General features: G+C 35.3%; 16 protein-coding genes, 2 long non-coding RNA genes and 3 pseudogenes across 22 annotated transcripts; 9 read left to right on the top strand and 12 right to left on the bottom strand.

Moving 5' to 3' along the window:
* Window positions 1-1,465: 1,465 nt before the first annotated feature.
* Window positions 1,466-5,281, bottom strand: LOC104699227 (uncharacterized protein At4g02000-like). Its single transcript, XM_010414564.3, has 3 exons — window positions 2,167-5,281; window positions 1,974-2,083; window positions 1,466-1,891 (listed from the first exon to the last, which is right to left on the bottom strand). The coding sequence occupies exon 1, from the start codon at window positions 4,175-4,177 to the stop codon at window positions 3,104-3,106; it is 1,074 nt and encodes a 357-aa protein (XP_010412866.2). The 5' UTR covers window positions 4,178-5,281; the 3' UTR covers window positions 1,466-1,891; window positions 1,974-2,083; window positions 2,167-3,103.
* A 3,482-nt stretch (window positions 5,282-8,763) lies between these two features.
* Window positions 8,764-11,304, bottom strand: LOC109125997 (uncharacterized). Its single transcript, XM_087460517.1, has one exon. The coding sequence runs from the start codon at window positions 10,744-10,746 to the stop codon at window positions 9,907-9,909; it is 840 nt and encodes a 279-aa protein (XP_087316643.1). The 5' UTR covers window positions 10,747-11,304; the 3' UTR covers window positions 8,764-9,906.
* A 195-nt stretch (window positions 11,305-11,499) lies between these two features.
* LOC104699219 (uncharacterized) lies at window positions 11,500-16,579 on the bottom strand. Its single transcript, XM_010414557.3, has 7 exons — window positions 16,140-16,579; window positions 14,494-14,570; window positions 14,344-14,398; window positions 13,089-13,161; window positions 12,890-12,971; window positions 12,069-12,779; window positions 11,500-11,987 (listed from the first exon to the last, which is right to left on the bottom strand). The coding sequence occupies exons 1-7, from the start codon at window positions 16,492-16,494 to the stop codon at window positions 11,667-11,669; spliced, it is 1,674 nt and encodes a 557-aa protein (XP_010412859.3). The 5' UTR covers window positions 16,495-16,579; the 3' UTR covers window positions 11,500-11,666.
* Window positions 16,580-20,326: 3,747 nt separating this feature from the next.
* Window positions 20,327-21,101, bottom strand: LOC104699208 (uncharacterized). Its single transcript, XM_087460507.1, has 3 exons — window positions 20,926-21,101; window positions 20,721-20,830; window positions 20,327-20,639 (listed from the first exon to the last, which is right to left on the bottom strand). The coding sequence occupies exons 1-2, from the start codon at window positions 21,075-21,077 to the stop codon at window positions 20,728-20,730; spliced, it is 255 nt and encodes an 84-aa protein (XP_087316633.1). The 5' UTR covers window positions 21,078-21,101; the 3' UTR covers window positions 20,327-20,639; window positions 20,721-20,727.
* A 1,168-nt stretch (window positions 21,102-22,269) lies between these two features.
* Window positions 22,270-26,299, bottom strand: LOC104699197 (protein FIP1). 4 transcript variants are annotated; one of them, XM_087460489.1, is made up of 14 exons: window positions 26,064-26,299; window positions 25,748-25,835; window positions 25,517-25,625; window positions 24,807-24,856; window positions 24,584-24,650; window positions 24,144-24,216; window positions 23,831-23,886; window positions 23,545-23,641; window positions 23,360-23,441; window positions 23,192-23,254; window positions 23,046-23,105; window positions 22,843-22,935; window positions 22,697-22,759; window positions 22,270-22,612 (listed from the first exon to the last, which is right to left on the bottom strand). In XM_087460489.1, exons 1-14 carry the CDS (start codon window positions 26,117-26,119, stop codon window positions 22,505-22,507), a joined length of 1,065 nt encoding a protein of 354 aa, XP_087316615.1. In that variant the 5' UTR covers window positions 26,120-26,299; the 3' UTR covers window positions 22,270-22,504. The 4 variants fall into 4 exon arrangements, with proteins under 4 accessions (XP_087316615.1, XP_087316612.1, XP_087316617.1 ...); XM_087460486.1 differs by having other exon boundaries at window positions 25,517-25,621; window positions 25,744-25,835; window positions 26,064-26,292; XM_087460491.1 differs by having other exon boundaries at window positions 25,517-25,621; window positions 26,064-26,288.
* A 353-nt stretch (window positions 26,300-26,652) lies between these two features.
* Window positions 26,653-29,385, top strand: LOC104699182 (uncharacterized). Of its 2 annotated transcripts, none has more exons than XM_010414525.3 (2): window positions 26,653-28,512; window positions 29,027-29,385. In XM_010414525.3, the coding sequence occupies exon 1, from the start codon at window positions 26,789-26,791 to the stop codon at window positions 28,403-28,405; it is 1,617 nt and encodes a 538-aa protein (XP_010412827.1). In that variant the 5' UTR covers window positions 26,653-26,788; the 3' UTR covers window positions 28,406-28,512; window positions 29,027-29,385. The 2 variants fall into 2 exon arrangements, with proteins under 2 accessions (XP_010412827.1, XP_010412820.1); XM_010414518.3 differs by having other exon boundaries at window positions 26,659-28,512; window positions 29,019-29,385.
* A 2,883-nt stretch (window positions 29,386-32,268) lies between these two features.
* LOC104699166 (serine/threonine-protein kinase RIPK) lies at window positions 32,269-34,443 on the top strand. The gene is made up of 4 exons (XM_087460474.1): window positions 32,269-32,958; window positions 33,058-33,193; window positions 33,316-33,452; window positions 33,560-34,443. Exons 2-4 carry the CDS (start codon window positions 33,157-33,159, stop codon window positions 34,295-34,297), a joined length of 912 nt encoding a protein of 303 aa, XP_087316600.1. The 5' UTR covers window positions 32,269-32,958; window positions 33,058-33,156; the 3' UTR covers window positions 34,298-34,443.
* Window positions 34,444-36,520: 2,077 nt separating this feature from the next.
* LOC109132249 (uncharacterized) lies at window positions 36,521-36,898 on the bottom strand. The gene is made up of 3 exons (XR_002037499.2): window positions 36,866-36,898; window positions 36,752-36,774; window positions 36,521-36,545 (listed from the first exon to the last, which is right to left on the bottom strand). It is a non-coding gene; the product is annotated as an uncharacterized LOC109132249 (long non-coding RNA).
* A 16,810-nt stretch (window positions 36,899-53,708) lies between these two features.
* Window positions 53,709-54,838, top strand: LOC104709723 (uncharacterized protein At4g02000 pseudogene; annotated as a pseudogene).
* Window positions 54,839-57,172: 2,334 nt separating this feature from the next.
* Window positions 57,173-60,316, top strand: LOC104699157 (subtilisin-like protease SBT1.8). Its single transcript, XM_010414495.3, has 2 exons — window positions 57,173-59,063; window positions 59,343-60,316. Exons 1-2 carry the CDS (start codon window positions 57,464-57,466, stop codon window positions 60,005-60,007), a joined length of 2,265 nt encoding a protein of 754 aa, XP_010412797.2. The 5' UTR covers window positions 57,173-57,463; the 3' UTR covers window positions 60,008-60,316.
* Window positions 60,317-61,332: 1,016 nt separating this feature from the next.
* LOC104699148 (protein LURP-one-related 6-like) lies at window positions 61,333-62,422 on the top strand. The gene is made up of 2 exons (XM_010414490.3): window positions 61,333-61,631; window positions 62,023-62,422. Exons 1-2 carry the CDS (start codon window positions 61,416-61,418, stop codon window positions 62,380-62,382), a joined length of 576 nt encoding a protein of 191 aa, XP_010412792.1. The 5' UTR covers window positions 61,333-61,415; the 3' UTR covers window positions 62,383-62,422.
* Window positions 62,423-68,682: 6,260 nt separating this feature from the next.
* LOC104709715 (glutathione S-transferase T3-like) lies at window positions 68,683-69,466 on the bottom strand. The gene is made up of 2 exons (XM_010426283.1): window positions 69,328-69,466; window positions 68,683-69,236 (listed from the first exon to the last, which is right to left on the bottom strand). Exons 1-2 carry the CDS (start codon window positions 69,464-69,466, stop codon window positions 68,683-68,685), a joined length of 693 nt encoding a protein of 230 aa, XP_010424585.1.
* Window positions 69,467-72,288: 2,822 nt separating this feature from the next.
* LOC147950064 (uncharacterized) lies at window positions 72,289-73,174 on the bottom strand. Its single transcript, XR_015596253.1, has 3 exons — window positions 73,084-73,174; window positions 72,775-72,904; window positions 72,289-72,588 (listed from the first exon to the last, which is right to left on the bottom strand). It is a non-coding gene; the product is annotated as an uncharacterized LOC147950064 (long non-coding RNA).
* An 8,591-nt stretch (window positions 73,175-81,765) lies between these two features.
* On the bottom strand, window positions 81,766-84,210 carry LOC147950063 (meiosis-specific protein ASY2-like). Its single transcript, XM_087512167.1, has 5 exons — window positions 84,102-84,210; window positions 83,757-84,009; window positions 83,368-83,666; window positions 82,536-83,287; window positions 81,766-82,461 (listed from the first exon to the last, which is right to left on the bottom strand). The coding sequence occupies exons 1-5, from the start codon at window positions 84,208-84,210 to the stop codon at window positions 81,766-81,768; spliced, it is 2,109 nt and encodes a 702-aa protein (XP_087368293.1).
* Window positions 84,211-84,850: 640 nt separating this feature from the next.
* Window positions 84,851-86,750, top strand: LOC104699130 (syntaxin-32-like). The gene is made up of 5 exons (XM_087509230.1): window positions 84,851-85,185; window positions 85,450-85,706; window positions 85,797-85,960; window positions 86,139-86,342; window positions 86,444-86,750. The coding sequence occupies exons 2-5, from the start codon at window positions 85,659-85,661 to the stop codon at window positions 86,601-86,603; spliced, it is 576 nt and encodes a 191-aa protein (XP_087365356.1). The 5' UTR covers window positions 84,851-85,185; window positions 85,450-85,658; the 3' UTR covers window positions 86,604-86,750.
* A 445-nt stretch (window positions 86,751-87,195) lies between these two features.
* Window positions 87,196-94,086, bottom strand: LOC104709706 (proline-rich receptor-like protein kinase PERK2; annotated as a pseudogene).
* Window positions 94,087-95,650: 1,564 nt separating this feature from the next.
* LOC104699121 (putative inactive histone-lysine N-methyltransferase family member SUVH10) lies at window positions 95,651-97,762 on the bottom strand. The gene is made up of 2 exons (XM_019243342.2): window positions 97,663-97,762; window positions 95,651-97,395 (listed from the first exon to the last, which is right to left on the bottom strand). Exon 2 carries the CDS (start codon window positions 97,332-97,334, stop codon window positions 95,766-95,768), a length of 1,569 nt encoding a protein of 522 aa, XP_019098887.2. The 5' UTR covers window positions 97,335-97,395; window positions 97,663-97,762; the 3' UTR covers window positions 95,651-95,765.
* A 1,246-nt stretch (window positions 97,763-99,008) lies between these two features.
* LOC104699113 (methylthioribose-1-phosphate isomerase) lies at window positions 99,009-101,548 on the bottom strand. The gene is made up of 9 exons (XM_010414460.3): window positions 101,245-101,548; window positions 101,085-101,140; window positions 100,843-101,001; window positions 100,648-100,747; window positions 100,409-100,551; window positions 100,127-100,232; window positions 99,724-99,862; window positions 99,354-99,622; window positions 99,009-99,250 (listed from the first exon to the last, which is right to left on the bottom strand). Exons 1-9 carry the CDS (start codon window positions 101,314-101,316, stop codon window positions 99,185-99,187), a joined length of 1,110 nt encoding a protein of 369 aa, XP_010412762.1. The 5' UTR covers window positions 101,317-101,548; the 3' UTR covers window positions 99,009-99,184.
* Window positions 101,549-113,495: 11,947 nt separating this feature from the next.
* On the top strand, window positions 113,496-116,077 carry LOC147950062 (uncharacterized). The gene has a single exon (XM_087460453.1). It carries the CDS (start codon window positions 113,496-113,498, stop codon window positions 114,549-114,551), a length of 1,056 nt encoding a protein of 351 aa, XP_087316579.1. The 3' UTR covers window positions 114,552-116,077.
* Window positions 116,078-126,275: 10,198 nt separating this feature from the next.
* On the top strand, window positions 126,276-126,839 carry LOC147950061 (uncharacterized). Its single transcript, XM_087512161.1, has one exon. It carries the CDS (start codon window positions 126,276-126,278, stop codon window positions 126,837-126,839), a length of 564 nt encoding a protein of 187 aa, XP_087368287.1.
* A 1,825-nt stretch (window positions 126,840-128,664) lies between these two features.
* LOC147950060 (F-box protein At2g14290 pseudogene) lies at window positions 128,665-129,988 on the top strand (annotated as a pseudogene).
* Window positions 129,989-133,682: the final 3,694 nt, after the last annotated feature.

Raw genomic sequence — 133,682 nt, 5'->3', positions numbered from 1 at the left:
AAGCCTATATTTGCAAGGATGAAAAACAGTTTTCGATTAAGACTACTTGAACAAGCTAGTCTACAGAAGCAAAGACAGAAGTTGAGGCTATTCAGTCATTGCTACATTTCACAAGATCATCATGGTTCGAGAGAATTGTCTATGTTTCCGCTGCGACTACAAAGGTATTATTTTGATGATCATGTTATTGCTTCTGATCATTTTTGCTTCCCATTGTTCAAAGGCTGTGATTTGAAATGAAACACCATGCTTGCTAGTGCTAATGAGGTTATGATTGAGTTAAGAGTCATCAAGTTCAAAGAGGATTTTAAGATGTTCTCACAGTTGTGTTCTCAAAGAAGTGTTCTCACAGTTGTGTTCTCAAGGAAGTGTTCTCGGCTCAGAACTAGTTTGTGTTTCGTCTTCAGAAATTAGCTGTCCTGTGCGTACGGCAGGCTTTGATCTTGATCCTATTGGCGACAGCGGTACATTTCTGAAGATGGGTTAACTAGTTCTGAGCTACTCTCATATGTGTCATTGTAACCAAGTAACCATTGTCAATGGTTTGATGGCTGATATCGTGTTCTGGTTTTATGATTTTGGTATGTGTGAAGTTTCTGCAGTGTTCAGGCAAGTTTGAGCAGACTCTTAACATCAAAGCAAGAGGAGAATCATTATTTTGCATAATGAGTTCTTTATTGGACTATGCTCTTGATATGTTACTTTTTACCTTAGTTATGCACTCAAGCAGAGGGAGCTTTTATGGCTGCCTTGCAGGATGAGTTAGTGCCATTGATTGCTTGAATATCAAACTGCGCTTAAAAGGGAGACTTCTTGTACTTACTCCCATTTGCTAGTTGTTGGGTCTGCTATGCTTGTGTCATTGCTGCTGTCACAACTTGAAGGTGTTTGATAAATGCAGAAGATGGCGTTACATTCAAAATCCAAGGTTTGATGATGATGAGTTGGTTTCATTGTATGAAGTGGAATATCAAATTGAGCTATAAAGGGAGACTCTCTGATTTACTCCCATATGCTAGTTGTTGTTGTTGCTATGCTATGTAGTGGTTGCAGGCAACACTTGGAGGCGTTTGATATTCACTGAAGATGTGATCAGGTCAAAATTAGGAACTTGATGGGTTATGATTAAGGGAGAGCTAGAGTCCTTCAACTCAATCAACAAGGGAGAGATTGATTTGTGTGTTAACCGAGTTTGAAGTTGTTTGAAACGGATGTGCCAAAAGAAACAAGAACATGATATTTACAGGTTGCAGATCATCAACGTTTATCAGTCCTACAATTCAATCAACAAGGGAGATTGAAGATACATTGTGTTGACAGAATTGTAAGACTGACAACAAGGCGTAAAGGAGCAACTATTGAAACAAAAGAGAGAAGATCACAATGACAGAATCCTCTTAAGGACAATGAAGCTGCCAAAGATTATGCTACAACATGAAAGCTTGAAGATCATCAAGTGCAAGAATAGAGAAAACTTGAGTTCTATAACTCAGTAACAAAGGGAGAGATTGAAGATATATTGGTGTTGTTACTGGTTATACAACACAAGAGAGATGATCAAGAAGCAATGAGTAAACCTGATACAACCAAGAGTACATACACAGATTCATTGAACGTTGCAGTGAACAAGTCTGATACAAACACATGTTCAGACATAGAAGCAGTGAACAAGATGGAGCATGTGTAACCAGCTACAAACACAGACGCAATGATTCCTCATGAAGAGAATCAGAGAATACTAGCTCAGCCAAGACAGCTCAATGTGAAGTCACATGGAACGAAGTGACATGCTGAACCTTGGAGTCTTATCGAGAAGATCCAAGAAGTGAGAGCTCAACCAGTCATGCTTTAAGCTCATGAGAACAAGTCTTCCATTAGCAGCTGCGTAAACCTGAAAGCACAACAGAGCAGAAATATGTTTTAGCAGTTGAGTATACTTGAAGTGCAACAGAGATGAAAACAGAGCATACTACCTGTAGTGGCTGTGTAGTGCAACAGAGCTGGAAACAAGGTAAACATCGTGAAGAGGTTGTGTAGTGCAACAGAGCGGAAAAGCGTCAAGTTGCAGCAAACAGTGGAACGGCTGTGTCAGAGAAGCATGCTTGTGTTAGGTACGGCAGGAACAAAAGTATGGGTCAAGTTGACAAAAAGAGAACAAGCTTTTACCCAGAAGACAAGAGGAAGAAGCTTGTGGAACCTAGGGTTTGTGGAGAACTCTAAGAGGTATAAAAGGAAGAGGTGGTAACAAGGAGAAGCTTACGCACCCTAGACCTAAAATTGAGAGAAGCACACATGTTGTGTGTGGTGTTGTCCCACCAGTAAGATAGAGAATCTGCTGGTGGCTTTTGTAGAGGTTCACACTCGTCGGAAAAGATAAAGAGTGGTGGTTCCTTTAGTTCATGTAGATTAGAGTGGTAGGCACAAGTGTGTGCTAGATACCATTGGCAAATGTGACTTTTGCGTTCTAATTCTATTGAATGATTCTGGACTTGGTCCCGGGGATGTAGGTTATCCGAACCCCGTTAACAAATCTCTTGTGTCGTCTCTTCACTATCCTTTCATCTCTCTGTTAAGCATCGCACATAGAGATCTGTCATACAAGTCTGTAGATCTAGCACGCATCTCATTATTTCAACAACCATCAATGGTGTAAACATGCTGGTGAGTCAGAATTATTACAACAAACATGAAACTAAAGCAAGTTTAGATTACAAAGACGAAATTAGAACTATTGGATGATGGGGAAACAGGCTGAACTCCAGATGATGCACATCAAGACTGAGAAGTCAATGAAGATCATTGAAATTGGTCTTGAAGCATACATCATAGGCTTAAGATTTGGAAGTTTCTTACTTATCACCTCATCATCATCAAAAAGATTGTAGTCAATGGTCTTTATGAGTTTCCTCTACGACCTCACTTCTTCATCTGTTAAGCAGATCAAACACCAAAAGGTGTAGCAAAAGCATCCATTTCCTTGAACTGAAAAGTGATAATTATTGTCTAAACCAAACAAGAACCTAAATCTAAAGGTAGAAATCTCAGAGTCTAAGAGTCAAAACAATCTCTGAGAACAAAAAGTTTTATTCGGTTTTCATGGAGATTAATGCTCAGTCGGATAAAACCAAATTCCGGAACCCTTTCTGCGTTGGCGAGAGTTTCTCTCATTCTCTACTTGAATTTGTTTCCCTTTCCTGCGTTTAGAACTCTCTCCGTTTTCATAAAGAACTTTCTCTTTCCCTTTGATAACATCCTTAGGTTTTGATGAAGCTCCAAAACAGTTTGAGCTTGAAGAAGGTCTCGTTCTAGGAGGATATGCAGCTAGGAATTCCTCCAAATTAGGCCCCAGGGTAGGAGGTCTTGGCGGTTGTGAGATAGGAGAGTAGGAGGAGAGCTCAGAGCTAAGAGACGAAGGCTTCTCAATCAGAAAGCTGTAAATGTTGGATCCCTCTCCTTCTTCGAAAACAGGGGCTAGTGGAACATCAAGGATGTCCTCATGATAGACTAGGAGAACAAGATACGGGCAGTGGGAGGAATCATGGTTTATGCGAGAACAATTAGTACATATCCTCTTGAGTTTTTCATACTCGAAACCTATCATGGCCTTTTCACTTGATTCAAATCTGACTTTTCTCAAGAAACGCAAATGGTCTGTGATTCCAATGCCTATTTTTACTCTGATAAAAGCAATCTGCGAAGAAGTTTCTTCATTGAAATCCAGATGGACAATCTCTCCAATAGTTTTGGCAATAAACCTAGCAGTTGCTTCTGAGACATAAGGCAGAGGTATACCTCGAATTTGAACCCACATATCAATACTTGTAAGAAATTCCAGCTCAGGGAAGTCTTCCCACCTTTGCAAAGCTACAAACCAGTTATCAACCATCCAAGGTCCCATTCTAAGAACGTCAACCATATCAACTTCTGAAGAAAACAGGAACTGGACATAACTGTCATCCAATATCCGACCATGGACCCGCAATGCTATTCCCCAAAGAGGAGGTAAGTATGAGATCACACGACGAAGATCTTGCTCTCTGGGGTTCAAAAGTCTCCCAATCAAGCTAACTTGGTTCCTGGCTAACATACCAGCATAATTCTCATGTGGAATAAATAGTTCTGGGTCATCTCTACCCAAAACCATATACTGCAAGTCATTCCACAATTCTTCAGACATGAGAAAGAAGCGAAAAGAACAAGAAAGGAAAGGAGATAGAAATATCTGTAAGACTAGGAAGGAATATATAGGAAATAGAGAGGTATAGAGAGTAATAAACAACTTAAGACTTAGGGCTTAAGAGATAGGATACAGAAAGTCAAAGAAGACAAAAGGGAGGGTAAACCAATGTAAGGGATGATTATGATTATGAAAATAATCAACGCTTAGAAATAAGGAACCAAACTTTTTGTCTTTCTGCCAAAGGTTAAAACCCACCTCAAAAAAGGACCTAATATAAGTAAATATAGCTAAACAAACCCAAGGGAGAAGGAAACCTATGACAACAAAGTGATGTTGGACACGTTGCAGGTCTGACTCATACTTTGTTCTTGATTAAAAAAACATGTTAGCCAAATAGGAGGTCCCCGTGCAACATAAGAAGACAATCTCAGGTCCATAGTAACACTTTTTGCAATTAGTAAGGCTCCATTGTTGCAATTTGTTGGCTCAAAAAGGAGAAACCAGTTTGGCTTATCAATCGAAAACGTAATGAGCGGATAGATAAAGCTTGCTAATGCTGGCCATTGATGAGGATTGTGCATCGCATTAATGATTTCCATGGTAGATGCACCAAAAGTCACATGCTCCAAATGCAAACTAGCCATACTTTCTAGCGCCCATTCCCAACTTTTAATCTTGGCATCAAATATTGAAGCAACAGACGCAAAGGATCTTCGACTATGAAGAACAACATTACCTGCATGATCTCTTAATACCCATGAAGCCCCAGATAAACACAATCTTTTCGACCAAGAGAATCCAATATTACATTTGACTTCCCCCTGCAGAGGAGGTTGCCATCTCTGGTCCTGCTGTAATAGAGTCGAAGACTAAGACATATCCTGTCTATGAAGTATGAACTGAAGACCAATCCCTAGTGATATCTAAAGCTTTATGCACTATAACATCCGGAGGCAAACCAGAACCTTCAAAGAGAAGGTTATTCCTATTTTTCTATACATGCCAAAGGATCCAAGCAAAAGCAGACTTAAGATCATCAAGAGGATTTGCTATTTTTTCCAAACCAAAGAGATAGTACATATTTTCAAAAATCGAGTTACCAAAACCCAGGAATGGAGAAGGAATGTTAGATAAAGCCCAAACTTGTCTTGTGTAGGGATAGAGAAAGAAAATGTGATTAATTGATTCCACCTCTGCATCACATAACATACATCCATCAAAATTCCTTATTGCTCTTGTTCTTAAGCGTTCAGATACTGCAAGGGCACCATTTAAAGCTTCCAAAGGAATTTGAATTTTTGGAGCTGTTTTCACTAACCAACAGGCTTGTATAACCGGATTTATGGAAGGACGAGTTTCCGCAATGAACGAGAGTCTCTTTCTTCACCTTTCTAAACATCAAGTCATAACCAGATTTTACTGAGTAAACACCATTTCTAGTCTTACCCCAGCAACATGAATCATCAAAACCAAGCCTAGGTTTAATAGCTTTAATTTTGTTGATTTTTGAGTGATGAAACAATGATCTTAAGAGAGGATCATTCCAAATTTCAGTTTGATGACTGAAAAGATCTGCCACTCTTAGCTTGATGTTCATTAACGAGTGAATGCCTACAGGTCTAGTAGCTTTACTGTCATATAACCAATTGTCAACCCAGACAAAAATATTCTTCCCATTTCCAATGAGATATTTAAAACCTTTGGTAAGTAGTTCTCGACCAAAGAGAGTACTTCTCCAACCATAAGAGGGATTCCTTCCTAGTGCAGCCTGTAGAAACTCCCCATTCGCATAATATCTACTTTTGAAAAATCTTGAAAAAAGGCAGTCCGAATCATGGAAAAGCCTCCAAGCTTGTTTAGCAAGCAGAGCTTGATTGAAGATTTCCAAGTCTTTAAAACCAAATCCTCCAACAGATTTGGGCAAAGTCATTTTCTCGTAGCTTAACCAATGAATTTTCTTTTTATCTTGAGAAGTGCTCCACCAATAGTCCATCATAACTGAAACCAATTTCTTAATGATGCCTTTAGGAAGCTTGTAACAAGACATAGCATAAACTGGAAGAGCTAGAGCTATAGACTTTAAGAGAACTTCTTTACCTCCTTGTGAAAGATTTTTGGCAAACCAACCAGTTAACCTTGATTGAAGCCGATCCTTTATAAATCCAAGCAATTGTTGTTTCGATCCACTCAAACACTCATGAAGATCTAGATATTTTCCTACACCACCTTCTGACCAAATTCCTGATTTCTCTTTGATCCATTCCCAATCAAGATTATTTGATTTAGTCCCAAAAGTGGTAGCTGATTTTTCCTTGTTGATCATTTGACCAGACATCAATTCATATGTTTGTAAACATCTCACCATCTCAGCACACTGTAATCTATTCACTTTACAGAAAAATAGAATGTCGTCTGCAAACAACAAATGACTAATTTGTGGACCAGATTGGTGAAACTGAATACTAGTGATGTGTCCTTTCATTGCAGCTTGATCAAAGAGATGGATCAAAGCTTCCATACATAACACAAAAAGAAAGGGTGAGAGCGGGTCTCCCTGTCTAATACCTCTTTTAGGCTTGATTAAACCCACTGGCTGTCCATTCATTATTACTGAGTAGCTAAGAGAAGAAACACAACCCATAATCCTGAAAATCCAACGATCATGAAATCCCAAAGCTTGAAGCATGTCTTTTAAAAAACTCCATTCCAATTTGTCATAAGCTTTAGACATATCTGTTTTAACCATTATAAACTCTTGAGATATGGATGGATGAGTGTGGAGGCTGTGTGCAATTTCATGCGCAATCAGAAAATTATCAGATATTAATCTTTCTGATACAAACGCTGCTTGAGTTGGAGAGACTATCGTTGGCAGATGTTTTTTCAGTCTATGCACAAGAATTTTTGACACTATCTTGTAAATCACAGAGCATAAACTGATAGGTCGAAGATCTGTCATTCTTTTAGGAGCCTGTATCTTTGGGAGAAGACACAAATGAGTGTGGTTCCAACCCTCAAGAATGCAACCAGAATAAAAAAAAACTGAAGAATCTCTCTAATAACCTGCTCCTTTATCACTGGCCAATATGTTTTGAAAAAGAAACCGGTTAAACCATCCGGTCCCAGAGCACTCTCATTACTAACCTAAAAAACAGCCTGCTTGATCTCTGCAACGGTAACATTTCTTGCCAGGTCTTGATTCATATTGGGTGATACTCTGGGTTTAAAGTTAAGAAGACACTCCTGGAGCTGAACTGGAGACGAGGACTTAAACAGATCCAAGAAGTAATTGACCGCAACCTCTACTTTACCAAGCTCTGAGAATTGTTCAACCCCCTTATCATCAACTAGGAGAGGGAATGCGTTTTTCACTCTAGCAGCTTTAACAGATGCCTGAAAAAAATTTGTGTTTCTGTCCCCATGAAGAATCCATTTTTCTGAGCTTTTTTGTCTCCAATAAATTTCTTCATCTCTAAACGTTGTTGCTAGTTCACGTTTAATTGCATTTATCATAGAGAAATACAAATTTAAAGATGCATCATGTTTTGCCAGCTCTTTTCGTAGTCTTTTGATCTTAATCTCTGAATTACACCACACCTTTTTCTTCCAGCCACCAATCGCTTTTCTGCAGCTTTCAAATCTTTTCATTACAGAATTGTTGATGTCCGTAGAGCTATTCTCATAGATTTGTAAATTACATCCATAAAAGATGGATCCTCTGACCATCGTTTGTCAAACCAAAATTGCCTCTTGACAAACTCCTTTTCAGTAGACAAATTGACCAAAACCGGCTTATGATCAGAACCTAACTTCTCAAGAAAACACTGATGGCTACTTGGGAACATAGAAAACCATGCTGGGTTGCCAAAGCAATGGTCAAGTTTACATTGAATCCACTGTTTGTTCCTAACTCCTTGATTGCTCAAGTAATTACCCGATACACTTAACCGCAAGGCAGTATATACGGGGTCGAATCCACAAGGACCAATGGTACACTAAAGATTTGTGAGACTTGTAAATAGCTAAAGCAGACGAATGTTTGTTTGTTTGGTTTTCAAGTTTGTAAATAAAAATGCAAAGAAATAAAATCGATTAGCTTATAAGATTAAACCATTGGGTCATAGGGTTTTTCAGAAATCAATGACTAATGAGGAATTGAAATATGGAATTCAATAATTAAGAACCGTTCGAGAACATGAACACAAGAATAGATTAACCCTCTTTCAAGGCATTAGAAACTAAACTTGACTAATATTTTGCTAAACTTTCATTTGCAACCTCATAGCCAATTTTGCATTACAATCAAGTTCATTAAGTTCACAATGCGTCCTAACATCAACTTTCGCAAGCTAGAAATACATTGTTCAATTCACACTCATTCAGGCATTCTATCGAACACTTTTGATGCATAGAATGACCTATAGTCTAAAACAAGGTGATCAGTCCTATTTTAGCATTAATATCATGTGAATCAAAGAACCTAAGGATTAAGAACTCCAAAAAACAATTAAAACATCAATTCATTGAATCTCCTAATTGGAACCCTAAAACCCAATTGGAGAACTACTCACACATAGCAAAAGAGAAAAAAAAATCATAGATAAAGAAAACATGATTATATTGCAGAAATAATAAGAAATGGTTTAGAAATCTTCTCCTAATTGTCAATGAGGATGGATCTCTAGAATCCCAAAAGAGCGGCTTACAAAAAGTCTCAGGTTGCAGAAAGAAAGAGTAGAATAAAACTTAGAGTTTTTCTCCCAGCAAATAAAAGGTATTTATAGAGTTCTGAAAATAAGGTAAAAAGAGTAACAGCCTAGTTAAGACATTTCTCAGCCAGGCGGGTTTTGCCGTGAAACTTGCCGGGTTAGACTTCGCTTCTCAGCCAGGCGGGTTCCTCAGATAGGCGTGTTTTAACGTGAAAGTTCCTGGGTTAGACTTTGTTGCTTAGCTAGGTGGATTCCTCTGGTAGGCTGGTTTTCACGTGAACCAACATCCATCTCTTATGCTTGTTTGCATCCATGATTGCTCATTTTTCTTCCATTTTCCTCCAAAGTGTTCTAAAACCTATAAAGACTCGATAAAGAACTTAAAAACTCCAAAAACACACTTTGACTCAATAAAAAGTATAAAATAAGAGAGAAAACAATGACTCAAAACGGATAAAAACTCCATATATCACTCCTCCCCATGTGAAATCATTTCCCGAACTACGAAGTTCAGCTAAATCACAGTTCGCCAAAAACTCTTGAAAAGGATGAAAAGAACTGAGATCCCTCAACGGCCCTCCCAGTTTCTCCTTATTAGATAATATAGCGTTAAAATCTCCAACCATACACCAAGCTTCTGATCTAGACAAACCAAACTCTGCAATTCTATCCCATACCAAAGATCTGAGACCAGTGATTGGGTTCCCATACACACAAGAAAGAAACCAAACCTTAACACCATCAGAAACTTTCATATCTATTATATTTTATCAACAATCAGAAACTCTATATCAATACTATCTTTCCAAAACATTGCTAGCCCACCACTAGCACCTATTGGTTCAACAGTCTTAAGGTTACTATAGCCTAACCAACCTTGAACCTTTTTGACGACAACATTTGAGTTCTTTGTCTCCATGAGGAATAGAATATCATGAAAATGAGCCTTTCTCATTTCCTTGAGGTGTAGGGTTGTCCAGGAATTCCCCAATCCTTGACAATTCCAGCTCAAAATACCTATTGATCTTGCGGAAGTTCACCTGGAACCACCAAATTCTTGTCTCTCTGGAGACTTTTGGCCAATCCTATCCCTTGTTCCTGAATCACATTGCTTTCACTGATTTCCAACTTTTTATCTAGACCCTTATCAAGTGTTTTCATGTTTTTCCCTTTACGATCTTTGGTATTTTTTATCCAAGATCTAGGACGTTTAGCAGAAGGTAAAACCTGGTTCAAACTCTTAGAGGAGGAAGCCTCTATATCACCCAAACAAAAGGTTGAAGGAGAGCAGTAGAAGGAATTACCTTGAGACAAACTTTGAAGAGGAGATTCAGCAGTCAAATTCTTTGGAATCCTTGAGTCAGCTTTGATTGCATCAGCTAGAAGTTTAGGAGGGTTACAATTGATGACAGAGAGGTCTTTACTCGAAAGATCTAAATCCTTGCCTTTATTCAGCAACTTTGAAGAATCGGGATAAACATTCAGGGATTGAGGATCACCAGCTAACTGAACAAAAGGACATTTACTCTTATCATGAGTCAATCTCTGAAACTGAAAGCAACGTTTGCGAACTCTCTCGTAGTCTATTCCAATCTTGAGTATCGCTCCATTAGGAAGTTGCAGTTCTTTGAAGTTTTTTAGCCCTTTGGAAACATCAAGCAAAATACGAACCCAAACATATGCCTGGCTTTGCGCCTCTTTCTCATCGAAGGGCAACTCAAGTACTTGACCAACGCACCCAGCAATTTCTCTAATAGTCTCCTCCGTATAATGATTAAATGGTAAATTACGAAGCCTAATCCACACCGGTGGAAACATTAGATAATTCGCAGGAGGATTTTCAACCCATCTTTCCATTACAACTCCCCAATCGTCTTGAGTTCACACCCCAGTCTTTAAGATTTCGTTTATATCCTCTTCATACTTAAAGATGAACTGAAAACGATATCTTGATAAGGCAACACCTCTAACCCTGTCATACAATCTCCAAATCCTTGGCATCTCCAAGATCCAATTAGACATACGCTGATTGTCAGGATTTAAAAACCTTCCTATCAAGCTCCTTGAGTTTCTTTCCGACGAGAAAAACTTAGGAAGATTAGATAAGACTAGGGGTTTATTCTCTTCCTCAGTAATTGACATCTCTTGAAGATACTGCTCCAAGTGTTTTTCCATTTTAGATCTGAAGTAGCAAAGAAAACCTGAAACCCAGTAATTCAAAGTAGAACCTGATTTGTTTTTGTCGATGAACCGGACAGAAGACGGTGATATCTCCGGTAATTAATCTGCTCAGAAACCTGAATCCAAGAGATAAGTTCTTAAGCCCAAACTGTTAGGGACGGCTGTGAAATTGACGGCGACAGAAGAACAAAGCTAATCAGCAGCTAGGAGAGAGAACACAGCATTCCTCTAGAGACAGGAAAAAATAAAGGTTGCGTCTCATTTCATTTATATGCCTGTTTCAAACTTTCAATCCATTTTCCATAGATTAGGTCCAATTCAAAGCCTGCATATGTTTGAGCCTAGTCAGGCCAAATATTTTGAACCTATATTTTAAATAATAAACATTTCTTGTAATATAAGGATGACAAAAACTGTAGCGTCAATTAATTTTTTTTTTTTTAAGAATATATAGTTACTCTGTAGCGTGTAAGGCTGCAGTATATTAATATCATTCAACAAAGACTACGAATACAAACATACGATGTTCTATACGACTATACAGAATAACACACGAGTACGTACCAAATAATATTACAGTATATATATGATCAAGGTTAAGGACTTACTCCAAAACCTAAAGCTTCGAGAACTTCAACTGGATCAAGTTCATCAATATCCCTTTCTTCAACCTTAGCCCAATCAATATACTTATCCACTGGGTCTACCTCATCCCTTGTGACCGAAGACGATAAGTTGGTTTCACGAGGAAGTGTTTCTTGAGTTTGGTTCTCCCTTGATTCTTGTAATGCATTGAGCTGGGCTTCAACAACTTCAAGAGTATTGTATGGAGGATATGAACTGTACGTAGGGTGTGGAACATGTGCTGGTATTGATGGCGGTGTCGTTGAGAAAAGAAATGCATTGTTGAAAGTGTCCTGAAAATAAAATCATCGTAACAATAATACGAATATGTGATTTAATTGATAACGTATATTTAAGATATCAATATTGTTTACCTGATGATGAGAATCAACTGTTGATGGTACCGTGGGCGATATAAAAGTTGCATTGTCATATGAATCATGAATGACACAACCATCGTTGAGGTGAAGCTGTTGTTGCGCATCCATCCACTGTGGCTCTATAGTCATATATGGATTGATAAAACCTTGAGCCATGTTGTAAATCTGACCGTCGTTGAACTGTAGATTTCCTTGAGTTGGATACATCGATGGCTCGTACATTGAGAATGTGTTGCTTGTGTTTTGAGTAAATTCACTCAATGAAAGACAAGCCATGTTGTAAATGTGACCGTCGTTGAACTGTAGATATCCTTGAGTTGGATACATCGATGGCTCGTACATTGAGAATGTGTTGCTTGTGTTTTGATGAGCAAATTCACTCAATGAAAGACAAGCCATACCGTCGTCAATATTTTGTGGAACGATGATAGACGGTTGTTGTGAATAGTTCATTGTGAATGGATTTGTTTCTCCCTCGGGAAAATGGTATGACATTAATGGTAATAACCATTGCTCTTGTGCATATGAAAATGGTTGTTGTGATATAGAAGCTGATGTCGCAACATAGTCGTTGTGTTGACTAGGTAAAGTTGGAGTCGTACTTGCCTTAAAATATAGTGTCTCAAACATATTGCGTTGACTTTTTGCAAAAGCCTTTTGCATTCTTTGTGCTTTGCGTCGACATCTCTGTAAACGTCGATCGTTCTACAACATACATCAATTTTTAAAAAAAAAACTTTTATCGCACATGCTTACCATCACATATATACTGTATGTCTAAATTAAGGGCAAATAAAAAATAATAATAAGGTTACCTCAATAAGCCTGTAGAGTGATCCTTCGACTTCTTTTTCTTTCTTTGGTTTTGGCTTCACAGCTCCCACACGTCTAGGCTTTCTACTTAATATTGTATATCAATATGTTCATACTCTTGTAAGTATGATTAGGTTTTTTAAAATAACATGAATAGCTTTGGAAAGAAACTCTCATATGAATACAGTTTTTTTCTCTTACATTTTCACTTGTCGGCGAGATATCGATGAGTTTAATGAAGCACATGTTTTAATGTCACGAGCACTTTTAAAACCTGTAGAAGCAATATAAAAGATAAGACATTATTTCTTTATGTATACATTATTTGTCTGAATATATATATATATATATATATATATATATTGGTTTTTAATTAATTTAAAATATAGGAAAATAAAAAAGACACATCAACAAAAATAATCCAAATTCAAAATTTAGTAATGATGAACATAAGAATTTTTTTATATGCCATAACAATTTTTTATGTGATATTAAGAAATATAAATTAAAAAGAGCCGCAAAAGATAAATTTAGTGTAATGTTATATTATAAACACTACTCTTTTTAATTATTATCTAGATAAGGACCCACTTAAATATGAGGACATATATAGAAATAAATATAAATATTTACTACTGATATTTGAATTCTCAATAATAATCCAAATATTTTCCTTTTAAATTTTAATCTACTAATTTTTGTGTTAAACCGGATTTCAACCTCATATATTACCTTTTGAAATACATTCTATTCCATTATTATGAATCAAATTTTAATTACATATACTCCATCATATATATATATATATTATCTCCTCTATATTATTTTTGACATTTTTATATTAAAAAAATGTGCATTATATCAAATTTATATCTTAGTTAGTATTATGAACTTAACAAAACATAATTAGTTATAAAAATCCCAATTCGTTTTTTGAAAAAAAAAAATTTATTAAATATAATTTTCTCTATGTTCTAGTATCATAAGAAATAATTTTATCTCATGTTAAGCTAATTTTAAATGATATAAAATTTGTATAATAAAACGTAAATATATATACTAAAATTCTCGTTAAGTATCCGAGAATGCATTCCTACAAACTCAAATTTTACAAATATTTTAAATAAGAATATTAAATATATATATATAGTAAAACATAAAATTTAAGAAAACTTATTTAAATAATAAAAAATCACAAATTTTTCTTTTTTTTTTGTTAATTTTTTTTTTTTTTGCTTTAAAACTAAAAACATTGGATATACACATGTATATTAATATTTTTAAATGTATAATTTTTAGTTAGGTTTTAATTTTGTTAGGGAATGAAAATTATTATCTTAACACATATTAAAAATTAAAAACTTATCAATAAATTTGAAACATATCATGAAAATTACTAATCTTAAAACCAAGTTAATATAAATAAGATCATCTAAGAAAATGAAGATGAACATACGTCTAAGATACTGATTTGTTCCATCTCGTATGGTACACTTTCCAAGTCTATATTTCTGAAAAAATAGAAGACTTATTAAACATTCAGTAAATAATAACGACTAAATTTAATTTCGAGTCATTTGAAAAATATAAGAATGTAAATAATTACTTGAAGATGACTCTTTACATGGTGAATTGCAATTCCTTCAACTTTCATCGTTTCTTTAACACTTTTCGGCGTTGCCTCTATATAAACAACATAATTCGTGAAATAAGTTCGTGATATCATTATATGTATTAATACACTATATATATTAGTAATCGTATGCATAATGCCTCGATTTTTTTGGATATTTTAGCCTTATAGATTGTATAAGAGTCAACTAAGTACTTTTAAGTCAAATCCAATGAATAAATAAAAAATACATATTTTAAGTCTATTGTGTAACCGAAAAATAACTTTTTACTAATATATGATTATATTTCTCGTAAAAATATATGAATGCGATCACACATGATAAAGTTGTAAAATAATTAACTGATATCAAATAAAAACGACAAATTATCGATCGATAAAACGAAAAAGTCCAAAATAAAGATGTTTGAATGCATTGAACTTATTCGCCGCAAAGAAAATGTTGGATAAATCATACACATTCCAAGTTTGTTGCTTAAAAAAATAAAAGTATCATCATGAACAACAACTTAATATCTAAAATTTCCCAAAATAAGAATTTAAAGTCTTATGCCAACAAAAACAGGCTATAAACAAACTAAATAAAAGACAGATGTATAGTTTTAAACATGCCATAATCCAAATTTTAATATAAAAAATGGAAATGATTTTGAATTAAACGCTCTAAGTCAACTCTTGTAGAATCGATACTATAAACAAAAGAACAATACTTATTTCATTTCACCTCCTTGTAAAATTAGGAAATAATATATATATATACATTATTGTAAAATTAAAAATTTTAACTACTTTTTTATAAACCCAAACCGACATATAATTTCATTCTAATTGTAAAATCTAAACCCTAAACAATTTATTTGTAAACCCAAACTAACACATAATTTTGTTCTAGTTGTAAAATCTAAACCAAGCCAATATTTAAATTTCCTAAATTAAAAGTATACAGAATTTGTTTCCTTAATTGGTTTTGCTTTTTAATTTTATTTTAATTTATTTTTAAAATGAAATAATGTATAGAAAATTTTGATTGGTTGAAAAGAAGGAGGTGAATGGAGAGGTTCACCTCTAGGGGTGAACCTAAGTATTTTTCTAAACAAAATATCGTACCTTATATGACCGTTGAAAATGGATCCAAAGTTAAAAGATAAATAAAACTAACCATAAATATTATATATATATATATAACTATTATGCAAACTATGTATTTTCAAAACACAAACAATTGAAGATAACAAAACACAAAATCACATATGTATTTTCAAATTGATGCAAACTAATCGAATATAATCTAAAACACAAACAATTGTTATAGCTTTAATCTTCTTTTTTCATCTAGAAAATATATCTTAAGATCGATGAACAGTAACATCATATATATATATGTATATATATATGAAATTCTATATCAATATATGATGATCACAAGTTTATAAAGATTGATTTCATCATAGATTATATGCATGCAATGATGTCATAAAAATCATAGAATCCAAAGAAAACTTGGAAACCATGAGAAAAGTATAATTTTATTATGGACACAAACATGCAAAGTTAAAGTAGATCAATATAAGTGACGAAATGAAGAAATGAAGAACTCAAGAAATATATATGTTACTAACTGTTCGGTCCACCAAGTTTTTCCACAGCATTAACAAAGCATTCGTGAAGGTCGCTTGACCACCGCAATCGTGCCTTTTCATCTGATGTGTAGAAAATGTAAGGCGTAATCTTTGATGAAGATGATCTCTTTCCTTTTTCAATATCTTTCTTAGATTTTTCTAACTTTTCTTTGTATGTCTCCTTATAACCACCAGTACTTTGTAGGATAAACTCTATTTCTTGCTCACTTAAAACCATTGAGACCTTTTTTTCCTTGTGATGAAAGTGATGATGAACGGAAGAAGTGCTACGACTCTCTTCGGATGTGACAATTTCTTTTCCTTTTTCTTTCTTCTTCATCTCTTGGGAACTCATTTCTATATAGCTTCTTAACTCAATGAGATCTTTCAAAGCTTTGTGAAGTTTTTTCTTTTTTGGTTTGATTTGTTCTCAAGTCAGAGTGGTTGAGAGCATAATAGGAGAGAAAGAAAAAACTAAATATAATCATGACTTAAAAGAAGGAAAAAAGCTTTTTTTATTCAATCTCAAAAACAAAAGATTCAAGGTTCATTGTACAGTAACTAAGAGTTAAGGTAACAAAATGTATTGATCTGTAAGTAAATGATTGGCTTGTGATTTCTAAATCCCACAAGAAGATTAAAAAAAAAAATTGGACCCACCATTTTAATATGGTTACATACTCATTTCAGAGAATGACAAAAATGTTGTAAGTTAAAGTTAGAAGAAGCCAAGAGATATTGAAAACGGCCTGCTATGCACTTGCTATTTTTTCTTTCTCGTTTTTTTTTTTTTTTTTGGTGATGACTACTTATAAAACTAAGTTGGCAATTTTCAAAAAACAATTGAAGTTTTCTAAAGAAAGATTAGGAGTAACCACAGAGATAAAATTAACATTTTTGATTGTATATAAAATGTGCATCCATGTGTATATGACATCAAATATGTGAAATCTATAACATATATATATATATATATATAAAGGAAGTGCAAGAAGATAATGAAATTTATGGTTCCTCTCATTGCAATTCAAAACGTTAATGATATATGATTTTACGAACATAGTTAAAATGTAATTGCTGTGTTCAAAAAAAAACAAAAAGTTAAAATGTAATTGCTCGTATTGTACACATACAAAATAGTTAGAGTTAGAAACTATGTTTTAATATCCAATTACTTCCAACACTTTGGTTTGACTTAATTAGACAATGCTATTATCCTAAGTGGCGATTATGATTCACCGACACTTTAAAGTTTCTTTCATGCATATACGATACGTATCTCTTACTGAAACAAGTTTTCTTAATGCAGTAGTGTTATAATGTTTTAGATGTTGCTAATGTATTTTTTTTCTTTACTATATGCGATTTCATATTGAGCACTTATCGATATCACATATATATATATATATATATATATATATAATGTATCTTTGTTTTAGTAAATTTCTTGTAATTTAGTTTGTGCAAAATGTGTAGTGTTTTGAAAGCAGAAAATCGAAATTTATGAAAGACTGTAAAGAAGAAGAAGAACACAAAATTGCTGACTGAATCACCTTCTTTTATTGTAACAACTTCTTTGTTTCTTTCTACTTAATGCATGCAGAAAAAAATAACTTTTCAAAATTGATTTTTCCTTTTTCCATAGTCGGTAGATTTCAGTAGCATTGTGAAGTAACTCCAAAACTTTATTTTTATTGAATATGCATGGTTTTCATAGTTCAAAAAGGGCATTGTATACAAAACATAGATGTCGTGAAAATAGAATTTGCCCTTCCTTTGTTACATATTATTAAATGAACAATTATCCAAATGTTCTTTAGTTTTTGTCAGAATCGACGTGTTCAATACTTTAACCCCTTTTTTAATTTTGTCTTTTTTTGTGTGTGTAAGATTTTAATAAAAGAAAAGTATGGTTCTTAAATCGTAACTGTTATATCTTTTGTATTTTGTGAATGGTTTGTTATACTGATCCAAATTTGTATAGAGACTGTGTGTAATGTGGCATTTGGAGATGGAAGCTAGTTATGGGGAAAAGTATTGGAGAGCTTGTGGATGTAACGGGTTACCATTTAAAATTTATGTGATTTGTAACGTCAATAGAGAGTTTAGATATATATGAAGATATTATAAATAAATAAATAAACACATTATTTAAATATTTTGACAGCTGGTGCATTAAACGATGATTATTTTCTAATTCCACCAATTCCATCTATATCATCCACAAACGATGTTTGTTTTCTAATTCCAATCTCCCATAATCTGTTCGAACAAAAGTGATATTGTTAAGGTTTTTAAATAGTTAGAATAAGACTATAGGAAAAAACTAATAACTCTACCTTTTTCTTAATTAAAAAACCAATTAATCCTAGTATTCTAGAACATTCTGACGATTACATACCAAGGTTTGCCAATCCGATAAGAAATCACTAGTTAGTTTGTCTATATAAGGGGCTAACCATTTGTTTTTCAAAAAAAAAGAGGGCCTAACCATTTTTAAAAATATATATTGTCTCTCATTTGGAGTATAAATCATGTTACAAAATTAATAGGCTCGACTCCTCTCCACTTGAACGAAGAACAAGAAACATGCAACCACAAGCAAACAACATGCTCAGTGAAGTCGAGAATCTGATATGATCATGGGAAGTGGTGATGTGATCATGAGACCATCCAAGACGATCCTTAAGTCTTGTTCACCACGAACGAAGTCAAAGGTCAACTTTTCCAGCCAAACTACTATTTGGGATACATTCTTACTTCATCTAGAGCATATCTCGTGGTGGAATCAGTCTAATCAGAGTTCAGATGAAGAAGTTATTCATTTTACAACTCAGCTGAACTCATGGCTACGCGATTTGGACCTACGAGTATTCAAAGGAGGATTCCGACCAATTCAAAAGCATTCAAGGTATGAACCAAAATGTTCTGGAATCTTGATCCATTCCATAACCATGGAGAATTGGAATCACATTAATATCAGTTTATATGTGAAAGATATGGATATTTCAAGTCAGTGGATCTATCTTAGTCCCATTTTTGCGTATGAGCAAAAGACCGTGTTACACAGACCAACCCAGAAACTGTTTCGGTACAAAACCACTTGGAGGATGTTAATGGATCTCTTATGTTTCCAACAAGCTCAGAAAGAGAAGATTTGGCCCACGAAATACAAAGATACACTTCGTTTTCCAAAGGAAGTCAATCTAGTTCTACACTTGAAGAGCTTTAGGTCCAATTGGTTTATGACCTTCCAGAATTACGTATGGCAACCAAGAGCTGTTTCTACTAAGTCCAGGATGGAGCAAAGATACAGACCATGTTGTTTCTCATCAGCAAGTTGGATCAAAGAGTAAATATCAAAGAAGATTAAGGAAACACTTAATGGATCAATTCAAGATCTTATGGCCAAAGAGAGTATGGGAAAAACTATTGGGGATGATACCTATCAAGTTCACCCCACTTTGAGCCTAATTCAAGTCCAAGAAAGCCCAAAATAATCACTTTGTTTTGTGGTCAAAGTGGAGTGACGAAAATAGAGTTCAACTCACCTTGGGAAGACAAACTTCAAGAGTTGAATCTTCATTAAACTATCTAAGATTTAACTATCTATCTTTAATGTGTTTTAGTTTCAAAAATAATACTTGGCTTTGTGACCAAGTTTTTTATCTCTATATAAACTCATGTAATCTCATTTGAGAATCATCAACCAATTTTCCTTTTCATTTTATGAGTTTATCTCTTTGTTCTTTGTCTAGAACATTTCTTTGTTTTTTGGTGTGTAATATCCAAGAAACAACCTCCTTTTGCTGGACTAGTGTGTCATATCTAGCAGTGATTGGAGTTGGGAATATCAGCAACCTTCTGCAACTGTTGTGCGACCCCTCAATCCATCAAATCTCCCTTGTTGCATCTTGCACCTTGGCGAGTTTCTATCATTTCTAATCCGGCTGAGTGATCCTCGAATTTTGGGCGTATCAAGTGGGAAGGAGCAACAACAGTACAAGAAGATGCATTGCACAATCCAATTGAATCAAACGCAAAGTGTAATCTTGAGCATTCAAAAATGGATTTATTGGGTATGTAGGTGTGGATATAGAGAGCATTCAAATATCCATCTATGATGTTAAACCCAAGAGATTATTTTAGAATACGCTATGCCATATCATCTCGATTCAAAAACTAGATTTGGTTAAACAACTTCATATATCTACCTAACTTGTAATAAAGATCCAACGATTATAAATTTCTTTACATTTATTGCATGAACGTCCATCAAACTAGTGATTACTGAATCGTATAACTGACATGAAACTACCCACAAGTGGTTGTGCTTTCAGCATCTCTGTAAAACAAAATCTTATGGATATTCTTATGTTTCGGTTGTGAACACCATAGTGCTTGTGCATTCCCATGTTTGCCTTCTGATGATATTGTCAAGATCTCGTCCTTGTTCGCGCAATGTTTGTTCTCCTCAAGCATGCCCATCACGAAGAGTACCTGAATGTAACCAAAAAAAAAAAAAAGTTACACTAACAATTTATTAGATCGAGTGACTAGTTTGAAAAAAAACCCACTTACGGATTGGTTATAGATAATCTGAATGGGTGCTAATGGCCTCTACTCTGTCCAGTGATGCCTCTAAACGCCCGGAGCTCATGTTGAATAACGGTTCCTCAGTACCAAGGGCCCTGTTTCATTCATCAGCTAAGCATTATGACCAAAACAGAAGGGCAAAAGTGTTTTGTTTTGAAAAATACTGGATACATGAAGATTTGTGACTTGCCCAGTAACCTCTGGGAGTACAAAATCAGCTCTCCAGCCAAACCGGAGATCGATACCAGGACTAAGACCAAGCATAGTTTTGTTTCGAATCCGAGACACACCATCTCCACCCAAACATGTGGTAAGCTTCCATTTCCAACCAATTGCATTCATTTGAAAATTATGTCCAACACCAACCTGCATATGATTAGACTTAACAACATATGTATCAACAGCTTCCACATAGAGACACAAGAGACGGCATACAAAAACAACAAAAACCTGGAGGTTTAGGAATCTGGTCAGAGGAATCTTCTTTGATAAAACGCGAACTTCTTGGTGTAGTGGCTCAAATATAAACTTCCACTTCCTTTCTGGACATAGAGGCTTCAAAACCAGCTTGCGTGGTAATCATTCGTAGGTTCGTTGTATAACTGCATCAAGTCCAAGAAAAGACAATTTTTGAAACATCTCATGGCTGAGGGCTCAAACAACACAGAACATATGTGAGAATGCATCAATAGATGGAACTATCCCTCATAAACCCAATACCTAGCTCCATCAATCGAATGACCCATAGATACTCAAACTTTACAACTTCAAACAAGCTTTGCGTTGTGAACATATATTCATATGTTGTATCAAAAAAAAAAAAGAGTCAATGATGACACATCTCATGGCTCAAACAGCACAAGAACATATGCGACAATGCAATCGATAGATGAACTACCTCCAATCTATAAACCGAGTACTTAGCTCCACACTCAAATCCATAAAGTTCCAGACTTTACAACTTCAAGACAAGCTTCGCGTGGTAATCATTCGTGGGTTCGTTATATAACAGTACAGACGCAAAAAGACATCTCATGGCTCAATCAACAGCACAGAATCAGGTCTCTTTGAATACATATGTAAATGCACCAATAGATGTAACTACCCCTAACAAACTGAAAACTAAACAACTCCATACCCAATTTTATTTGTCAGTAAGACCAAAATTCAAAGATATGTTGAACCTAGACGAGAAAAGAAGATAGAGAGAGAGAGAGAGAGAGAGAGAGAGAGAGAGAGAGAGAGGACCTCTAGATTGACGCCAACGCGAAGGCCTTGAAGCTCTTTGCGGAACTTGACGAATAGCTCCGACGGCATTAGGTTGATTTTGTAAAGGTCCTCCCATGACGGAGGCTCCTCCGGTCTCGAACTCGGCGGCTCCATACAAAATCCACCGCTCTCCACTTATCCCAACAAAACAAAAAGGACTTCTGGGGTTTTTGTTTCGGAAACACACCGGTTCGGGTCTGGTACCTCGTACCGGTACTATTTACCGGTTTAATAGGACCGGAGATTTAAAGAAGCCACTAAACCATTTGATCCAAGATCTCATTTTTATCAATTTAACAATTTATACAAGTAACAGCTGTTTTGCTGCTACAAATCACTTTACTTCACAACCGAAACAAAGCTACGTCGAAGGAGAAATTAACAAAGAAAAGCCTATACAAACTTGTTTCACTACAGAGAGATTCCAACATTTTTTTAGTTACACCATCAAACTCCTGAGATATGCTAAGACCTCCTAGCTTTTGATTTCCATTTCACAATTAAGGTTGCTCAGATGTAGTCTCATGCATCTGCTTTCTACGCTCGCCTGCTACTTCCTTCTGTAGTTCTGAGTTCGACATCCGCTCCACTTCCAAAGCTCTCTCAAGCTGTGACATTTATAAACAAAAAACAGATTCAGTTATCAAATTTTTCCACTACAAAATACCAAAAAGGTTGTTTCTTATGATTACATTAGCTGCCCTCATGCTCCATTCACTCAAAATTGCCCTCAGCCTTTCGTTTTCTTCAATATACTGCAACCAACACACAAACAAACTTAGAATGCTAAACAAGTCTTTAAAGATTTTTCTTACAATACCGGTTGTCTCTGCTAAACCTGATTGTTGGTACTGCTGACTCGCTGAACCTCTGCATCTCTCTCTGCTATCAAAGAACGAGCAAGCCTTAGCTCAGACTGAAGTTGATTCATCTGCCCAAAAAAAAAACATTAGCGCATTGTTAAAATTTACAAATTTGTTATAGAGTTTTTGTTTCATCATATAGAGAAAGACAGATGGGAGCTTCAAAATCAAGTATTACCTCAGCTGAAAGTGTCCTCAGCTCTTGATCTCGAGCAGCTAGAAGATGTGCGAGATCAACCTACCAAGCATAATTACTCATTTAAATGTACTAACGAGGTATTAAACTACTTGCTTAAAGTAAAGGAAGCAAAAGCCAATCCTCACCTGAGGTGTGCTCCCATCATCAGATTGTTCATATTTGCTTAGTTTCTCTTGCAAACACAGAATCTTCGAAAAGCACCAATAACAAAACACAAAGAAACTTAATATATAATAGCAACGTCGTTAAAAAATGTATTAAAAAAAATGTTTGTATCTGTAGCATTCATGTACCTCCTCGCTTAGAAAATGGAGGTTTTCACGCTGATATTGTAACAAAGCCATTTGTTGATCAGAAAGCCGGCCTTCATAATACCTTTCATACCAAAACAAAGAAGAAGAAAAAAATTTGTGCATTATTGACTAACGCAAAGCATAAATTTTCTAAAATCAGATACATCAAGGACATTCATCAATACCTCAAACCTTCCATCGAACTTGACGGCTGAAGAGGAGAATACAATGACTTCAAGACATCTGGCCGTGAATTAACGGAATTGTATTGGTGCACATAACCTGCAATCAACAGCATTTATCAACTTCAAAAAGTACTTTCTTAAAACTACTACTGGTCTCAATGAGATGATAATATCAATTCAGTTCCACATTAACATATAACATTTTAGCAAATGTACAGAGGTAAAAGCTTGGTAACATTTTGGTTTATATAAAAGTATCGACGATGTAGGAGAACAAGCCACTGACCGATGTATAAACCCATGAAGAAGCCAGCGCACACTGCTTCAACCAACATGATGATGCTGCAGATCATACATACATTAAAAAAATCATGGTTGTAAATAGTTTTCCTCCACCCTATCAAGAACTGCTCTTGTTTCATAATTGGTATTAGTCATAACTAAAAGCTTTTAATAGTGAAAATAATTTGGGAATCTTTGTAAAATTCTTAAATAGTTTATAAGCATAGATAACACTTTTTCAAATTAATTAACATCACCCAATGCAATAAAGGTAGGTTTCACTAAGATACTCAACGTGGAAACAATGAGCTACCAACCGTTGTAAAGAAGAAATCGAAAGAATGCGGATATGGGGCTTCCATACTATCACAAGAAGCATCGCAGCAGTCCCTGGCATAATAATATCAAAGGTACTAATTAATCACGAGGCAATAACAAGTGGTCTCAAAATAACTCGGAAACAAAGTAAGACATCAACCAAGGAAGAAGTTTGGTTAAAATCAGATTTTCCATGTTAATCTTGATGAACTAACATGTTAAAGTGCTACTAAAAGTTTCCTTTTCTATATATAGCAACAAAAGACCTTTCTTAATTTTATATTTGCTAGATCTTTGATCCCAAGTGAAAAAAAAAAGAATTTGTGAAGCCAAGTCTGCTGCATATGTTCATTCTCATGAATTAACATAACTCGTAGATATCTTAGATAGTAGAGTTATAAGAGTTTTTAAAAAAGGAAAAGGAAAAAAGATAGCATACCATATGCAGCGATTGCAAACGGTAGACGTACAACATGCTTTAACTTTTGACTGAAACTGTAATAACCCTGCATGCATACAATTCTCAATATTAATCAGTCTTTTAATAAAATAAATGCCATCACTCAAACAATTCTCATAAAAATTTACCCTCTTAACTAAATCTACTCTTTCAAACCAAAAACGTAGTCAAAGTATATGCAACACTCTCTGACGTTTCGTACCTGGAGACGTATTTTGTGGACTTGATAAACAAAATATTGTTGAAAGATACCTGGAATAGGCCACATAGAAATTAACTTAGGAATGCCAACAAAATATGGATCCGTAATAAAACTGGCAAACAAAAGGTTATAGGGCTGCAGCATATGACGAATAGAGGCCAGTGAGAGAGAGAGAGAGGGAGAAAAATCGATGTTGTACTACGTGTGTTCTGTTCATATGCTTATTGACACATATAATCAATGCTAAGTTTGAAAGAGCACAATCATTCCCGTGCTCTCGATCAACAACAAAACGAGAAAAGAGATAGCATATAGAGGTTTACAATATTTAAAAAGACAAACTAATAAGAGTAGAGAATAAGCTTTTAAGATAGTCTAAGGTTTGAGCAAGACCTATGTTCTCTCTAGACAATTAAATACCATAGACTTTTGCAGTAACAGAATTTTCAGCATCTAACTAACAAACTAGAGAGTCGAGTGGGCGGTGTTACATAAGGCCTAAGAAGAATGTGACTATCAGATTATTGGGTTGGTTGTGGAAAGGGTTTGGTCATATGTTCATCATTGTAATCAAAAATTCACCGATCAATAATAAAGGAAGGAACTTGTTACTGTTCATCAGGATACAGAAGCAGAACCTATCACAAACAGACGTGCATAAGCTTTAAACACTAGTAAAACCAAAATCTAAGAGAAAATATGTTCAAAACCTGTGACAACCAAAAGCGCAACATCGCAGCAGCAGAGCAAAGAAGGTGTCAAGTACTGAACTTGGTGAAATATCCAAGGAGCTCCTACAGCTAAAATAGCATAACCTGCCTAATGTAAAAAAGCAAAAAAAAAAAAAAAAAAAAAAAAAAAAAACTATCAAAGGCAACATTAAAAATGCGTGTAGCCCTATGAACTGGTAAAACCAAAAAGATCCGAGTAAACAAACTTGCCAATAGAACTATATAGAGATAACTCCCAACAAGGCTTCTAGATTTCCTGTGACCAAACAATGGTGCTTCATGCAATATATCAAGAAACCTACCAAAAGAACACAAAAAATAATACATTATGAATTTTTAGATCCACCCACCAAAACTTAAAAGCACACACATTGGGCAAAAGTGTAACTTTTTTTTTTAGTTTGGAAACAAAATAAAGGATGTATCTTTATACGGATTTGCATGAAAACGAAAGCTAATCACAAACCCAAATCGAAATAAAGATTTTTAATTTTAATTTAAAGAAGAGGGAGGAATAAGCGTTTACATAGCGTTCTCTTCGTTGGTCATCGGATTAGACGAAGCACGTCTCTCCGTTGACATCTTCGAACACTGATACTGTAAAGATTCTTAAATTTCTCCGATCAAACTAATTGACTCGATCTAAGATGGGAATTATGATAAACATAAAACAATACGAAATTTTTGATCAGAGAAGTCGAATCGAGACAAAATTTTCTGGCCGGAAACATATTTTTTTATTTGCTTTTCTGTCTGAATAACAAAAAAAACAATTAAAGACGAAAGACTTAGTTTCGGTTTGGTTTGGTTCGGTTTTTTCCAACATTAGGTAAAGATTTTTATACGGATCCAATTTCGGTTTGGTTTAATGTTTTAGTTCAAATCCCGATTTGATTTTTGCTTAATTTTACAGTTTTTTTTTTTAACTATTCGTACATTTAAATGTATTTATTAGTAATTCTAGTTAAAAAAATAGAAAATTCAGTGATAGAATTTTTTTTTACCATTTAGGTTGTTATAAAAAATTCGGTTTAAATGAATTTCGGTTCGGTTTTAGTAGGTCCTAAGGTTCGGTTAATGGGTTATAAAAGCTTCTACCTCTCCTAGAGGGTCCTAAGGTTCCTCTGTACTGTTTCAGTTTCACAAATTGATCTGAAAAAAAAAAACACAGATGAGGTGGTTGACCAAAACAAGCCCTAGCTCTAGCTCCTCCTCCTCCTCCTTCCAAATCAAACTCGCCGCCACGCCGTTATGATTCGAACAACGTTCGCAACCGCCATTGCTCATTTCCACACGCATTCTCATGGAGGAGCTCAATCTCGTCCTCTACAGAGCAATAAACGGGAAGTGATGCATTGCCCTGAAGCTTGGTTAGTCAAAATCGTCTCTTCTCTGTTCGTCTACAGAGTTCCAGATTCAGATCTCTGTTTCTGTTACTTGAGTAAGAATCTGAATCCGTTTATCGCCTTTGAGGTTGTGAAGAAACTTGATAATAACAATCCTCACTTAGGGTTTCGGTTTTGGGAGTTTAGTCGATTCAAATTGAACATTCGCCACTCGTTTTGGACTTATAATTTGCTCACTAGGTCGCTTTGTAAAGCCGGTATGCACGATTTAGCTGGTCAGATGTTTGAGTGTATGAAGAGCGATGGGGTTTCTCCCAACAGTCGGTTATTAGGGTTCTTGGTGTCTTCTTTTGCTGAGAAGGGTAAGCTTCATTTCGCTACTGCGTTGCTTCTTCAGTCTTATGAGGTTGAAGGATGTTGTATGGTTGTGAACAGTTTGTTGAATACGTTAGTGAAGTTGGACCGTGTGGAAGATGCGATGAAGCTTTTCGATAAACATTTGAGATTTCAGTCTTGCAATGATACTAAGACCTTTAACATTTTGATTCGAGGTTTGTGTTGCGTAGGGAAAGCAGAGAAAGCGTTAGAGCTGTTTGGTGAGATGAGGAGCAGTTTTGGTTGTTCTCCAGATATTGTTACTTATAATACTCTTATTAAGGGATTTTGCAAGAGTAATGAGCTAGCCAGAGCAAATGAGATGTTGAACGATGTTAAGTCGAGCAGTGGTTGCTCTCCGGATGTTGTTACGTATACATCGATGATCTCAGGGTATTGCAAAGCCGGAAAGATGCAAGAAGCATCTCGTTTGTTAGATGACATGCTTTGTTTTGGAATATGCCCAACTACTATAACTTTTAATGTTCTCGTGGATGGTTATGCGAAAGCTGGTGAGATGCCTTGTGCTGAAGACATCCGTGGGAAAATGATTTCTTTTGGCTGTTTCCCAGACGTTGTGACATTCACTTCCTTAATTGATGGATACTGTAGAGTAGGACAAGTGAACCAAGGGTTTAGACTTTGGGAAGAGATGAATGCCAAAGGAATGTTTCCTAATGAATATACCTATTCTATTCTTATCAACGCACTCTGTAAAGAGAACAGCCTGCTCAAGGCTCGTGAACTTTTGGGGCAGTTAGCTGGTAAGGATGTTATCACAAAACCATTTATGTACAACCCTGTCATTGATGGGTTTTGTAAAGCTGGGAAGGTCAATGAGGCAAATGTTATTGTGGAAGAGATGGAGAAGAAGAAATGCAAACCAGATAAGATCACATTTACGATTCTTATAATTGGGCATTGCATGAAAGGAAGGATGTTTGAAGCAGTCAGCATTTTCCACAAAATGGTGGCAATAGGTTGTTCACCGGATAAGATTACTGTGAATTCTTTGTTATCTTGTCTTCTTAAGGCTGGAATGGCTAAGGAGGTCTATCTCCTAAACCAGATAGTACGTAAAGGCCAAAGTAATAATGTGGCACCTCTGGAGACAAAAACAGCAAATGCGACTTTGGCTGTCTGCTAGGCTTTCTGTACATTATCTCCGTTCATTGGCCTTTCTACCACCAGACATTCTCTACACATGTTAAGCTTAGCTAGAAGAAGAGCGGACAAACAGACAAAAACCTCACAGTAAGCATCTTTTCACATTCCTTAGATTCGCTAGATCCTAACTCTATTTTGAAGAATTGCATAAATATTACTTTGTAAAATATGTTTATATATCGCTCTTAGTTAGCCAGTTGGCATTCTGCAGGCTTCTGATGCTTGTTGTGTCAATTTTTATTTAATCTCTTGTTCTAATGCCAGAGATGACAATTCAGTGTAAATTGCTGAAAATGTAACCAAATTAGCTCATCTGCAAGAACAGAGGTATTCAGTTTCTTAGAAGTTAGAAAAATATGCAGAAATAGATTTAGGATCCCTCTATATTTTTACTCCTAGGAGATTTTTCCTCAGTTACTTTTTTCCAATTGTGACACCTAAATTTGACCGGGTAAAGGATGATTGAGCTTGTGAAAGATTAAAGAGATATTTGAGAAGTTTAAGTTCACATGTTTGAAATAGAAGATAATTGCTTCATCTGTAGCATGTTTTTTCTAAAGAAACGGTTGCCATGTTGAATCCTCTTCCTTAAGATTTGCAGGGTAAGAACTATGAGGCTGCTCAGCATGTTTTTTGGCAATACCAGAAAAGGCTGCACAGGTTCAAGTCAAAACCAGGTGAAGAAAAACTGCCTGAACGAATGACCTCGCGAAGAAGTTCCAGTGCACAAAGCCACAAACTCAATTCTTAGTTAGCTAACTTCCACCAGTACCTTAGAGGATAAGATGACTGGTTATCCGAGTTTTTTTATGGAGGGAACCAGATTGGTTTCATGACTCTTGTAAATCAGTTTGGGACTGGAGGAGAGAAATATATATATATATATATATATATATATATGGTAATGGCTTATCTTGTCACAAAATATCCTTTTCATCAAACAAAGATGTTTTTCTGTTACGCTCAAACTCAAACAGAGCTTGTTCAATTGTTTCCAAGTTCAAGAATTGTCTAAGGGTAAACTGCAGCAATAATTAGAAACTGATTACACTTTAAATAGGTTTCTCACTTGGAAATTTACAATCATAAGAGGAATAATAAGTCTATCAGTTGCTAAATAACAAACCTAGAACCACAATTTATTCTCTTAAAGAAAGATAAGAAAGCCGATTAGGATCATATGCCGTACATACTACTCATTAAAGACTAACAAGCAAGCTCACGAAATGGAATTTGTAAGATGCTTTGAAGACCGGGCTGTCCAGTGCAACACCCATTGCATTCAAGCCATTGTCCACAAAGATTATTGCACGTGTTATTGCCGAGGCCAAGAAGGCTGCTGCATTCTCGACTTCATCTGCATTATTGCCATTACTAAACCGTACGATTGATTCCAAGACAAAACAAGTTTTTAAAAAAGGCCGGTTCGAAGGAAAAGAACCAGCGGTCAGTGTTTTCTGGATAGTCTCAAGGAACAAGCGAGACTAATAAAATTCATTATCGTTTGGATACATAAAATGATCGTTGCAAAAAAAAGAAAACAAAATGAGAGCTCAAGAGTCTGGCTTATACATCTGAGCTTAATCCTTTATTGTTTTAGATATTCTTTATTGTTTATATCTTAATGCTCAAAAACATATATATAATCATTGGCTGAATGAATACTACAACAGTTGAGCATAAGTTCCAAAACAGAGCATTGGTCTAACAAAGAAGCTAGCTAATTCCAATTAGAACTAGTTATTAGCAAACAATCTATTATGATCAATGCAAGATTAGCGATATGTCCCGTGGCAAAGATTCTTCTTTTGAGAGATATGAAGAGAGTGGAGAGAATAAGAGGAGTGTGGGATTAGTCTTTGATTATTGCTTTGCCATTTTCCATAGGCTTCTTTAATTTCTACATAAGTAGTAGTACTTACATTAATTTCTTCCTGTCTATACTAAATCAAGAAACAAAACACAATGAGCTAGAAAGAACCATTAGAATCGAGAGTGAGAAACTCGAATTGCTTTCTTTATTTCAAATATCAACGTATGCAAATGTTACAAGATAATTGAGACTACAAAACTATCCTTCTAGTCATTAATTATAGAAAATGATCAAATGGGATCCACTCTGTGCGACCAAGTAAAAATGTCAACTCAAACTGAAGCAAAGCGAATCTCTCAAAATATATAATAATTATATTATGTAGTTCAGAAGAGACGAATAAGTCGCCGTCTTCACACAACGCGTTTGAGATCTTCCTCCTCACCTTTGTTCTCATTATTGTTTTTCCTTCTAATTATTGATATCTAAAACGATGTGTTCTAGAAGCTTGACGCATTTTTGTCTATCTAATCTATCTATAAAATAATACATATTAATTGCATCTCTACCAAACTCTCTTTTTCATCTTTGTTTGTTGAGATGTAAATTTCTCGATTTTTTTTGTTATTCTTGGTTTGGACCAAAGTTTTTTTGTTGACTATATATGTTTCTTGGAGAAGAAGGACAAGCAGGAGGAGGGTTAATCAATCTTCTAGAACCGTTTTATTTTAAGTTGACTCTTTCTTAATTATATTATCGTTATCAAATTGCATGACGACACTACAATTTTAGTTGTTAGCTTATTTGTTATTAATGTGAAATTGTATATATATGTTTACCATGCATAAAACCTTAATTAACCAAATAAAAAGTTCATAAAACCCTAGATATGTTCTCAAAGTCTCTATTTGGAAGATAGTCATTGCCTACTTCTTAAAAGTGAGAAGGAACACTAAAACAAAAGATATATATATATATATATATATATAGTCTCTTTATTCATATGTTTACAATTAGAGATATAGTTCTGAATTTAAAATAATAATATAGTAATACCTAGAAGAAGAAAAAAGTGAAATAAATTCTTTAACAAAAAAAAAATTGGAAATGGGTTAAAAAGAAGAATTTTTTCACAAATTATATAACTATAATTACAGTTTTTCTTTTTGTTAAAGAATAATTACTAGCTCTGAACTTTGGTTTGTTCGGTTTGAGAAAATGTCTAAGATTAACCAAACTAACCAGATTTTGGTTTGTTCGGTTTGAATTATTACCGATCGGTTATTATACATAACCGAAATCAAGCTGAACAACCAAAATCTCACTTCGGTTCGATCCGGTTAATTACCCCAGCTCAAATAATTACAGTTTGATAGGAAAGAGGAATTTTCAATCACTATCCGTCTATCCCTTTCTAAAATCGAGATTTTTCTTTGTACAGTTGTTTAAAGAGTATATATCTTTCCATATATAAAGATTGGAACTGAAAGATATTTCATGCAAATGAATATGCGATGATGCTTCTTTACTTCGCCATGATCAAAGATTTTTACAGAGTTTTTTTTTTAAAATGTTATTTTACCGAAACGGGTATCGTGATTATTACCAGAACTTGTAAGTCAAATTTGACCGAAGACAGCCCTATATCAAGCTTGTAAAACTACTAGAAATGACAAAAACAAAATCGAACCACACAAACGAAACAGCTTTATTATTGTTTCTTTTGAATTTATATACTCAAACTTCCAAATATCTAAATAATTTCCGGGGGGAAAAAATAGAAAAAAGAAAGAATTATTTTATCTGAAACTTTTTTTTTTTTTGGCGTCATTGCATCAGAATCACATGTATAAATGGCCCATTGACGAAACGAAAAGATAACACGTAATTGTTTATCGTTAGAGTAAGGCACAAAGCTGTCATCGTCTACAATTTTGGAAGCACCCACCACTAACTAAAAAATCAACTCGTTTATTTCCGTAGAAAATATCAAACAAAGATAAAAATAAGCGTGTGTCACAAAGAAAACCACGGTTAGAAAATATATAGCCATCACTCTAGAACGAAAAGAGTAGCATTAGTAGTAGTAGGTGAATTTGAATTGAAATTAGTAATTAAAAGTCATCGTCCTTTCTCTCTCTCATTCTCTCCTCGTGGCCTTTAAATACCAAACCGGAGTTAATAAATATAGCATAAAAACTTTATATTATAAAGTCTTCTTCTCACTTTCTTCAAAGAAGCCATTCATCATCTCTCCCATTCCAAACCTAAACCGAGAAGAAGAAGAAGAAAAGAAACACACAAATAAACAATGGCGGTGAAGAAGAAAGTATCATGGAGATCACTAATCGTTGGATGTCTAGGAGATCCAGAAACCCTAATGGCTTCTTCTAAAAAAAAACAAAAGAAAAGATGACGTCATTAAGAAACAGAGCTCTTTCCAAAGACTATCGATTCTTGATTTGAGTAATCCAAGTTCCAACACTCTATCAGAAGATCTATCGATTTCTTTGGCAGGATCAGATCTCCACGTGTTCACCTTAGCCGAGCTTAAAGTCATCACACAAAGCTTTTCATCGACTAATTTCCTCGGCGAAGGAGGGTTTGGTCCTGTTCATAAAGGTTTCATCGATGATAAGCTTCGTCCTGGTCTTAAAGCTCAGCCTGTAGCTGTCAAATTACTCGATCTTGAAGGTCTTCAAGGTCACCGTGAATGGCTGGTTAGTACCTTTAAATTTGCATTAGATATTTCTCTTTTTTTTTTTTAGTTTGATGATGATGAGTCTCTCTCTAATATTGCATTAATCTCTTTTTTTCAGACGGAAGTTACGTTTTTAGGACAGCTAAAGCACAAAAATCTTGTGAAATTGATTGGTTATTGTTGCGAGGAAGAACATAGGACTCTTGTTTATGAGTTCATGCCTCGTGGAAGCTTAGAGAATCAACTTTTCAGAAGTGAGTCTCTCTCTCTCTCTTTTTCTCCTTTTCTCTATGTTCTCTTCTCTTAATCGTCCATTAATGATCAAATTGCCGACAAGAAATATGTCCTAACAGAATTTGTATATTACTCTTTTCAGGGTACTCTGCGTCACTTCCTTGGTCTACGAGGATGAAGATAGCTCATGGAGCCGCAACGGGACTTCAATTTCTACACGAAGCCAAAAACCCCGTTATCTATCGTGATTTCAAAGCCTCCAATATCTTGTTAGATTCCGTAAGTCTTCTGAACCGTTTTATTTAATTTTAATACTTATTCACTTAATAAATAAAATAAAATAAAATAAAAACTCTAACAGCTTCAATCTCAAATCTTGTTTCCAGGACTACACGGCTAAACTCTCTGACTTCGGGTTAGCCAAAGACGGACCAGAAGGAGACGACACTCACGTGTCAACACGAGTGATGGGCACACAAGGCTATGCTGCTCCCGAGTACATTATGACCGGTCATTTAACAGCGAGAAGTGACATATACAGCTTCGGAGTCGTGTTGCTAGAGCTTTTGACCGGACGTAGATCGGTAGACAAGAAACGATCATCGAGGGAACAGAACCTTGTGGATTGGGCTCGTCCAATGCTCAACGACCCACGTAAGCTAAGTCGTATCATGGACCCGAGACTTGAAGGTCAGTACTCAGAGACAGGAGCAAGAAAAGCAGCAACGTTGGCTTACCAATGCTTAAGTCATCGACCCAAGAACCGGCCTTGTATGAGTGCCGTCGTCTCTATACTCAATGATCTTAAGGACTATAATGATATTGCTATGGGGACATTTACTTACACGGTACCAAATACTCCGGACAAGTCAGTCTCGGACAATAAAGAAGATGAAGGTCGTGCTGGTAATAAGCCACGTAAGAGTAGTCACCATCATCATCAAAAACAAAGTAACCATCCCCGGTCGTCGCCATCTCCGACGGCTAATTCGCCTTCTCCAACGGCCAAGTCGCCATCTCCTACTGCCAAGTCGCCGAGGAATTTAAGAGAAACCCACCGGAGAACGTTGAGAAATGGTGTGAATTCGCCGTTGCGGAGTGAGGCAGGTGGGGAACGGTACTGAGTTTTTCTAGTCTCACCTACTCTTAAAATTCTTTTTTTTGGCTTCTTAAATCTAATGTAAATAATTTGTATTTTCGTAATGTAAAAATATATTGTTTTTTTTTTTAAGTGAAAAATATTTAGATAGTCTTTTCGTTGGACGAAAAATCGAGTTCACTTTTTGTTTTTGTTTAGTCTTTTTGTTTTGTTTTGATTTGGTCCAATATATGATAATTCATTCTTTTGTTTATGAACATTTCGTCGTCTAAAGAAAAACGCGTTATTCACCGTTCGTTTTTTTTTTCTCGTAAGAAAAATGCTCGATCTCTTTCTAATTTTATGTACTTTCAATAATTTGGGTAAATTTACAGCTCTTACGAGTTACGACTCTGATGTGATTTATCACACAACACCAACAACATATGCATATAGCTTGAAACTCTTTACAAGTATCATAGAAATAATAAAAAAAAAATAGAAGAAAGAAAAGTATAATGGATGTTCTTGCTTTATTGGTAATCAAAGTTTTGTGTCTTCTAACAACTTAGTGGATCAGTCTCAAAAAGTATATGTAAATCAAGTCAAACACCACATTTCTATGGTGGATATTAATTATTCTACAAGTTTTGCATATATCTGAATTATTTGTATTTCATTTTCCGGTAGATGTGATGATATGGTTAATTTATGACCATCTTTGTTTAATAATTTTGGGAATTGTTATATGATACTAGTCACCTAGTTTGAATCATTCGGATACAGCTCTTGCGCATTTAGTTTCTTTTGTAATAGTCTAAATTAGGCGTGCATGAGTGTTTGTGTATATATTTACAAATGAGCAGACAAATATCTGCGACCAAATCGATCTTCATTGTTTGTAAGAGTCAAATTACAGATAAGCTAACGATTTGCAATTATAAAGTCTCTTAACTTTCCTGCCAGTTACCTACTAATCTCCCACTATGCCCAATTGTTAATTTAAAATTACTATCCGATTATGTTAAGTCTTAGAACTACAGCTAGCTAGTGTAAAAAAAATGACTCTAAAAAATATGTTTATAACCATTATTTGTACTTGTAAAAATGAAGAATACTGATATGGAGTTTCTTGTATTAGGATTCAATTCAGTATTGGATCAGATATATTAGTCTTTATATATAATTTTTTGAATATGTCAATAACAGTACTTTTTGTGAGGATATTAATTTCCAAACTTTATAGCTAGTTCACTAGTAAAAATAGAGCCTATAGCCATGGAATATTCCATGGAGAAAGTCACTTTTCGTGGCTATATGACCACACAGACAGGACAAGACACGAAAAAAAATCGTGTCTATACGATCGTGGATTAAAATAATTCGTGGCTTTTCGTGATGTTATAGTCACGATTTTGACACGTGTATTTCATGACATTAATTGCCACGGAATAGTCAGGCAAATTTTTGTGGTCAGTTAGCCACGATTCAGTTCATGTCTATTCAGTGACTAAGTAGACACGAAGCACTTGTGTCTAAGCGATGGCTTTTTCTAGCCACGAACCACCGTGACCTGGTGATTGTGACGAATTTAGAAATTGAAACCTACACCCCAAAATTCTATAATTTGAAACGTGAAATACAAATTCTAAAATCTGAAATGTGAAATATAAAACCGATAATACACTACCATAGATTTCCAAAGTTTTACAAAAAGATCCATGAGATTCCAAAAAACTTACAAAAGGCGATTAAATATTACGAAAGATGCAATGATTTTTCGAAGCAAGATAAATATACAAGATACACAATAAAGTAAGAGACACACCGCTTATCTAAGTGCTTGTGAAGTAAAGTCACGAGTAGCACACCATTGTTCAAAGTCAGCTTGTTGATCTCGAGTCATAGGTGGAGTCGAGGTTGAGGCAGTGTTAGGCATTACGACATTCAGGACAGTGGGATTAATAGGTGTTGCAGTAGGATCAGAAGGTTGAGTATGACTAACATGTTGGAGGGTAGCAGAATTCACCCCAAGAGCCTGTAGAATCACATTTAGTGAAGCTCGTGTTGCAACCATCTCGTCCTTGAACTCACTTTTCATATCATCTTTGAGTGTCTTTATGTCAGTCTTGAGCGTTTCAACATTAGTGTTGACAGTTTCAGAGTTCTTACCCAAACCAGAGATACGCAAGTCCATGTCGAGGTTGCGTTGAAGAGAAGGTCTTAGAAGGATCAAAATCCCGGTATTGAACACTGCCTATTCCATAATTGCGTCATTTGCTTGACTTACCCCGCTGTGAATGGATATAAAACCAAATTAATATAAACCAACAATCAAAGACAAACATTCAGATCAAAAGTCAAAACCAACTAGTCACAACAAAAACTAAATTAAAACAATGAACATTCTCTTATGGATTGTGAATGAAAACGTGCAGACATCATACACCTACAAAACATCATCCACATAATACAAAAGTGAAAGTTATTTCAAGAGTACCTTGACTCCCAATAGAAGTTTTGCTACAGTATTAAAAGAAGACATTAGTATTTGTGAGTAAGTGAACTTAGTTATGTAGAGTAAAAAAAAGTAGTATAAATTTTGAACACTTACCACAAAAGATTGCCACCAGTTAGTTTTCCTCTCATGAGGAACAAACAAATTTCCAGCTTGACTTTGGTCCCATGTAGTTGCCTTGCCAAGTTATCCGGATTAATCCATGGACACAGGGGTCTATACCGAACCCGACAGAAAAAAAATAAGAATCAGAGACAAAGAAGAATATACATTCATGATATACACATTAATAGAATTTTGCTAACTAATTACCATAAAGCGCCATTGATTTTTCTTTGATGGAGGTGTGGTTGGCCATCTCTTGAGGCAGTATGTAGTAGTGCCTCTTCGATTCTACGAGCGTAGTTGTTTGCGGCTGAAGATTTTGCGCTTGCAGATCCAATAGCTCATGGAGGCATTGAAGGACCTGGAGGAATGGGAGAGCCCAAAGGTGAAGACCTTGCAGGCCTTCTCTATTGCATATAGCAGAACATATACATTGAAAGGGGATCTGAAGAACAGACCCAAAAACCTAAACGTTTATACATTGAAATGGGATATGAAGAAACTCATATCGAGAAGAGAAGAAGAAGATTTACTCGGTAGATTTAAGTCGGAAGGCCGTGTGCGATGACGGTCGGAGGCTTCGCCTGACGGAGTTATCGCGATTCGAATTGGAGAAACCCTAAACGTTTCTGAAGTGTGTTTTGTTGAGTGAGAGATTTGAGAGCGAGATTTTTTTTTTCTAAGTGTTAAGTTAGGAATGGAGGCAGAGATATCAGGACGAGGGTTTCCTTGCTTTTAACCTAAACCGGGAAACCAAAATTAATTTTGATGTTAAAGTTACTCTATTAATCCGGGAACCCAAATATTTTTTTGGTGATTAATTTTTTGTGACCCGGGAAAACCAAATAATCTGTTGTTTCGATGATCCAATTCAACTTAAATAATTAGGTGTAAAACAATGAATAAATAAAATTATGTTGTAAGAAAATGGTATAGTTAAACTTATAAAACTGATATTAAATTAAAACATGATAACACATTTGATCATATTTTTACTTTGTGGCTTTGACGCTGTAACATATTTTATTGTGGGTGTTTGGTCACTATTTTATCACATTTTTACTTTGTGGCTTTGTTATCATAAATTTAAAGTGACTATTTCGTGACTAGTTTAGTGACATCACTCATGTGACTGTGTCGTGACTATTTTTGCCACGGTTAGACCACATCTTAGTCACGTTTTTACTGTCTTTTAATTTTCTGTGACTTTATGTGATTATTTCGTCATTATTAAAAAAAAAAGCCACTAAGTGACCGTGACGGAGAAATGGCTATATGATATTTTTTACCAGTGGTTTCTAAATTTTATTTCAACTTATTATAAAGAAAATACGACTGGATTGTATTTGATTCTTTTCAAGTTATCTGTACTTTCTTAGGATATTGAAATATGGATGCAAAACACACAATATTTCTAGATTGTTAAAAATGTTAACTTGTTATTGATAATGGTACAAATAACGATGTAATTGGCAGGCCTTTTAGTTTAATGGGTTTGACTCTATGATGCCATGTATATATACTCTATCCGGGCTAATATCCAAAGTCCTGTATTTGTAATTGTGTGATAGGATATGTGGTTTACGTTCTTTAGCTTACAATGTATGAAGAATATATGTTTTTTTTACATAAATATTCGAGTTGATTTCAAGAGTGTTCAAGTTAGCAAGCTGAAGTTAACATTAAAAAAAAAATGATTCATATTATGGAGATTGTCAAAGTTGGTGCCATTTAGTTCTAAGGAGAGATGGTCCAACAACCGCATATATACAAAAAAAAAAAAAAAAAAAAAACCCTCAACCAATCAAAGTTCTTGGGATGCAAACTAGAACGTACGTAACAATGGTTTGCATCAAAGGAACGTCGCTTACTATGGTCATCTCAAATCATTGTTTTGTTCTAGTTTATCAAATCATTATTAATACATTAATAGTGTAGCTGTAGGTACTAGTGTGATATGTGTCACAATTCACAAATGTCTGTTTACAATATTGTTTTCCTAGAAACATAATCTGTGAAAAGTATATAAGATTTTCTTATATGAGTTGATATCTAAAGTAAGTGTTCAAGTTAGCAAGCTCAAGTTTGAAATAAAATAAAATAAAAGATTAAAAAGTGTATATATAGTGTTCCATGAAACAAGCCGTAATTCACAGTAGGGATCATTTTTTATTTTTATTTTTTTACCACAAAAGCTTTATGGTTCTAAACATGCGTGTTAATGTCATGTCCATACAATGTATACATTAAAAAAATGAAAAAGGCAGAAAACCATCATGCTATGCGATTTAGGGCACCAGTTAACATCCAATAATACGAAAGAAACACAACTTTCACAAGTAAGCAAGTACGGTTGGTCAGTGGTAATATGATGAAGCCGAAGTTTTTCATTTAAAAGAAACAACTAGTACTATACTAAATGATCATCATATGTATATCTCTCGTACTTTATAAAGCTTGGCGTGCATGGTAGTCTAGCCATGCTCATATCAAATTTATCTGAGCCTGAATCATATCAAATATATTCTATTAACTACACTTTGATTCTTGTCCTGTTCTTATGTAATTCATATCTTAATTTTGTAAATAAAAACCAACAGAATTTTTATTTATATATTTTCTTTTTAGGTGCATATATAAAGAGAAGTAAGTGGATAGTTATATATATTGATAGAAAAATCTATTGCGTGAGACACGGAGTAGTGATGGTTGGAGAGCATATAATGGGTTGAAAGTGTAACATTACACTATTTAAGGTCACAATCATTGAATTCGACACTCTCCAGTCTGTCTTCCAATCTCTCTATCTTATATCTTCTCAATTTGATTTGATATATAGAGTAACCCATTGAAAATGTACTTTATTCACGAATATGAGACCAATTAAGTTGAATTTTGTAAATTGGTGCAGTGTGACATGCTCCACTGATACTATATATACATATGCAACAACTACTTTCCCGAGATAGTTAATTTTTATGTATTTGTTGTGGGTCTGAGATTCTGCATACGAGGGAGTATTTTATTACGATACTTGAGATTTTAGATGCCGATTCATTATTATTTATTAACGCGGAATTCCTTAGTGCATCTCTAACACACCTCTATATTTGCTTTTTAACTCTAGTTTAGAGTAAAATCTACTCCAACCCATCTCTATTTCTACTTTTATAATAGAGATTTATATTTTTTCCTCTACATAGAGAAACTCTATTTTTTCCTCTATAATAGAGTTGAACTTTTTTATTTATAAAATGGTCCTTGAACTTTTAACACTTTTATATTTATGATCAAAATAAATAAAATATATATTTAAATAGTTTAATAATAATTTAATGAAGTGGAGGTTTTGTATTGAACAACACAATACTGAAAGTTTGTAGTAAGATTCAGTTCTCATATCAGATAAACGAAAATAACAGTCAAAATTTAGTTTGGTACAAAAGCATTACTCTTATGTTTCACAACTATAAGCGTTCAATTCGCAATCCAATCCGCAAAAGCTAAGATTTGCTTATACAACATAACGATAGGTAACATAACGACCACCGGTTTCACTCGGATGAATGATCTTCACGACCTACCCACATTTTAGTCCAAAGTATCTTGCGATTGGATCAGTCACTTGGATCCTTGGAAGCTAACAAAACCCATAAATAAAATATATATATTTAAATAGTTTAATAATAATTTAAATATTTTAATAATAATTTGATTTGTATATTAATAGGATAATTGATTATAAAGTTAAATTTGACTAATTTTAATATTTTAGTTATAAAAATTTTAAAGGTTTTCGTATAGAAAAATTTTAATTTGGAAGATGATGATATCCGATTCCAAGAATTTCTAGGTCGATTTAGAAAAATCAAAGATAAAGAAGCTTATTTCTCATTTCGAAATGCATTAATTGAGCATTTGTGGGAAAAATACACTAATGTCGATGGTTAAAAAATCTACTATGTTTTATTATTTTATATGATGCAATGTATTTCTTTTAATAAATGTGATATTTAAATAATATTTATGAATGTTAAAAATTTAAATAATATCATCATTTTATGAAAGTTTCACAAATACTAAAATAAATGGATTAGTTTGCAACTTTTATAAGTAAAATGTATTAATAGTAAAATAAAAAGGAATCTCTACGGAATATTATTTTTTAGAGGAATAAATAGAGGTATAACAAAAGTCACCTCTATTATAAAGTTTCTCTATTTTAAAGATAAAAATAGAAAAAATCATTGGAGATGGTCTAAGTACTTTCACCAAACTTCTCTTGGTCTCTCCTATTTATATTTTTTTATTAGTTTTTAGTAAGAAAATTTTGGGGAAGTACCTACATGCTCTTATCTATCATTGATTTTATCGTTATATAAAAAGATAAAAATAATTTCTTAATCACATGTATATACTAGAAGTGTAGAATTATGCATACATCATGGATTTATAAATAAGTGCATTATTCCGATCCAGAATTAAGGAAAACAAAATAGCATCACTGTTCAACGTTAAAAAAACAAAAAATCATTGATTTTACATTACTCTTTTTTTCTACCAATGTAGATCAATATATAGTATTATTAAGTAGTTGACTTTCATTAAATAACATTGATTTTATTTAGTGATTAAACTTTTTTTTTGTTTGAAACATCACACACTTGTTCGAACTGTCAATTTTTTTTTCTTTATCAATCACTAATATATTGATAAAACGATTTATAAATCTATACACAAATTATATAAAATAATATCATGCTAATAAAATCTAGCATTACGTGGTCATCTATCCGTCGTCCTCAATTTTTTAAATTGTGTGAAATGAAACGATGACAAAAGAAGAAGAAGAGAAAAAATCTTATTCACTAACTCGGAAACTGTCAATTTATATCGTTATTATAGTTTTCGACGATGTTTTATAAGCGACTTTGACGATTAGAACGACCTCTACAGAGAAGACTGTAACATGTGAATATTAGTAAGAGTACTACCAACATGAGTACATTACGATGTGGTGTTTTCACGAGTGCACGTTGATGTGATCCGACTTGTGAGAAAATATTGGAATCCAAAAAAAAGAAGTCAAGGGAACATTTTGTAAGCATTTTAAGGTGAAATTTTGCAGAGAGGCGTAAAACAACGGTTTCTATAAATTTAAATTAGTTAAACCGATGATGAAGATCTCAAATCAGACTATAATAAATGAAGGAAATGCTTAAAATACATATTTAAGTATTGTTGAAAAAGATTTAATGTCCTCTTATATATTTTGTGAAATGAAAGAATTTACGGTTTACATGATCCAAATTTCAATACCGAGTTATTAGGTCTTCGATCAAGTCATATTTCCTAGTCAGAAAACTTTGATCTTGACGTGCGTGGTTGTGTAGATTAGCCCATACATGCGTGGGAGATAGTGTGTCTGCCTAAGGTCAACGCTTATAAGGGTGGTGTCTAGCTCACCTCACCTATACATGCCATTGAATATAAATATATGATGTATGAGCACAAAATGTATATTCGCTTGCATGGGCAATTTAATTAGGTCTACGAACCACGTAGGTTGGATGGTGAAGGTGGTGAAAAATTAGAGACAAGTGAGACAGAGAAAGAGATGGGTTGTCGAAATGAGAAGAGAGGATATCATGGTTTTTGTTAATCAACAAAGGTAATGACACGTAATAGTCTTTGTTGGCAACTAAGCAACATATCTAGTGATACATAAATAGTATAATAAGACTTAGCGTGCAAGTCTAGATTAAGTCAAGTAATCTTTACTAATGCACATGCATACTCATTCACAAGTCCACACATGGCTATTTTTAAAGCTAAAACTTTAGCTAATTATACTTATAAAATGAATGCAAGTCCGTATGCACATGAAAATTATTGAAATAAATTCATAACGTGCATGTAACAAAGAGAGAAGTCGACGCCTAGGGTGACAATACTATCATGTTTGAAAAGGATTTTTTTAGAAGTTCAGGATATATAGATTCAGATCTCTAAAAAGCTATTTAATTTTTGGATCTGCTATACTTGCCGGATCAGTAATAATTTCAAATAATAATATAAAATTAGAATTATTTCAAATAAATTTTATATATATCAAAAAAAAAATTAAAAAAAAAATGGCATATGGAATTTTCAACTAAATTTTCATATTTTTAAAAAATTTTACTAAGGTCGTTTAAGAAAATTAAATGTTTTCAAAATTAGATACCAACAAATATTTTGGAAAATTAGATTTTGTCTACATTTATTTTAAGAAAATTATATTTGTAAGCCGTTCCAAATCGAAACTAAATATCATATATAATTTAAAGTTAAAATATAAATCCAGTTATAAAAAAGTTGAATTATTCTCATATTTGAATATAATTAAATTGGATCCTGTATCGGGGATCTAAAATTCCTTATATTTTGCTCATCTATCATGTTAATTACTCCATTATGTTTGAAGAAAATAGAACCCTTGATGTCTCGAAAGGAATTAGTAAACTTGAAATGAATGTTGTCAAGCATTTAAAAATCTAATTACATTCTTTTATTTTTCCTATTAATCACATAAAAGCATTTAATTATATTTATATCCACTAACTTGGGACTTTAATCAACAAGATCATGCGGTGGACCTATTTTACCTATAATGTATATCAATTGAAACATAATTCATGATCTTAAACAATGATTTGTAACACATGCGAACCGGATTTCTGGTTCGTGCATCGATCGAAACCAGAAGAGGGCATCGATTAATACTAGTGGTTGGTTCGTGTGCGAGTTAATTCTAGTTTTCCTGGTTCGGTACAGTTTAAGGAGAGAACCCTAGAGCTCATGTATCAAAAAGAGAGAAGTCGACGCCTAGAGTGAGCATTGGCCGTTTGTCGTTCTAAAAGTTTGAGAGAAGAAGAGTTTTTTGAGAGATGTTATGTGAGCGAAGGAGAGAGTTTTTTTACATATTTTGGTGTAATCTGAGCGTTGGGAAAAAGATTTGAGCGTGGACATGACGTTTGGAGGTTGCTATGAGGCTTGGATCTTACAGTTCTTCGTCTGTTTTAATCAAACAAAGGTGAGTGAGTGACTATGGCTGATCTAAACGATTAGATGTGTGCTTTGTGTTATTTTGGGTGATTGATTACTTGTGTTCTTGTTGGTGCTTGGTTGTCGTGGCCTGTTGAGGTCGGTTTAGGCATCACATACGCTGTGGGGACACGAGGCTGCGTCGATCGATGAAAGGAGTGCATCAGTCGACGCAAAGGCGATGCGTCGATCAATGCAAGGAGTGTGTCGAACGACGCAAGGTCGATCGTCACGACAATGAGTGTGATTCGACACATATGTTCAGAGTTGTCTGGTTTGCTTGCTTTTGTGTATTGGTTGTGTTTGTTTTTTCGCTTGTGGGTATAGCCCAGTAGATGAGAGGATCGCCTCACAAAATATTTGTGATAATACTTATGCATCTCGATTGTTGTTTGTGGTGTAGATATGTGACGTGGAATCATGGCGATGAGGAGGAGAAAGATCTAGGATCTCGATTGTGTGTTGTTGGTTACATGTTGTAGTGATGTTGGAACTTTGTACATAGATATGCTAGGTTGTTATATTGAATGATTAGAAATGTTTATATATTGATAATATGTTGGAGATGGTTATGTTGTTGGTATGTTTACACTGTGCGTATTGATTATTGTTGGTTTAATGATGAAATATGGGTTAGTTAGTTTAATTAAGTATTAAGGAATACTTAATTATGTTACTAAAAGAAGAAAAAACGTATCGAATTGTTTTACTACTCCTCATCTCCACAGATTTAAATCTTATTTCTCTTTATGGTTTCTCTTAAATCGTCCTTCACGTAAAAACTGAATAAAACAGTAATGGTATGAAGTATTGATGCATTGTTGCTTAGAAATACTTTACATGAAACAAGGTAAAAAAAATTCATATATTTGCGGCGGATAATTTTGTTACATCAACAAATATTCCTTTTCAAATGGATCTCAAAATTACGATGCAATGTAATCATATTACAAATAATATATTTGCAGCGGATAATTTTCGGTTTTTAGAGTCATTTTTTGAAAACTATATAGTTGCGTTAAAAAAAAAAACTATATAGTTTGTCAACATAGTTTTCTTGTAACAATATATGGTCATGTTCTTGTCAAAAGCTTTATATGGAGACAGAGAACTGACTCCGTCAGCTACACAGTTCATTGATTAGCAAGAAATTATTATTTTTTTCAAGAAATCATGCATGTCACTTTATCTTCTTTTTTTGTCAACAAACACTCCATTAAATTAAGTTATTAAGTTACAAGATTTTTGATATTCTTTCTAAGAGTAGCATGATACAACTTAAAGAAAATAACTTTCATACTTTATTAATTCATAAAATAAGTTCAGAAAAAATTAATATAAAAATGGCGCCAGGCCTAAGGCCAAAATACGATTAACTTAAATTATTACAAAAACAACTTGCAAAGGCAATGCAACTCTACACCGGCTGGCCTAACGTCCTGAGCTCCCCCTAAGGCTTTTCCTACTAAGGTTACCTGCAAAACAAATTATGGAGTCTTGAGTGCTAATAACTCAGTGAGTTCGGGAACCTAACAAGAACCAAAACCCAACCCCAACCCCAGCAAGCAAGCAAGCAAACAAGCAAGCCTAAGCTATACAAACATGCAAGACTAAGCTATCAACATGCAAGACTAAGCTATCAACAATCAATCAGAGAAAGCAATGCGGAAGATAGTGTGCTAAGCAAACTAATCTAGCAAGCAATCAAACAATCAAGCAAGCAAGTAATAAAAGCAATAAAGCAATTAAACAAGCAACAAGCAAGCAATAATAACAGCTACAATAAACTTGAATAAAAGATAAATAATCTTTTAAACAAGTTTTAGTTATGGGCCCGGTATGCTTCCTCCTTCCTTTCAATAACCTTGTGAACACCCGCGCTGCAGCCACAAAGGCACGCAACCGGAACATCACTCGAGCTACATCGTCGTGTAGACAGCTACGGCCAGGGTAGCGAGCCCAGTAACCTTCGAGCTCTTTGTCCCCAGACCCTACAACTCACGACATGGGTTACATGTGCGCGGCTGTATGCTGTACAGAAAACATGAAGACAGCCATACCAAGTCTTACTAAGCTAGCCGGAATTTCTCGCGACTACATGCATTAAGACCTACACTACAAGAAAACATGTCTTTTGCGATGAACATATATCGCGAATCCCTCGCAAATCGGCAAAAGCGAGAGATTTGCGAGGAACGTCCGTTCCTCACATATCGCTTCTCGCAAATTGGTCAACGTTGCAAATCCCTCACAAGTTTTGCGAAGAATAATTTTCCCTCGCAAATCTCACGCATATTGCGAGGAACTTTTTGTCTAGCAATATCCTCGCAAATTATGTATCTAGTAAATCCCTCGCAAATTTGCGATACATTTGCAATTAATATTTCCGTCGCAAATTCTAATAACGGTATAAAAGAAATTAAAATTTTGATTTTGGTAAGCTTAATTAATATTAAACTCTGTAATTAAAACTAAACTTGTAATTAAAATTAAACCTTGAAAACTTATGCAAATTAAAGCTGTAATTATAAGTCTAAGTTTACAAAATAAGTTAACAAATCCTAATAACCGATTATGTTCTACACATGAGAGGTTCAAAAGATAAAAGAGAGTTCATTACATATGAGAGGTTCAAAGGATAAAAGAGAGTTCATGAGTGTTTATTACTGTCCGGTGGTAGGTTCCCCGGTGGTTGCATCTCTGGTCGCAGGTCTGGTCACCGAATCTTCTCTGGGAAATCTAGCAGCAAAGTCCGGATCTTTCTCTGCAAGATATTCGAAGTATGCATCATAACTATGCATCTTCTCCGAATTTTCTTGTTGTTGAGTTGCCTGAGTTTCAAGAGCAGCTTCGGTAGCAGCAAGCTTCGCAGCTAGAACGAGTGGATCTTCAAAAGTAGGAGGCGGTTGACCAATCTGAGCTGAAGATGCTTCTGCTTGCATGTTACCAACCCCATATATCCGGTTCTTTTTCTTCGGAGCAACCTACCAACAAAACATATACACACCATAAGTGTTTACACAAACACAAACAGGAACATTAACATAAATATTGAAGCATAAACATTAACATAAACAATGAAGCATAAACATTAACACAAACACAAACATTAACATAAACAATGAAGCATGTTTTACCTCGGCATAAATTTGGTTCTTCACAATGACTGATAACCCTCCGGAAGCACTACTCTCTATGTTATCCGCTGATAATAGCTGAGAGTCAGCTTCAGCTATCTTTGACGACACTTCATTGTATACCTTCTCAGACAGTCCATCAACAAACGACCCATCAGGTTTCCTATGAGTGTCTTCTAGGACTCGCAGGAAATCAGATAGTGGCTCACCAGTCCTCTCAGACTAAAAACAGAGAAATGAAAGAACTATATTACTTTATTGTAGATATGATATGATTAATGAACTTGTGTTAAACAGAGATACTTACAAGCTTTCGTGCTCGGGCTTTAAAAGAGGTCTGACCAGAACGATGCTTATGTATTCCGGTGCCATCTGGATCACTATAGCGAGCATTACGGCTATTGATACTTTTTGCTTCTGATTTTTGTTTACACCAAAACTTGACCAAACCATCCCATACAGTAGGATCAAGCCACTGCGGCATTGCGTCATTACCTTTCTTCTTCCACTTACCCTTCCAACGAGACACTTGATCACTCATCTGGGACTTCAACTTCTTTTCAAACTCAGCTTTAACTCTTCCACTGATGGACGCATCCCAGTTATATGTTTGCTTGTAAAGACATAAAATGAATCACAATCAAAATCAGATCCAGAATCAAGTGATAAACACACAAAATCTGTAATTTAAATACATCAACAAATCTGTAACTTACCGCAAAAGTTTCAAACCACCGGTTTACAACCGGACCTGGTGTTTGGGTCCAATTGGCATGAGCTGATTTGAAATCTCTTTCAAAAATGGCCTGGACAGTAGCACCAACCGAAGAATCCTGGTCAAACCTACCATACATAAGATAAAATGAATGAGGATCATTGAAAATACAAAACATAAAGATAAACTATAAGTCAGATCATTAACATTCTCACCATATAGTACCCGGAGGTCGATTAGGATCCAGTTTTGTTAAGCCAGCACGCCCAGGACTTGCAAGCAACTCTTCCAAAGTGAAAAAAGTTTGAAGCACTTACACTGTTGACACACAAAGTTGATTGCTGAGGAGGAAGATCATTTTGCACCCCCGCAAAGGCTGCATTATGGTTATCTTGTTTTGCCGGTGAGGTTCCCTGAGAAGAAGCAGGAGAAGGTAACCTTTGAGAAGGGCCAATAGAGCGTATCCCTCGAGCAGAGATGGGAGGAGATAAACCTTGAGATGATATGAACTGGATGTAAACATTTTGGTTTACAAACCCGTTTTGGTCTCGAGAAGACATCTGAATCAAATAAAATTAAAATTAAACTTAAACACTAAAACCAAAATTCAAAAAAATTATACAAAAAACAAATTAAACTCGAAATTTTACTCCTAAAATCAAAACCCTATAATTCGAATCCTAAAATCAAAAGCCTAAAATCAAAAACCTAAAATCAAAACCCTAAAATTGAAACCCTAAAATTGAACCCCTAAAATTGAAACCCTATAATCGAAATTGAACACGAAATAAGAACCCTAAACTCGAAATTAGAATCCTAAACTAAAAATTGACCCCCAAATCATAACCCTAAAATAAAAATCTAAACCCTAAAATAACAAGACTTTCAGATAAAGAGAATAGGAAGAGCAATCGGAGATAGAGAAGAGAGGAGGAGACTCACCGGAGATAGAGGTAGAAAGGGAGAGGAGGAGACTAACCGGACAAGAGATTCAAAGGAAAAGAGAGAAGAGGAGGAGTAAGGGTCGGAGAAGGTTTCACCGGAAAAAGAGAGAGGAGAAGAGAACAACCGGAGAAGAGAACAACCATAGAAGAAAGAAATCAGAAGAAGAAGAAGGAAATTAGGATTTGTCGGTTGGGTTTGATTGCAGTCGAAAAGGTTAGTAATAATGGGAAGCAGTTGGATAAAGTTGTTAAGAGAAAGCTCCGATGTCAAGAAATATTTCATACAAATGCCTAAAGATGGACAAAAACACGGTGGTTTCAGAAGAACCGCCGATGTATGAGTAAGGCATATTAAGTTGGAATTGTCAAGGTTTGAGGAATCCTTGGACAATTCGGCATCTTAAGGAAATGAGAAAGGATCATTTCCCAGATATAATATTTCTCATGGAAACTCAGAATTTTGACGATTTTGTTTTAATGATCTTTAGGGAGCTTGGTTATGATAAAGTTCATATAGTGCAACCAGATGGTCATAGTGGAGGATTAGCTATCTTCTGGAAAGATCAACTGGATATTGAATTTCTTTTTGTAACAAGAACCTGCTCGATTTACATATATCTCCATGTAAACAAAGATGGTTTGTTTCTTGTATTTATGGAAATCCAGCTTCACATCTTAGACCTCTGTTCTGGAAAATAATGAGTGAGATTGGTGTTGATAGGAAAGAGGTTTGGTGTATGGTAGGCGATTTCAATGATATCCTTTCTAATAAGGATAAATTAGGTGGTCCACTTAGACCCTTATCATCTTTTAGAACTTTTAAAAAGATGCTAAGCTTATGTGATATGCAAGAAGTTGGCAAGTCTGGAAACAGTTTTACTTGGGCAGGAACAAGAAATCATCAGTGGATTCAATGTAAGCTTGATAGATGTTTTGGAAATTCAGCTTGGTTTTCAATGTTCCCTAAGTCTCATCAATGGTTTCTTGAGAAACTAGGTTCAGATCATCGTGCAGTTTTGGTGAAATTCATCAATGATACAGAGCTGATACGGAAACATTTCAGTTTTGATAAAAGAATGGCAAATGATCCTTCTCTGATGAAGGTTATTCAAAACTCCTGGAATACTTAAAGGTCAGACGACAAGCATTCTTCCATGATTAGTATTGTAGAGTGTAGAAAAGCTATCAGTAAGTGGAAACGATTAGCTGATTGTAATACTAAAGAAAGAATTCAGAGGTTGAGAAAAGAGTTAGATGATCAGGTTAGTTGCATGTACCCCTGTTGGCAAAGAGTTGATGATATAAAAGAACAGTTGAGCATTGCTTTTCATGAAAAAGAAATTTATTGAAGGCAAAAGAGCTCGGAGAAATGGTTACTAGATGGTGATAAAAATACTCAATTTTTTCACGCATCGGTTAAATCCAAGCAAATTGGAAACTCGTTGAAGTTCTTATTGGATGAGACTGGAGTAGAGCGATATTTAAACAAAGAAAAAGGATGGATTGCTTCTTTTTTTTTCACAAAGCTATTTAGAACTTCGTCTCCAATCAATCTGAGTTCTTATTTGGAGGGGTTTCAACCTAAAGTCACAATAGCAATGAATCAAGACCTACTCAAGGATGTAACTGAACAGGAGATTTACAATGCAGTCTTCTCTATTAATAGTGAAAAGACTCCAGGTCCTGATGGTTTTACAGGACTTTTCTTTCAGAAATATTGGTCAGTGGTGAAAGATCAGGTTATAAAGGAGATTCTGGAATTCTTTAACACAGGAATCCTTCCTAAAGGCTGGAATCATACTCATCTTTGCTTCATACCAAAGATTCTCAATCCCCACAAAATGACAGAGTTAAGACCAATAAGTCTGTGCTCGGTTTTATACAAAATAATCTCCAAAATTATTTCAAGAGATTGAAGTTGCATCTTTCAGACATCGTCTCTCCAACACAATCTGCGTATGTGGCTGAAAGGTTAGTCTCTGACAACATTTTAGTTGCTCATGAAATAATGCACAGCTTAAGAACTAATGATCAGATTTCTAGAGAGTTCATGGCTTTCAAAACTGACATGTCCAAAGCCTATGATAGAGTAGAATGAACTTTTTTTGGAGGAAATTCTTATAGCTTTAGGTTTTGATAAGAAGTGGATAGCTTGGATCATGGGCTGTGTTGATTAATGGACAACCACATGGATTCATTAAACCAAAAAGAGGCATTAGACAAGGAGATCCTCTATCACCTCTTCGGTTTGTTCTATGTACGGAGGCTCTGATTCATCTCCTAGATCAAGCACAAAAAATTGGAAAAGTTACATGCATTCAGTTCAACAACACAAGCCCTTCAGTGAATTACCTTCTTTTTGCTGATGATACTCTTTTAATGTGCAAAGCTAATAAAGAGGAATGTGATGAGATGATGTTGTGCTTGTCTAAGTATGAAAGAATATCAGGTCAGATGATCAACTTAGATAAATCAGCAATTACTTTTGGAGTGAATGTGAAAACAGAGATTAAGAACTGCATTAAGATGAAATCGGGTATTTTGACGGAGGGTGGATCAGGGAAATATCTAGGCTTACCGGAATGTCTAAGTGGATCGAAGCAGCAATTATTTGAGTTTATTAAAGACAAAATTTTCGCCAAAATGAATGGATGGTATGCGAAAATACTTTCTCAAGGCGACAAAGAAATTATGTTAAATTCTATAGCAATGGCTCTCCCAGTTTATGCTATGACATGTTTTAAGCTGCCTGTTAGTCTTTATAAGAATCTGACAAGCGTCATGATGAACTTCTGGTGGAATAATCTTCGGCATACAAAGAAAATTCATTGGTTAAGCTGGCAGAAATTATCTATACCTAAGAAGCTAGGAGGAATTGGTTTCAAAGATCTTCAATATTTTAATCAGGCTCTGTTAGCTAAACAAGCATGGAGATTACTTAATGACAAGACCAGTCTTTTCTCGCAAATCTTTAAAAGCAGGTATTTTTCCAACACAAATTTCCTTAATGCCACTTATGGAACTCGACCTTCTTATGCTTGGAGAAGCATTCTCTATGGTAGAGAACTGTTAAATGAAGGTTTAAAAAGTGTCATTGGCAAAGGTAAGCAAACTAGTGTATGGATATATAAATGGATATGCGATGGGAAGTCTATAAGAGCTTTAAGTCTTCATTCCTTAGTGAATATTGACATGAAAGTTTCTCATCTTATAGATCCTTTTACTAGAAATTGGAAATTGTCTACACTGAAAGAGTTGTTTCCTGAAGAAGAGATAAAAATCATTTCCAGACAAAGACCATTGATATCTCAAGAAGCAACTGTTTGCTGGGCAAAAACAAGTAGTGGTAGTTACTCTGTGAAGTCGGGTTATGATCTAAGCAGTAGAAAAGTTCATCATAACCTCTACAAGGATGCTGAAGCAAAACCTTCGTTAAGTCCACTGTTCGAAACTCTTTGGAAGATTAAGACTGTCCCAAAAATTAAAGTTTTTATGTGGAAAGCTTTAAGAGGAGCTCTTGCAGTTGAAGACAGACTAAAACGAGAAACATCCATAAAAAGAATGGTTGCCAATTATGTGAAGAAGAAATTGAAACTGTCAATCACATTCTATTTCAGTGTCCATTAGCAAGACAAGTATGTGCCTTATTCAATGTGCCTTATCCAGTGAAGGGTTTTGGTGACTCAATCTATGCCAACATGAATCATTTGATTCAAATATCGCAAGTGAAAGCTATTCTGCAGGATATAAGATTTGTCAACCCTTAGATTTTGTCGTTTCTGTGGAAAAATAGAAACAAGATGTTATTTGAAGGAGAAGGAGCCTGGGCAAATAAAATAGGGGAAAAGGCGTTTGAAGATGCTCAAGCATGGTGGATTGCTCAAAACAATGAAACTCACAAGGAGCAAAATAAGCCTCAACAAACTGTTTGGACCCCTCCTTTGATCGTAGATCTTAAATGCAACATTGGATTTGATTGGTATAAGAAAAAAGCTTTATCTGGTGCATCATGGGTGGTCAGAGAATTAAATGGAAAGGTCTTAATTCACAGCCGAAGATCATATACCCAGGTACATTCTCTTACTGAAGCTAAGTTAAAAAGTTGGACATGGGCTTTGGACATCATGAATAAGCATCATCTGCACAGAGTTACTTTTGGAGCATCGACTTTTGAGATCATTCAAGCTCTCCATAAACCGAAAGATTGGCCAGCTATGATAGGTCACATTGCATAATTGTTAAGCTTTACAATCGATAAATCTAATTGGTTTATGATAATGGAACCCCCAAGCTGTAACAGAGGAGCGTTCGAAATAGCAAATATTGTAATAAAAGGATTACATCTACAATCCTATGTTGCTAGTGGTCATCCTAAGTGGCTATCAGAGTTATTTGCTAAAGAGCATTTAAACAAACGGAGACTGGGTATAGACAAGAGTGTATCTCAAGCAAGGTTTGACCTGGAGTTGAAGTAGAAGGTTGCAAATTTTCCTCCTTGACCTTCTAAGACCATTAGAATCGGTTTTGACCAAAAGAAACTTCAGAAAGAGGAAAAGTATATCCAATTCAAAGTTATCTAAGGTGAAAAGTTTGTCTTTTGTCCTCTTGTCTGGCAGTTTGCATGAAGAGGTTGTTTTTATTATATTATCCTTAGTTTTCTCCTTGATAAGATTTGGTCTTTTTTGACTGTTATTTTATCAATGTGAAAATTTCTACGTTATCTTTGATTTTTAACTTTTTCTTCTTTTAACTTCTTATAACATTATTACTATTTCTATAAATCTTTCTTTATATCTTAGATATTAGCAAACCTTCCTCTTAAGTATCCTCTTAATTCTTTTCTTATATCTCTTTTACTTATATACCCTTTTAGTTAACCTTTTTACCTATTACTTCCTTTCTTTCTGGTTTTTACCTCAAACTTCTCTTCTTTTCCTTTTACATACCTTTTCATGGCTGACAAGATGTGGAATGAAATTCAAAACTTGGTTTTGGGACGTGATGATCCATAAATACTCATCCCTCATTCTGCATACGCAGCAGCGGTAACTCGCAACAGGTTAAGTCTGATAGCTAGACCACTGAATCCAAGTGTTCAGAATCCTCAGACTGTGATATCTTCTTTACCAAGGTCATGGGGTCTTGCTTCACGAGTTCATGGAAGAGTACTGGATGGTACTTTTATTCAGTTTCTTTTTCAATCAGAAGTAGATCTTATCTCAGTGCAAAGAAGGGAACCATGGGTTTTCAATAATTGGTTCGTTGCTTTCCAAAGATGGGAACACTTTCCAAGCTTAGATTTTCTAACTACTATCGATCTCTGGGTTCAAATTCGGGACATCCCTCTACCATATGTCTCTGATGAATAGTAACAGTGGATTTTCATGAAGCAACATCTACTCAGATAGCTTGTATCAGAGTTAGAATAAGGTTTGGAATTACTGATTGTTTACGTTTCTTTCGAAGAATCAGGTTTAGTTCTGGAGAAACAACAATGATACGCTTTCAGTATGAGCGTCTTAGGAAAATCTGTAGTAACTGTTACAGAATGAATCACAATAGGATCCAATGTCCGTTCCTTCAGCGTATCCCGACTAATAGAGTTAACCCTGCAATTTCAGAAAGACTTAATCAGAACAGAGTTGTTGAGAATGATGTGTTAAACAGGGATGATATCAATTTACAATCTCAGATATCAGACATATCATTTCCAGCACCAATTTCTCAACTTCCAAGAGTGGATACTCCTCCACTTAATCCAGAGGAAATAGCGGCTGCTTCTCCTTACTTTCCAGATTTCAAAGCTGAAAAAGTTCAGCACTTTGAAGTACCAATACCAAAACGGGCGGCAAATCTCAGAATACAATCCTCAAACTGCTCTAATGTAACTTCATCCACTTATCGTGAAAGCACTTCAAATGTTTTAAAAAATGCAGGAATTGGAGAAGCATCCAAATTTAAAGTAGGAGAATCATCCAAACATCCAAGATCTGAGATAGCAAAAGATAGAGAAAGAAAACTAAAGCAAAAGGTTCAAGAATACAAAGATGGAGGAATTCAGATACCTCCAAAGAAGAGATAATATCATTCTCCAATCATTGTCAATGTTATTTTGGGAACCTCCAGTATCTTCAAAGCACGAATAATGGAACGTTTGTTTACTTTTTGGTTAGCATTTTTTGGATCCTGCTTATCTACAGCAGATGGAAGATGAAGAAATAATTGCAGATCAGTGTACTGATTTTTATTTCATCTTTTTTGTTTAATCGGTTTGTTTACTGTTCTATAATTAACTTTAGGAGGAAAACGCGTTGGCCACTTTGAGTTATGCAAGACTGAGATTATCTTTCTTCATGTGATAATCCAACCTTGTAATAGGTGAAAAGTGGAAGCTTCCACAGTTGTAATTTTGGTACATGTTATATAAAATCAGACTTGAAGAAAAAAAAATATATATATATATATATATATATATATATATCATTATACCAGTGTGCATCATTATACCACATACGTCGAATTTATTTGCACATTTTAACTCACGAATATAAGACCTCATATGCTTAGCTTTACCATGTCAAACATGTCAACAACATAACTCGTTTATGTTTTTATAGCTAGCAAGTTTGATTCGAGAACTCAATAATCTGGTATTTAAACTTAACATGTCAAGCCTAATTTTTTTTTTTTTTTGAACAAACGTCAAGCCTAAACTTAAGTCGAGTAAATCCTTTACAAAAGCTCCCATCTCAAAGAGTAAGTAAGAGGATCCCGAATATTCAAAGCCTACACTTAAAGATGATTATACAGTTTTTTGTCCAGTAATTTAGTTGGAATACTTAAATCTTCGGATCTAACTCTAAAAATACTGAATCTTTAGTTTCCATATCTTTCACATTCAAGAAAAAATAATTGACTAATTTATACATCATTTTTTATCACACTTCTAATTCTAATTTGTTTTTTATTCTTTTCTTATTATTATTATTATCCATTTTTGTGATCAATCATATAATTTTTTTGAATAATTTAAATATCTGTGGTCTAATAAGTCATCTAAACATGCAAGACGCCGTTTCGTGTATTATAGACTAGATTATAGTCAGTGGTACAACACAAATTGATGTTTTTTTTTCTTTTTAAAATTATAAATTATAACTTTTTATTGAAAAAGTAAGTGATCATAATAGAAAAATACATTTATGTCTTATTTTTATTAAATAACTATTATAGTTAGATTATCTTTTTTGAATATGAGTTGATTTTATAAAATCTTATATTAAAAGTAAATTTAATTAGATTCGGGAAAATATTATTATATAAAATTAATATAGTTATAATTATGTAATTTGTTTTGAAGATTTCAATTAAGTTAATTATACAATTGCAAATTACAGTTACAATTGACTTTATGTCGTAATGCAGTTGTCAATATGTAGAATAATCAAATTTGCAAATATCTAGAGATATCAAACCTTATTTATATTATATCACCATATGATTTTAACACTTTTGATTTAATATGTCGTCTATCTTAACTCATTTCATCGTGTGACTTGTGAATTCTTATTATTTTTTTTTCTTCTAACTAAAAATAAAATATTACAAATTTTTGTTTTAACTTTTTATCAATCGAAGATGTGAGGTAAAAAGTATATGATTAATATCAAATTAATATGGTAAGGTAAAGGTAAAATATTACTTATTAATTTTGAATTGGTTATGAAATATTTTTGAAATATATTAAAACATTTTTTGGTTTTGCAAAGTAATTAAATTGCAGAGATTAGTATTTGACGCTTTTAACTCTTAATGACTACCGATTATTGATTTTTTTCCCTTTTTTTTTTCAGCAATTATTGATTATTGATTTTTTTCCTTTAAATCTATATTTGTAATGAAAATTTGATAAATTGTTTTTATAAAGAATAATTTTTATTATCTACTTCCGTAATATTAATAATAAAAGAATTATTGCTGATTTTTTGGAATTAAATTATATTTTTTGAAGATAGGCAAAATTGTAAAAAAGTAATTGAATAGTTTTATTTATTTATTTGTAGTAGTAGTACTGTAGTAGTTGCTATCCTTAAATGATCTTAATTCTCAAAAAGACAGTCCAACAACTTAATTAGTTACCCTTAAAAGATCTTCAACAACATTTCATCAAACTATACAAACAAATGCAAGCCCAATATAAACATTTCATTTTCTTAATTAGTTAAGACTTAAGAGTTAAAGACAGAGTGAAAATAAAAGAAAATGTTTCCCGTGTAAAAAAACTCCAAAATTCTTATGGAGAAAAACAAAATCTAATCGGAATTAAAACCTATTGAAAAATAAAATAAGAAGAAGAAGAAAAAAAAAGACACAAAAAGAACGTTGAAAAAAAAAGAAAAGGAACAAAAGAAGGAACGTTGAGTAAACCAATAAAAAAAAAAAGAAAAAGAATGGGCCAACAGAGCCAATGAAGTAAGTCTCTATCGTGTCTCCAGCTGTGTGTTCCCACACTCTTTTCAAAACTCCCCCACCGACGATGGCATTCCCGTTATTTCTATCCTAACGGTCACACGTCCCTTACGTGGCCACCCTTTTTTTTTTTTTTTTTCTCTTTCTCTTTATCTTTATCTTCTTCTACTTATTATTATTATTATTCCCTAATTCTCTCACTCTCTCTTCTCTGCTTCTCTATCATTCATTCACAGTCATGGCCTCTTCCTCCATCACCATCACCACCACCTTCCTCTTCCTCCTCCTCCTCCACCACGCTTCCGCTAAAAAAACCTACATCGTCCGAGTCAAACACTCCGATAAACCAGACTCATTCCAAACTCACCACGACTGGTACACTTCCCAACTCCAATCGGAATCATCTCTCCTCTACACTTACACAACCTCTTTCCATGGCTACTCCGCTTACCTCGACTCCGACGAAGCCGATTCTCTCCTCCGCGACTCCGATTCGATCCTAGACGTCTTCGAAGATCCAGTCTACACGCTGCACACCACTCGCACACCTGAATTCCTCGGTCTCAATTCCGAATTCGGTGTTTACACTGGTCAAGATCTCGGCTCGGCTTCCAACGGCGTCGTAATCGGAGTTTTGGATACCGGTGTTTGGCCTGAATCTAAAAGTTTCGATGATACTGATATGCCTGAGATTCCTTCTAAATGGAAAGGCGAATGTGAATCTGGTTCCGATTTCGATCCCAAATTGTGTAACAAGAAGCTAATCGGAGCTAGAAGCTTCTCCAAAGGCTTTCAGATGGCTTCAGGCGGTGGTTTCTCTAGTAAACGTGAATCTGTTTCTCCTCGCGATGTCGACGGACACGGAACTCACACTTCAACCACCGCCGCTGGATCCGCAGTTAGAAACGCTAGCTTCCTCGGTTACGCCGCCGGTACGGCCAGAGGTATGGCGAGTCGTGCTCGTGTTGCTACTTATAAGGTTTGTTGGAGTACTGGTTGTTTTGGATCTGATATCCTCGCTGCTATGGATCGAGCTATACTTGATGGTGTCGATGTGCTTTCGTTATCTCTCGGTGGTGGTTCCGCTCCGTACTATCGCGATACCATTGCGATTGGGTCGTTTTCGGCTATGGAGAAAGGTGTTTTCGTGTCTTGCTCAGCTGGTAACAGTGGTCCGACTAGAGCTTCGGTTGCTAATGTTGCGCCTTGGGTTATGACTGTTGGTGCTGGAACGTTAGATAGAGATTTCCCGGCTTTTGCGAATCTCGGTAACGGGAAGAGACTTACCGGCGTTTCGCTTTATAGTGGTGTAGGAATGGGAACGAAGCCTCTTGAATTGGTTTATAATCAAGGGAATAGTAGTTCTAGTAATCTTTGTTTACCTGGTTCGCTTGATTCGACTCTAGTTCGTGGTAAGATCGTTGTTTGTGATAGAGGTGTGAATGCTAGAGTTGAGAAAGGAGCTGTGGTGAGAGATGCTGGCGGTTTAGGGATGATTATGGCGAATACTGCGGCTAGTGGGGAGGAGCTTGTGGCAGATAGTCATTTGCTTCCGGCGATTGCTGTAGGGAAGAAGACTGGTGATCTACTTAGGGAGTATATTAAGTCAGATTCTCATCCAACTGCTGTTCTTGTTTTTAAAGGAACGGTTCTTGATGTGAAGCCGTCCCCTGTGGTTGCTGCATTTAGCTCGAGAGGTCCAAATACTGTCACTCCTGAGATCTTGAAACCTGATGTTATTGGTCCTGGAGTTAACATCTTGGCTGGTTGGTCTGATGCTATTGGTCCTACTGGTCTTGAGAAAGACTCGAGGAGGACTCAGTTCAACATCATGTCAGGTATTATTACTTACGCTTCAAAGGTTAATGATGCTCAATTTTGAAACTTGGTTTTGGTTGCATATTCAAATTAGTGATTATCTATGGTCATGAAATCTTGGGAGATTGTTTTGATCTGACATGAAAAGGGTCTGATTCTTGAGAAGTTTTGAATTTTACCCTTGAACAACATTAATATTACCTTTGATCTGATTCTTGAAAACTTGATATGATTACATATTCAATCATTGGAGTTTGGATTTGTTTTGTTTGACATGAAACGTGTCTGATTTTTGTTAGGTACGTCAATGTCATGCCCACACATCAGTGGTTTAGCTGGTCTTTTAAAAGCAGCTCACCCTGAGTGGAGTCCAAGTGCTATCAAATCAGCCCTCATGACCACAGCTTACGTTCTTGACAACACCAACTCCCCACTCCATGATGCTGCAGACAACAGGCTCTCTAACCCACATGCTCACGGCTCGGGACATGTAGATCCCCAAAAGGCTCTCTCACCGGGTCTTGTCTACGACATCTCAACCGAGGAATACATCAGGTTCTTGTGCTCTCTAGAGTACACAGTAGATCACATTGTTGCGATAGTGAAGCGACCAAGCGTCAACTGCTCAAAGAAGTTCTCAGATCCTGGTCAGCTCAACTACCCAAGTTTCTCGGTTTTGTTTGGAGGTAAAAGAGTTGTGCGGTACACTAGGGAAGTAACAAATGTTGGTGCAGCAAGCTCGGTTTACAAAGTGATGGTTAATGGGGCTCCTAGTGTTGGGATCTCGGTTAAACCAACAAAGCTTGCGTTTAAAAGGGTGGGAGAGAAGAAAAGGTACACAGTCACGTTTGTTAGCAAGAAGGGAGTGAGTATGACGAACAAAGCTGAGTTTGGATCCATCACTTGGATCAATCCGCAGCACGAAGTAAGAAGTCCCGTTGCATTCTCTTGGAACCGGTTTTGAAACAAAACAACGAAACACAAATCTAACATCCCTAGTGATGTTTTTTATTTTAAGTTAATTTCCTGTTGGGATGATTTCGGTATCTAGATGATTGGGTTTAGGCTAAACAAAAACCCATCCAGAGCCGTAATGATAATCATCACGTAGTGGGAAGTGTTCATGTTTGGTTTTTGAGTCATTGAGTGTGTAGGTGAAGATGGCATCCCAAAAAAAAAGTTCGGGATGGTAGAAGAAAATGTTGTCAGGAAAAGAACGTTGATGTCATTTGTGTTGCTTCAAGTTTTCCATTTAACTATTTTACTGATGAAATTGTCTTTTTAAAAAATAAGCAACAAGAAAACGTTGTCGTAATGTGTGACATCACTCAAGAGTCTAGACAAAGAGTTGGAGGACATGCGCTCAATACAAAATCACGTGAAGCTAACAAGTACTGATGACATATTATGAGTCTCTTGCAACATCCATGTTTACGGAGAAGTTATAATATATGCATCAACTTGGCATAAGCTATACAACTAAAAGACAATAGAGTTGACGCAATTGGATATAATTGTTCAGCAACTGAATATAAACAACAATCAAAGAGTAGTGTGTTTCATGAGTAATCATCTTATAAAAGAAAAAACAATGAAAGTTACTTCAAGTAATAGGATTGTTTTCAGGTCATATATATTGGCATCCACATTTATAAGAAAATAGTATTAGTAATTATAAGCGCGTACGTATATACACTTATATATAATCTCTTAAGTAGGGAAATAGGTAAAAAAATGATAATGTTTAAATTACACTCATGGGTAATTATTTTGTGGCTAAAACAAATGAGAGCTTTTTCTTACTATGAAAGTAAGCCAATAATTTAGAAATGGGTAAGAGAGAATAAAAGAAGATGAAAAAGGGTAATTTGACTTGCACACAACTATCCTCCGCCTTCACAAGTAATCAATCTCCCACACGGAGACGTATGTTACTAAACATTTCACATTTTCCACATGGAATATTTTGTTTTATTCCTCTATAATACCAATGAACTGCAAACTTTTAGATTTGTAATTTTTGTGTCACAAGAAACTCGATGATTTTTTTATAATTCCACACGGTTTGGTTTAACAAATTATTGCGTCAGTATATACTTATTAATAGTTTAATATTGTGTATATATTGTATTGATACCAAAAAGAAATAGAAATAAGGTTGAGACGTGGTGCTCAAATATGTTAAAAGTCAAAACGTAAGTCGCCGAACATTTGAAATAACTGAAAAATGTAGTGGACCATTTCTTCTTCTTTCTTGCTTTCTTTAGAGTCAAGAAACTAAAAAAGAAAGAAGAAGAAATGGTCCACTACATTTTTCTTTCTTATATATATATAAGAATAACACAAGAGTTTAGCTTGTTAGTAGAAAGAAAATGAAAGCAGTGGTGAGCAAGTTGCATTGTTCCTCGATGGAGGAGGTGATGGTTGTGAGACGGCGGCCACACGTGGTTAACGGTGGTGGCTTCGTAGTCACAGATTGCAAAGAGAAGATCGTTTCCAAGATCGACGGTTGTGGAGTTCTTGGCAGCAAAGGCGAGTTAGTTCTCAGAGATGGTGATGGCAACGATTTGCTTCTCATCCACAAAAAGGTACCTTTTTTGTTTTTATCCCAAACTATCTCATCATTATTCTAACATTCACACCCCAAAAAAGTAAATTATCATCGATTTTCCAAATTTGTATATTAAATTTCAAAATATTCCCATGAAAGCAGAAGTTTATATTCCTCTAAATATTAGAAAACAAATGTAAAAATGATCTTTTAATGATCTTTTAACATAGTGGTGAAGTAGCTATCTAAACAACGACAAATTAATAAATGATTTACTTTATCTTGACGCATTACGTTAAAGATCTTAGAAAGATGAACGTAATGCGTCAAGATAAAACAACCCTTTTAAAAATAAATCTATATGCCTTTAGAGGAGAAAAAGTTAATATGATTGGTTTATAGAATAATATATGTGTTGATTGGTGTAGGGAGGAGTGGTGCAGGCTTTGAGCATTCATAACAAGTGGAGAGGTTATAGTTACGACTACCAAGGAAGTCCTAAACCGATTTTCACATTAAGGGATCCCAAACACTCTTGCTTCTCCATAATCGGTTCAATCCGAATCTCAGTCCAACCGGGGAATTGCTACTTTGATGTAAGAGGATATTTCCCGGATAGGGATTGTAGCATCATTGATTCCACGGGAAATGCCATTGCTCAGGTTAAAGAATGGGTTGGGAGCAGAGATATATATAAGGTGGTGATAAAACCAAGTGTGGATAAAGTTTTTGTTTTTGGAGTACTCGCGGTTCTTGACTATATCTATGGTGAATCTACAAGTTGTTGATCCGCTCTTTGCCATATCATCTTCACATTTCGGTTTACCAGACTCAGCCTGAATATGTTGTACCTTGTAAAGTTCAGAGACTCGTGTTGTTTTATGTAATAATATAATTTGTTTAATTTAAGTATTTAACTATGTAATGGTTGTTTATGCTAAATATATGTGAGCAAAACATAGTGTTGGTGAAAAAAACAATTTTTGCATATAGATCAATATAAAAACCTTCCAGACACGATTTTCGAAAAACCACCTTTAACCAAGCTTTCCGACGCCGGCGGCGCTGCTGCACGTCGGCGTCGGGACCTCATGGTCTCAACTTCTACTTGCTTTCAATCTAATTCTATGAGTGTTCTTTTTAGCAATTTTTTCCCCATTTCTTCTCTTTGGTTAACCTTTTTCACACTCCTTTGTCCCCTGCCTCCAAACCAAAATCCGACTTTTGCCTTCTCTCACTGGACTTGCGCTCATCGGAGATGCTTTTTATCTGGAAAAAATCTCTACAAATCTCAGGTAGTCGCTCCAACTTTCCATCACATTGGCGTTTACTTATGAAACCAGAATTTTCCCCAGTGGATCTGGTTTCGAAAATTGATTCAACTCATGGCCACCGTCTGCTTCTGCCCACCATTCACGCACTGGAGATGCTTCAAACCTCTCCGTCAAATTCGGACAGACATCACACTCAGCTCTTACTTTGGAAAGCAATTGTGACACTAGGGTTTTTCCCACTGGACCTAGTCTCAAACCCTGAATCAAGCCACGACCACCGGCTGGTCCCGCCGATCTGTCATTCACCAGAGATCCCCCTAGCGGCGCAAAAATCTCTGCAAGTTCCTTGGCTTCCGCTTGGGAAATTAGGTTTCCTTCTAATGGGCCTCATTTTTGTCGGCCCACTATGCTCACCAATAGCAAAGCCTACATCCTCTAAATCCAGGTCCAAAGCTTCTAAACTTTTGCTAAACCCACTTCCACGATTTATACGCTATTGTGTCCGTAAGTGCGTACAACATGTGCATCCTCTATCGATAACCCATATTTGGGTCAGCTATTTTCTTCGTTTGCAAATATGGGATCGAAGCAAGTCATCGATGAACTCTGCATATCAAAGATTACGACATCTGGGATTGTCGCGTCTAGTCTCTAGCCACACCGAGGGGTTGAGGAAGGACGACATTATGACCTTGGTTCCATGGAACGATGGTTACCGTCACCTCCCCAGTCCCTTGCCTTCATACCCCGGGATCACCGAGCCTAGTCTTGTTCCATCTCTAACCCACGGGGTCGTCTCCCACTCAATTGTTGCTCCAACTTCAAATCCATGTAAGTCCAGATATGATCATTTCTTCCAACTTCAAATCCATGTAAGTCCAGATATGATCATTTCTTCCATGTGCTGAAGCTAAATTATAGCCAACGGTGTGATCAAGATTACGTACTCTATGGTATCCATTTGAGAAGTAATTCTTCATTGTTGCTTTGGCTTTGCTTTGATTCCCCGAGAATCATGGTGGTAGTTTCCTGTTTGGCTTTGTTGTTTGAACCCCTGTGCTTTGTCTCTGACTTAGGCCTGAACAATGTCAACCTACATCCTGCGGCAACCCTAGCGATAATTTCAAACCTCAGAGCACTCTAACCCATGCTCGTCCTAGTGTCAAGCCTCTACTTCGTGTAGACCTTCTCAATCCCGTGAGAAGCTTAGCTTTGACCACTTCTTTAACGCCAACTCGTCTAATGACTATGGCTATCTCCTCTTCTATTGATTTGATCATTGAAGAGCTTGTCGACAATCTTGATCTCACATGTACCAAGTTTCTTCAAGAAATTGGCTCAAAGCTCTCAAGAACCTATTGCCGATTAATCCTATCTTTGCTTTATCTTCTTTTTGTTTTGGCATTGGGGAATGCCCTCTTATGTTGTATTTTAAGTAATGCTTGTATGAACCTTAACTCTCTTGATTAATGAAATGCAAGTGGTTTGACAAAAAAAAAAACTTAGTCTTGGTTGTTTTGCTCCTTTTAATTTACTAGATAAATATGTACAATGTGTTTCTATCTTTATACCTATGTTAGAGTGAAAAGGAAAATAAGTTATAAAGAAAATATAACAAGAGTTTAAAACAAATGCCAATGGACAACTCTGATATGCTTCATCCCAATGATGAAGGTGTTGTCGCAAACCATCGTCGCATCAAGTTCTTTAATCACGGTTTTGAGATGTAATCAAGAGAGGTGATCCTTTTTTGGATAGTCTGTAAATGCGAGAACTACCGATTTGTATCAATCAAAGTAATAGAACAATGGTTTTTTTAAACTCTTTTTTTATTAATAGAAAATCTGTTTACAAGTTTGTTATAAATATTTTTCTATTTTCTCAAAACTCTCTTTATAAGATATTACAACAAATCTTAGAAACTCTCCAGAAACCTAAAGCCCTCTTTAAATTCTTAGCTCTTCTTCTTCTAAAGCTAAAACATAATGACTAGGTTATATATTTCTTGTTTGTGCTAAAGCATACAACAAATTTTGCACCATATTTATAAAACTAGATATATGTTATACAACAAGAAAATCCCCTATTTTATCTCTAATAGGATTCAAACAATTTCATTTTTTTTTGTGGATTAGGAAATTCTCCTCTTTCTTCAGGTTTCCTTTTTTTATTTGTAAATAGGAAACTCTTCAGTCTTTTAGAAGCACCATGTGCCTTCTAAGCCTTTGCAAAGAAGTATCATGCTTCTGGATCCTTCCAGTTCCATGTTGTCAAATTTCCTATTCTATATCTAACAAGATTTAGATAATTTTTTTTTTTTTTTATGGATTAGAAAATTTTCCTCTTTTTTCATGTTTCCTTTTTCTTTGTAAATAGGAAACTCTTATGTCTCTAGAAGTACCATGTGCCTTCTAAACCTTTTCAAATTCTACCGCTTCGGGATCCTTCCATGTTGTCAACCGACATAGCTAACCCATTACTCTAGTCTTGAACTAGTGCTTTGTTCATCTAAAGTATTACATACACTCGTTCAAATGCTGCATCTCATAGTCTTTTTGATATGCCTAACCATTTGGGGGGATTGTTGTATAGTCGCTGCTATAAATCGTAGCATTCCACAATCTTCTCAGAATTTGATAGCTCTTGCTATTCCCAACTTGTCTCTTAAGTGTAAATACTCCCAATCCTTGAAGAGGGAAGATCCAAGATGAATGCTAGTAATCAGGAAGCCATCTACTTTCCATGAATTTCCCACAAGAATTTGATAGCTCTTGCTATTCCCAACTTGTCTCTTAAGTGTAAATACTCCCAATCCTTGAAGAGGGAAGATCCAAGATGAATGCTAGTAATCAGGAAGCCATCTACTTTCCATGAATTTCCCACAACCATGGTTGTGGGGACATGATCAGCTTTGTGTGTTGTGTGGTGAAAAGGATGAGACACGAGATCATTTATTGTTTGTGTGACCCTTTTCTATCAATGTATGGTATGAAGTTACGAATAATCTAATTCGCCAACATGAAGACCTAGCTTAACTGGGATATTATTTTCTTGGCTCGAGATATATACTACCTAGGTGATATCCTTCTCAGACTTTCTTTTTAAGTCTTAATATACCTAGGTGATATCCTTCTCAGGTTAAAAGAGCTATTACATTAAAAAGCAATTGGAGGCTTGTCAAAGGTTACCCTTTTGCTGGACCAGTTAGTCTTCTGTCGAGAGGACACTCTCTCTATCTCTTGGGTTGTTATAATCCTTTATCCTTTTACTTTGTAGTAATAGCTATTTCGTTTGTTGTTTCTTTGTCTAGGTTCTACAGTTAGTTATGCAAATAGCATTTGGTGACTCTCTATATTTTTTACCCATGTAAGTTGTAAGGGAAACCCCAATTGGGGGTTATATTTTTGAGCTTCTTCAAATTTTCAATTAATATATTATGTATTTTTAGTAGAATAAGAACTTTGAGAATTTTAATTAAAATTTTCCCCTCCAATGGTGGGTTTTAATTTTGAGTCTATTAATTTGATTTTTTTTTTTTTTTTGAAAATAAAAAATTTTAAACTAGAATATGAAATTATTGCATTTGAGATATATGTTTATAAAATTATTGCATTTCAAAAAATTTTAAGCATAGAAAACATTAAAACATAATAAAATAGAAGTACAATTCATAAAAAAGGAAAATGATTAATTCTTTTCTCCAAATTTTACCCAAATATTCTCAACCAAATCATCTTGCAACCATTTATGTTTTTATCGATCACGAACACTCAAACGAATGTTCATCATAGTGGAGACACATGAAGGCCTGGTTGTTGGTAAGGTAAAGTCCACTTCTGAAGTTCGGTTGGACTCCATGTGTGTGAATTCGGATGGATCAAACTGAGTGTACCCATCTCGTTCGTCTTCTACTATCATATTGTGCAGTATGATACACACTATCATTATATTTCCAATTTTTATCTTATCCCAAAGAAGAGTAGGATTTTTGACTATAGCAAATCGAGCCTGCGAAACTTCAAAAGCACGCTCGACATCTTTACGTACAACTTCTTGATGTGTAGCAAATAAAGAGTCTTTTGGAGTTTGCGGAAGTGGAATAGATTGGATAAAAGTAGACCATTTTGGATAAATACCATCCGTGAGATAGTAAGCCAACTTGTATTGGTGTCCGTTGACAATGTATTTAACATTCGGAGCTCGACCGTTTAAAATATCATCAAAAACGGGAGAGCGCTCAAGTATATTTATATCGTTTAATGTACCCGAAGGTCCAAAAAAAGCATGCCAGATCCAGAGATCTTATGATGCTACAACCTCTAAAACGATTGTTGGCTTGCCAGAACCATGTGTATATTGACATTTCCATGCGGTTGGACAATTTTTCCACTCCCAATGCATATAATCGATGCTTCCTATCATCCCTGGAAACCCGCATATCTCTCCAATATCGAGAAGTCATTGATGATCTTCTGGTGTGAGTCTTTGTAAGTACTCATCTCCAAAAAAAATCATGATTGCTTCAACAAAATACCCTAAGCATGAGAACGCTATGGTTTCAGCAAGTCGGAGGTATTCGTCAACCGCATCAGCTGTCGAACCATATGCCATCATACGAATTGCTGTTGTACACTTTTGTAGTGCTGAAAGCCCCAACCTTCCTGTATTATATCTTCGTTGTTGAAAGAATGGAATTTCATTTCCTAGTCGCTCAACGATACGCATGAACAAGGGCTTGTTCATTCTAATTTGGCATCAACATTTTTTGGGAGTGTATGTTCCATCTTCACTGAAATAATCGTTCCACAAGTGGGCATGGCCGACTTCACGATTTATTTCAATGTAAGTTTGCTTCTTCTTTGGTTTGGGTGTTTGTTGATGTTGAACAGATGGAGTGAGAAGAGATGGTCAAAATTGATTGGAAATTTGGTCACAAACTTGATTTAAGCATTTATCAATGGTGTCATCAAAATTATTGTGAGAAGAAGATGCCATTTTAGGAGAAAAGTGAAAGAAAAGATAGAGAGTGTTTGATAAGTTTGTGAATTGGTGAGTGTTTGATAATATAGAGAGTGTTTAATAAGTTTGTGAATTGGTGAGTGTTTGATAAGTCCATCTCTTCATTTTGTAGACTTGTACAAGGAAAAATATGTGTGTTCAATCGTAACAAAGTTTGTGGTATGGTGAGATAAAAAACAAAACCTGTACTTGTTACAAACTTGTGGTGTGTGTCAAAAAAAAACAAAAGAAGTGTACTTCTGAAAATAGATGTGGTAAAAACTATGCTCTTGTTCCATTATTGCAAAAATATAACAAAAATTTAATTGACAAATAAGGATTCGACAGCTTTAACAAAAGCTATTTGCTCACGGGAGACTTTTGTGTGGTGAAGCTCATGGCAGACGCTTGTGTGTGGAGACTCTTGTGTGGAGACTGTTGTGTGTGGTCTAGATCAACAAGCACCATCATTGTCCTTTATCCTAAACCGTAAACACAACACCAAACAATTTATTCAACAAACCAAAAACACAAGAGAACAGAACATATCACCAAACCGAAAACACAAGAGAAGCCAATTACATAACATAGCGAACTGAAGCCAATTACATAAGAGAACAAACTAAAACCGAGTACATTAGTAAAACCAAATAAGGAACCTAATACAAGACTTCACGATTACATAAGACCGAGTACATGCTAACCATCAAAGTCACATCAAACCGATTACATATTACTAGTACATAAGACAACCATCAAAGAAACTGATTACAAGGAAGTGAGTTTTTTCAACAAAACTTTAAACACCAAACCGATTCAAACTGATGACAACATGTTATCAAAAAATTGTTCCTTTAAAGCTTTTTCCGATTCAGTAAGTGAATCTTTGTTTGCAATTAGATTTTCAAGCATCACATGCTTGTTATGCTTCTCTTTCATAGCGAACTTCATCTCTTTCAAAGCAAAATCTTTTTTCTTCATCTCATACATCCTCTCAACCTCTTGCATCTGAAACTCCAACAAAGCTTTAGCATCTCCCTCTACATGCGCTTTAGTGTTGATGTTCTTCTTAGCCTTTCCTCTCAACACCTTTACAGCCTTAACACCAGTAGGACAATGCATCATTGGTTCATCCTCGACATCAATGGGAGCTTGAGAGCTTGAAGGATGTGCAGAACCATCCTCACACACTCGTGTCCTTTTCACTCTAGTCCCTTTAGGAGATGTGGACGCACACCACTTCTGATCATATCTAAGCTCTCGCCAAGCATGATCCAAGGTGAATTTAATGTTGTGATCATTGAAGAAGATCTGGTGTGCTAGCTTCATAATTTCATCTTCATTCTGCCCACTAGATTTCTCCCTTGTCGCTTCATAGCATCCAACGAACTTGCACACAATGTCGTTGATCTTACCCCACCGCTGCTTACAGTGACTTGACTCTCTCTTTGGTCAACCTACAGGCTAGAACATTCGGACATTTGGCAACGTAATCCGCAATCCTTCCCCAAAATGCTCCACGTCTTTGCTCTTTTGAAGTTATAGGATCCTTGCTCGTGTTTAGCCAAGCGCTGACAAGCATCACATCATCTGAATCCATAGCTTACTTCTATGTGTGTGTGTGTTAGAAGGAGAAGGAAGGGTTAATGTTTTGTATTTTGTGCTAGCCGATTAATGTTTTGTGTTTTTTGTTTCACTATCAAGTGTTCCCCTTTTATTTAAAATGTTTATGACTAGTTTACTTTTTAAACTAGTGGGTTTAATTTTTCAAATTTAAGTTTTTACCTAAACTACAACAACCACACATTTATCACTTATAACAACCAACAAACCCTAAACCATCACACAATAAGTCTGATATCGACCTCCCTAGACCCTAATCAAGTACTAACCGTATTTATCACAACCAACAAACAACAAGCATTCATCAATGACTGATTCGACACTTACCTACACTAATACAATATAAATTAATAACCCAAGAAAAACAAAAAAGAGAAATGATCATATGAAGACTAAGATCATATGAAGACTTCAATCGAGAGACATGTCAATTAAACGACAAAAATTGTAAACGGAACAAAAAAAAAATTGTAAACAAAAACATAAACAAATAAAAACCTGTAAAAACAGAGGGAAAAAATCAAACCTTAGCCTTTGAATTTTGCTCTGCAAGCAGCCTCTTCCCTCGAGTCCAACAGTCAACAGAACAAACATCAGCTGGAGGCTCTTCACTTGGCTCCTTGTGTTATGTATCTTCAAGAAAGTGACAAAACGCACCTAGAAGAAAGTGACATGTCAAAACAGATGGAACATTGTCTAAGAAAAAGAAAACATGCGAAGATTCAGAGTAAGAGAAACATACCTTGTCAGTTTTCAGTGTAGCAACTATCATATAATGAAGGTTATTTATCTTTCTCTACCAAAAGATCAGCGGAAACTTTGAATGGCTTCAAGGCATGAATCTGATCAAACATTCAAGGCATGAATGGCTTCAAGGCTTCTCATCTGATGGACTCTGATGCCGGACCAACTGATACATATATACATTTACAAATCAATCAAAACGTCACTACTGATAAAATAATCTTAAACTAATTAAACCATCATCATCACACAAATAGAGTACATTAGCAATATCATCTGGGAATTGCTCTGATGTGAATTGACTAAAATATTTGACATAAGAAACGACTTGATCCTAGGATTAAAACAACACAAATCAGCAATCACATATATCAAAAAACCGCAAGATCAGTTTCTCACTAAACCCTACTTGTTACCGATTTCAAACTCTACGCATGAACAAGCAAGAACCCTAAAATTTCAAGCAACCAACCCTAAACCCTAATTTGAGAACAAAATCCAAACAACCCTAATCCGTTTAACTAATCGCGAATTCATACTACTAAACGGAGAAACGTACCCTCTGGTTCAAATTGCTTCGACCTCATCTGAATGAATTAACTCAAACTCAAATATCAAACCAATCAATTTCGGAGTCGATTCAATATCCTCCGATTGGCCTCCCTAGATTCAATCTCCTCCGCTTCGGATCTCCTCCGACCCCAATCTCCTCTGATTCCGTAGTGTTTGATTCCTTTCCTTTGTCAATTCTGGACTTCTATTGAGAGAGAAAGAGAAAGAGAGAGAGGAAAGAAAGAAAATTTTGATCGTCGCATAAATTTTTTTCCTTCTTCTATTTTTTTTGTTCGGCCAACGAATATGTGACACGTATGAGCTCTTATTCTATAAACGAGTATGCGAAATAAGAGGCTCTCTTATATTTTTTTTGTTTTATCTGATTTTTTATTTTTCTTCTCTACTAGAACCTCACTTAGAACCCCCGTTGGAGGTAACCTAAGGCTCTTGTTAGGCTCTCCCTAGAAAAGAGTTTCACAATGAAATGTGAATTTAGATTGGTAGAAAAAAATGAGAGAGAATCAAGATGAATTCTTACCAAAAACATCACAGATACTTATTAGAAATTCTATAACTAATTGTTATATTTTAAGTGTAATACTTTTATATTTAATATCTAAAATTTTTAAATTTTATTTATAAATTATATTAAAAATAATAAATTATTGTTAAGTGATCATAATAAATTTATAAGATGCTTTAGTATCGAGGATTGAATGAAAATCCCTCGAAGTCGTGGCCAATTTCCCCGTATAACCTATTTTATATTATTTTTAAATTATCTATAAATTTGTTAATAAGAATCAGATTTGGGTAATTACTGGTAAAAAATATTTATTTTAATATCATTAAAGATAATTTGAATATCTAAGAACGCTTATCTTAATTCTCATTAATTCATTTTGACTATATATTTGGTCAAAAAGTATCATCATTTCTTGACATTTCTGCTTGAAATATTGTGTACATTTATGGTGTCCTACTTATGTCTTGAAAAATAGAAAATTTAAGTTTAAGGGTAGAGGGATAATCTCTGAATGTGAGGTGTGAATGCGAGTACTCTTGACTTTTTCTTTAATATATTAGATTATTTACTGAATTCTCTATAAGTTTGTTAATAAGGATAAAATTTCATATTTTGAATGACTACAATAATAATATTAAAAAAATTATAACTGATATGATTTATAATTTTATTAAATAAAATAATTAATTTAATACTGAGAAAATAAAGATAAATTGTCTATGTAATCCCTCATATATGAGGAGATTCTCACATGCAAAATATCAGTGAAATCAATATCTATTTTTTTCTCTTAAAGATTAACAACATACATTATTTTGTTTTTAGTAAATGGAAAAATAATTGTGTTTCTTACACATTAAAGGTACTGTTCACTACTTATGAGCCATTTCAAACACTGCCTAAATGGAAGTTAATTAACGAATTTGATGATGTGCTTCATGAAGAGTCGTACATTAGATAGTGGACGAATAAATTTATTTACATAAAGGCTTGCATAAAATGATGAAATATGTCTAATTTAGATATATTTTATTCATATAGTTTTGAGAGTGCACATTAAGTTATAAGTTAATTAGTATTAGGAGGACTAGACATGGGAGAATGTAGAGATTTCAAATGGTGTTTGCAGCAACAATAATCAATACCAACAAATTGCCTACAATATCCTTCTTTCCATTTTCCACCCAAAGATTTACATGATGCATTGCATTTCGATGCGCCTATCCACCTTTCCTCTAGCATACATGTTTTATCCATCAGAGGACATGTTTGGCCTATTTGATGTATAAACATATACATTAGTAATATTTTCATTAATTTAATAATATAAATAATATTTAAATCGGGAATTTAAACACCTTTTGTAAGTAATGAATTTGAAGATTTACCAAGTGAAAAATGTCGAATTTTGAAAAAACAAAAAACAAAAAATATAAACATTGACAAATAAATGTGTTTACCAGAAATCATGGGCTTAAGGATGAGAGCAGAGATCATGAACAACGAGTGTAATAGAAGAGATGACAAATTTATGACTGCCATTAGTTTTGTTTCTAGAGGATACCAACAAGTCTCGAGGGAGAATAATATCTGCATAATAAAAATTGTAAACAATGTAAAAAGAAGTTCGGGATATACCATTTTACCACAAAAAAAAACTTATGGATTGCTCAAAAATGTTTTCCTGGAACGATAAAAACTTGTTTTCCTCTTCATAAAAAGGGTAAGATTTTTTTTTACGAAATTTAACATATTTTGGTTTCATTTACCTTTTAGCTTTTGATATATGGGTAGATGAATTGAGAATTGTGTTTTTGGTTTTGTGTGTGTATATATATATATATATAATTTAGATGTGTATACACATAAATATACATTATATCGAAAATCTTCTATATAGAAGAATATGTAATGAGTTTCCATTACAAATATATATTTTTTAGTATTATTTGGTTATTTTGACTATATATTTGGTCAAAGGGTGTCATCATTTCTTTATATTTATGCTTAAAATATTGTTTACATTTATGGTGTCTTGCTTATATCTAAAAAAATCAATTTTAAATTTATATATATATATGGATTTCATAAACACATGTAAATGGAAAATTAATACTCATGCATAATGCATTTTTCAATGATAGCCTAATTCAACTATAACATTTATAATTAGTCAATTACATTTGATTGTAAGATGTATTGACCCTAGAAACATTAACAAAGCTGTTTACTGCTTATAAGCTAAGTTTTGTCGGTTTTAGCCTGTTTTCTCGGTTTTAGCACGTTTTGAACAAAACAGGTATAAGTGTTGTCTAAACACTCAGTCAAATACATTGGATTGTAACATATTTTGATCCTAGAAATACTAAAAAAGTTGTTCCTACTTCTAAGCCAAGTTTTGTCGGTTTTAGCCTAATTTTTCTGTTTTAGTTTGTTTTGGACGAAATGGGTATAAATGTTGTCTAAACACTTCTAATCCAACTATAACTCTTATAATTAGTCAAATACATTGGATTGTAACATATTTGATCCTAGAAATACTAACAAAGGTGTCAGTGGCGGTACCAGTACCAATACCGGATCATGAGGAGTCAGTGGCTGACCCAGTACCAAGGGCAAGCCGAGTTCGAGATGGGCAGGATCAGAGTGTGGAAGCACAAGAGATTGAGAACCAAAGAAACGAGGCAAGGAGGATGGGCCGATGGGATCCGATGCTACTCGAAGTCGAGATAAATAACAAGGAATTGATGATACGTTTGAGAGTGGCCGAGACAGAACCAGAAGATGAGCATGAGGGTATGGCCGAAGCTGAAGCGGAAAATGATCCTATACCAATGGCTGAGACTGAACCAAGGGAGGACCAAGAAAAAGTAGAGGAAAATGAGAACAAGGACCAAGGACCAAGAACAAGTAGTCGGGGGTGAACCTGAAGTGGACCAAGAGATGACCGCCGAATGTGAACCAAGTGATAGCCATTCAGACATCGCCGATAGCAAACTTAGAGGAGACCAGGAGATGGTACCTGACCGAGAATCAAGAGGTGATCAAGTAGAGGGAGTGAACCATGAACTAAGGGACTCAATGATGGAGCTTGTTGAGAAGTTAGCCGAGAAGGGAAGGTTGAGTAAAGAGATTGTCTGATTGGAACACGGGCAAGGGAGTGAGAAACGGACAAAGTACTTGAATGAAGTCATAGAGCCAATGAGACATGAGGAGATGAGGCCGTTGAGGGGAATGTCGAGAACCCGAGCTCAGCCTAGGAAGCGAGTGACCTATCCTTCCCGAGTCCAGTTGAGAAACACGGCCTATTGTGTGGCGTGTGAAGAGAACGGGCATCAAGTCCGCAATTTCTGGAAGGCAATGTTGTGCACTCCAGGACCGGGGGATGTTGTTTTATGTTGGGAGTGTTGTGCGTTTGGGCATCAAGGACACAATTGTTCGAACCAAACTGTGAGACCAAAAGAGAGTGAACCAAGCGACGGTGGAGCTCTAGTGCCTGCGACCTTAACCTCTGGGATCGCACCCGCTGAACCAAGTACCGACCAGCCGCCTGAACGTCGTGAGTGTAACTAGGATGTGTAAGTTCCTGAGAGAACCCTAGACAACTGTTAGCCATCTGTGTAGGGTTATATGTAGACTTTTTGGGGGAAAGGTTAGAACTTATTCTGGTATGTAATATTTTATCTAGGTCTTGGGGACTAGATATTGAAATCGGATAGCAAGCAGAACCCTTATTCTTTTTGGTATAAGATATTAAGGGAATTGGTGCTAAGTCTTTAGCCTTGTTGTGGTTTTGTTGTGTGTGATTGCTTGCTAACCCTTTGTGCGATTGTTTGTCTATGTGTGAATGCTTGAATGATGGCTTAGATTGCATATAGGTTGCATAACTAACCATATGTTTGAGCTTGTGTTTGAGTTGGCATGATTGATTGAGGATTCACCTAAACACCGCAAGAGCGCGATCTGACAAACCAGAGAAAGCACGAGAGTGATCGAGGAGGACACTCGAATCGGTTGGGCAAGACAAGGGCGAATGGTGATAAAAAAAAAATTTGCTTAGGCAAAATTTGGGAAAGGTTGAAACGATTGATCCGAGAGGGACAATCAGACTGGGAAAGAGAGAATGCTACGACAAAGTTCAAGAATAAGAACAAAGGGGAGAATCCAAATCAAACAAAGGGAGTGGTTAAGAATCGAAGTGGCGCATTTAGGCAGATGCAAGAATTTATTAAGTAAAGAAAGAGGGTGCAAAAAAAAATAATGGAGGAGAAGAAAGCAAAGCAAACTCTATGCAAAGTGGCAAGAACCAGTGAGGTTCCATTGAAACAATTTGAAAGGAGCAAATAGAGTAACCAGACCAAGTGAAAGGAGTTTCTATCTAGTGACGAAAACGGCTAAGGACACGCGAGTGGATGCATGAATGTGGTGGGAGAAGTCATTGGTGATGAAACCAAGTAGTCATAATGAGATGTAACAATAAAACTCACTAAAGATATGGGGGTTATGGAGCGAGATGGTGGCTGTAGTGACCCGCATCAAGGTGTACGGACCAGATAAGGAAAACGCAATAAAAGGACTCGAAAAGAAGTCATAAAGATGGAGAAAGAAAGACGTTGAGAAACGACCGAGAGACTTGTGGAAAAAGGCACTAAGACGTGGAACTGCCAATGGCCAAAGAAACGGACGTGAACCATATTTCTTAACCAATTATAATATCTAGAACATAATATATATCACGAAAATGAAATTTTTGAAGTACATTTTGGGTTCTACCCTTTTAATTTTGCTTATTTAAAATTTAGTCCCTACAAAATTGAACTAAAGCAATAAGTAAAATATGGTAAATTGACAAAATCAATTTTTAAATAGAAACTAATTAATTCTACTTAAATTCCTTATTAATAGTAAATTTCTTTTCTATATGTGTTCCAAAATAAAAAAAATAGAAAAATCAATCATTAAACTGTATACACTGAAAAATAAACAATCAGTTAAATCAAATAATTATATATCAAACAAAAAAATAATAGTATTATTTAAAAAAAATAAAACAGTTAATTATTCTGATTAATTATACATTATACAAACAATTATAATTCATAATTTTAGTGTTTTATCCTGATAAAATTATAATACTTTAAGAATAATTGTATCACTAAATATAAAAAATATTAAAAATTAAAAATTGTTTAATTTTATTACTAAATTAAATACCGCTAAAATCAAACATAATTATAAATAAAATTAAATAATTGTCCCGTGGTCTACCACATGTTAAATCCTAGTTTATTTCAGAACATCCCCTATATATTAATATAAAAGCATTTTCAAAAAAATGCTGATGTGTCGTCGTTAGAGAGCTCGAGACATCAATGAATTTATTGCTCTCATTTTATGCATATTCACACATAATTGCTATTGAATGATAAAAGAATATTCATTTTCAATTAATTTCAAAAAAACAAACATATTAGTTTTAAAATATATTTTAATTATTTTACAACATATTTAATTATTATAATATTATTAGATCTAAAACAATTTCAAAACCCGAATTTATTCACCTAATAAAAAAAACTGATTACTATTCACATATTTAAAATTTCCAAAATAAACTATCATAACAATCATTATTATAGGCAATTGACTAATTTAATACTATTGGTATAATATTTCATGGGTGAAACATATTCTTACATACAAAAAAATTAAACAAAATAAAAAATCTTGCATAGATTGAAGAAAGAGCGGATTATATATTTAGTTGATACATAGTTGTTTGATCTAAATATAATCTCACTGGTTATATATTTGATTTTTACACAAACAAATTCTATATCCTCGATAATAACTTTACTCATAACATTAATTTTATCTTCATAGATTTATCCCCCACTATGTGAGGGTTGTTACCAAGTATATATGTATATACTAGTATTTTTACAGCAGTTTTTGCTCAAAAAAATATTTTGGAAAGTTTTTACATTGAATGCTATTTAATGTTTATATTCATTAATTTTCTCTAATATCTTTATAACCAAACACAATTAAAATATTTTAAATATCCATAAATATAATGTTTTATAATTAATAAAGATATTTAGAAGATTTATTCCAAATTAAAAAAAAACTATTCTCCTATCTTCTCTTTTTGATTTTAAAATTTAAATGTAGTGAATCATCATATAATACATAAAATTAATTAAAAAAAGGTATAGTTTTCCTGCATATTTTTGTGATTTGAATTTTTTTTAAAACATATATTACTCAATTAATATAAAAAGTGTGTGTTCAACATACATATATAGTAAGTTTACTGTATATAGTAGATTGTAAAATTTTAAGAAGTTTATAATTAATAACTAATAAATCTAAACTTAATAAAAAGTTTAAAATTATAAATATTTAAACATATTAAATTTTGAAAATTACACAAACGAGTTATATTACATGACAGGTTATATGACATTACAGAATTGAATTGATAATACTAAAAAATAAACTATCAATAATATGATATTTCGGTATGGGTTAAATCCTCATTTTAATGTTTTAACAACACCAATATAAAATATGTCAAATCAAACTGATTTAATTAAAATTATAGTAAATAAAATTATTGTGCATTATATCACAGTTTATTTACTAAAACTAACAAAAGAGTATATTAACAAAATTAGTATTAAAATAGTACATTAACAAAAAAAAAAAAAAACTTACTCCACGGTCACAATCTAGTTATTTTATCGCCGGGTTTAGGTTCCACCGGATCAAACTAACCACCGGATCAGTTCGAGTTTTAAAATTTTCAAAACATTTGATTTTGTAACGCATTTAAAACAAATAATAGTATTGGGCCACATGTTGACATGTCAGAAACACAATGGACAAACAAACAAAAAAAAGGAGAAATATTATCATTGCCGCCAACGCGTTGATCGGTTTAAGCTCTTCTCCTTTTGAGTTTTGGTTCAGTTTTTTACTGTATCAAAATCATCCGATTTGAATCCATCAAATTCGTTTCTGGTCGATTTTGCTTCTGAGAGAGACCAGATCCGAAGCTTCTCTGAGGACGAAGAACAATGTCAGTGAGGCATGAGCAATCGTCGTACCGAGATCGGACGGCCGAGTTTTTCAAAAATCGTGGAGAGCTGTTGGTGCGGGATTCAGCACCCCCGACATACCGAGCTAAACCAGAAATACTAATTGATTAGTTAACCGGGAAACCGGTTAAGAGCTCGATTAGGTCAACAAGAAGTCAGTTCGGCCAAAGTGTAGCCTTGAAGAAGAAGCAGCCGACTTCCACTTCGGCATGGCGGCCGACTGAAGCAATGAGGCAGTTTTCCATAACTCACTTCGTCCGATAAGGAAAGTTAACATATTGTAATCTTAGAACATGTATAAAGAAGGAGAGACTTCTCCATTGTAAGGCATCCAGAATAAAATACAATAATCGAGTTCTCCTCTTGTTCAGAGCAATAAACACTAATTCCTTTGAGTTCTACTTCTTTACTTTCAATCCGAGGGCTTAGATCTATTTTCTAGATAGATAACTCTATTGAATTTGTTTCCCTCCTTAAACAAATTCATTGTGGAAACCTAGTTTCTACAATTGGCGCCGTCTGTGGGGATCGATTATTGTATTGGAAAAAGGACCGGCACCTTGGCAAACCTATCTTCGAGGGGCTGACAGTCATCCTCAAAAAGGACCGGCACCTCCATACTCGCCACCAGTTCTTGGCACGCCGCACGCGCGGCAAGCAGCCCGGTCATACGCCACTTCTCCAAGAAGAAGCCTTCGGCGATTATTTCGCTCAGGACCCGAATAGTCCCGTCCAAACGGTAAAGCCGACAGACTTCAGCCAGTCTACAACGTCTCGCCATAAGGTGAGCCCCCAGCCTATAGCGGCGAGCCCGATACCTTCGGAGTTCTTGACACACGAGGCTCCCTTCTACACCCGCCATATCAACAGGTGGGACAGGTGTGCGTACTCGGAAGGTCTCTACGCCCTCTTGGGCAGAGGAGTCATCCGACGGTTCGGTTTGGTTGGAACCGCTCGACGAAGCGGCTAACCTTTCCAGAGCCCGTCTTAGCCACGCAGATCGAGTAGTCACCATCTCTTTCTCTCAATATTTTGGAAAGTTGTGGAAGTTAGAATGATCTCCCAAACTCTCAATCCTATTTATACAGGATTATGGGAAGTAACCGCCGCTGAATCCACCAATCAGAGTGCAGCGTGATTTTCGCGAGGTCCCGAGAATAATTCTCAAAGACCGCGCAGCGCATTTAATAAAGCACGTTCATTATTTCCAGAACGGAAAAAAGGAAAATTTTCAAAAAAAAAAAAAAAAAAAAAAAAACTATACACTCATACGTATACCTTAGCCCGACTTGGACTAAGTATCTATTAGTTCGTACCGAACTCACCCCTTGTTGACACCCTGGCCAGGTGATCAGCTGGTATAACTACCTACTATTTTTCGGGATAAGCCGGACCCAGAGTCATTATTTCGCACCCGAACTTTCAATCATTGGGATAAGCCGGACCCAGAGCGTTTATTCCGCGCCCAATCTCTTAATTGTTGGGGTAAGCCGAACCCAGAGTATTTATTTCGCACTCAACCTTTAGTTCGGACGGTATGGTAAGCCGAACCAGAGAATAATTTCACACTCCGGCCAGAGACTAAGTATCTATTAGTTCGTACCGAACTCACCCCTTGTTGACACCCTGGCCAGGTGATCAGCTGGTATAACTACCTACTATTTTTCGGGATAAGCCGGACCCAGAGTCATTATTTCGCACCCGAACTTTCAATCATTGGGATAAGCCGGACCCAGAGCGTTTATTCCGCGCCCAATCTCTTAATTGTTGGGGTAAGCCGAACCCAGAGTATTTATTTCGCACTCAACCTTTAGTTCGGACGGTATGGTAAGCCAAACCCAGAGAATATTTTCGCACTCCGGCCACCGAACTAAAGTAAAAGGAGATAAGCCGAGCCCAGTATCTCAATCTCCGACCAAACACACTTCGTTTAAAATTCATAGACTGCTTTTGAGGCTCTAATCGATTTTGTCTACCGTCACTTAATAAAAATTGCCTGACGTAAGCCGGGAGACGTCTCGCTTCTGGCACATTTTTGAGAATAAAGTAGCAAAATAAATCTCTTATTATTACTGAAAAAGTTTTATTGAGATTTTACGACAAGCAAGGTTCAAGTTCGCCTGCTATATTGCAGTTGCATTTTATTAAATTATCAAACGAAACATCCTAATTCCAAACTGGTGCACCATTCGCAGCAATCTCGCGAATGCTCGTCTTGAGTCGCTTCGGCATTGGCCATAGTAGTTGCAACCCAGTCTTTTCCCATTCCTCGGGACGAGTCTCCAATGCTCTGGCCTTCTGTTCGGATTCATCAAGCAGGTCAGTAGTTCTTTTCCTTTTCGCCTTGAGTAGGGCGATCTCGGACTCCAGAGTCCTCAGCCGTCGATCGATCCTGCCTTTCTTTATATGAAAGTACTGAAGATCTTGAGTCAGTTCTTGGTGCGTACCCTCAATCTGCAAACGCAAAATCAACAACGGGTTAGTACGAAGAAGATAAATTTCGATCGTTCATAAGGAAAGCAAAAAGGAAAAGAGGGTAGTGGCTACCTGACGGAAAAAGGCGTCGGCCTCGGCAAGCTCGGCACCGGTTGCACGCCGGTTAATGTAGAACGGCTTAACGTTGCCGGGAATGAAGTCACCGATCAAGACAGGGTCCGTGTGCGTCGGTCTCCGATCTGATTCCCTTCGGCATTCGTCGCAGTACGCAACAAGACATGGCGGCAAAGCAGCTATCTTGTCGAACCCATTCTTAATCCAATCCTTTGGGTGAGATTCCAGCATCTCGAGTTTGAGTAGCAGATCTCGCTGTACTTGTTCCGATGCGGCAAGACGATCGCGATATTCCGTATGGCGATCTTCCACCTCATGAAGAAATTCTTCCAGTTCGCGCCTTTGTTCCGGTTTGACGCGGAACATCAACATCCAGGGAGCTCGGATGTTCGGGTAGTACGCCATCCCCCTTTCGACAGCTTCGGCATTCGAGAACGTCGGCACATCGTTGCCAACTAGTGGGGATTCCACGCTGCTAACCGAGCTTGACATTGTCTTGATTGAGAGTTCTTCTTGGGATGTTTAATCCGTAGGCAGCGCCGGATAGATTTATACGAGTATTGGGAGGAAAATCCCCTTTTCAAAATTGGCAACTTTCCGTGCAAAATGGTAAGAATGCAAATTTATCAGTTTTTCCTTTTATGATAAAAAGAAAAATTTCGGTAATTAAGTTCCTAAAGAGAAAATGGGCCGAACAAGTCGGCAATGTTTTACAAGGGTACTCAGACCCGTAGGATTGACAACAAAAGAAAAAGAAGAGAAGGAAACAAAAATACAGCTAAGTATCATAGGCACCGCTCAAATCGGCCTGAAAGCTATCGGCATTAGAACCGAACGGATGTTGGACGGAGTCTGGAGCCGTCGTTCCGGGGGGGGGCGAAATCCATAGCCGAGTTGATCCGGGGACATGTTGAGATCTTTTTCATTCAGATCAAGGACATCGATCGCCTTGACAGTCTCCTCGGCTTCGGCCTTTTTCTCGTCAATCTCCTTGATTCGTTCCGCCGGAATGATGGCCCCATTTTCGACCAGATATTGTACAGTTTCATGTATCCCGGAAGCTTGGTTTAGCAGATCCTCCAGGGGACGAACTTTCTCCTGTTCGAGTAGATAGGCCTTGACCTTATCCAGTCGAGTCTGCGCTTTCATTGTTGTTCGCTCCACCTTCTCCCAACGATCCCGCCGAAGTCTCTTGACTTCGAAGTTGAGCTGAACCTTTAACCCGTCGCATGATTCCTGCAGTTCGTTCTTCTCTTCCTCGAGAGTAAGCGCTCGGGAGTTCAGTTCACTAATCCTCAGCTCGGAGCTGGCAATGATACCATCTTTTTTGGCAACAAGCGCCTCGAGCTCTTTGATCCTCGCATCCTTGGCGTCGCTGGCAATCCGGATTTGCTCTGCGCATTCTTTCACCTTTTCGAGCTCCAATCCAGACTTCTTACTGGATTTGGCACACCTATCGTATAATTGAGTCAGCGTGTTCATCTTGGCGGCAGTCTGCAAACCCGAAGAACATATGTCAGTTCGCCCGCTGAAATTTCAAGCAAATTAAACAAAATGATAGGGCATACCATTAGGTGGCACTCGGCGACATCAAGGAACGCCTGTTTAAATTCAAGTTCATCCGCCGACGGAAGGATTCGACTGGAGGTCTTCAAGGTTCGGATGAGCTCGCCTGAGGCTTCACGATTGGTCACCAGAGGGTAGTCGCCGAAGTAATGATAGGAGAAGCGATCTGTTTTATCATTTCTCCTTTCCAGGCGAAATCGATCGGCAGATTCTAGTCCGGCTTCTTCCACCGAGCGTTTGCGGTTCACTACCGGCTGTGGCTCGGCGACTGGGTTATCTCTGGTTTGCTTCTTTTTCTTCTTCCTTCTTTTGGATCCAGCTTCAAGTTGCGGGACATCCTGTTCTACGATCGAAAGATTTGCATTCTCTAAGGCCAAAGGGAGAATATCTTCTTCCGCGACATCGACTGTGTTGACGTTTTCTCCAGAAGCCTGAGTAGGGTCAACGTTGGTCTGGTCTGGGATGGGATCGACTTCGGTTCGACCCTGAGATGGGTCGATGTCAGCTTCAATGGCAGCCTGAGTGTCACGGCGAACGATCTGGAGACTGTCCGATTCAAGGACACGTACTCCGGTAGGTTCCGCAGTTCGTCCTAGTGACCTAGCAAAACTTGGGAACGTCGTCCTGGGTTTGCCCATCGCTGTTTCAACATGGATACGGGTGATGAACTCCCACTGACGATTGTTTCCGGTTAATAGAGCGTCTCTGACGGGATGGTAGTTTGGAGCTAGCCGCGTCGCGCAGAATGGACGATCTGGAAACATGCCACAAAAAAGTTAAAACTGGTTAGAGGTGCCGAAGTCAATTAAAACGTGCTAAAAATATAAAGTCTACCGGGATTTTCATTCCACACTCTCCGATGGAAACCCAATGGGTTAGCGAGTGAGTACTGATCGACGCGGACGTAGAAGTAGTCGTTCATCCACTTCTTGAAATTGCTCACTCTTTTACCGATAAGGAAATTGTGCGCCGGCCTCATATTCACTTCCCAGCGGTGTAGACTCTTTGATAACTTAAAATTGGATAGTTGTTCAAAACATTGAACTCCAATATTGACCCCGACTTCGGCTGCTACAGTGAGGGCAGCCATAAAGTTACAAATAGCTCCGGGGACGAACTGGCAGATCGCTATCCTGCGTCTTTGGGCGTAGAGCGATATCAACGCAGGGATTGGGAATAAGAGGCGACATTCGGTAAAATAACATTCCTATAGACATATATACCCTTCCGGAGGGTTCCAAGGGCGTTGATCCTCTCGAGGAATCAGAATTGTGACTTTGCTGTTGAATAAACCACATGAGTTCAGCATGTCATTCATGGTTTTGGACGAACTCAAACTCTTTTCGCCACCAATCTGTCCTTTATGGTCAAACAAGGGATCGATATCCTCGATCAAGAGTCCTAAGGGAACAAACCGATCTTCTTCTTGTGACAGTACGCCTTGAGTCAGTTCGGTGCTTTCCTCTTCAGGACGAACTGATGGCAACGACAATACTTGTGAAGATGAAGTTCCTCTGAACAGCGAACAAGGTGTGGTGGGACTTCGGAAGCCGATCTACTCGACTCACCGATCTGCGTGGTACGCTCTGGGTCGAGAGTTTTCCGCCTGGAAGATCGACGAATTAGCTGTTCGCCCTCGACTTCTGGCGAAGAGATGGGTTCTGATGTGCTTTCCATATTCTGAGTTCGGAGAGTGCGGAAGAAAATCGGAACTAACAAAATAAATAGGAGAGAGATCGGAGCAGATTACCTTTCGTTGTTGACAGAAAATGAGAAATGACGAAAGGGGAGGCGTATTTATAGAGTCGAGCGGGTGGCAACCCTACGCAGAGCAATTATGACCTATGCGACTCTTCGAATTCCGGGCTAGCTGATGTGATGCAAATGACACGTGTCGTTCGAACAATTCGCGGCGAAATGACGCGAGAATCCGGGTAAAATCAATTAAGTTTTCATGGATTAGATCGGATATTCTCTTCCCATAGTTCGAAACATTCGAATTGAATCTCGAATATTCAGAACTGGGGGGGGACTAATTGTTGGTGCGGGATTCAGCACCCCCGACATACCGAGCTAAACCAGAAATACTAATTGATTACTTAACCGGTTTCCCGGTTAACGGCTCGATTAGGTCAACAAGAAGTCAGGTCGGCCAAAGTGTAGCCTTGAAGAAGAAGGAGCCGACTTCCACTTCGGCACGGCGGCCGACTGAAGCAATGAGGCAGTTTTCCATAACTCACTTCGTCGGATAAGGAAAGTTAATATATTGTAATCTTAGAACATGTATAAAGAAGGAGAGACTTCTCCATTGTAAGGCATCCAGAATAAAATACAATAATCGAGTTCTCCTCTTGTTCAGAGTAATAAACCCTAATTCCTTTGAGTTCTACTTCTTTACTTTCAATCCGAGGGCTTAGATCTATTTTCTAGAGAGATAACTCTATTGAATTTGTTTCCTTCCTTAAACAAATTCATTGTGGAAACCTAGTTTCTACAAGAGCCTGAGGGGATCGATTGCCCCGGCGGCGAATAATGCACCGTATGGTGTGAGAAGAGAGGATCTGAATAACCGATCTGAGTTCAACAAGAGAGCTGGTCAGATTAGTCTGGGTATTTATCAGACGTCTCAGAAAGTGGTGAAGCTTACGAAACGTAAGTTGTTCATTTTGATTTTAGAGTAAGATCTTGTGAATCTGAATAAGTTAATCTTCGTGTATGGCTTTAGCTTAAGGTGTTAGGTAGAAATGGTCCTTTGAAACGAATATATATATAGCTGATCTGAATCGTAGCAGCAGATATGACTTTGCTTAGACTATGGTAGCAAAAGCTAGATTGAGACCACCATGGCTAGTAGGAATGTTGTGTGAATTTCTCAAGAATACTTCAGAATAATTTTGTTATTTTGTTACTAATCAGTTGCAAAGAAGACATCAGTATTTGATGATCCGACTCGGGAGATGCAAGAGCTTGCAGTAGTCTTTAATCAAGAGGTCTCTGCTCTAAATACTGCTATGGTCGACCTTCAAGTGTTTTGAAACTCTCAGAATGATGAAGGGAACAGCTCTAGAGATAGGGACAAAGCTAACTTCGCAGCAACTGTTGTTGACGATCTAAAGAATCGTCTGATGGATACTACCAAAGAGTTTAAGGATGTTCTTACCATGAGCACCGAGGTTCTCTCTTTGTTTCCTTGGATTTCTTACACCTTATTGCTAGTGTAATGATGCTAGACTGAGCTATTATTTACTTGTATGGTGTTGCAGAACATGAAGATCCATGAAAATCGAAGGCAACCCTTCTCTTCAAACGCTTCAAAAGAATCAACAAACCCATTCGTTCGCCAGCGCCCTTTGGCTGCTGCTAGTAAATCTGCTCCTCTTCCATGGGAAAATGGGGCTTCTTCATCGTCATCTCAGTTAGTCCCGTGGTAAAGTACTATTAACCTAATATTACCTCTTGAAATCTGGCTAAGAATTTTGTCTAATGGGAGTCAAGAAAGTTGCTATATATTTACTAGAATATTAGTTGTACCATGTCTGTCGTTGCTCATTTTAGAGTTTGGCTTGTCAAGAACTCGAGACCGTTTATAATCTCTACATTTACAGGAAGCAGGGAGAGGCCGAATCTTCACCATTGTTGCAACAGAGTCAACAACAACAGCAGCAGCAACAGATGGTCCCATTGCAGGACAAATATATGCAGAGCCGTGCTGAAGCTCTACACAACGTCGAATCAACAATCCACGAGCTAGGCAGTATCTTCACACAACTAGCAACCATGGTTTCTCAGCAAGGGGAGATTGCTATCAGGTTCGTCTTCCTCATGAGGGAAACACCAAACTGTTTTATGATTCATTTCACACATTTTTTGGACAGGAAGTATAATATAATATGTTGATGGTTTTGTACAGGATCGATCAAAACATGGAAGATACATTGGCGAATGTGGAAGGAGCACAGAGCCAACTGGCCAGGTATCTCAACAGCATATCGTCAAACCGATGGCTGATGATGAAAATTTTCTTCGTACTCATTGCATTTCTCATGATTTTCCTCTTCTTCGTGGCGTAAAAATATTGATTTTAAAAGAGTTTCAACATGGTTCTTTTTTTTCTGTCGTATCTTATTGACATGTAAAGACTATAAGAAAAAAAAACAAAAAAAGAAACCATGTTGTTGATTAGACTATAAGACTCTAATGTGTGAAGAAGGTTTGCTTATGGGTTTGTTTTTACTTCTTGGTGGGTGATTGACACATCATATTCCAATCAAGGATCTTGTTTGGGGAATCCTACCCAATTATCAAGATAGTTCTGAACTAAGATAACGTCAAGTTGATGACGATTTCGAGCCTTAAGGAGAAGCCCACAAATAAATAAGTTCTTCAAACACAACCAGCTAATTTAGAGATCAATTCCCAAATATAACATTTCAACTTCAAACCTTAATCTTTTTTTGGTCTTCTTTCAAGAATCCAACCTCATCTGAATAGTGAATATTAATATTACAATTAACTTTTAGGGGAAGAAACAAAAAAAATACAAAAATACAAAAATCATTATAAGATCGTAATTCAATTAGAGTTAATTAAGACATTTACCCAAATATTTACAGTAAAACAGATAATAATAAAAAAAACCCCAGTAATTTTTTTCTTACCTCACTAACCGTAACCTTGACCGGGTCTTTTAGCATTGCCCATCTCCATTTCCCGTGTGGTCTGAATCTCGGTGCTCCACCAGGATGGGTACAAATCATATTCACTAATTGGATTACTATAGAAATTTTGAGTCTCAAGTCCCACTTCCCTAAACTTGTTCCATGCCTTCATTGTCTTGGCTCGAGTCATATTCCGTGCTTCCTCCTGATAAGCCGTACACATTGCTGTGACCCGGTGTGATCCCATGGTTGAGATCTGACGGTGATATGTTTCCTTCTAGCACACGTGCAACCTGCTAGTTTTTGTTTTACACCTATCACTCATTCCATTAGCATTATAAACATTTCAAATTACTATATATACTAGGATAATAACCGCGCTATGCCGCGAGATTGTTTTTAATTTTATTTTTATATTAATTAGTTTTTGGATAATTTTTGTATGGTGTTTATAATTAAAAATAATTATTACTATAGTTTTTGACGATGTTCATTGGTAATATTTTTATTTTGAACAAGTCTTATCGTTATGAGTTATGATTGAAGATGACTTTAACTTCGTCCCTATCTGCGGGGTTGTTTTTTTTTTGTATTTTTCAGATAATTATTTTTATGTTGTTTTTTTTTTTTGATCATGTTGTTTAGAATCAAATATTATAGTTAATAAAGTATTTGATTGTGTTTAATAGAACTTTTTTTTTGATTTTTTTTTGGGCCTTATTGTGTTTGCCTATCTAAGGTCTAAGCCATATAAACTTCCTGAATCAATACATACAATATAGTGACTTGTGGCATAGATACCAAACCAGACGATTATAATCAACAAGTATAAGACAGAGATAAAGCTAGAAAAAATGAGAAATCAATACAATAAAAGTAGGAGAGAAACAAAGATACATAGGTCAACATAATGCAATTGTCAAGCTCCAAAACCTGCAATAGATTATGTGGATGTGGCCAACCCAACTGAAAATGTGGTCTTCGTTTAAAGATTGTAGAACAATACGCTATTGGGTATAGTCCACACCGTGTGGAAAACAAAAGAAAATAGTTAAAGGTTGTAGAACGATCATTGACCTCTAGCGCAGGACTATTAGCAATCCAAGTCATAGACGCGGATGTTATAACCTCACAGCTATGAACAGTCAACAATGGAAAATGTGCTGACTTCAAAGAACAAAAGGGCAATCAAGTCAGGAGAAAATAGAGAATGAGACAACAAAAGGGAGGGAGCGAAGAAGATAACTAACAGGACCAACCTAAAGAGATATATTTGGTAGTATGAAGCATTAAAAATATGCAGATTAGCACAAGCTTGGGCTATATGGCGCAAAGTTTCATCACTGACACATGAACAGTTAGAAACGTCTAGTGACTCTAACTAAGGACACAAAATGACAGTTGAACGAATAGCAGCATCCAAAATCTTATGGCATGAGGCTATATCAAAAAGTTAGAAGAGTAGATAGTTAATCATGGCCTGTGACATATTACTTCTTTTTAATGATAAAGACATGAGTTGTCGACACCCGAAAGAAAGAAAAATAATATTTATTAAGAATGGAATACACATAAACGATTAAGATTGAAAATTATTTACTAAAAACAAATTCACCTGATAGACAAGCGCATAACGCGGCATTTCGTAATTTTAAGTTTGCGTAGCCTATCATGATTCAGGTGTATTTCCTAGGAACCATTTCCAGAATAGCCTCATTTACACACACTCCTCAACATATTAGACTCCCCCAATGCCTTGAAAAAGTTTTCACTGATACGACCATTTCCTATAGTTTAGACTTTAGACCTCAAGATACCTGAAACAAATCAAAATCATTACGATATATGAAAGCTTAATAATAGAGATACCTCAAAGTGGTAGCATCTTTCTTAGCCAGAGCGTTACCAGCAGGAACACCATAAATATTCACTTCGGTGGCATTTGGATAGCGACTACACATGTTGTCAACTACAGATGAAGCAACAAGAATATTTTTAATCAAATGTATATTAATATCTTTCAAATATGGATTAGTAAAAACAGAAGAAATAGAACATAGCATCTGAGTAACATAGCGTGTTGAAATAGATAAAATAGATCAAATCACGGGCATCTTTGGGTGCTTAGATTTGCTATTGAATGCCAACCTCATCATAAAATGCAGGATGAATGCCTTCAAAATGGTCGGTTCCTATTACATTCATTTAATGGCAAATCAAATGTACAAGAATTCCATACTCAATCACCAGCTGTTTAACATGTTTTACACTTAGGGCGAAAACTTGATTCCACATGTTGTCTCATGTCGTCGGAATCGAGGTTCATTCCTATGTCAACCCTCCCAGAAGCACACAACCGATTAATTCCCCATTCCTACACCGAATCGACGGCTGTTCTTTCTTTCTAGGAGCAGGAAGTCCAGGAGGCAGCTTTGTCGAGAAGCCGATATAAGAGTTACGAATACTTGAATTAATCTTCCCGACGAATCCGCTAAGACCTCCACCGCTACTACCGTCGTTTCCGACTAAAGAAGAAATCAATACTAAAATTGGGCGATAGAAAGAAGAAGAAGAAACCGATCAGTAGAAAGAAGAAAATATCAATGTGTCCCTCTTGGCAAAAAAAAAATGAGTTGTATTATTGTTATAATTTAATTGGTTCCAGATTTTTTAAGATGTGTCAGTCTCTCCTTCAATACAAAAGCTGAGCTGTCAGCACTTGGTGAAAAACGAAGAAGTTTTATTGTATTGATTTTACAAAATAATGTAGCTAAAAATTGCATGTTGGCACATTTGTAGTTTCAAGTCAGTTTTTAATTAAGTGGTGTTGCAAAGTTATATGAGAAGACTAAGCTAGGCAAAAAAAAAAAACAGAACCCAAATCGAAGTTAGTATTACGTACATGTACTGTTATATATTGTTATTCTTATACTATAAACAAATATAACTATACAACGTATATAAATATTTTTTTAATTAAAATTAGGTATCTTATATAATATATGAGAATGGTTTTCTTAACTTTAGCTAAGGAGATGACACTTGACTTACTATATTTCTGACATCTGTATTTTTTAGTTTGGACCTAATTAACTAAACTCATTTGTAGTTTGGACCATCAACATTTTCTTCCTCCCTTCTTCAATCAGAAACACATGCAGTCTCCAAGAATCTATAACCACCATATATATTAGTTTGTGGTTACCAACACTGAATTAAATTTATGGGTTTGAATTCTTGGGTTTAATTTCTGTATTTGAATCTTGATTTTCACGGTCACAAGCATAATCAAATTTAAGTAAGATGGTGGGATGGTATTATTTAAGTCAATTAGTTTAACTTTTTAAAATATATATATATATATATATATATATATATATATAAAATTAAAATTTTGAGCTTACTTCTGGAAAAATTACGTAAGATTGTGAGATGGTTTTGATCTAATTCTATAATTATTTTGTTTGATTCACAATTATTATTTCAAACGTTATGGTATTTTTGAATTACATAAAATTTAAAAGTTTTCATATTAGACATTTCAGAATATATTATGAACACAAGGGGTCTCTGAACACAATCAGTTATGTTTTGATTTGAAATAATACCATGATTTTTTACACTGCTTTATATCTACCCATTACTTTCCTCAGTTTTTCATTTTTGTTTATATTACTTCTCATTTTTAACTTATTATTTTGAAACACTTTCGAATTTATGATCATGAATATTTGATTTCAATTCCTTCTCTCTCTTAAAGGATCTAACATTCTATAAAGCTTGGTTTTCTAAAAACAACTTATTACCGTACAAACACATCCTCTTTCAGACTATTGTGAAAACACATTTTTTGGTCAAACGCTATTGTGAAAACTAAAACACTAAATTTCTATTCTATCCTCGATTCAATCTCCAACAGACAACAAAACACCGATAACAATAGATACAATTAAAATAGATAATGATTTGATTAAATTTTTAAAAATGACACATGCGTCAAAGATTCTTAGAGTAAGAATTGAAAGAAGCCGTACTATATTATATCATCTAATAATAAAGTAAGGTTTTTTTTTGGCAAGCTCTAAAAGGTTGTCATTTGATGCTCTCTTCTTTCACAAGCGTCATTTTGTTTCTTTAAATTTTTAGTGTAACAAATTTATTCAATTTAGTTTACATAATAAAAATTTCTCTTAACAAATAATTTGATGATTAAATACTTTAAAGATATAAGATTATAATATATATATATATATACATATATATATATTTGGGTTGTATAGGATAATGTCGAGTAATAAATGGATGTTTGATTTCCACACCTTAATATAAATAATTCACATGATCTTGATATTACATTATTTATTTCATTTTTAATCCATTTAAAATAAACTAAAGTCTATTTTAATAAAAAAAAGTTCTAAATAACTAAATGAGAATTGAATATATTTAAACAACAAACATTTTTAGTTATAAATTCACAATGATGTATTTTATAAACCTGACACATTTTTATTCACTTTTCTATTCCATCTCACCAAACCAATATTTTGTACTAACTCTTATTTTTTTACTTTCATAGTATTTATAGTAATGCAATCAATAATTAATAATAACATTTAGAAATATTGCATATATAAGAAAATATATTACTATGTAATGATTGCATATCTATAACTGTCACATAGTTTATGTGACTCCTATAACAATGAAATACTCCCTCCGTTTTGATTTAGTTGTCGTTTTAGATGGTTTTCAATAAAAATGTTTGGTTAAAACACATCCTCTTCAGACTATTGTGAAACATATTTTTTGGTCAAATGCTATTGTGAAAACTAAAACACTAAATTTCTATTCTATCCTCGATTCAATCTCCAACAGACAACAAAACATCGATAACAATAATATCATTGTTCGGATCATCAGTTTTCGGGAAGTTCCTAACTTTAGAAGAAATATTATCTTACTAAATCTTGAATTTGTTTTCCAAAAATGCAAATTATCTTTACTATTGTTCATCTTGTGATGATTTATGCAATCATTTTAAAACATTTATAAAAGAAAATAAATAATTGCATGTGTATTTGATTTTAAAAGAATTTTAATATATAATGATATAATTAGATACAACTAAATAGATAATGATTTGATTAAGTTTTAAAAAATGACACATGCGTCAGATTCTTAGAGTAAGAATTGAAAGAAGCCGTACTATATTATATCATTGAATAATAAAGTAAAGTTTTTTTTGGCAAGCTCTAAAAGGTTGTCATTTGATGCTCTCTTCTTTCACAAGCGTCATTTTTTTTTCTTTAAATTTTTAGTGTAACAAATTTATTCAATTGAGTTTACATAATAAAATTTTCTCTTAACAAATAATTTGATGATTAAATACTTTAAAGATATAAGATTAATATATATATATATATATATATAGTTGGGTTGTATAGGATAATGTCGAGTAATAAATGGTTGTTTTATTTCCACACCTTAATATAAATAATTCACATGATCTTGATATTACATTATTTATTTCATTTGCAATCCATTTAAAATAAACTAAAGTCTATTTTAATAAAAAAAAATTCTAAATAACTAAATGAGAATTGAATATATTTTAAAAACAGACATTTTTAGTTATTAATTCACAATAATGTATTTTATAAACCAGACACATTTTTATTCACTTTTCTATTCCATCTCATCAAACCAATATTTTGTACTCACTCTTATTTTTGTAACTGTCATAGTATTTATAGTACTGCAATCAATAATTAATAATAAAATTTAGAAATATTACATATATAAGAAAATATAATAATATGTAATGAGCATATCTATAACTCTCACATAGTTTAATTATGTGACTCCTATAACAATTAAATACTCCCTCCGTTTTGATTTAGTTGTCATTTTAGGTGGTTTTCAATAAAAATGTTTGGTGATATTCCAGTTTTATCCCTGCTGTTTTAATATTTTGACCAATAAAAAATGATATAAAAATTAGTGTATTTATTACCCAATTAAATAATAATTTTTCATACGCTTTTAACTACAATTTTTATTATAAATAAAAAGATACATATTTTACTAACTCTCATATCTCAAATCTCACATAATATTTTTATTTAACTAATATTATCTTAACTAACAATCATTACTCAATAAACAAATAAAAAAAAATAATTTCTACAGTCACAAAGAAATCTAAAAACAATGTAAATTAAATTCATGTGTAGCACAGAGTGACTACTAGTTTATATATATTTTTTGACAGATTTTTTTGTATTCAAAGCCAAAAAAAAACAAATCTTTTTATTTTAGGTTTATAGTTCAATATAAATATTTGAAAACAGGAAAACCAAATGTCAACCCTTAGTTAAAAAAAAATGATTAATAAGTTACCTGGTCCATGCGAGGTCTACGGCGAGCTGACACAAGCTGCTGCACAAGCAACCATGCGAGCCATTTCTTCTCTGTCATACTCATTATTCAGCTTCGTATCAACCACTGCTTCAAAGTTGCCTACCTCGGATACTTGGTTAAGCAAAGGTCGTCTGGATCTGTTCCAATTATCCACAGACATAGATATTGTAACGTAGGTTAAGATTGTTTCTAGTGATATTAATTACCTAATCAACCAAGCTGTTATCTGCATGGACATTATTTGCATCAATAGGGCGACGCCCGGTTATTAGCTCCAAAAGCACAACACCAAATGAGAAGACGTCAGCTTTTTCTGTGAGCTTTCCGCTTGAAGCATATTCTGGAGCCAAATACCTAAAATCCAACACCAAAAAGTTCAAAATATGTAAACATTCACACAAACTATGAAACTACGAACGTAAATGTAAATATTTAGTAGCTTCAATATTTATCTTTACCCAAAGGTTCCCATGAGTGTTTGTATCAGAATTGCAATCTTGGCAAGACCAAAATCAGCAACCTAAAAGAGTCAAGAGAGACACAAAATACATATATGCATCTCGAAAATATCAGAAAGACGAAGTTACATATTATGCCTTTATGCATGGAATATTAAAAAGGAAGAAGAAAAAAAAGATAAACCATAGCTTTGTTTCAAATTAGAAATCAATCAATATGTTTGACGCCTTGATATCACGGTGGATGATTTTAGGATTGCCTGCGGATACATATAGTATAAAATAGTGATAAAAATAACTAAAATTAGATAATGATGCATTTTTAATTTGTTCAATCATTAAATTTATATCTTAATAGTTTAAAATATTTAATCACTTCATGATTATTGTCTGACAACATAATTTTAAGTATGAATTGTTTTTTAATATTTATTTTTGTAAAATATATAATGATATAAATTGTTAATTTATTGTCCATTCGGATCAAATGTTTGAAAAGGTATTCTAATTCGCAATCCGGTTTAAAAAGATTGGTTTTTGAGGAGGGAAATATGGCGGCAAATGTTTGAACATGCCAGATGATGACACGTAGACTCGCCTCAATCTGACGGTGAGTCTTGAAAGAATCTCAAAGTCAGAATTGTCTAAACATTTCTGCGTTGTCCTCATCATCCTCAGGACTCGCCACTCACTCTCACTCTCACTCTCACTCTCACTCTCACTCTCACTCTCACTCTCACTCTCACTCTCACTCTCTCTCTCTCTATATATATAAAGCCATGTATATCAATGAATCTATGAAGGGAGTTTTATCCAACTTTCATGCCCCACCAACAACACAATGACACGTATGGTGTTCTGAAAGAAAAAGAAAAAAAATCCAAAAGCTCCTAAGTTAAACCCGTATCTATTCTTTTTTCTTTTTGTATTATTGATTTCATTTTTATAGTTAAAAATAGATGGATCTTTGACATGGATCTCCCTTTGGAGATGACCTATAATACCAAAGCTTTTGAGAATATGGACATTCATCCGGTGGACTTTCCATAGTAGATAATATAAGAGGAGAAATAGTTTCGGATAGCCAACCTTTGAGAAGTGATTGATTCTAGAAGATCAAAAAGATAACACCAACTAGGATCACCCAACCAAAGCTAAGCCATCGACTCACTCGATTGTCAAGTTGATGGATCTTGGGTAAGCTGCCTCGAGTTTTCTAGGAGGTACTGCTTAAAATTTAGTTTGAAGCATTCATATTATTCATCTAAGGTTGAGGAGCTGGCGCTGGATTCTTTCTTTATCCGCTTACATGTAGAGTTTGAATCCGAGCAATGTTATATCCTATTAATCTATCTTTAACCAATGCCGTTTTGAGATAGATTGTAAGATTTAACTCCTTTTATTGTAAGAGGGTTTTGACTTTATATGGAAAAATAGAGTTTCGTGTCGGCACATGCATTGTTACAATGTGGAATACAATTCAAAAATAAAAGAGTCTTAATAATATAAAATCTTCTACCTTCGCAGGATTTTTTTTTATTCAAGAAAAAGGGAATCCAAGAAGTTGGAAATCATATATGTATAACAAAAGAGCTCAGTTTATTTAGTAAAAGAAAGGGAATACAAGATTATAGAGAATGTAGAAAGAAAAAAAATTCTGACAAAGATGATGACTCAATAATACAAAAAATCGCTATCCAAATAAACCACAACATGTCTTTGATCGACATAGACAAATCTTCTTCCCAACTCCTGGAGATGCTCCATAATCATATGTTAACTCTGTTAATGGAGGTATATGCTTCATTGCGAAAAATCCAATGTAAATACACCATAAACCATTTTGTTCACGAGCAATCGGCTGCCAGAAAACGTTGGGTGAGCAACTATGGTTCATAAATCGAGCCACATTTCCTGACTTCTTTGCACTAATCAGCAATGATAAGTTAACACGAATCGCCTCAGAGACTTTATTTGAAGCATCCTCACCAACAAGCTCAGGTTCATAATTCCACTTAAACGAGTTATAAACCATTGAAGTATCGAATATATAATCATCCTCTTCTTCACCTTTTTCTATGATCTTGTCACCAGCAAATTCGCAAATGAAGCTTCCTGCTCGAATAGGATCCCATGACCTTAAACCCCAGCCACAATGCATTGTCTTAAACACTTCGAAACTGAAGTTCAACCCGGTCTGAATCATTTTATTTTTGCATTTATCAGAACAAGCACACGACCCACCACATTCGAAAACCATGGGTCCACGAGTGACCAAAGCGTTCTCAACGCAAGGTAAGCCGCCTACATTTCTCTGAACACATGCACAATTACCACTTCTCGAAGCACATGACCCCTGTGGACAAGTGCAACGATCAACCAGCGGTTGAATATTTATAACTGCATGTTTGAGTGATGTCACATAAGTAAACAAGGCAGGACCGTTCTTCTCCTCATCAACTTCATTCACCACAGATACCTTTAGATTCTCAGCTCCATTAGAGAGATCTTCAAGAATAAGACCTGGTCTTGTAGTCAAACCATTCTTCCATTGTTGTACTGATTTCCAAATACCAAAAGCATGTTTTTGATGAGGTTGCCTCACCAATTTGAATTTGAACACCTTGAACCCATTTTGACCTTTCTCTTCCCACATACTTGTAATGATATATATTCCATCGTATACGTAAATCTTACCATTTGTCCTTTTTTCAACCTTCATACCTCTTATCACTCTCACGGCACTTCTCTTCCGAAGAGCTGCCTCTAGTGGGATATTCAACCCCTCAAGCTTTTGGTCTGATGGCTGATGATCATGAAACTTGGTTGTACCACCAAACCCTGTAAATATTAATGAATCGGGATCATCAGTTTTATCAGCATTTTCCCCTGAAGAGACTACACTTACAGCAATTGGTGTATTCTCTCCGCTGCCTTCGACTCCTATTAACTCAACTCCAATAGGGGCTGAATGGAGCCCGACCAAACCCATTTCACCCCAGATGAAAAAGATGTCTCCTACATCAACTCCGGGAACGGAACCGAATCGCTTTCTTGTGTTTGTACACAGTTTGAGTCTCTTAAAATTACTTATGGCTGTTGCAACCTCACCATGCACATTCCCACTTTGGCTCAAACGTCTCCTTGTTGCGTCGAAGCGCGTCATCAGACTAGTCACTAGCGCATGGTTTCCCGTCTCTTGATCCTTCTCACTGATTCCACCTAGAAAGTATGGAATTGATTCGTTACGTCTACCACTCATCTTCAACCTTTTTTTTTGTCGAGATTTGTGAACTCACTGGTCGACCACGTCCTCTTTCAATCTGAGCAAAATTAAGACATGCATCAACAACATAAATTTGATTGGTAAGATTTCATACTAGAATATGGTAATAATAAGCCTAGTGAACATTAATAAACGACGCGAGAAACTAGATTCTATATCTAACTTTTTGACAGGAATAGATTAAACTTTAAATACGTAAATCAGTGAAGATCTAATCAAAGCAAATACACACATAAACAATATGTATCCAAACATAAACACGAGTAAAATATTGAAAATATATATATATTGATACATCACTCACATTTTGAAGAAACAAGAGGCTGGGGAGAAATGCTGATGAGAGAATATATGAAAACAAATGTTTGAAACCAAGTGAATATTATTATTATCTTTTCAGTGTGAAGAAAATGACAGAGTATGAACTCATATTTAAAGAGTTTTGCAAGGGCTCTACTTTTTTTATGGAAAATAAAGGCCGTTAGATCAAGTTTGAAAGATCTATACCGTCCAAGTTTCAAACATTAAAAACCTGTAGATATGTATCCTATCTTAGTCCTTATGTCACTATCTTTTAATAAATGTATATCCAATGTATTCTATTTTTATAGTCAATATCAACATTAATTAAGATATTTTCCATCATTGGATTATTAATTTTTTTTGCTTAGTCTTATATTACCTGTGTATTATTGGATTCAATAAAAGTTAGCATAAAATAATTTATTTTCTATATTTTGAAAAAAATATTTCTTATTATTTTTTCCTTTTAATTTTTGTAAGAGGTTAAAATTATTTAATAAATCTAGTCTTTAACAAATATTTTTTAAAAAATATCTAGTCAAATCTTGGTGAACATATTTTATTTGAGAAAACATGCATGTGAAAGCCCATATGAACATTTTCTAGTTTCTTATACATGTAAATTCAAGGGTTGATTGGAGAATTGGACAGTTTTAAAAACTTTATTTGGTGTATAGAACCATTCACTATTTAAATTAGGAGAATAGAAAACTTTACTTTTTTTCTTTTTTCCCTTAAATCTTTTAATTTGATTTTACTACAATTTTTTCATCCAAAAAATTATTACAGTATGATTTTATTTTAAAATTTTTTTTGAGAATTAATGAGAAAATTTTTGTTAGATTTTGCAAATCTATAACCAAAATCCTATCGCTTATACGTTCTCTCTTTTTAGCGTCGGTACCACCAGACTTGTTTTCGTATTTTTTTTTGGCGTGCACAGTACTTTTTGATGTCCAACAATTATCTATTATTCCAAGTACTAGGGGCCGGTTATTAGCACGTAATACTTGTTCACATAACAGTACACTCACTATTTATCATGTTAACACTTTTTTGCTTTATATGAGTCCTCCGTTTAGTGTATATGTGTTCCATGTCTAGTGTATAATAGTACGTATTAAAGATAAAGACACAAGACAAGGAGTACGTATACACTTAACGAAGTATTAGGGGTTCGTTAACATGTAATACTTGACTACTTGTGCACATGGGGTGAGTATACCTGATCTCATATTCGTACTCTAATTCTCGTGTTCGTTCCCACTGTTTTATGTTTGATAACTACATTTTAAATTTATTTCTTTTTGTTTATAAGAACTACTAAATTTAAAATACAGAAGAAAGTGACTGCAGATGACGTTTTCCTTGTTGATTATTTCTTATTTTCAGACAATTTTTACCAGTGTACTTTAGTAGTTCAAACTTCAAACATTACAAAGTAATTTGCTTTAATGCAAGTATACAGAAAGGGGAACATCCGCAAATCGCAATGCCGACTCTTTACTTCAACCAGATGAGTTTCATGTCATCTTCTGCGCAAAGCTGCTTATGTCAAATGCATCATTGCTATTCTTAGTTATGACCCCCTGCAGACAAGACACGTTGAGGATTGAGATGATTATAAAAATCTTCCGGTTTTGTTCAAACCTCAGAATAAACTTAGAACAAGTAAGCTTTTGGAAAACGAACCTTCTCAGTTATGATTCCCGCAATCAGCTCTGCTGGAGTCGCATCAAAAGCTGGGTTCCAAACCGAGATCCCTGGTGCTGCAATGCGTTCACCAAGTCCTCCATGTGTGTGCAGCAACTCCTTCGGAGATCTTTCTTCTATCACGATTTCTTTTCCAGACGAAAGTGAGAGATCAACTGAGGTAAGAGGTGCAGCGACGTAAAATGGGATCCCGTGATGTTTTGCGCACAGGGCAAGACTGTAAGTCCCAATCTTGTTAGCAGTATCACCTGAAATATATGAATTTAATTGGTTTAAAAGTGAAGTGATTCATACAAAAGGAATCAGACTCGGTAGAGTAAAATGGATTATCTAAGGTGTTCGAGTGTACCATTTGAAGCCACGCGATCTGCTCCAACGATGACACCATCCACACGACCATCTTTCATCAGTGCAGCTGCAGCTGAGTCTGCAATGAGAGTTGCAGGGATTTTCTCATGCACCAACTCAAACGCTGTAAGCCTCGATCCCTGTCAATTGTCATTTTTAGTAATTCAAAAGACTTTCCAACAACAGTTCAACAGAGATATGAAAACCATATAAAACAATGGATCCAGGGGAGTATCTACTATAGATCAAGGTATTAAAGTACTTGATACAAATGTCAAACTACAGGTACTTATCTTCCCAAACAACTTATAATATTCTACATTTCTACGGATTCTTATTCTTAAAAGGCTCTTTTGATGATTATTAATATTCAAAAAGAAAGAGCATCAACTAATGCGTTTTACTTGATTGAATGGACGAGTTTCTGTGCAGTATGCCCTTTCTAAGAATCCTTGAGTGTGGAGTGCGCGAATGACCCCGAGCGCAGTTCCATATCCAGCAGTAGCAAGGCTACATAGAAAAAAGGAATTCTTAGTTACTATCTGACTGACACAAATCGATTTGGTTGAAACTGCAGGCTTATATGTAGTAAGTAACATGCTATTACTCAACTTGAGTTAGTTTTTCAGAACATAGATATACATGTCTGTGTATCTATGCAATTCAGAATCTATCTAAATCCATACCTGCCAGTGTTGCAATGGGTCAGAATAGAAAGCTTGTCAGGATTCTTGGCTTGTTGCCTCAACAAGCTAGAACCAAAGGCTCCTATTGCTTTGTTTGAAGCGACATCATCCTCAAGCATATCCTCAGCAGCTTTAATATATGCCTGAAGAACAACAAGCACATCGAATGAACTAAACTTACAAAAGCAAAAAAAAGGCTCACTCTTTGTGTATAAAAACTTGGTGTTACGGACTGTTACCTTGAAAATAGAGTTGGTTTCAGTCGAAATAGCCAAAGCATTTGCTATAACTTTTTTAAGTTTCAATGCAGCATCTGCAAGATTCACTGCTGTTGGCCGGCTAAAGAAGCATATAGAGAGCAAAGAAATTAGAAATCAAAGAAACAAGCACCAAGATACTAAAAATTGATCAAATGATCCATTCCAAATCAGTACCTTGAAACTAAATAATCCAACTTCTTCTCAAGAAACGCAACAGCATCTGCAGATGATCCATCAAAACCATTAAAGTTGAAGACTTCCACAGCCAAAGCAAGTGCTGCAGCAATGGCTATAGCAGGAGCACCACGTACAACCATTTCCTGTATAGCACTCCTGTTAAAAAAAACATCAAATTTACTAACTTTTTTTCTGCAGAATTCAGAGAATCTAAAAATCAAAAAGGTAAGGACTTTAACCATCCATCTGAAGCATCACGGATCTCTAAGTAAGTTGTCTCCAAAGGAAGCTTCCTCTGTTATCAATTTAGACCAAATTGAAATACGTTTTCAACAAAACAGATTGGGAAAAGGTAAAAAAATTCGAAAACTTTATAGAAGTGAAAGGGGTTTAGAGAACCTGGTCAAGCAACTGGAGAGAGCCAGGCTTGTAGCAGATAGCTTTGAGGGTCGTGTCTCCTTCACCAGACATGGATGGAACTGTGGAGACTCCTCCTTGCAGAGACGAACAAGTTCGTTCACAGATTGGTTTAGAGAAAGATGAACAAAAAGGAGCGTAAGTGAGAATCAGATGCCTACAGTACCAAGCCGGCGTGAAACACACTGATCGATGTCGTTTCTCAGGAAATACTGTATAATTTTTTTAGTCAGTTAGGGCGTGAAACGAACCGGTTTAAACAAATCCATTTCTAAAAATTTGGCTCGAATTGATTTATTTAATAAATTAATTAAAAGGAAACAAACCCGTAATTGAAATTCTTATTTATAACTTTCTAAATATTTTAGTAACTGAATATTATTTTGTGGAAAATTTATCAAAAAAAAAAATGTTTTTGTGAAAATTATTAAAATCTGTTAATTTAAGTATTTAACAAGAAACAATTTTTTTTTGTGTTACTCTATCTTAACCAATTATAAAGTTATGTTAATTTAACGACAGCAAAAACAAAGTAATAAAGTAAACACAGAAAACTAGAGCCCAATCCACACCTAGAACTTGTAGTATTTAATATTTACACTCGTGGCAAACAAATAGATCATTTTGTTTTACTTGTATTTTATTTTTTTTGATAACTAATGTTATCCCTCCTATTAATAGTAAACACAGTTATCAAACTAACATTAGTTTTGTAAAAAATTACAATCAAATGTCATTGGTTTTCTGACCAATTTCACCGATCCAATCCTATAGCCCCTAATTCTTTTTCTTTGGTCAAGTTTTTATTCCAAAAAAAGTTATACTGAAAAAGTGCGGTCGAATCCATTTTAAATTTGATAAATCTGCATAGACTGAACCATATTTGTACTGCAAAGGAAACTTTGCAACTGTTAATCTGCATAGACTTAACCATGAAAACCATGAGTACCTTCTTTTAACGATACAGCGCAGGTCGTGGTGATAGAGTAATTATATTCTAAATTTATAAGAATATCGATCATGACCTGTCTCATAATAAATTTATTAAAGTTTATTAAATATAATATTTTAAATCTTTTATAAAATTTTATTAACTATATAGAAAATAACAAATTCAGAGTAAAATAGGTAACATAAGACTTAACTTCATACTAAATCGATAATTTACTATTCCATTTGTATATAAAAAAATCTTAAATATAGACATTAAAAGATAGTTAACTTCATACCTAAAAGGCATGGCCACGAATATAAATTCATGAGCATGTAATCTTTGCTTCTTTCCATTAGATTCACGAGCATAATCGATTAGTGATTAGTTTTTCTAAATCTAATTAAACTTGAAGAAGAATGTTATAGAAATTAAATAACTTTGTGCAAATTAGATGTCATTGAATAATGATGTAACTACAACTATATTATATTTTTAATAATGTAGAAAATTCTATATATTGAAGACAGGAAATCTGGAGGAATTTATTTTAAAATTAAAACTTTAAAATAATTAAATAGGATTGGTTGGAGCAAATATAGAGTTTCCTATAATATTGGAATGACAAAAAATTTGTTTAGTTTTGCAGAAAATTAGGCTGGGAAGTGGAGATAATTTAGGAACATGAGTCAAGATTTTTGGATGGATAGGAGGATATACTCGATTCACATACCTTATTTTTGCATATTTCAATTTTACCTTTTAATTTTTTAATAATATGTTTTAATGATAATGGCATTGGTTGTAAATACTTTCAAACTTCAAGACTACTTTGATAAAACTGCTGTAAAAATGTTAATATAGACATTAATTTTGTAGAAAATTACATGAAAATGCCATTAGAAACATTTTTTTTGTTTTTTTCCTACTAAATATTATTGAGAATTATTATTAGGCATGGGCGTTTAGTTTAATCGGGTTATTCGGTTTTTCAAAATTTCGGTTTTCAAAATTTTGCCGAATTAACCCGAAATAAAATTTGGTTCGGGTTATTCGATAATTGGTTTATTCAGGTTAGTTATCTGCTCTAAAATGTTTTCTGAACTAAACCGATTTTTTTCTATTTCGGTTTATTTTAACCGAATTAGAATAAATATACAGAATATAGGCAAAAAATGAATCTGAAAGATCTAATAACAAGCCTAATTACAATTTCAAAACTAAGCCCATTACCAAAATCCCATCGGCTTAGCATGGCAGGAGAAAAATCCCATCCAATCGCGAGGTACGAAACAAATCCCATCCAATCGCCAGGTATGAAACAAATATCCTGTTCGTCCAATTACCAGGTACAAACCAATCCCAGGTCCGCCCATCACGAGGCACGAAACAAATCCCATGTTCGTGTCCCCAAACACAATCTCATTTCATATCACTACACATCAATCATCAAGTTTAATACGAACTCCCTAGGATGAAACTCTGATGGAGGCTGATGACAGGTAAGAGGCGACGTGAATTGATGGTGATGATGCACAAGTGGATTGCGAGTGACGGCAGGTGATGTTCGAGAGAGAAAAGCAATGATTCGATGGTGAGAAGTGTTAGATGGTTATATGGATTCGAAAATAAAGTGAAGAGTTTCTTAATCAGAAAGTGTTTAGAAACTCGGAATAATGAACGCATTCACGAGTTCGGATTGAGAGAAGAAAGATTCAACAATACTTATTACATAAAACTTCGTCGCTACCCAACAAGGAGGCGTCACTTTTGGGTTTTATAATTAACCCTAAGGCTTGACACTCCAAACAACAGGAAGTTCAAAATAAAACAACAAGGCGTGTAAAGGAAATAAGAAAACAACGAAGCGTCTAGGTGATCTGTAGTAGTACAGAAGTCACTTGTATTAGTACAGAAGTCATGGTGACTTGTACATTATCCCCTATTGGTAATGACTTCTAAATAACTCGACGTAGTGATCCATTTGCCTCATTAAAAACCATACCGAGAAAACCCATTGGGACAAAACTCAGCTATGTGAAAAAGAGTACAAACTTCACACCTAAGTTATCTAGTTATCATTACCGGGTGAAGTCTTCAGGGTGGATATGTTGAAGACTTGGATCCTCGGTAGATTGAATGACCCGTCAGCTATGAGTGCATGAGCTTCCTTGGCCATCTCCTTAGCTCTTGAATGAGTGATCCTTCCCACGATCTCCGGTTTCTCTGCGGCTTCTGTCTCCTTGCTGGCCACGATCATATCATCCTCCCCCTCTTCAAAAGGATTTGTCCTCAAATCGGGATCTGCATAATAAGGAAGCAAGTCAGAAACATTGAATGTTGAAGATATATTATACTTACCTTGAAGATCAATCTGGTAGGCGTTGTCGTTGATCTTCTTGATGACTTCAAATGGACCATCAGCTCGTGGTAGAAGCTTGCTTTTCCTCTCTTCTGGGAACCTATCCTTGCGTAGATGAATCCACACCAAGTCTCCTTCTTCGAAAACGATCTCCTTTCTGCCCTTGTTCGCATGTTTCTCGTACTGCTTGGTTCTTTTCTCTATGTTCTCCTTAGCTTTAGCATGTATCCTCATGACCTGTTCAGCCTTTTCTTTGCCATCAAAGCTACACTTCACACTTAAAGGAAAAGGAATCAAGTCTAGAGGTAATTGTGGATTAAAACCATAAACAATTTCAAAAGGAGAGAATAGAGTAGCAGAATGCTTAGCGTGATTATATGCGAACTCTACGTGTGGTAAACATTCTTCCCATGACTTGAGATTGCTTTTCACTAAGGTCCTGAGGAGTGTAGATAGCGTCATGTTCACCACTTCGGTTTGCCCATCTGTTTGCGGATGACATGTGGTTGAGAATGATAGCTTGGTTCCGAGTTTAGCCCATAGCATTCTCTAGAAGTGTCCTAGAAACTTAGTATCTCGGTCTAAAACGATTACTTGAGGTATTCCATGCAGACGTACTACTTCCCTGAAAAACAAGTTAGCTACAATAACAGCATCATCCGTCTTGTGACTGGCAATGAAGTGAGCCATTTTGCTAAACCTGTCAACCACAACGAAAATCGAATCTCTACCATTTCTGGTTCGAGGTAAGCCAAGAACAAAATCCATAGAAATATGAGTCCAAGGTTGAGAAGGGATAGGGAGAGGAGTGTACAAGCCGTTGGGCTGTACTTTACCCTTGGCCATTTTGCAGATATGGCACCTAGAACAGACTTTCTCAACGTCTTTCTTCATTGGAGGCCAATAGAAGTGTTCTTGCAGTCCAATTAGAGTCTTTGACACTCCGAAATGTCCAGCTTGTCCACCTCCGTGAGCTTCTCTAATCAACAGTTCCCTTATGGATCCTCTTGGTATGCACAATCGATCCTTATAAAATAGATATCCATCCTGCCTATAGTAGTTTTCAAAAGCAAACTTATGGCATTTGCTATAGCTCTCAGCAAAATCGATGTCAGTCTCATAAAGTTCTACTATTTTATCAAAACCTTCAAGCTTAGAAGACAAGGTAGAAACGAGAGTGTACCTCCTGGATAATGCATCTGCGATTACATTATCCTTACCTTTCTTGTATTTAACCGTGTAGGGAAAAGTCTCTATGAACTCCATCCATCTGGCATGTCTTTTGTTGAGCTTCTGTTGTCCTTTGAGATTCTTCAAGGACTCATGATCAGTATGAATAACGAACTCCTTTGGCCACAGGTAATGCTGCCACGTTTGAAGAGCCCGAACCAAGGCGTACAGCTCCTTGTCATATGTAGGATAGTTTAGCATCGATCCTCCTAGCTTCTCACTGAAGTAAGCTACTGGCTTCCTATCCTGTATCAAAACAGCACCTATACCCACTCCGGAGACATCACATTCAATCTCAAAAGTTTTCATAAAATCAGGAAGTAAGAGAATAGGGGCAGTGATAAGCTTCTCTTTTAAGGTTGAAAACGCCTTCTCTTGTGCTTCCTCCCATCTGAATCCTACATCCTTCTTGATAACTTCTGTAAGTGGCGCTGCAATAGTACTGAAGTCTTGGACAAATCGCCTGTAGAATCCTGCTAGTCCATGAAAGCTCCTGACTTCTGCCACGTTTTTGGGTTTTGGCCACTCCTTAATAGCCTTGACCTTCTCATCGTCCACTCTAACTCCTTCTGCACTAACAACAAAGCCTTTGTTGTAGATGAGGATGTCGTCGAAGTACACAACCACGAAGACGCCAATGAAAGGTCTGAGAGCATGATTCATTAAACGCATGAAGGTGCTAGGAGCATTGGTGAGACCAAACGACATGACTAGCCATTCGTAGAGCCCTTGCTTGGTCTTGAAAGCTGTTTTCCATTCATCTCCTTCCTTCATTCTGATCTGATGATACCCACTCTTCAAATCAATCTTTGAAAAGACTGTTGACCCACATAGCTCGTCCAGCATGTCATCTAATCTCGGGATCGGATGTCTGTACTTCACTGTGATATTGTTAATAGCTCTGCAGTCAACACACATCCTCCATGAACCATCTTTCTTTGGTACGAGCAAGACTGCTACTGCGCATGGACTGAGGCTCTCTCTGATGTGTCCCTTGTTCATCAACTCTTCTACTTGTTTCTGCAGCTCTTTAGTCTCTACAGGATTGGTTCTGTAAGCTGGTATGTTCGGTAGAGCTGAACCTGGTACCAAATCGATCTGATGCTCTATCCCACGTATTGGAGGCAAGCCTGGAGGCATCTCTTCTGGAAATACATCCTTGTACTCCTCTATAATCTCTATCATCTCGCGTGGAAGCTCTTCTGCTGGCTTGGTACTAGCGAGTGTCTCTTTGTAGACAAACATGAATGTGGTCATCTCTGGGTCAAATAGCTTATTGAACTCGCTGTGATTGATGTACAGGCTGTGAGACACTTTCTCTGTATCCTTGCGGTTTATGTGAAGCTGATCCTTGTATATCTCGTTGGGTGTAAGTGGTAGAAGAGTGACCCTGCGTCCTTTGAACTCAAATGACTGCCTGTTGGTGTAGCCATCATGAAACACTCTTCTGTCAAACTGCCATGGTCTTCCCAAAAGAATATGACTGGACTTCATCGGAATAACATCACAAAGCAGCTCATCTTCATACTTCCCAATTGTGAGTTTCACTACCGCTTGCTGCGAAACTGTTAAAGATCCTTTGTTATTCAACCATTGTAGCTGATAAGGTCTTAGATGTGAAGTGGTCTTGAGATTAAGCTTCTGTATCATCTCTTCACTAGCAGCATTAGTACAACTACCACCATCAACGATCAAGATGCAGACCTTGTCTTGAACCATACACCGGGTGTGGAAGAGATTCTCACGCTGCCCTCGATCATCTAGATGAGTCTGAACACTTAAAGCTCTGCGTGCTACTAACATCTCTCCCATGACTGCTGGTTCACCTTCTTCACCTAAATCAGACTCTGGTTCACTCTCTGAACTGTCTACAAGCACATCTCTACTCCTTCTTGAAGAAGAAACATCTTCTTGTTAGGACAGTCTCTGGAATAATGCCAGATCCCTTGGCATTTGAAACACCTGATATGACTTGTAGAGGTGCTACTCTTGGGCTTGAAATCGATCTTAACTTCCTCTTTGACTGTGGCTGTCGCGGGTTTGCTGTCCTTGGTGAAGGCGGGTTTACTGAACTCTCTTGGCTTGGGAATGTTAGGCGTAAACGTTGACCTCACTCCCTTTCTCTTGATCTGTGATTCAATTAGCTCTGCCTTATGTACCATTTCTTGCACATCTTCATAGTTCTGCAGTTCTATCTTGTCTTAAATCTCTCTGTTCAAACCTCCAAGAAACCTAGACATAACCATGTCTTCACTTTCTCTCAGATCAGCCCTGATCATAAGCGTTTCCAGCTCCTGATAGTAGTCTCTTACAGACTTAGTGCCTTGAGTGAGACGCCTTAGCTTGTTAAGAATCTCTCTCTGGTAGTGTGTAGGCACAAACTTCTTTCTCATCTGCGTGACTAACTGTTCCCATGTAGTGATAGCAGGCTCTCTCTGTCGATGTCTAATGAGTCCCAACTGCTCCCACCACAACAAAGCATAGCCATTGAATTCAGATATGGCTATCTTCACCTTGTTCAACTCATAGGTACCTTGAACTTGAAAGTTCGACTCCATCTTCCTTTTCCAGTCTAGATAAGTCTCTGGATCATTGGTACCATGGAACGAAGGATACTGAATCTTGAGATGATTCAGCTGCTGCCTCAAAGGATCATAATCCCTGCCGTGATCTCTGTTTCTGTTTCTCCTCATTGTCTCTTGGCTAGGATCTGAGGCTTCCTCTTCTTCTGAATACTCTCTATCTGTATCAAAGTATATTCGATGCCCAGCTACTGGTTCAGCTCGTCGTGGGCGTGTAGGATCTCTACCAGTTCTTCGATGCTCTCTTTATGTGCTTTGAGTGTTTCTTCTCTGGTTGAAACAAGTCTCTCTTCCCCCAGTAGGTGACTTAGCTGTTCTGATCCGTGTATGTTTGGAAGAAGCTCCCATGTGTGCATTTCCTTTAGCTAAGCGGAGAGCCTCATTAGGACTAGGCGGTTCTGAAGAATTCTGATCTGAAGCGCTAGTTGCTTGAGCTATATCTTTGATCTGCTTCTCAAACTTATTACTGAGTTGTTCCATCTGTTGCTGGAACTGAGTAGACATTGTCTTGTTTGCTTCTGTTATTTGCTTAGCCATGGCTTGGTTCAAAGCTTCCATAGCTTCTGGAGAAAGCTCCATTGTACCTGCAAAATAAAGAAGAAAACTCGAAGTAAAACGTTCCTTGAGTGAAAGAACAAAATAAACTCTAAGAATCGTAATCTAGACACAAACGAACAACAAAAAAAAAAAAGCAAATCCTAAAACTAAACAAGACTCACAACGAAAGCTAAAACAGCAGAGACTAACACAACAAAGAATTAAACAAATGAACAAAATCAAAACAACACAAAACGAGATTAGGGTTTAGAATCGCTCAGCCTTTGGCACCGAGTGGGCTCTGATACCACATAATACGAACTCCCTAGGATGAAACTCTGATGGAGGCTGATGACAGGTAAGAGGCGACGTGAATTGATGGTGATGATGCACAAGTGGATTGCGAGTGACAGCAGGTGATGTTCGAGAGAGAAAAGCAATGATTCGATGGTGAGAAGTGTTAGATGGTTATATGGATTCGAAAATAAAGTGAAGAGTTTCTTAATCACAAAGTGTTTAGAAACTCGGAATCATGAACGCATTCACGAGTTCGGATTGAGAGAAGAAAGATTCAACAATACTTGTTACATAAAACTTCTTCGCTACCCAACAAGGAGGCGTCACTTTTGGGTTTTATAATTAACCCTAAGGCTCGACACTCCAAACAACAGGAAGTTCAAAATAAAACAACAAGGCGTGTAAAGGAAATAAGAAAACAACGAAGCGTCTAGGTGATCTGTAGTAGTACAGAAGTCACTTGTATTAGTACAGAAGTCATGGTGACTTGTACATTATCCCCTATTGGTAATGACTTCTAGATAACTCGACGTAGTGATCCATTTGCCTCATTAAAAACTATACCAAGAAAATCCATTGGGACAAAACTCAGCTATGGGAAAAAGAGTATAAACTTCACACCTAAGTTATCTAGTTATCATTACCGGGTGAAGTCTTCAGGGTGGATATGTTGAAGACTTGGATCCTCGGTAGATTGAATGACCCGTCAGCTATGAGTGCATGAGCTTCCTTGGCTATCTCCTTAGCTTTTGAATGAGTGATCCTTCCCAGGATCTCCGGTTTCTCTGCGGCTTCTGTCTCCTTGCTGGCCACGATCATATCAAAGTTAAACACCTAATCATTCTTTTATGCATCATATTGTACCATGTCATCATACATTATTATCATACCTCTAATTATCACATCATCACACAATATCAAAAAATAGACATAACCAATCAAAACATAGTTTCCAAGCCTATACAAACAATTCATGAAGAACATGCTTAGAAAGTAACAATTGTGTTTCGGCGATTACCACCCTCACCTTTGCCGCTTAAATGCTGAAAGTCATTCTCCTTTTCCTCCTAATCTCAGACCCAAGATTCATGAACACTCCTACAAAGCTGCAGCTCCATCCAACCTCGTTTGCCAACCAAACATTAAACTGTCACCATTATTCTATACAAACGAGCCTCGGAAACACAGACCTGTTTTTTTTATAAAAAAAAATTGGGTTTAAGTTGGGCGGGTACCCGAATTGATAGGGTTTTATTCGGGTTTACCCTATAAGATTATGGGTACCCATTGGATTTTTTTCTGAAATCTAATATATTAAAGAAATAATCGAAAGGGCTCACAGCCAATCTCACAAAAATTGACCTTTTTGCCCTTAATGAAAATTGCCCTTTAAAAATTTTCGGAGAAGCTTTTTTCACCTATTTAGGTTGCTGAAACGCACCACATTCATCCTCAGACTTAAAATTACTAATTTGCCATTAATGAGATTCCAATCTGGACCTTTTTACCCTTTTCTAAGTTTATTTTTTTAAAAAAAAAAATTAAAAACGAAAATTAAAAAAAAAACGAAATTTGTTTTACAAAATCGGAAATCTAATATATTTATGTAATATCTCTCTTTAAAAAAATGGAAGATAAGTATTAGAATATATTATGAATATTTCGTTTAAAGAAAATTTCTATTTTAAAAAATAGTAAAATTGTAAAGATAATTATGACGATTTTCCTTCTAAGCTATATATATAGAGGCTCAGCCAAAACAGTAGAAGTCGGATTCACTAAGCTAAACATATAGTTTTGAGAGTATAATTTTTCTTTTGTATTATTTTGGTTATAATGAATCAATTTTACTATTGTATGATTTTGATTTTTTTTTAATGTTGATGTACTATCCATATGCTTTGGTGCTTTGCATGATTAATTTTTATGCTGCCATAAATTTTAATTTTTTTTGTTGAATCAAATCAAAAGTTTTACTCATTTTGTACTGTTTGATTGTGTTTTAGGTGTACGAGCCATGGACCATGGATGTTTTTTTGTATATCCAAAACAAGATTGGACGAACAAGTTGATGAAGCAAGCAAAAAAACCAAATTGGTAAAGTATTATTAATAATTGTGTTTATTTCTTTTTTTTAGTGGTGATTGTTATTCAAATTTATTCTCTTGGTTAAACATGATCATATTTTTATTTGATAATTTTTTATTCTACAAGCAAATGAGCAATTACAACTTTTGACAATTTTCTATGATTCATCGGAATCTAATTTTTATGGTTTTTTTTTGTAGTGGTTGTTTGGAAAGCAAGATCAAGCAATCATAGACTTTGTCTATTGTTTCTCCATCTTTTAAAATATATATTTTGTATTATTTTCTATATTTTATTTTATAGTTTAGTATTTTGAAATAAACTTTTATATGTAATCTAATACATATTTTTTTTGTTTCAGTTGAATTCATGGATAATCATTGATCATAATTGTAGATCTACGAAACTGAATATAATGAAATTTAAGTATTAATTTTTGCTAATCTGAATCCTTAATTTTTTTAAAATAATAGGTATTTGGTTTTTTCTTTCTTTATTTATTTTTGGTTTTATTGTTAGATATTGTTTTTTCAAAGATATTGGTATATTCGTTTTTGGGTTTATTTTTGACATCATATTCGTTTAAAAAAAACCCACAAATCTATAGACTATTAATTTATACCTACGTCCCTCAGTAGCTAATTAAAATAATATATTGATACAGAGAATTTGATGCAGTCTTACATTGTCAGAACACTGTAAATATAGTGTTAAAAAAAATATATATATATATAGTGTAAAATGTGTATGCATATTATATTTTTGTCGACATGTGTAATATATAAATATATATGTATATACGTACACACGTGACATATATGTAATGGTGTTATTATGATGAGCTCATGATAAGAGAGATCAATGACAATTTATAGTTGCACAAAAATTATGGTGGATTCTGTTCATAACAAATTTATGATAATTTTTTAAAAACTTGAATTTCTTTTTGTTTACAAATAAATTTAAATTATAATTTTAATTATATGTAATATATTACAATTTTTTTGTTTTAGTTGAATTCATGGATGTTCATTGACCATAATTGTTGATCTACAAAATTGAATATAAAGAAATTTAGATATTAATTTTTGCTAACCGAATCCTTAATTTTTTAAAATAATATTGTTACTAATATTTTTTGTAATAATTATAGTTGCATAAAATTATAATGAATTATATTCATAAAAAATTATAGTAATTTTCTAAAAACTTTAATTTCTTTCTATTTACAAATAGATTAAATATTTTTTATGACTAATATTTCTTCATAAATATTTGTGACTAATATTTCTTTTTCTTCTTAAATTGATCGAAAGATTAGGAAGAGCTGATCTTTAAATGCTAATCTATAAAATATAAAAAATAATACTTATCTCCATGAAACGTTATTAGAAATCCAAGACGGAGACAGGAGACATTATTGGCAATGAATATTGCTTTGTCCTACTCATGTTGCAACAGCAAAACTTTAGTTTGACTCATCAACTGAGAGGTCGGCTACGGCATTCAAAGAGTTTCACCGACTAAAACCAGCCTCAACTGCATATATATATATATACAAATAATAGTCAAATAAACGAGTATAAGTTATCTCGGTAAATAACAAAGCAATAATAAAATATATAAGCAATAAGTGGGACAACCTGAATCAGCGTTTATGTATTCTTATAATTCACACTCATATATAATATAGTTGTATACATACGTAAACCAACGAGATATTAGACCAGCTATAAGCATGAGTCTTACTTCGACAAACTAATAAATCAGTATATAAACATGTCTCGATCAGAAATCAAACATTATGTAATGAAATACACGTTCATGTACTTAGGAAAAATTAAAAAATATTATAATAAAATCAGATCAGCATATTTTTAAACAATAGTGACCAAAGAAATTGAATTAAATAAACCGAAGCATGGATATGTGGGATATGTGGCCTTAGACAAAAATATTGCAGACGGCCACTCAGTTTCTCTTGTTGGGCATAGGACTCTCCTTCTCATCTAGTGTCTTTCATTAGGTCAGAGTTGTGAGCATTTGGAATTTTACACGTGTTTTTTCCTCGATCTTACCCTTGTTTAGCGCTGCCGTAAACCATTTTCAGATCAAATCTTCAAGTTTTTTCTCTGTTTTTCACCGAGTTCATCAAAAACCACTGTTTATCAAGAAGCTCTTTTCGTAACTAATTCCAGTTCTCACGATGTCTGCTGCCATGGATAAGGCTCTATTGGCGATGTCTTTAGAAGAAGAAGAAGAAGATGTTCCATTTGATATGCCTGACCTTCCAGAATTCTCTTCAGTTCAAAGAAACAAGATAAGCTTGGTTGGTCGCCTCCTCAACCCAGACTGTCAGGATATGCAAAGCCTAATTCGCAATATGCTTAGGAAGTGGCAGAAAGTGGGTAAAGTCACTGGAATTGCTCTCTCGAAGGAAAAATTCCAATTCATCTTCAACTCTGAGCATGACCTCCAAGATGTTCTTGACAAAGGTACCCACACCTTTAATGAATGGTCTATAACAGTAGATCGATGGTATGAGTTCCCTCCTCCGAACTATCTCCAGAGCATTCCTATATGGATTCAGATTTGGAACCTACCGATCAATTACTTCACGGTACCAGCCATTACATCTCTTGGGGAACTTATTGGCCAGGTTCTTGAAGTCGCCTTTGATCCAGAGAGACCTCAACTCCAAGGGTTTGTCAGAGTAAAGGTTTTCTTCGACGTGTCAAGACCTTTACGAAGATCAAAGGTTATAAACATCAAAGGTGGATCTACTACAGTGAAGTTTCAATACGAGAGGATCCAGAAGAGATGTTATGAGTGTCAAAGGTTGACCCATGATAAAGAAGTCTGTCCAATCTTCATCAAAAGAATCAAAGAGGAAACACTAGTAAGAAGATCAGGAGAGACATCAAATAGGCAAAAGAAGGATCCAGTACTGAAAGAATCTGATCCCTTATTTGGTGTTTTGAGAGAAGAACAGGTTGGTGTAGACTCTCTCACTGGAAGACCTAGAATAGCCCCTGAAGTATTAGAAGGTATGCGCCAATACCTCTTAGCTGCAAATGGTGAAGCCAAATCAACCAAGGAAGAGAGGGTGAAAAAATCTGTAGGTGAAGTCGAAAAGGACCCTCTGGCAAAAAAATCAATCCTTCAATTGGACCTTGCTCCAGTGGTCCACTTAGAATTAAACAAGGAAAAAGGGTTGGTTTTTAATTACCATGAAGATCAGTCCTTAAACAGTCACTGTTAGATGAGGACCGCTCTATAGGATTAAGCCTTTCCAGTCAGCAACATTATTTTCACCGCACTCCTCTGGACAATTCTTACCCGATAGAGGATGGAGGATTCTCAGAGTTTGGAGGAGAGATGTCTCTCGGTCTGTCCCAACCTTTTCAGAGTAAATCAACGGTTTTCCGGACTGGTTTCTCTGAGGCTGGTCCGTCCGGGTTTATCTCTAAAAAGGGCAAGGCATGGGGAAGACCTCCCAAAAACAACAGGAAACCAAAGCCATTCAAAACATCGGATAAAAGTGATGTTCAAACCCTAAAATCAGGCATCATGGTGGGAAGAAATGACAAAAGAAAAGCAGAAGATGAAGGAACAAGCTCTGCTAAAGCTCAAAAGCTTATCCTTCGAGAGGTGATCCCAATGGGGGGATTGCCTAATGTCCAATGAGCCTTTTGAGCTGGAATTGCCAAGGCTTGGGACGGTCTCAAGACTTGGCTCTTCCTCGTCTCAGGGAATTGCGTCAAAAACTCTTTCCTGAGATTCTGTTTTTAATGGAAACTATGCATGATAGGAACACTTTAGTAGATGTACAAGAATGGTTGGGGTATGACAAGGTGTATACAGTGAATCCAGTAGGCAAGTGTGGTGGTTTAGCTGTTTTTAGTAAGAATAGTGTACAAATAGAAGTAAAGTTCGCTGATAAGAACCTTTTGGATCTACATGTTCAGTTTGGGACAATGGTCTTTTTCATCTCCTGTGTGTATGGAGATCCGGATTTCCTGAAGAGGAAAGTAGTTTGGGAAAGGATTACCAGGATTGGTATAAACAGAAAAGAGAGTTGGTGCATGGTAGGTGACTTCAATGATATTCTTCACAATGGTGAAAAACTGGGAGGTCCGAGAAGAAGTGAATCATGCTTTAAACCTTTCTCAGAGATGTTACAAGCTTGTCAGATGGAAGAACTTTCTAGCAAAGGCAACGGGTTTACTTGGGCAGGCAGGAGATATGATCTTTGGATCCAGAGCAAACTGGATAGAGTTTTTGGAAATAAACAATGGTTTTCTCAATTTCCAGCATCAAACCAATCCTTCCTGGAGTTCAGAGGATCGGATCATCGACCAGTTCTCATGAAGTTACTATCCTCACAAGAGGCATACAGAGGTCAGTTCCGTTTTGATAAAAAATTTCTTCATAAGCCAGAAGTAGAAGCTGAAGTTATAAAAGCTTGGAATTCTTCTTCTTCACGCCTTGGAACGACAACGTCTGATCGCATAAGAATCTGTAGAAAAGCCCTGAGCACTTGGAAAAAGGAAAATAATTCCAATGCGAAAGACAAAATCCATCAAGTGGAAAATGCCTTGGAGAAGGAACAATCTCTCAGTCTTCCCGACTTAGAACATGTTGGATTCTTAAAAAGGGAGCTCTCAAGAGCCTACAGGGATGAAGAAACTTATTGGAGCCAAAGGAGCAAAGAGAAATGGATGCGTTGCGGAGATAGGAACACGAAATTCTTCCAAGCCTCAGTAAAGGGTAACAGATCAAAAAAAAGGATTGAAAAACTGAAAGACATCAATGGGTATGAACAATTTTCAGAGGCAGCCAAAGGGGAAGTGGCATGTGCTTATTTTCAAAATCTGTTTACGTCGTCTAATCCATCGAGCTTTGAGACCTGGTTTGACGACTTTCAGCCTAAGGTTACAGAAGGAATGAATAACTCATTGTTAGAACCAGTGACAGACGAAGAAATCAAAAGTGCAACCTTTGCCATTAAGCCGTCTAGTGCACCTGGAGCCGATGGCATGTCAGGGTTCTTCTTTCAATCTTATTGGGAGACGGTCGGATCTCAAGTAACTTTAGAAGTTAAAAAGTTTTTCGAAACAGGATCCTTTCCGAAAGAGTGGAACTACACTCACTTGTGTCTGATTCCTAAAACTCTTCACCCAACTGAAATGGCTAATCTCAGACCAATCAGTCTATGCTCAGTGTTATACAAGATAGTGTCCAAGATCCTAGTGAAGAGACTACAACCCCTGCTCCCTCTGATAGTATCTGAAGCCCAGACAGCCTTTGTTACCGAAAGACTTATTTCTGACAACATTCTGGTAGCACACGAAATGGTCCACAGTCTCAACGTACACCCGACTATCTCCGCTGAATACATGGCAGTGAAATCGGATATGTCAAAAGCCTTTGACCGGGTTGAATGGAGTTACCTTAAGTCACTACTTGGTGCTTTAGGTTTTCAAGAGAGATGGATTAATCTGATTATGTTTTGTGTAACATCAGTCACCTACTCAATACTCATTAATGACCAGCCTTTTGGAATGGTTACACCACAAAGAGGACTAAGACAAGGAGATCCCTTGTCCCCTTTCTTGTTTGTGCTTTGTACAGAAGGTTTAACCCATCTACTCAACAAGGCTCAATCGGCATAATTGATAAGTGGTATTCAGTTCAGGGATAGTGGTCCAATAATCAATCACCTATTATTCGCTGATGACAGCCTCTTCGTCTGTAAGGCAAATAGAGATGACAGTCTTATGCTCCAACAAGTTCTCAAGAGATACGGTGAAGTTACAGGACAAACCATTAATCTGACCAAATCATCTATTACCTTTGGGGCAAGGATACAAGAGCAGAAAAAAAAAGAAATCCAAGAGATTCTTAACATACACAATGAGGGAGGAGCAGGTACATACCTTGGTCTTCCTGAATGCTTCAGTGGCTCCAAGGTACAAATGCTGAACTACATCAAAGATAGATTAAAATCCAAACTTTCTGGATGGTATGCTAGATCCTTGTCTCAGGGTGGAAAAGAGATCTTGCTCAAATCAGTCGCCTTAGCCATGCCAGTCCATGCCATGTCGTGTTTCAAACTCCCCAAAACCACCTGTGACAACCTTATCAGTTCTATGGCTCAATTCTGGTGGAGCTCACACGAACATAACCGGAAAATACATTGGAAGAGCTGGGATAGTTTGTGTCTCTCAAAAGCACTCGGTGGTCTAGGGTTCAGAGATATTCAGCTCTTCAACCAAGCACTCTTGGCTAAACAGGCGTGGAGACTTATCCATTTTCCAGACTGTTTTTTCTCCAAGGTAATAAAAAGCAGATATTTTCCAGACAATAATTTCACAGAAGCTGTTCTTGGACAGAGACCATCCTTTGGTTGGAAGAGCATTCTACATGGAAGAGATCTCCTTATGAAAGGACTGGTTAAAAAAGTTGGAAATGGTCGTTCCATAAGGGTATGGACAGATCGTTGGCTCAATGATGAAGAGGAGGGAATGAGAGCACCTTGAATCAAAAATGATTTCATCAATCCCAATATGCACGTTCATGAACTAATATCTGTTTCAAACAGAGATTGGGACCCTGGCAAACTAGAAGAACATTTCTTCCCTGCAGATATTGCCCTGATCAGATTGTCTAAACCGGTTGTCTCTTCAGAAGACTTTTGGACATGGAATCATAACAAGAGTGGGGATTTCTCAGTGAAATCAGCTTATTGGCTAGCAGTAAACACAAAAGACAATCCTCTATTGTTGGAAGCCTCTATTCAACCCTCTGTTAATCCCCTTAAAGAACAGATGTGGAAACTACAGACTGAACCAAAAATTAAGATTTTCTTATGGAAGATGCTTAGTGGAGCGATGCCGGTAGCTGATCTTCTTTCTCATCGAGGATTGAAAGTTGATAGCAGATGCCAAATCTGTGGGTTAGAAGGAGAATCAATAGTTCATGCTATATTCAACTGCACTCTCTCTAGACAAATCTGGGCATTATCAGATTATCCTTTGCCTGAAGGAGGATTGGTTGATGCCTCGGTGTTCTCAATCATTCAACACTTCCTTGTCAACAAGGATAATTTAAAATGGCCTCTCACATTAAGAAGAAGCTTCCCATGGATCATATGGAGAATATGGAAAAACCGGAACCTTTTGTTTTTTGAAGGTAAAAGCTTCTCTCCTCTAGAATCGGCTCAAAAGATAAAACAAGATGTCAATGATTGGTTTATTGCCCAGGAGGTACATAATGAAGTCGATACTACAAACTTATTACCGTGTCAGACAGATCCCTCTTTCAGGTCTGTTTCTTCGTTTCCTTGGAATCCTCCGGTCAGAGGCTGGTTAAAATGCAACATTGGTGTTTCTTGGTCAAAGAGAAATAGATTGGTTGGTGGTTCTTGGGTTTTAAGAGATAACACAGGGAATGTGTTACTTCATAGCAGGAGAGCTTTTAACAAGGTTAACTCTAGAGATGAGGCAAGTTTATGTGTTTCTGTTTGGGCAATAGAATGTATGCACAACCATAAAATGAATCATGTAATTTTTGCCTTAGAGGATGTGCAGCTTGTTGGTGCTGTTCTACGACCAAATGCCTGGCCTTCTTTCCGCTACCAAGCATCGGAGATATGGAGAGTTCTGGGAAAAATTATATTTTGGAGATTTGTAATTGAAGATGCCTCGGCGAGTAGAGGAGTCACTCTCATTGCTAAAAGTGTAACTGAAGACTGTCGCCTGCAATCCTATGTAGCGATTGGTCATCCCTATTGGTTAAGCAATGTTTTTGAGAATGAGAGGGTTTATTAATCCTCTTCTTGTTTCAGTAGGCTTCCCTTAAAATTTTTTGGTATAGGGCTGATTTCTCGAGGAGGCTTTTGGTTAGATTGCCCATCGGTTAAACGATTAAGTGTAGAAGTTAAAAAAATCATATCTTGTAACATGTGGACTTTATTAACTAATATATTCCTTCAGATGAAAAAAAAAAGAGGATATGTGGGCTTAGTTGCTTCAGTAATCGTGAGACAATAATCAATAAAGCATTATAATGAAGAGCTATCCCTACGAGGATAAATTAATCATTAATTGATGTATATATTATGTCTTATTAACAATTGCAGTAGCATATTATCTAATGTTATAACCGATTCACAAAATAAACATGAACGAAAAAATAATACAAATTAGACACATTACTAATAAGAGGCATAAGTCGATTATAAAGGAAAGCAACAGAAAGAATAAGAAGAAATATTATAAGGAAAGAATATTAATTGGATTCGGGATTTTATATTTCAGAGGTTTTTCAAGAAAGAAAGAGATTAAGAAAGATTAGAAAGAGTTTTTATAACAATTTACAATTATTGTTAATTTAAAATTGCTTTAGATGGATAAATAATTTATAATAAATTGTAAATTTCTCATTTTGTTTAATAAAAAAAATCAGAAATCTAAATTTTATATCTTATTTAAAATTTAAAAGTAATTGAAAAATAAATACTAGAGTATATTGCAAATATTTCTTTGTGAATATCTCTGTTTTTAAAATTATTAAATTTCTACAGACCTTTTGTTTTACTTTTAAAATTATTTTTCTTTTAAAAACGAAAATTAGAAAAAAAACGGAAATCAAATATTCATATCCCATTTATTTATTTTTTTTAAATGGAAAATAAATACTAAAATCTTTTGTAAATTTTTATAGATAATTATGACGGTTTGATTTATATAGAAGGAACTGAAAATCTCGAGAGGATATACTACAAATATCCATTTATTTTGAAGATATGACATAATCTTTTGTGATCTCGACAAAATCTCATAAGGTTCCTTTAAATCTCCGGAAACACCATGTTATTCCGGCTGGATACTGTATCACCAAAAGGAGGAACAAAGATTCTAAATAAGACAAAACGTCTTGACAATTAAATGTATATATATTGAAAATATAAACGAGTAATGTTAACAAATTATTTTTCTTTCACTTTTAAAAATAAAATGTTTAAAAAACGAATTATTATTTTTAAACGAAAATTAGAAAATCTCGGAAAATAAAATAATCGTATTAATTTTTAATTATTAAAAATGGAAAATAAATATTACTGTTGAAGATAAATTATAGCTTCTTTTTAAGTTAATTCTTTTCCATTCATATTTTTGTTGGAATCCTTTTTAGCTTTATAATTAATTTAATTTACTTTTTGGTTTGTTAAATTAGTTGAACTATTATTTAAAAATATATTTGCCCACACAAATTTATAAAAGAATTGAATTAGTGATATATTTGACCACAAAAAAGTTTAGACAATAATTGCTTTTCAAAACGTTTTTGCCCGCACGAGTAAATTTTTTTTTTTGTTAATTGAATGTAATTTATTTTTTTCGCAAAAAAAAATTATAAATAAGTGTTTAACTTTACTGTTGTAGGTCTAATGTTGACACGGGCTCAGTTAGAAAATATATGTTTAACTGAAATAGAACTGATGTTGCGATCGAATGGGACGTCTCTTACGGCCTTTGAGAAAATGCCTAAACCAGATAATAGTATGGTGAACACATGTGTAGATAAGCTTATCGCATATGAGAGAATATATAAGCCTCATAAACAACAGAGATTGTACAATGAGTTGTTACCTATTCTAACTGAGGAGCAAAGACGTGTTTATTAAGAAATCATCCACAATGTGAATCACGACAAAGCTGGTATGTTTTTTGTTCATGGATTTTCTGGTAATGGGAAAACTTTCTTGTGGATTATTTTTGGTGCTGATTTAAGGTCTAAAGGTAATATTGTTCTGAATGTTGCTTCAAGTGGTATAGCTGCTTTGCTTTTGGAAGGTAGTATAACAGCTCATTCAAGATTTGGTATTCCAATCAATCTTAATGAATATTTTGTGTGTACGATCGATGCCGAAACTGATCTTGCTGACTTAAATAGAGAAGCAAAGCTCATAATATGGGACGAGGCTCCAGTGATGAACGAGCTTTGTTACGAAACTCTGGATAGGAGTTTGCGAGATATTATGAGCTGTGACCAGATTTTTGGATTTAAAATTGTTGTGTTAGGAGGTGATTTTAGACATATTATACTTGTTATTACAGAAGTAGTAAGAGTAGCGAAAGTTTTAGCATCTATCAACTCATTTGTTCTTTGGAATAGTTGTAAGGTTCTTAAACTTACCAAAAATTTGAGACTTCGCAAGGCACGTAATAGTATGGATGCGGGTGCTCTCGCCACTTTTTCAAAGTGGCTTCTTGATATCGGGGATGGCAAAATCAACGAAACAAATAGTGGAGATGTGGAGATAGAAATTCCGGATGATTTATTAATTAATACAAGTGGAAATCCTATTCAAGCAATAGTTAAAGAAATCTACGGTGAAAATTTTGCAAGCAGAACTGATCCAACGTTCTTTAGGGAAAGACCTATTCTAAGTCCAAAAAATGATGATGTTGATAAGATAAATCAATTTATGCTTAGCAAGCTACCAGATATGCAAATTAAATAGGATATGGAACATGGATATTGAAGTAATAATTTTCAAAAATACTAATATTAAATACATATCTAAAACTCCATCTTTATTTTTTTATTTACAGGTGAGGAGAGACGATATCTTAGCTCTGATAGTATTGATACATCAGATACAAATGTTCATGATAATATGATCTACATTCATGAATTCCTAAACAGTATACAAGTTTCTGGATTTTCAAGCCATGTTTTAACGTTGAAGATAGGAGCACATGTCATGTTGCTAAGGAATATAGATCCTAAGAGAGGTTTGTGTAATGGTACGAGGTTAATTATTACTCAGATGGCCAATCATGTAATTGAAGCAAGAATCGTGATAGGAAAAAAAGTTGATGATAGAGTATATATCCCTAGGATGTATGTTAGTCCACCTGATGCAAAGTTTCCCTTTCGTATGAGGCGACGACAATTTCCTGTTACCGTGGCGTTTTGCAATTACTATAAACAAAAGTCAAGGTCAGACGATAGAACATGTTGGATTGTTTCTACTGAAACCGGTTTTCACACATGGACACCTTTATGTTGCCTTCTCTCGAATCACAACCAGAAAAGACTTAAAGGTGTTAATTACAGATAAAGATGGGAAATGACAGAATAAAACACTTAATGTTTTTTTCAAAGAGGTAGTTGAGACTGTATAGTTATAGTTTGTAGTTGGATAATTGTTTTGGATATTTAGACTTGAATTATATTTCTTCTCTTAAATAAAGTGATTTTTAATATCTTTAACACTACCTCTATTTTATAGTCAGATATAGACTTTCACATTAGAGAAAACTATTTTTCTAATTTAGACTTATTCTATATTACAAAATAATAGATAAATACATTGTAGATGGTCTAAAATATTAATTAATTTTTTCACATGATTATATTTTATTTGGTTTCAACAATGTTGTTTGAAAACATATAATTGTTAGTTGTATCATAAAGTGTATATATAATTTTAGATCATATTTATTAACTACAAACTTTACCTTTAATCTGTTATTATATATACAATAATAAATATTAAAATATTTAATAGTCAAACCAAAGGTGAGACACTAAAACGACTAAGACGCAACGTTTAATCGTGACTGTTTGTATTCTTACAAATTCAGAATCCCCTTTTCGTTTTCGATAACAGAGAAGAAACAGGAAAAACCCTAATTTGAGAAAATCATGAGATTCGATAAAATTGCTTATCTTCTTCCCGGAAGAACTAATTGGCGTATACACGCCAAGGTCTTACATTCTTGGAGTATAAACGAGTTCTTCACAAAAACAGTACTGCCTTGTGGATGTTGAGGTTAGCGTCGTTAATTGAACATCATTCTTACTTAAATTTCAATTTTTAACAGTTCTTATATATACGACTTCTTACACAATAAATAAGTGTTTAACTTTACTATTGTAGGTCTAATGTTGGCACGGGCTCAGATAGAAAATATATGTTTAACTAAAATAGAATTAATGTTGCGGTCAAATGGGATGTCTCTGACGGCCTTTGAGAAAATGCCTAAACCATATAATTGTATGATGAAGACATGTGTAAATAGGCTTCTCGCATATGAGAGAATATATAATCCTCATAAACAACAAGAATTGTAAAATGAGTTGTTACCTGTTCTAACTGAGGAGCAAAGACGTGTTCATGAAGAAATCATTCACTCTGTGAATCACGCCAAAGGTGGTATGTTTATTGTTCATGGATTTGGTGGTACTGGCAAAACTTTCTTGTGGATTATTCTTGGTGTTGATTTAAGGTCTAAAGGTAATATTGTTCTGAATGTTGTTTCAAGTGGTATAGTTGTTTTGCTTTTGTAAGGTAGTAGAACGGCTCATTCAAGATTTGGTATTCCAATCAATCTTAATGAATATTCTGTGTGTACGATCGATGCTGAATCTGATCTTGTTGACTGAATTAGAGAAGCAATGCTCATAATATGGGACGAGGCTCCAGTGATGAACAAGCTTTGTTACGAAACTCTGGATAGGAGTTTGCGAGATATCATGAGGTGTGACCAGATTTTTGGAGTTAAAGTTGTTGTGTTAGGAGGTGATTTTAGACAGATTCTACCTGTTATTACAGAAGGAGGAAGAATAGCAACAGTTTTAGCGTCTATCAACTCATCTGTTCTTTGGAATAGTTGTAAGGTTCTTAAACTTACCAAAAATTTGAGTCTTCGCAAGGCACGTAATAGTATGGATGCGGGTGCTCTCGCCACTTTTTCAAAATGGCTTCTTGATATCTGGGATGGCAAAATCAACGAAACAAATAGCGGAGATGTGGAGATAGAAATTTTGGATGATTTGTTAATTAATACAAGTGGAAAACCTATTCAAGCAATACAATAGTTAAAGAAATCTACGATGAAAATTTTGCAAGCAGAACTGATCCAACGTTTTTTAGGGAAAGAGCTATTCTAAGTCCAAGAAATGATGATGTTGATAAGATAAATCAATTTATGCTTAGCAAGCTACCAAGTATGCAAATTAAATAGGATATGGAATACGGATATTGAAGTAATAATTTTCAAAAATACTAATATTAAATACATATCAAAAACTCCATCTTTATTTTTTATTTACAGGTGAGGAGAGAGGATATCTTAGCTCTGATAATATTGAAACGTCATATACAAATGCTCATGATAATATGATCTACACTCATGAATTCCTAAATAGTATACAAGTTTCTGGATTGTCAAGCCATGTTTTAACGTTGAAAATAGGAGCACCTGGCATGTTGCTAAGGAATATAGATCCTAAGGGAGGTTTGTGTAACGGTACAAGGTTAATTATTACTCAGATGGCCAATCATGTAATAGAAGCAAGAATCTTGATAGGAAAAAAGGTTGGTGATAGAGTACTTGTCCCTAGGATGTATGTTAGTCCATCTGATGCAAAGTTTCCCTTTCGTATGAGGCGACGACAGTTTCCTGTTACCGTGGCGTTTGCAATTACTATAAACAAAAGTCAAGGTCAGACGATAGAACATGTTGGATTGTTTCTACCGAAACCGGTTTTCACACATGGACACCTTTATGTTGCCTTCTCTCGAGTCACAACCAGAAAAGACTTAAAGGTGTTAATTATAGATAAAGATGTGAAATACCAGAATAAAACACTTAATGATGTTTTCAAATAGGTATTTGAGACTGTGTAATTATGGTTTATAGTTGGATAATTGTTTTGGATATTTGGACTTTAATTCTATTTCTTTTCTTAAATAAAGTGATTTTTAATATCTTTAACACTACCTCTATTTTATAGTCAAATATAGACTTTCACATTAGAGAAAACCATTTTCTAATTTAGACTTATTCTATATTACAAAATAATAGATAAATACATTGTAGATGGTCTAAAATATTAATTAAATTTTTCACATGATTATATTTTATTTGGTTTCAACAATGTTGTTTGAAAACATATAATTGTTAGTTGTATCATAAAGTGTATATATAATTTTAGATCATATTTATTAACTACAAACTTTACCTTTAATCTGTAATTATATATATAATAATAAATATTAAAAATATTTAATAGTCAAACAAAAGGTGAGACACTAAAACGATTAATACGCAACGTTTAATTGTGACTGTTTGTATTCTTACAAATCCAGAATCCCCTTTTCGTTTTCGATAACATAGAAGAAACAGGAAAAACCCTAATTTGAGAAAATCATGAGATTCGATAAAATTGCTTATCTTCTTTCCGAAAGAACTAATTGGCGTATACACGCCAAGGTCTTACATTCTTGGAGTATCAGCGAGTTCTTTACAAAAACAGTACTGCTTCTTGTGGATGTTGAGGTTAGCGTCGTTAATTGAACATCATTCTTACTTAAATTTCAATTTTAAACAATTCTTATATATACTACTTCTTACACAATAAATAAGTGTTTAACTTTACTATTGTAGGTCTAATGTTGACACGGGCTCAGATAGAAAATATATGTTTAACGAAAATAGAATTGATGTTGCGGTCGAATGGGACGTCTCTTACAACCTATGAGAAAATGCCTAAACCATATAATAGTATGATGATCACATGTGTAAATAGGCTTATCGCATTTGAGAGAATATATAAGCCTCATAAACAACAAGAATTGTACAATGAGTTGTTACCTGTTCTAACTGAGGAGCAAAGAAGTGTTTATGAAGAAATCATTCACTCTGTGAATCACGCCAAAGGTGGTATGTTTATTGTTCATGGATTTGGTGGTACTGGCAAAACTTTCTTGTGGATTATTCTTGGTGCTGATTTAAGGTCTAAGGGTAATATTGTTCTGAATGTTGTTTCAAGTGGTATAGCTGTTTTGCTTTTGTAAGGTAGTAGACCGGCTCATTCAAGATTTGGTATTCCAATCAATCTTAATGAATATTATGTGTGTACGATCGATGTCGAATCTGATCTTGCTGACTGAATTAGAGAAGCAATGCTCATAATATGGGACGAGGCTCCAGTGATGAACAAGCTTTGTTACGAAACTCTGGATAGGAGTTTGCGAGATATCATGAGGTGTGACCAGATTTTTGGAGTTAAAGTTGTTGTGTTAGGAGGTGATTTTAGACAGATTCTACCTGTTATTACAGAAGGAGGAAGAGTAGCGACAGTTTTAGCATCTATCAACTCATCTGTTCTTTGGAATAGTTGTAAGATTCTTAAACTTACCAAAAATTTGAGACTTCGCAAGGCACATAATAGTATGAATGCGGGTGCTCTCGCCACTTTTTCAAAGTGGCTTCTTGATATCTGGGATGGCAAAATCAACGAAACAAATAGCGGAGATGTGGAGATAGAAATTCCAGATGATTTATTATTTAATACAAGTGGAAAACCTATTCAAGCAATAGTTAAAGAAATCTACGGTGAAAATTTTGCAAGCAGAACTGATCCAACGTTCTTTAAGGAAAGAGCTATTCTAAGTCCAAGAAATGATGATGTTGATAAGATAAATCAATTTATGCTTAGCAAGCTACCAAGTATGCAAATTAAATAGGATATGGAATACGGATATTGAAGTAAGAATTTTCAAAAATACTAATATTAAATACATATCAAAAACTCCATCTTTATTTTTTATTTACAGGTGAGGAGAGACGATATCTTAGCTCTGATAGTATTGAAACGTCAGATACAAATGTTCATGATAATATGATCTACACTCATGAATTCCTAAACAGTATACAAGTTTCTAGATTGCCAAGCCATGTTTTAACTTTGAAAATAGGAGCGCATGTCATGTTGCTAAGGAATATAGATCCTAAGGGAGGTTTGTGTAACGGTACGAGGTTAATTATTACTCAGATGGCCAATCATGTAATAGAAGCAAAAATCGTGATAGGAAAAAAGGTTGGTGATATAGTACTTATCCCTAGGATGTATTTTAGTCCACCTGATGCAAAGTTTCCCTTTCGTATGAGGCGACGACAGTTTCCTGTTATCGTGGCGTTTGCAATTACTATAAACAAAAGTCAAGGCCAGACGCTAGAACATGTTGGATTGTTTCTACCGAAACCGTTTTTTCACACATAGACACCTTTATGTTGCCTTCTCTCGAGTCATAACCAGAAAAGACTTAAAGGTGTTAATTACAGATAAAGATGGGAAATGCCAGAATAAAACACTTAATGTTGTTTTCAAAGAGGTATTTGAGACTGTATAATTATGGTTTGTAGTTGGATAATTGTTTTGGGTATTTAGACTTGAATTATATTTCTTCTCTTAAATAAAGTGATTTTTAATATCTTTAACACTACCTCTATTTTATAGTCAGATATAGAATTTCACATTAGAGAAAACCATTTTCTAACTTAGACTTATTCAATATTATAAAATAATAGATAAATACATTGTAGATGGTCTAAAATACTAATTAAAATTTTCACATGATTATATTTTATTTGGTTTCAACAATGTTGTTTGAAAACATATAATTGTTAGCTGTATCATAAAGTGTATATATAATTTTACATCATATCTATTAACTACAAACTTGAGCTTTAAGCTGTAATTATATATATAATAATAAATATTAAAAATATTTAATAGTCAAACAAAAAGTGAGACACTAAAACGATTAAGACGCAACGTTTAATCGTGATTGTTTGTATTCTTACTAAATCCAGGATCCCTTTTTCGTTTTTGATAACAAAGAAGAAATAGGAAAAACCATAATTTGAGAAAATCATGAGATTCGATAAAATTGCTGATCTTCTTCACGGAAGAACTAATTGGCGTATACACGCCAAGGTCTTACATTCTTCGAGTATCAGCGAGTTCTTCACAAATCAGTACTGCTTCTTGTGGATGTAGAGGTTAGCACCGTTAATTGAACATCATTCTTACTTAAATTTCAATTTTTAACAACTCTCATATATACCACTTCTTACACAATTGTTATTAAACTGTCAAGGGTAACACAATTGAAGCTAGCGTTTTACCAAATACACTCGCTAAACTCCGGAAATATATCGACGATGGTGACTTGTATGATATTAGAACTTTCAAAGTAATCAATCCAACCTTGAATGAGAGGAATACTCATCATCATGATCAAATTAAATTCATGGACAATACCACTATGACGATGGTCCAACAATTGAGTCCAAAGAATTACTTTTGATTCGAGCATTGCGATGATATATGTCGTGGAACAATAAATCATCCCTTCTCTTTCGGTAAGTATTTCGTTAATTTATTTAATATTGATATGGTACAATCCGTGAGTATAGTTAATTGTAACTTTGTGGAAGAATAAATCATCCCTTCTCTTTCGGTAATCATCTTTTTCTCTCTCTTTATCTCTCTCTCCTTATCCAGAAACCAAACCTATCAATTATCAAACTCGAAACACCATGGAAACTCATAACCCTGTCAACTGGTCGAAGCTCCCTCTCGATATCCTCAGATCTCTGTTTGAACTTTTGAGTTTTGTGGATTTCCATCGAGCGAAGATGGTTTGTTGCAACTGGTATTCTGTTTCGAAACAAACAGTTCCCCGGGAAAGCAGATCTCCATGGCTAATGCTTTTTCTTGAAGACGGTACTGATTGCATGTTGTACAACCCATACGAAAAAGTTATGGTTTACAGGAGAGCATCTGGGAGAAACTCTACTTCAGGGAGTCGATTCCTGGCAAGCTGCGGTAAATGGTTCCTGATGCTAGATTCTCGATCCAGATTATATATTATAGATGTGTTAAGTACTGGGAATAGGATTGATCTTCCTCCATTAGAGTCGCTCCTATCAAACGACTCCGCTCTGAAGCGTAAGGAAGATAGAGATAGGGAGTTTGAATAAGAATTAACTAGTGGCTCTGTTTACTCATTATACACTGATGAGATTAGGGGACGTCTGTGGGTAGACGAGAAGACGCAAGAGTTGTCTTTAGTCTGGTTCTTTGACGCCCCTGCTTGTTTTTTAGGGTTTTACAAGCAAGGGAATGCTCATTACGATCTCATTCGGATTAGCTATGGTATCCCCAGGATGTTAACTGGCCTACTACGTCTGGTTCTTCGGGGTTACCGTCTATACATTTTAACGACGCGTTGTTTCGTTCGAGTCTTAGATTTTTCTAGGCAGCAAGGTTTCGAAGAACTCACGAGGAGTGATACTTACCCATCCCCAACGTTTGCTCGTCTTGGATATGATTGTTATTTTAGCATCGTTGTTACTACAGCAGGAGAGGTTTTGTTGGTCACAATCACAACCTCTGAAAGTAGCGAAAGGGCCTTCCGCGTCTACAAGATGGATCCTAATGCTGACCCAGACGACCACATGCATGATCTTCTTGACATAGATTCTCTTGGTGATGAAGCCCTGCTTCTCGACTTGGGTATCACTGTGCCTGCTAACAATACCCTTGGTATCAAACAAAACTCCATCTATTTCACTCATCATAACCTTATCCGTTCCAAGACCAACTGGAAGAAAGTCACCCATGTCCTTCCCCCTAATGAGGTGGACATCTGTGTGTTCAATCTTTCAACCAAGACCCTCGAGCCCTTCCCTGCTCCCTCCAACATGACTCTCAAGGATGCTCGATGGATTTTCTCTATCTGAAAGAATGTCTGAAAAGAGGAATGCGTTCTCCTTCTCATTATAAAGTAAGATAAGAACATGCTTTTTTAACCAATTTATAAGTAGAATTTTTTAGGCCCAGCTTTTTGGTTATCTTGCCAATTAATACATAGAATTTTCCTTCAAGTCTTAGTATAAGATATTGTTTCTTGCTCTGAATTCTGCCTGAAGAGAACAAAACATGGCAGAGTACATAGAAATGCAGATGCTCTCAAGATGTTAGGTTAGACAGCTTCATCAAAGTTCTTTGTTTCCTTCTTATGATTCAAAATATATTCTGTCAAATACATGCTAGGGTAACTCCCAACCTCCTATTAGTTAATGTAGTAAAACATAATATTCGTACTGGTTCAGCAGCCACCTTGGTCCCTAATTTACCTAACATAATCATATATACAAATATGTAGTACCCACATCTTCATCTTACCAGCCAAATTCATGGATATTTGGTAGGTGCAACTTGAAAGCATAGCATATTTAATAACTGTTAATACAGAACAAACAAATATTACTAAAGTAGAAGATTCAAAAACAGAACAAAAATGCGAAGTCGAACATATACCCAAACTTAACTTTTGAAAGAGAATAATGGTCAAGGGAAAATGGTACAGATAATGTTGTGGAAGTTTGTTTTGCATACCTTATTCATAGGTCCAATACAAACGTATCAAGCTGGTATTCTCATCTTCATAAGGAATATGTTCTATTGTGGTTTTTAAAGCCTTTTCTCTCAAATTTGCACCAGGCCATCACATTAGAACAGACGCAGCAATCTTATGAAGTGATAGCACAAGTGGGTGTGGAGCCTCCTTCGATAAAAATGTAACTGTCAGCCTAAAAGTAGTTAGCCCCTAGCATCTCACCAATATGTGTAAGGAATCATACTGAGTAAAGTTAGTTTAGCTAAACACGATCTCATTATAAACTACAAATGCTCAGGTCTTCACAGAAAGCAAGTAACTTCGTTTAAAGGATTAGCTTATATTCACCATCCATTCCATGAAACTTTACGCATAAATTGCGTGCTTCATTCCAGTTGATTTCATGATATGGTACAGTGAAAAGCTCCTTTCTCAGCGATAAAACAGGAGAAGTTATGGAAACATTGGCAAGTAGACCATCCGAAAATGACACCACATCCTTCCTAGAGCATGAAAAAGTATCTTATTCTGATGTTTCACTGTGCACTAAATCTATATAGAAAATAAGAACTACAAAACAAGCTGTAGCAAAAGAAAGCCATATCCATCATTTTAAATGCACACGCAGTTAAAACATTTAATAAGTGTGTTTTGAACAAGCGTGAAAGTAGAGAAGTTTACAAACTAGATTACAATTACAAAAAAAATTCTGAGATTTACTTCACTTGAGTTTTCCATCATTGATGGTATTCCATTTCATAAAGTCTGAGATATTTCCTTATGAAGCTCCTGACCAATATAACTATATCTGAAGCCCAATAATATAGTGAAACGTATACAAGCATAAAGAATACAAAACGGATACATACATGGTTACAAGTTATAAACCCAAACCAACATATAATTTTGTTTTAATTATAAAATCTAAACTTTAATTCTCATTTATAAACCCAAACCGATATATAAACTCGTTTAATTGTAAAATCTAAACCAAACCAATATTTATCTTTCTTTAAATAAAAGTATGTAAAATTTGTTTCCTTAATTTGTTTTGTTTTTTATTTTAATTTTGTTTTATTTTTTAAATAAAATATTAGATAGAATTTAGAACAAATACAAAGGTTCACGCTTTTTTGTTTTTGGTCAACATAAGTAGAGACTTTATTTTCCCTAAAAGAATCCTCAACTAATCTATACAATAAAAGTTGGCTAACTCTCATGTACTTACAAAACCTCTTGAGCTTCTCGCCTCCTCTTCTACGTTCTCAAAGCTTAAACATTCGATTTGAGATCCATCACCTAATCTCTCAAGATGATATAACTGCTCTTTAAGACATTGAGCTAAATAAAAACATAATGTGTCATGTTTTCCATTAATGTGTTCTTTAAATTACTGATGTGATTATAATTAGCGCAGGGTGCAAACACATACAAAGGAGGACGTGTGAATTGCAAGAGGTTGATACTCGCTCTTCTAATTATCTTATCGACATTATCACTAAGTACAACATATATATGTACTCTTGTAGTTTTGCAGCCTCACGTATCACGATCCGAAATCAAGATGATGTCTCATAGTCTTCTACAACCGAAAAGGCTGTAGTCGATTAGTAACTTTTAACAAAGACGGGGATGCATAGCTTTCAAATGATACACTTAAAGATGTTTACTTTGTCTCATTGACTGTATTTGTTGCGACTTTGGTCAAATGGGACAGAGACGCAAATGTATATACCAAGGATCTGTTTGGATTAATATGTGAAAGGTTTCTTATTCTCTTTCATATGTCTGTTTATTATCGAATATTTTAACGTGGATTCTTAGATAATTAAATCATCATGGTTTAAGTATCGGTTATGGGTGAATCTTGGATCTGAAAACCAAGTAATGAGAAAAACTTTATTTGCAGTCTCTTTATCTACAACATGAGGAGTAGTTTTACGATTTTCGGTTTCGAAATCCCGGAAATTTAATTATGCTACATTATGAAGTACATGTGAAGTGGAATAATAAAATTATTGGAAATAGCAGCAGCTTTATAAGATATAGCAATGTAAAAAAACTCCTGAAAATAGCAGGATTAAAAGAGGTAGAGATATATCCACTAGCAGGTTTTACATTTTCATAAACATGTACCACAAAATGAGCTGAAATAAGATTCCTTCTTTCTTGTGACCATTTAGAAATAAAAAGTTAAATACTTTTTTTGACCTATATAGAAGTTCCTAAAGATTTAAGGTAGAGGGACAAGCAACTTTTCAAGATGTTAAAAGGAAAAAAAACATCCCACGATGTTTTGGAAGCTATAATATAGGGATTATTGTTGATTTAGGCATTTGTGAGCAAAACTATCATTTTAGGTATTTTTGTCCATACTTACAGAAATGAGCATTTTTTGTAGGGCAAAAAGACTAATTGTCCTTGGTGGAGCTTTGCTTTTTTTTTTTGCTTAGAATGTTTAATCGATTCAGTCAAAATTAAAGCAATATGTAAACAATATGTTTACAATATAAGAAATTTACATATTGTTTCACGTTTTAGCAAGAGTAGAAGAAAGAGAGAGAGAGAGAGTTGTTGACTTCTTCTTCCGGAACTTCTCTCATCAATGTATAAGCCAAATTATCTCATGAACACCTCCTTGCAGTGTTTACACCTGCAGAAGGATAAATATAGATGACCAAGTGATAAAGATTAAGATCAAACACTAACAGAATAATGTTAAATCAGACATCTTTGTGCAAAAATAACAAACGCAAAAGCCAACATTTCAAAAGTAAATAACAAAGTTTACCATAGATCAAACCGTTCAGATTACAAAAGTGCAACAATACCATGAGATGTAGAAATTAATGACTATGAAGACGTGCTTGTTGATGGATTCTCTGAAATTAGTATGATCCAAAGTCAACTAAATGAGGAGAGTAAACCAAAGAGAGAAAGGGAATTCAATAATAGAGGACAACACATGTATTAAGTGGAAATATAACCTAAGGACTGTAACTAATGGAACCCAATGACTGAATCAAACACCATATATGAAAAAAAAAACTATACCCTAAACACTATAACTGAGGGAACCCAAGAAATAAATCAAACACACTCTTATAAAGGAACATTAAA

The sequence above is a fragment of the Camelina sativa genome, chromosome 1 (assembly GCF_030686135.1).
Source record: "Camelina sativa cultivar CO46 ecotype springtype chromosome 1, ASM3068613v1".
Lineage (NCBI taxonomy): Eukaryota > Viridiplantae > Streptophyta > Magnoliopsida > Brassicales > Brassicaceae > Camelina > Camelina sativa.
The sequence above is the reverse complement of the archived record's forward strand: the minus strand, read 5'-3'. Positions and strand labels throughout refer to the sequence as shown.

What these genes read in the sequence shown, in the direction of transcription:
- LOC104699227 (XM_010414564.3), bottom strand. Translation starts at nt 4,177, where the DNA reads ATGTCTGAAGAATTGTGGAATGACTTGCAGTATATGGTTTTGGGTAGA.
- LOC109125997 (XM_087460517.1), bottom strand. Translation starts at nt 10,746, where the DNA reads ATGGAAAGATGGGTTGAAAATCCTCCTGCGAATTATCTAATGTTTCCA.
- LOC104699219 (XM_010414557.3), bottom strand. Translation starts at nt 16,494, where the DNA reads ATGAGTTCCCAAGAGATGAAGAAGAAAGAAAAAGGAAAAGAAATTGTC. An exon ending in AAAACTTGGTGGACCGAACA is followed by an intron (nt 14,571 to 16,139) that starts GTTAGTAACATA and finishes TTGTTTATATAG; the next exon opens with AGGCAACGCCGAAAAGTGTT. An exon ending in CAGTTGATTCTCATCATCAG is followed by an intron (nt 11,988 to 12,068) that starts GTAAACAATATT and finishes TTTTATTTTCAG; the next exon opens with GACACTTTCAACAATGCATT.
- LOC104699208 (XM_087460507.1), bottom strand. Translation starts at nt 21,077, where the DNA reads ATGAATGCAATTGGTTGGAAATGGAAGCTTACCACATGTTTGGGTGGA. An exon ending in GTACTCCCAGAGGTTACTGG is followed by an intron (nt 20,831 to 20,925) that starts GCAAGTCACAAA and finishes TGAATGAAACAG; the next exon opens with GGCCCTTGGTACTGAGGAAC.
- LOC104699197 (XM_087460489.1), bottom strand. Translation starts at nt 26,119, where the DNA reads ATGTCAACGGAGAGACGTGCTTCGTCTAATCCGATGACCAACGAAGAG. An exon ending in ATGATGGGAGCACACCTCAG is followed by an intron (nt 23,106 to 23,191) that starts GTGAGGATTGGC and finishes TATGCTTGGTAG; the next exon opens with GTTGATCTCGCACATCTTCT. An exon ending in TCAGCAGTACCAACAATCAG is followed by an intron (nt 22,760 to 22,842) that starts GTTTAGCAGAGA and finishes TGTTGGTTGCAG; the next exon opens with TATATTGAAGAAAACGAAAG.
- LOC104699182 (XM_010414525.3), top strand. Translation starts at nt 26,789, where the DNA reads ATGATTCGAACAACGTTCGCAACCGCCATTGCTCATTTCCACACGCAT.
- LOC104699166 (XM_087460474.1), top strand. Translation starts at nt 33,157, where the DNA reads ATGCCTCGTGGAAGCTTAGAGAATCAACTTTTCAGAA. An exon ending in AGAGAATCAACTTTTCAGAA is followed by an intron (nt 33,194 to 33,315) that starts GTGAGTCTCTCT and finishes TACTCTTTTCAG; the next exon opens with GGTACTCTGCGTCACTTCCT. An exon ending in CCAATATCTTGTTAGATTCC is followed by an intron (nt 33,453 to 33,559) that starts GTAAGTCTTCTG and finishes TCTTGTTTCCAG; the next exon opens with GACTACACGGCTAAACTCTC.
- LOC104699157 (XM_010414495.3), top strand. Translation starts at nt 57,464, where the DNA reads ATGGCCTCTTCCTCCATCACCATCACCACCACCTTCCTCTTCCTCCTC. An exon ending in TCAGTTCAACATCATGTCAG is followed by an intron (nt 59,064 to 59,342) that starts GTATTATTACTT and finishes GATTTTTGTTAG; the next exon opens with GTACGTCAATGTCATGCCCA.
- LOC104699148 (XM_010414490.3), top strand. Translation starts at nt 61,416, where the DNA reads ATGAAAGCAGTGGTGAGCAAGTTGCATTGTTCCTCGATGGAGGAGGTG. An exon ending in TGCTTCTCATCCACAAAAAG is followed by an intron (nt 61,632 to 62,022) that starts GTACCTTTTTTG and finishes TGATTGGTGTAG; the next exon opens with GGAGGAGTGGTGCAGGCTTT.
- LOC104709715 (XM_010426283.1), bottom strand. Translation starts at nt 69,466, where the DNA reads ATGGATTCAGATGATGTGATGCTTGTCAGCGCTTGGCTAAACACGAGC. An exon ending in ATGTCCGAATGTTCTAGCCT is followed by an intron (nt 69,237 to 69,327) that starts GTAGGTTGACCA and finishes GATGCTATGAAG; the next exon opens with CGACAAGGGAGAAATCTAGT.
- LOC147950063 (XM_087512167.1), bottom strand. Translation starts at nt 84,210, where the DNA reads ATGGAAAGCACATCAGAACCCATCTCTTCGCCAGAAGTCGAGGGCGAA. An exon ending in AGAGCGTACCACGCAGATCG is followed by an intron (nt 84,010 to 84,101) that starts GTGAGTCGAGTA and finishes CGTTGCCATCAG; the next exon opens with TTCGTCCTGAAGAGGAAAGC. An exon ending in CCTTGGAACCCTCCGGAAGG is followed by an intron (nt 83,667 to 83,756) that starts GTATATATGTCT and finishes CCAAAGACGCAG; the next exon opens with GATAGCGATCTGCCAGTTCG.
- LOC104699130 (XM_087509230.1), top strand. Translation starts at nt 85,659, where the DNA reads ATGGATACTACCAAAGAGTTTAAGGATGTTCTTACCATGAGCACCGAG. An exon ending in TCATCTCAGTTAGTCCCGTG is followed by an intron (nt 85,961 to 86,138) that starts GTAAAGTACTAT and finishes CTACATTTACAG; the next exon opens with GAAGCAGGGAGAGGCCGAAT. An exon ending in CAAGGGGAGATTGCTATCAG is followed by an intron (nt 86,343 to 86,443) that starts GTTCGTCTTCCT and finishes GGTTTTGTACAG; the next exon opens with GATCGATCAAAACATGGAAG.
- LOC104699121 (XM_019243342.2), bottom strand. Translation starts at nt 97,334, where the DNA reads ATGAGTGGTAGACGTAACGAATCAATTCCATACTTTCTAGGTGGAATC.
- LOC104699113 (XM_010414460.3), bottom strand. Translation starts at nt 101,316, where the DNA reads ATGTCTGGTGAAGGAGACACGACCCTCAAAGCTATCTGCTACAAGCCT. An exon ending in ACCCATTGCAACACTGGCAG is followed by an intron (nt 100,233 to 100,408) that starts GTATGGATTTAG and finishes TTTTCTATGTAG; the next exon opens with CCTTGCTACTGCTGGATATG. An exon ending in CGGGAATCATAACTGAGAAG is followed by an intron (nt 99,251 to 99,353) that starts GTTCGTTTTCCA and finishes TCTTGTCTGCAG; the next exon opens with GGGGTCATAACTAAGAATAG.
- LOC147950062 (XM_087460453.1), top strand. Translation starts at nt 113,496, where the DNA reads ATGTCTGCTGCCATGGATAAGGCTCTATTGGCGATGTCTTTAGAAGAA.
- LOC147950061 (XM_087512161.1), top strand. Translation starts at nt 126,276, where the DNA reads ATGCTCATAATATGGGACGAGGCTCCAGTGATGAACAAGCTTTGTTAC.